At 51.3% G+C, this 121,896-nt stretch overlaps 5 protein-coding genes across 5 annotated transcripts; 3 read left to right on the forward strand and 2 right to left on the reverse strand.

Moving 5' to 3' along the window:
- The first annotated feature begins 61,221 nt into the window (after positions 1-61,221).
- Positions 61,222-62,092, forward strand: CLDN5 (claudin 5). The gene has a single exon (XM_065890022.1). The coding sequence runs from the start codon at positions 61,315-61,317 to the stop codon at positions 61,969-61,971; it is 657 nt and encodes a 218-aa protein (XP_065746094.1). The 5' UTR covers positions 61,222-61,314; the 3' UTR covers positions 61,972-62,092.
- Positions 62,093-65,010: 2,918 nt separating this feature from the next.
- Positions 65,011-88,995, reverse strand: CDC45 (cell division cycle 45). The gene is made up of 19 exons (XM_065889290.1): positions 88,856-88,995; positions 88,683-88,742; positions 87,937-88,029; positions 86,695-86,832; positions 85,741-85,887; positions 82,286-82,341; positions 81,120-81,168; positions 80,025-80,086; positions 79,136-79,186; positions 77,992-78,111; positions 76,620-76,751; positions 76,352-76,450; positions 75,544-75,705; positions 70,271-70,409; positions 70,113-70,196; positions 69,498-69,616; positions 68,099-68,175; positions 66,509-66,574; positions 65,011-65,196 (listed from the first exon to the last, which is right to left on the reverse strand). The coding sequence occupies exons 1-18, from the start codon at positions 88,904-88,906 to the stop codon at positions 66,510-66,512; spliced, it is 1,704 nt and encodes a 567-aa protein (XP_065745362.1). The 5' UTR covers positions 88,907-88,995; the 3' UTR covers positions 65,011-65,196; position 66,509.
- A 644-nt stretch (positions 88,996-89,639) lies between these two features.
- Positions 89,640-109,726, forward strand: UFD1 (ubiquitin recognition factor in ER associated degradation 1). Its single transcript, XM_065889862.1, has 12 exons — positions 89,640-89,764; positions 92,290-92,422; positions 92,789-92,821; positions 95,481-95,602; positions 97,973-98,103; positions 100,078-100,150; positions 103,156-103,224; positions 103,956-104,021; positions 104,296-104,343; positions 104,952-105,040; positions 105,767-105,848; positions 108,916-109,726. The coding sequence occupies exons 1-12, from the start codon at positions 89,762-89,764 to the stop codon at positions 108,988-108,990; spliced, it is 924 nt and encodes a 307-aa protein (XP_065745934.1). The 5' UTR covers positions 89,640-89,761; the 3' UTR covers positions 108,991-109,726.
- Positions 109,727-111,446: 1,720 nt separating this feature from the next.
- C13H22orf39 (chromosome 13 C22orf39 homolog) lies at positions 111,447-113,701 on the forward strand. The gene is made up of 3 exons (XM_065889484.1): positions 111,447-111,470; positions 111,590-111,757; positions 113,576-113,701. The coding sequence occupies exons 1-3, from the start codon at positions 111,447-111,449 to the stop codon at positions 113,699-113,701; spliced, it is 318 nt and encodes a 105-aa protein (XP_065745556.1).
- Positions 113,702-116,818: 3,117 nt separating this feature from the next.
- MRPL40 (mitochondrial ribosomal protein L40) lies at positions 116,819-119,485 on the reverse strand. Its single transcript, XM_065890514.1, has 4 exons — positions 119,442-119,485; positions 119,210-119,293; positions 117,955-118,113; positions 116,819-117,143 (listed from the first exon to the last, which is right to left on the reverse strand). The coding sequence occupies exons 1-4, from the start codon at positions 119,483-119,485 to the stop codon at positions 116,819-116,821; spliced, it is 612 nt and encodes a 203-aa protein (XP_065746586.1).
- Positions 119,486-121,896: the final 2,411 nt, after the last annotated feature.

Here is a 121,896-nt window from a genome sequence, read left to right on the forward strand (position 1 = left end):
AAGGAAAATGGTCCATATCTACTCCTTAGAACCCTCACGCTCTGCAAGACACATTTCAAATGGGGCACCCTGTAGAACAGGGTTCCCTCATGATTCCTCCAGTCAGCCAGATCTCTCTCTCTTTGGTTTGGATTTTCATTTTTTTTAAATGGCATGTAATTCATACATCATAAGATTCAAACATAAGATTCCCAAGTGTACAGTTTATGGTTGTTAGCATATTTTAAAAGTTGTGCAACACCATGGGACTTCCCTGGTGGCACAGTGGATAAGAATCCGCCTGCCAGTGCAGGGGACACGGGTTCGATCCCTGGTCCAGGAAGATCCCACATGCCGTGGAGCAACTAAGCCCATGCGCCACAACTACTGAGCCCGCGCTCTAGAGCCCATGAGCCACAACTACTGAAGCCTGCGTGTCTAGAGCCCATGCTCCGCAACAAGAGAAGCCACCGCAATAAGAAGCCCGCACACCACAAGGGAAAGTAGCCCCTGCTCGCCGCAACTAGAGAAAGCCCGCATGCAGCAATGAAGACCCAATGCAGCCAAAAGTAAAAAAAAAAAAAAAAAAGTTACGCAACACCATAAGCTATCTAATTCCAGAATTTTTTCATCACCTCTCAAAAAGCTCTGTAACCAGCTGTCACTCCGCATTCTCTCCTCCCCCAGGCCCTGGCAACTGCTAATCCACTTCCTGTCTCTGTAGCTTTGCCTACTCTGGACTTTTTGATGTAAACGGAAACACAATATGTGGCCTTTTGTGTCTGGTTTCTTCCAGTTCAGCATCATGTTCTCAAGCTTTATCCATGTTGCCACATGAATCAGGACTTCGTTCCTTTTTATGACTGAATAATATTTCATCGTGTGCCTATGCAACACTTTGTTTATCCACATTTCTGTTGATGGATGTTTAGGAGGTTTCCATGTTTTTGGCTTTTGGGAATAGTGTTATGAACATTTGTGTACAAGTGTTTGTGTGGACACATGTTTTCAGTTCTCTTGGGTGTATGCCTAAGAGTGGAATGCTGGGTTTTAAGGTAACTCTGCATTTAACTTTTTGAGTAACTGTCAGATTGTTTTCCAGAGCAGCCGTGCTGCTTTACATTCTCACTAGCAATGTGTGAGGGTTCCAATTTCTCAACATTCTTGCCAATATTTATTATTGTGTATCTTTTTGATTAAAACCGTCCTAGTGGGTGTGAAATATCTCATGGTGGCTTTGATTTGCATTTTCCTGACAGCTAATTACGTTGAGCATCTTTTCATGTGTTTATTGACCATTTTTATATCTTCTTTGGAGAAATGTCTATTCAAGTCCTTTGCCTGTGTTTGAAATGGGTTATTTGTCTTCTTATTGCGGAGTTGTAGAAGTTCTTTATATATTATGAATACAAATCCCTCAGGCCTGCATGATGAGATTTGGTTTCACCCTCTGAGCTGATGATCAGCTTTGCTCGTGGGCCTGTGGGCTCCCCGGCCGCACTCCAGCCTGAGAGCTACACGGGTGGGGAGCGGGCCCTCAGCAGCTGGGGTCTGGCTCCCGGCCGGCCCGCCTGGCAGGGTTGGGCGAGCCTCAGGTGTGTCTGGGGAGGTGGGCCAGGGAATGGGGGAAGGCCCTTCTGAGGTGCCCCCAACCAGCACCCAGAGCGGGGGTGGGGCGGTGTCCTCGGACACACTCGGAGGCACAGAGCAGCACCTGACCTGGGAGGGTCTGACGATCTGCTGCTCCAAAGACCCAGTGCCAAGTGGGACGCGGAGCAGCCCAGCCCCCCCGAGGACACGGGTCTGAGGTGAGGCACGCTGAAGATCCCAGACCCCTTGTGAGAAGGCGCCTACGCCTTCTCACTGAGCCCTCACGTGGTCGTCCCTGTGTGTGTCTGGGCCCTAATCTCCGCATCTTATAAAGAACCTGCCATATCGGAACAGGGCCCACCCTGAGGACCTCATTCAACTCCAGTGCAGTCACACGCTGAGGTCCTGGGAGTCAGGACAGATGAATTTTCGGAGGACACAACACAGCCCATAACAACGTGACCTTCATCTCGTCCGCGCACAGCACCCGACACACAACACAAACTCACGCGTGTAACAGAAACGGTGTGCGGTAACGATCACGCTGTGACCCCAGGAATCACCAACTTCCAAGGAGAAACTCCGCGCATCCCGCGCGCATATCACCACTAGAGGGCGGTGTGCGCTCGTGAACGGAGGCCAGGACCCTCCGCGCTCACTGAAGGGCCCAGGCCAATTTCATTTTTTTTTTTTTTTCAATTGAAGTATAGTTGATTTACAATGTGGTGTCAATCTCTGATGTACAGCAAAGTGACTCAGTTATACACATATATACATTATTTTTTTAATATTCTTTTCCATTATGCTTTATCACAGGATATTGAATATAGTTCCCTGTGTTATACAGTAGGACCTTGTTGTTTATCCATCCTATATACAATAGTTTGCATCTGCTAATCCCAAACTCCCAATCCTTCTCTCCCCGCCCCTTGGCAACCACAAGCCTGTTCTCTATGTCTGTGAGTCTGTTTCTGTTCCATAGATAAGTTCATTTGTGTCGTATTTCAGATTCCACATATAGGTGATACCATATGGTATTTGTCTTTTTCTGACTTACTTCACTTAGTATGATCTCTAGTTGCATCCATGTTGCTGTGAATGGCATTATTTCATTATTTTTTTATGGCTAGCATTCCATTTTATATATGTACCACATCTTTATCCATTCATCTGTCGATGGACATTTAGGTTGTTTCCATGTCCTGGCTATTGCTAATAGTGCCACTATGAACATTGGGGTGCATGTATTTTTTTCAATTCAGAGGCGACCTTCTGAGTGTCCCTGTCCCTCTCCCTCTCCATGCCCTGTGACCTCACTGAAGGCACCTGCTGACCCAGCATCTCTGGAGCGGACCCGGGCACCTCCTGTCCGCAGCAAGGGGAGAGGCTCCTGCCATGCACATGCCCTGTGGGATGGTCCCCGTGTCCTGGAGGTGGATCACAGGTACTGACACAGTACAGATTCCAGAAAGACTCAGGGAAGAGTGATTCCAAGCAGTGGTGTCATCACTAGTAGCCCCGGCAGTCAGTCAGGAAGGGACCTCTGCCCCTTCTCTTGACCCTCCTGCCCCAGCCTGCAGCCATGCCTCCCCCTGACCCAGGACTCCCAATGCCGCCTCTCGTTCAGTGACCCTTAACTTCGTGCTGTGCAGTGCAATCAAGGTGGCCACTGCGGGTGGTGACCTGGGGGTCTGGGGAAGCTGTATGTAAGCCCAGTTTTCTCCAAGAGGCCGCTGTCTACCTGTGCTCTCAGGGGAGCAGGCTCCCATCACAGCATCTGGCTGGTTTCACAAACTGTTGCAAGGTCTGGGATTCAGGGCCCCCACGCACCCCCATCAGATTGGCCTCCGCCTCGAGAACTGGTGGGTCCACTGGCTGCAGGCGGGGTGCCAGTCCCCGTGAGCACACGGGGCCACCAAACGTGCCGGGAGCCTGAGGGAAACTAAAGGGAAACTGTTGGCTATAATGACTCCGGATTTCAGCCAAGCCTACTCCAAGGGTAAAAACATAAATAAATAAAATGCTAACTTTCACAAAGGCAAGAGGCTTTCAGATTTCTAAAACACCCCTCTTTGCACCCATGCTCACGGCAGCATCATTCACACCAGCCAAAATGTGGAGGCAACCCAGGTGTCCACAGACAGAGGAACAGAGAAACACAGTGGGATCCACACAAAGGAATATTATCCAGCCTTGGAAAGGAAGGACATCCTGACACATGCCACTTGGATTGACCCTGAGGACAGTGCGCTAAGTGCCATGAGCACATCACAAGAGGAGGAGCCCTGCGTGATTCCACGTGTGTGAGAGGTCCCTGGAGGAGTCAGGTTCCCAGAGACACAAGTGGGACAGTGGGGGCCGGCGCTGGGGAGGGAGACAGGGAGTCAGTGTCCAATGGGGACAGAGTGTCAGTTCGGGAGAAGGAGAAAGTTCTGGAGGTGGATGGTGGGGATGGTCGCACAACGATGTGAATGTACTTAATGCCACTGAACCGTGCACTTTAAAATGGCTAAAACACTTAATTTTATGTTAGGTATATTCTACCATAATAAAAAATGACAATGTCAAAGAGTCCCCCTCTTCGGGAGGTGCTCCATCAGAAAGGACCCTGAGGCCCTCGGCATGCTCCCCACCTGGTCCAGCTCTTCGCCCCTTTTCCTTCCCACCATCTGAACAGCACCCCACCTGCGAGGTGCCCACACATTTCAGCTCCAAATGCGATGCTCTTGGACCCTCACCCTGGCTCAGCCTTCAAGGGCAGTGCCCCACCTGCTGTGCGGTCGTCAGGACCTCGGGCCGCAGGTCCATATGGTAAACGCTGTCCTGTGATCAGACCTGGCACAGCCTGCGCGCCGCAGGCCAGGCCCTCCCAAACCCGCCACCAACCCCACCACTGGCACCGGCACTGGCACCGAGTGCGCGGAGGGGCTTTCACTCGAGGTGGATGCCGGCCTGGCCGCCAGGCTGGGGGATGCCTAGGGATCAGTACAGCTGAGCGTCCTGCCAACGCCCCGGGCGGGTTTCGGGGCTTCTCACACGAGAGGGTGGTAACAGGGCCGCACACTGTCACCCACAGAGCCCGGGCAACCGCAGGCAGGCAGCCCAGCACTGGGAACAAGCACAAGAGAGGAGAACAGCATTTAACTTGACAGAGATCTCGGTGATAAAAAGGCAAGTGGAACAATGGGGGGAAAGCCAGGACCAGGGGCACAAGAATAATCCAACGGGGCTCTCAACCCAGCGCTTTCCTGAAGGGAAAAGAAACGCTAGGAAAACAAACTCTATTTCGTGGCGGCAACAATGAAACAATCTCAATTCTCCTGGGCTCCGTATTATTGGCCTCCAGAGGCTCTGTGTTTCTCAAGATTAGCCTTCCCTTGAGAAATGAGAAGAAAAGAAGAAATAGCAAATATTAGTTCCCCTCTCATGAGGTCACTCCTTGGAGCCGTCTTCTCCGGGGCCAGCTCTGCACAGTCCAGCGTGTGATCCTGGAGGCCAGACCCTCTCAAGTCAGTGGGGGAAAGGCTGACAAAATACTCTTGAATTCCAGTGAAGCAAAACAGGAACGGTCCCCAGCCGTGCTTCCTCCCCAGCATCATTGCAGGAGCTCCTTGGGCTCAAAGAACGGAACCTGGGCACCCGCCCCCCACGTCGTGGGGCAGCAGGTGGGCCAGCAGGGCCAGGACTGATTTTCAGTCCTAATTAGTCATTGTGTGCGAGAGAGATATTTTCAGCTGAAATAATAGACAAGAGTTTCCCTAGAGAAAATATACACGCTCATTTTTTGGAACCACTTAACACAACCCTGTACCAAGTAAAGGTACATTTGGAACAACATGACACATTTCTCTACTTGGAAGAATGGCTGGTACAAATTGATGTCATCACAATGAAGATGAATGTGCCTGTTTTATGAGGCTCCCAGGCCACAGGTGAACGGCAAGCCATTGTTATCCAACTGGTTAATATTATTTTTACATAAATCAAGGTAACGCCTAACGACTGCCGAGCCTCTAAATCAACCCGCCTTTTCCTATTTGGAACATAAAGTTGGGCTGCAGCCAAGGGCTTCGGGAAACAGAGGGCTGCGAGCGGCATCTCAATGAGGATCATACTGTTCATGGCCGGATGTGGGCTCTCGGCTCTCAGCCACTTGCCCAAGTTACTAGCCAGCCTGGGAGAGCTTCGCGTGGACACTGCCAGTGACGCAGTGCTGCTGGGGTTAATGCCTACTTGGGCAGTGACGCTAGGAGAAAGGGGGTGGGAGGGGACGGCCGTGTCAAAGTGCCGCAGTCTCGGGCTGAAACAACAGTCATGTCTGAGATCAAGGTGTTGGTGGGAATAGTTCCTCCTGAGGCCTCTCTCCTGGGTGTGTAGATGCTGTCTTCTCGCTGTGTCCTCACGTGGTTGTCCCTCTGTGTGTCTGCGTCCATCATATAAGAACACCAGTCATATTGGATTAGGACCCACCCCAGTGGCCTCGTTTTAACTTTAGAGGCCCATCTCCAAATGCAGTCCCATTCTGAGACACTGGAGGTTAGGACTTCAACACATGAATTTGGCAGCAGGGGGTGGGGTAACACAATTCAGCCCATAACCAGGGGGCACAGGAAAACACTGGCATCTTTTTGCTGTTGTAAAAGAAGATGGAAAGGAATGGACAGTTCCCGACTCCCTGCTGTTCTTTCCACTCTGGCTCAGAAACAGCAGCAGAGCAGGGAAGAGAAAGGAGGGCGACAGCAACAAGAAATTGAGTGAATTTTTTTAAAATTTTTTGCTACTCTATATTATTTTCCCTTATAAAAGAGGAATAGAATAAAATAGATAACTAATAAGGACGTACTGTATAGCACAGGGATCTCTACTCAATACTCTGTAATGACCTATATGGGAAAAGAATCTAAAAAGGAGTGGATAAAAATAAATAAATAAAAAAAAAGGAGTGGATATATGTATAACTGATTCACTTTGCTGTACAGCTGAAACTAACACAACATTGTAAACCAACTATACCCCAATAAAAATTAAAAAGGGGGGGAATAGATATGATGAAAATAATTGTAAAAGATACAGAAAAGCAGCAATAACAATTATCTTTATTTCTTTTAGATCTAGGGCTTTTTTGAGGTACAAAAGACACACAACATTATATTCGTTTCAGGGTTGCAACATAATGATTGGATGGTTGTAAGTATTGTGGAATGATCACAGCAAGTCTAGTTAACATCTGTCATCATACGCACTTATGGAATTTTTTTCCTTGTAAGGAGACCTTTTTTTTTTGCAGTACTTGGGCCTCTCACTGTTGTGACCTCTCCCTTTGCGGAGCACAGGCTCCGGACGCGCAGGCTCAGCGGCCATGGCTTACAGGCCCAGCCGCTCCGCGGCATGTGGGATCTTCCCAGACCGGGGCACGAACTTGTGTCCCCTGCATCGGCAGGCGGACTCTCAACCACTGGGCCACCAGGGAAGCCCCAAGGAGACCTTTTAAGATCTACTCTCTTAGCAACTTTCAAATATGCAGCACGGTGTTATTAACTATAGCTGCCATGCAGTACACTCCATCCCCAGGACTTATTTATTTTATAACTAGCAGTTCATACCTTTTCTCCCTCACCTGTTTCGTATACCCGTCAGCAGCCACCAATCTGTTCTCTGTATCTATGAGCTTGTTTTGTTTTTTTAGATTCTATGTATAAGTGGATTTTTCTTTCTATGTCTGACTTATTTCGCTTTAAATAATGCCATCAAGATCCATCCATATTGTCACAAGCGGCAAGATTTCACTTTTTCTTATGGCTGAATAATATTCATGTATATATATGAATATCAAATGTGGGGCTTCCCTGGTGGCGCAGTGGTTAAGAATCCGCCTGCCAACGTAGGGGACACGGGTTTGATCCCTGGTCTGAGAAGATACCACATGCTGCAGAGCAGCTAAGCCAGTGTGCCACAACTACTGAGCCTGCGCGCTACAGCCCGCGAGTCACAACTACTGAAGCCTGCGCACCTACAGCCTGTGCTCCACAACAAGAGAAGCCACTGCAACAAGAAGAGTAGTCCCCGCTCGCCACAACTAGAGGAAGCCTGCGCACAGCAACAAAGACCCAATGCAGCCAAAAATAAAAAACAAACAAATAAATAAATAATATATATATCATATGTATACTACATCTTCTTTACCCATTTATCCACTGATGGACACTTACATTGTTTTTACACTTTGGCTATTGTAAATAATGCTGCAACGAACATGGGGGTGCATGTATTTTTTTGAATTAGTGTTTTTGTTTTCTTTGGATAAATGTCCAGAAGTGGACTTGCTGGACCATATGGTAGTTCAATTTTTAGATTTTTGAGCAACCTCCATACTGTTCTCCATAGTGGCTGCAGCAGTTTACATTCCACCAACAGTGCACAGAGATTCCCTTTTCTCCACATCCTCACCAACACTTGTTATATGTGTTCTTTTTAAGGACAGCCATTCTGACAGGTGTGAGGTGATATCTCATTGTGGTTTTGATTTGCATTTCCCTGATGATTAGTGATGTTGAGCAACTTTTCATGGGCATGTTGGCCACCTGTATGTCTTAGAACGAGGTTACGAACGTTTATTTTCCTGGGAAATTATCCATTTTAATGAGATGTTCAAATGTATTAGCATATAGTCATGGGTTGCTGGCTTCCCTGGTGACGCAGTGGTTGAGAGTCCGCCTGCCGATGCAGGGGACACGGGTTCGTGCCCCGGTCTGGGAAGATCCCACATGCCGCGGAGCGGCTGGACCTGTAAGCCATGGCCGCTGAGCCTGCGCGTCCGGAGCCTGTGCTCCGCAACAGGAGAGGCCACAACAGTGAGAGGCCTGCGTACCGCAAAAAAAAAAAAAAGAAAACTCATGGGTCGCACTCTCTTATTATTTAAAAATGTTTGCTGTATCACACCTGCCATCACCCCCTACTTTTCAACCTGGCAGTGAAGATCCTAGGCCATGTCAAAGGTCCGCTACAGGGTGTGAGAGTTAGAAAGGGACAGATAGGGGTAGACTCGTGTGGCAGGTGATGGCTGGTTGATTGTCAAAGGGAGTGAAAAATTTCCCAAGATCAATGTTCAAAATTCAATTGCATTCATACTGACCAGCACAAATTATTAGAAAATGTAGTTTTATAGAATCACAGACATAGAGAACAGACTGAAGGTTGCCAAGAGGGAGGGAGCTGGGGGAGGATGGAGTGGGAGGTTGGGGTTAGCAGATGTGAGCTTTTATAGACAGAATGGATAAAGAACAAGGTCCTACTGTACAGCACAGGGAACTATATTCAGTATCCTGTGATAAACCATAAAGGAAAATAATATTTAAAAAAAGAATGTATATATATATATATATATATATATATATATATATATATGTATAACAGAATCACTTTGCTGTATACCAGTAATTAACACAACACTGCAAATCAACTCTCTGCAATTAATTAATTTAAAAAATAAAATTAACTTGAAAAAAAGAAAATGTAGTTTAAAAAAAATCCTTTACCATAGCAACCCATTTTAAAGGTACTTAAGGATAAATCTTAAAAACACTACGTAAGGCCTTTACAAATAAAATAATAAAATTTTACTGAAAACATAAACAGCCTAATAACATTAAAAAATAGCAAGACTCAACATTACAATCATGTTTGTTCTGCACAAATTTCTCTCTAAGTTCAAAGCAACTGCCATCAAAACCTCGATAGGATTTTCAGTGGGACTTCATAGGCTGATCCCAAAATGTGCAGTGAGAGAGCAAACTGCCAAGAAGCGCCCAGCCTGTTCTAAAGAGCAAGGTGGGAGGTCCCCACCGGATGTAACGATGGACCCAGAAGCTGAAATCACTGGGAGCCACCCCAGCACAGGATGGACAAGTGGTCCAATGGTGAATGGAGTCTAGGGTCAGTGCCGAGGACGCCTAGAACGTGGCGGAGGGCCACCGGGCACTGTCGTCCGCAGGGGGAGAAGGGACTTTGGTTGACGTTCTGAGACAGTGGGCTACCCACGTGGGGAAAAACAGAACTGAATCTCCACCTCACAACTTACCCCAAAACACCTAATGCAAAACCTGACCCCCTGCAGAAGAAAACCCGGACGGCTATCTTTATAACTTTGGGCAGAAAAAAATACAACTTCTTAACTAAAACACCGAAAGCGCAAAGCAAGCTGATAAAGAAGTCTACACTCAACTTTAAAAGGTCTATATATTAAAAGACACTAAAAAGCAGTGAAGAGACGGGCCACAGCCTGAGAAAATATCTGCAGGGGACAGAGCCAACAAAGCACAGGACCCAGGCCAGCCAAAGAACCCTTGCAGACAAATAAGAAAAAGACCACAATCCAACAGAAAAAAGGGGAAATGTGAACTGGCAATTCACAGGCTGGAAACGGAATGGCCAATAAATACAGGAAAAGGCAGCTCTCACGCCTCCTGCTGGGAGGTGACCTGGAGCAGCCCTGGCTGGGCTGGGCAAGTCGTGTTTTAATGCAGACGTACCCTGTACCCTCGGGAACCTGTTGCCTGCCCCAGAGGGCTGAGTTGCTTCCCTAGACAGGCAGACAACTGGAATCTTCTGTCGGCCCGTCCGCAGGGAAAAGAGTGAACAGACGTGGCAGCCCAGCCCAGGGCTGGCATTCCTGTTGTCAACAGACAAAATTCAAATGAGTACAATTTAAAGATCTAATTGGTTTTATTCAATGATTCATGAATCATGCAGCACCCCACCTAGCAGACAGGAGCTCTGAGGGGCTGCACACAAGGCAAGACTTTTATAGGCAGAAGGCAGCAAGACCAGGAAGTTATACTCTGTCAGGAGCAGGTTGGCTGTTTCCGGGTCACTTTACTTTAGGGGAGGGCGGGGGTCTCTCAGCCAGATGACCTCACCAGTGCTCATCAGGGGATCCCTGAGTGGCTGGCTTAAGATCCCATTTCTGGGAGAGCCAAGGGTATGATGAAGTCAGATCTCAGTCTGGTGGTGTGGGCTGTGTTGTCTTGTTTTCAACCCTGTTGTGCTCTGAGAGGACCAGGCCCCCAGCACGTGCCCCAGGAGCTGAGCGTCCAGCGGCCTCACCCTGAACACGAGGGGCTAACTCACTGTGGGGAAGGGGGTGCTGCAGAGGGAGAAGCAGGTGCAGACGTAGGTGCAGGCGCAGGTAGAGATAGACACATGGTCTACACCCAGGGGTACGTACCACGGAGGGGTATGAGCCCAGGAACCAGCAGCACAAACACACACAGGACAGTGACACAAAATTCAGGTCACACCTGATCACTCCGGGGGGGCTCTGGGATGCTGCCTGTGTTTGTAGTATTTTACTTCTTAAGCTGGATGGGGGACACACTATGTTTCTGAGATAGGCTTTTTATCTTCTGTTTTTCTTCTTTTTGCTCTGATCTACTTCATATAAATAATGATTAGAAAACCACAGTATGAGTGTGGGCCCCTGGAGCCCCAGGCTGACACGCAGCCCCGGGCGGGGCCTGTGAGGGGCAGGAGGTGGCCGGGGAGGGGCAATGGTGGGAACTCATTTTTGAAGAGCACATCGCTCTGTTGATTTTATCTTTTAAAAGCTGCCCAAGTTCATGCAGGATGAAGCAGGCTCCGAAGGCTGGCTACACAACCTGCACTCCTGAGCTGGACACTTAGACATGGTTCAGATGACACACTCACACCATGTACATTTCCCACAATTAAAAGAAAAGAAAAGAGGGGCTTCCCTGGTGGCGCATTGGTTGAGAGTCCGCCTGCTGATGCAGGGGACACGGGTTCGTGCCCCGGTCCGGGAAGATCCCACGTGCCGTGGAGCGCCTGGGCCGGTGAGCCATGGCCGCTGAGCCTGCGCATCTGGAGCCTGTGCTCCGCAACGGGAGAGGCCACAACAGTGAGAGGCCTGCGTACCACAAAAAAAAAAAAAAAAAAGAGAGAAGAAAAAAAGGCAGAGACCCCGAGTTTACAGCCCAGCTGGTTTGTCCTCTGCCTCCTGCCCTGTTTTCGTGTCTTCCCCGAATGTCAATTCACTGACCCGCCGCACACTGAGGTCTCCGAGGAGGCAGCGTGGCAGCCAGTCACCACGTGGAGACACGGGGACATGAGACACGGATGCTGTGAGTGCCGGGTGACGGGCAGCAGATGGCCAGCGAGAGGGACATACCACTCAGGACCTGGCACCACACAGACCGTGACCCTGGCCCTCTTGGGAGCTAGACCTGACCCCGACCCAACATCTTCCGAGAAAAGGAGCCAAAACACCAGCAAAATCATCAAAGCCAGTGTTAGAAAAGCTAATTTTAGGGAAGAGAACTGAAGTGGAAACTTTGGTCTCTTCCCGCCCCAGCCATTGAAGGCCCTAGAAGCAGCTGAGGCTTAGAAGGACAGTTCTGGCCCCCAGGAGCTCCCCCTGCACCCTGACCCCAGGAGCAGCCAGCACAGGGCTGACGCACCACCCCATGCTGTCTCCGTGCTGTCCCGTGGTGCAGAGTGGCCACCTACCCAGCCCTTGCACACACATCGCCTTGGATGTGGTGCATCCTGAGCTCCTGAGACTCAGCCGCCATTGGCGTGTGTCACAGATAAATCCTGCCCATCCTTTAGGTGTGACTTCCTCAGAGGGACCCTCCCCCATCTGGATGCGCCCCCCCCTTCCGTCAATATTGACATGATGTGTCATCCCCCACCCAAGGCGCTCTCGTCACCTGGCCCATTGGGTTCTGTCTCCTAAGTGCCTAGCAGAAATAATTACAGATAAATGAAAAAGCGAGGCTCTGAAAGAGAGACTCGTGCACTGTCACTCAGCAAATCCTTGGAGGTGAGGAGACCCAGCCACACGGGCACTGGGCTGGACACAGCTTTTCAGGAACCTACTGCCCATTAAGCCGACTGCACTGTTTTCCATGTTGAGCACATTCAGGGAAAGTGTTTTTGGCTCAAGGCTGCGGCCCTCACTTCGGGAACCTTCCCCCACCCTGCCCCGGAAGCACCTGGGCTGACATCACTCCCCTGTCACCCAGCAAGGACGGGGCATCCTGTACCTTGTCCTCCAAAAGCAAACAGAGAAACTCTGCTGCAAACAGCATCTCTCCACACTCCTGATGGCACCTCGTTCCAGGTGGGGAGAGGGCCTGGCCCCGTCGGGCACAAGGAGGCCGACTCGGTCCTGCCAAGTGGGACCAGCCACTTGGAGATCAAGGAGGGGCCTCCTCTCCCCTAGTGACACCGAAGTGTGGCCGGTGGGAGGGACTGACGGAAAAGGTTACTTTCCGGAAAGCGGAACTTTCCGGAGCTGGAAATGTTCTCTCTGGACAGTGGTTACCTGTCAGAACTCCTCTAGTGATTTCACTGGATGCAAATGATGCCTTATTTAAAAACAAAACTAAAACCACCACAAGTCTATTAAGATGGCTACTATTAAAAAAAACAACAACAGAAAATAACAAGTGCTGACTGGGATGTGGAGAAATTGGAACCCTGTGCGCTGCTGGTGGGAATGAAAAATGGTGCAGCTGCTATGGAAAACAGTATGGCAGTTCCTCAAAAATTAAAAATAGAATTATCACATGAGCCAACAGTTCCACTTCTGAGTATAACCCCAAATAACTGAAAGCAGGGTCCTATGAACCCATGTTCATAGCAGCATTATTCACAATAGCTAAGAGGTGGAAGCAACCCAAGGGTCCATCTATGGATGAATAATGATGCAAAATGTACCAACATAACAAGCAAAATAAACACACAGTGGAATATTACTCAGCCTGAAAGAGGAAGGAGATCCTGGCACCGGCTACAATACAGATGATCCTTGAGGACACGATGCTCAGTGAAATAAACCAGACCCAAAAGACAAATATTGTGTGATTCCACTTATATGAGGTCCCTGGAGTCATCCTATTCATAGAGACAGAAAGTAGATGGTGGGGGCCAGGGGCTGGGGGAAGGGGGAGGGGGAGTCAGTGTTTGACGGTGACAGAGTGTCAGTTTGGGAAGATGAAAAAGTTCTGGAGATGATGGTGGTGATGGCTGCACAACAATGTGAACGTACTCGACGCCACTGAGCTGTGCACTTAAAAACGGCTAAAACAGTAACTTTAACGTTATGTGTATTTTACCACAATAAAAAAATGGAAACAAACACATGAACAAAAGCCGAAAACTAAATAACGAAAAGCAGAGTGATGGCAAACAGATGTCTCTGAGCAGTACAGCCAGCTCTGCTGCCAGCAGCGGCCCCTGGGAACCGTGGTGCTCAAGTGTGTGGAACATTTTTGAAGAAAGGATATTTTAATGGACTAGTGTCCAGGCAGAGGGCCAGGGGAGCTGCGGCTTTGGATTTCTGGCTGGATCCTGTACAGTTTTGATGCATTAAGCAACCATTGCAACTTCTGATAATAATCTGACTTTCTTGTCTACTGAGGAGATAATTCTACAACTGACCTGGGCTTCCTGTAAATTAATAAATTTGCATCATGATGTTTTATTACATGTAAAATTTCAGACACTCTGAGCTTGAAAAAAATGAGTTTCCCGGTTTTCAAAGTTGTAGACTAGACCCCAGACTTTACGCCCGACTTTAAGAGTAAACATTTAATAATTATTTTATGGTTGACTGTGAAATCTCTATGTCACATGAAAGGCACTCAGTAAACATCCATCAGAGGGAAAAAATGATTAAGGCAATAAATTTTATGTTGAGTAATGTACCACAATTTTTTAAAGACATACAGTGAGGGGGCAGAGGGTCTGTGCAAACCCACCCCATCCTCATCCACTTTTCACCCACAGGCTGAGGGGGGCAGAAGTCCCCTCTGCTCCGGCCCCTCCCTATGAGTCTACTTTCTGAGGAAGTGTCCGCCATGGCCCAGAGAGCTGACCACGTGAGACGCTACCACTGGCCCGAATCTCTGTCACCGCGGGCAGGAGGCCTCTCTGCCTGGATTGGGAAGGGCCAGACAGGAAGCGTTTCCAGCTCTGCAGACCACAGGTGTGGCGAGAGGACAGCCGTGTATGACTGTGTCCCAGCATGGCTTTGTTACAGACCCTGATGTCGGAGTTTCATGTAATTTGCAGGGGTCGTGAAATCTCCTTTCAGTTTTTTCATGTAATGATGCAGCAGCCACTCTGAGCTCCGGAGCTGGGGGCAGGTGGTTGGTGTCCAGCCTGCGGTGTCCCTCCCCACCACTCCCCAGGGACCGGCCTGGGCAAAGTATGAAGCCACAGTGACATCAGCTGCAGAGGAAGCAGTGTAGACAAACGAGAGGCTGCAGGGCCAAGGGTCAGCGGCCATGCACGTGCAGCCTGGCCCCGCGCCCGGGCCTGGCGTTGTCACTCGGAGAGCAGCTGCCCCCAAACACACGAGAACTGGTTCATGTCCGTGTAGACCTGCAGTGGACCTTTGCCCTAGAAAATTAACCCAGAAATGGCACAAGCCAGCCGCTGTCCCCAGGAAGGAAAGCCACGCTCGGCACACATGCTGGGCCTCTCGCAGGTACGCACACAGACGCCCCCCCCCACCCCTGTCCCGTAATGACGCCCGGTGACAAAGGCTCGGACACTCGGGTACCATCCCAGGCACGGGGCAGCCAGCCCTCCACCCCTCCTGCCTCCTCCGAGCACACCTGCCGCAGGGGCTCTGAACCCCAGACCACACCCATCGCCAAATGCAGCAGCATCTCCACTCGGACCCTTCTGGTCGAGATTCAGAAACACACCCTTGATTTAACTTCTCTGTGCCTGTTTTCTCACCTGCCAAATGGGAATGAAATATCTACGCCCCTCATGGGTCCTCATGGGGACTGGGACAAAGCCTGGGAGAGCCCCCCACCACCCCTGCCCCAGTCAAGGGTGCAGGTTAATCGGCTCTCCCTGCCCCTCCCGTGAGACAAAGGCCCCGAAGGATGAGAGCTGCGTGCAGCCAGCAGGCTTTAGGCCAGTGCCTGGCACCCAGGCGCTTCACCCATGCCACCCATGACTACTACAAAGAAGACTGGCCTCCGACAGACCCCCCCCTCCTTGGAAGGGGGACAGCTGTCCTTAGAGCTTCACCCAGGGCTGCCCAAGCCTCGTGGTCCTCCCGCAGCAGGAGGAATTCATCCGGGCCACCAGGGACCCACTCTGCATCTGAACATGTTGCCTGAGATGGCGCCTGGGAGGCAGGGCCCCGCCGGAGCCCACTTCCTGGGTAACGGGAGGGAGCATGGGGGCGGGGGTTGGTGGGTAGGGGGCAGCGCTGCTGGGGGGGAAGATGGAAAAGTGTGGGAGATGCAGCTGCACGATGTGTGAGTGTGCTTAGTGCCGCTGTGCTGTACGCTTAGAAGTGGTAGGAATTGTCAATTTTACGTTATATAAATTTTACCACAATAAAAAAAAAACAAGAAGAAAAAGTCAACATGGGGGAAAATATTACAAAAAGAGTGTCCAGGAGCACTTCCAAGGTCATACTTAGATTTTTGCTTCCTCAGCCAGGAAACATGTAACTTTGCATTTGATTTATTCTGTTCCCTTCTTATCAGCAGTTCCCAAGAAGTGAAAACAGGGAACTGGAGCTCTCACAGCCACAGGGAAAGATGGGTAGCTGACTGGAATGCCCAGCACCAGCCGCTTCCTGTAGGCCTGTCCACCAGGTCCTGTCACCACATGACAAGGGCACGGGAGCTGCAGCCTTTGCTCTGGGGCCTCTTGGCCTCTCCCCAGCTCAATCCCGAGTGGCGGGTGCCATGCGCGCCTGATGATTCTGCACACCGGGGACTGATGGCAGGAGACCCCCCCAGACCAGGATGCGGGGCTCCTCCCCGTGCCACATCCTGCACCCCAGGCCCTGACTGGCATCTGGCCTCCCCAAGTGGCCCCCAAGGCTCTCACACGTGCTCTTCCCACGTGTCCAGCAGGAGAGAGGACTTCTCCCACGGGTCCCACAGGCAGCGCGGTGGTTGTGCGGGTACAAACCTCCCTCTGTCCCTGGCATATCCTACCAACCAGCAGCAGAAAGCACGGATGCTGTCGTGGCTAGCGGGGGGTGGGGTGGGGGCACAGGGCAGCAGAGGCTGGACTGGAGGCTGAGCGGCCCCAGCAGAGCCTCAGGGAACTGTTTTTAAAAAAGTGAACTTGCTGCGGGAATCTAGGTGCCATAACATCTTTGTTGTAACAACCTGCGTGCCGGCATCTGCCCTGTGTGGCCCTGGGAACTCTGGATTCTGAAGCCCCCGTGCCCGTGGCCCCAGGAACGCAGCTCTGGGGAGAGGCCTGTCCGAAACAAACAGTTAATCTAGGTGGAGTTTCCTAAACCCCATGAACCTGCAAGAAAACCAAGTGATGAATAAGTGTTTACTTTTCTTTCCACTGCCCTTTGCAACAACCTGCCGTTTGCGATAAAGGTCTCAGAGAACGTTGAGCAGTGCTAGAGAAAACAGGAAAAACAAACTCCGAGTCTTTACATAAATATATATTCTAGCAAAATCTAAATTTAATCTATTAAGTAGCACAGGGCCAATCAAAAGATCACACAGAGCTCTCCGACCCCACTCACCCAGAAAACAGTATCTCGAAGCTGCGGCCCTTGATCCTGTACAATGCAGAGCTTTGAACTGTTTATGATATAACACAACAGACACACAATCACTCAAGAACAGTTATTCTGCCCTTTGAAGCCGCCTGCAGCTCAAGTATTACACAGGCAGGAAGCAGAAATCGGTGCTTTGATTTGTTTAAAATAAATTAAACACAACTGGCAACCATATTTCCTCTTATTCAGAGGAAGTTACAAAAGGTACAGAAGACCAAAAATACCAGGTTGACTTTGAAATGGGGAGCCAGTCTCTTCATCAGCAAAAAACCCCCAGTGCTGGCCCTTAGCGAGCATTTGAAGGCCCTGCATGCACCGATTTTAAAGAGGTTACCGCTGTTCAAAATAACTTGGAAATAACTCTGAGTTTCTTTCGGGTCACAGAGTAAGTCATTCAAATAAATATGGCTCAACATTTTAGAATCAAGCCTTTCTTCCTTTCAAATTCAAACCTAGGCTTTGTCTTGTTCCTCAGTTACCCCGTCAGTGAAATGGGGACCACAGACCCTACTTGAGAGAGTGTGAGGGGAAGAGATGCAACGCTTAGGAAGCGTTCAGGGTAGCGCTGGGCACGTAGGAATCACTCCAAACATGGGGTTTTTCAAAAGAGCCACTAGAGGGAAACATCCTGGCTGCTGACGTGATGAAGTCCCTTCCGTGTGGAGGGGAAGGTGATGGCGTTGTCTCCACGGTTTGGCCTGTGCTCCCCTCCCTCCACCTTTTTCCCTCTCAGTCACCAGGACCCAAATGGGCTCCCGGGACCCCTTTCCAACCTGGCCCCACTTGAGCGTTTGGGCAGCTACTCCCCATCGAGTAAACATCTGTGTCTGCCTCCGATCCCTCTCAAGACCCAGAACGCCACCCTGGCCTCCTCCATCTGCCCCCTACCCCAGCAGATCACAGTCCCCCATGCCTCCGCTTCCACCTGGAACTCAGTAACGCCAAAAACTGTGTCTTGGGTGCCCAAGCACCCTCCGGAGTTTCCTACCCTCTATCCTCTGACCGGCCCTTAGATATCCTACAAGGACTTCCAACCCCAAACAATCCGCTAAAGCAGCTTCACAGGGTCACAATCGATGGCGCACACCGTGTGGGGCTGTTTCTGGCTCTGCTCTGTCCCATCGGGCCACGCGTTCATCTTCCTCCAACACTACCCTGTCTTGGTGGCTGCAACTTTGCAGTCAGTCTTGGAACTCTGCGGATGGTGTGTGTCCTTAGGCCACATTCTTCTCTGAAGTCTTGTGGATTCCAGCACCTTTGCCTTTCTGTGGGAACTTTATTTTATTTTATTTATTTTATTATACAGAAGGTTCTTATTAGTTATCCATTTTATATGTATTAGTGTATATATGTCCATCCCAATCACCCAATTCATCACACACACACCCCACACCCACCGCCGCTTTCCCCCCTTGGTGTCCATACGTTTGTTCTCTACGTCTGTGTCTCTATTTCTGCCCTGCAAACCGGTTCATCTGTACCATTTTTCTAGGTTCCATATATATGCGTCAGTATACGATATTTGTTTTTCTCTTTCTGACTTACTCCACTCTGTATGACAGTCTCTAGATCTAACCACATCTCTACAAATGACCCAATTTTGTTCCTTTTTATGGCTGAGTAATATTCCACCATGGGAACTTTAGAATCAGCTTGTTAATTTCTACAAAAAGGCCTGCTGGGATTTTGATTGGGACTGAGTTTAATCTCTACATCAGTTTCGGGAGAACTGACATTTCAACAATACAGTAAGTCCCCTACATACGAATGAGTTCCATTCTGAGAGTGCGTTCGTAAGTTCAAATTGTTCGTAAGTCCCACAGAGTTAGTCTACATACCCAACTAACACAACCGGCTATATAGTACTGTACTGTAATAGGCTTATAATACTTTTCACACAAATAATACATAAAAACAAACACAAAAAATAAATAAAACATTTTTAATCTTATAGTACAGTCCTTTGAAAAGTACAGTAATACAGTACAACAGCTGGTATACAGGGGCTGGTATTGAGTGAACAGGCAAGAAGTGTTACTGATTGGAGGAGGGAGAGGAGGTGGGAGATGGTAGAGCTGCAGGATCCATCAGCAGGAGACAGAGGGCAAGCTGCAATTTCACTCACGCCTGACGCTGATGGAACGCACGTTTGCATCTTTGAAAGTTTGCAACTTGAAGGTTCATATATAGGGGACTTACTGTATTGACTATTTCAATCCACGGACACAATATCTATCTCCGTTTATTTAGGAATTCTTTTCTTTCTTTCATTGGTGTTTTAGAGCTTTCAGCAAAAAGTCATTGCATGTATTTTGTAGGAATTATTCCTAGGTATTTCATGGTTTTTTTTGGTTCTATTGTAAATGCAAATGTTTAAAATTTCAATTTCCAACAGTTCTTTGCTAGTATATAGCTCTCTGGATCTATTGAGATGATCATAACATCTCCTTCTTGAGGAAAGCCATTTGATTGACTGTCAGATGTGCAAACACCCTTCTATTCCTGGGATAAACTCTATTGCCCGTGATGTATTATCCTTCTTATCCACGGCTGAGGATTTTCACATCACGGCCCATGCGGGACCTTGCTCCATTGTTATCCTTTCCTCTCTTTAGGCAGGCATTTAAGTGACTTGCAGGCTAGCGTGATCCTTTCAACACTTGCTTCTAAGCTTTGCTGGGGGCGGGGGGTCGAATGTACCCTCACTCTAGTGCTCGTTTTCCCCACTGTGACCTAAGGGGGCCCTTTAGGGGTCTCTCCAGCATGGCTGGGGGTCAGCGAGAGCCACCCACTGCAGCTGAGCTCCTGGGATCTGCCCCCTGGCAGCTCCCTGGCAGCTGTTCTTGGCCTGGCTCCGCGGGGTCTCACACACACACACACACACAGCTCAGTAATCCGCAAATGCTCAGGGATCCCTTTTCTCCAGGACCCCAGCTCTGTGCTGCCTGTTGTTCGATGTCTGAAGATAGTTAATTCATATATTTCGTCCAGGTTGCCAGCTGCTTAGGGCGGCAGAGTGCATGCAACATGGTTACCCCATCCTGCTGCCAATTACTTGACCTTGACACGGTCCATCCCAGGACAGTCCAGCCAAGCACCTACGCTCAACCTGCCTCAGGAGGATGCAACCCCAGAGAGCCACGTGTCCAGCCCTGTTCGTGGCCCTCACCTACGGGGCTTGTGGTTCCAAAATGCTGCTGCCAGGGTTCTTGCTGGTGGCCCCCCCAGAAGCCGGGTATGAAGGACGAAGGAGTGTGGCAACACCTGGTCTAAAACTCTAGGCCTAACCCACCTGGAGAAGCTCAGAGGATAAATTATGAAAGAGGATTTTCAAAAATATTTGCAAATGAAGCAACTGACAAAGGATTAATCTCCAAAATTTATAAGCAGCTCATGCAGCTCAATAACAAAAAAACAAACAACCCAATCCAAAAATGGGCAGAAGACCTAAACAGACATTTCTCCAAAGAAGATATACAGATTGCCAACAAACACATGAAAGAATGCTCAACATCATTAATCATTAGAGAAATGAAAATCAAAACTACAATGAGATATCATCTCACACCAGTCAGAATGGCCATCATCAAAAAATCTAGAAACAATAAATGCTGGAGAGGGTGTGGAGAAAAGGGAACATTCTTGCACTGCTGGTGGGAATGTGAATTGGTACAGCCACTATGGAGAACAGTATGGAGGTTCCTTAAAAAACTACAAATAGAACCACTATATGACCCAGCAATCCCACTACTGGGCATATACCCTGAGAAAACCATAACTCAAAAAGAGTCATATACCAAAATGTTCATTGCAGCTCTATTTACAATAGCCCGGAGATGGAAACAACCTAAGTGTCCATCATTGGATGAATGGATAAAGAAGAAGTGGCACATATATACAATGGAATATTACTCAGCCATAAAAAGAAACGAAATTGAGCTATTTGTGATGAGGTGGATGGACCTAGAGTCTGTCATACAGAGTGAAGTAAGTCAGAAAGAGAAAGACAAATACCGTATGCTAACACATATATATGGAATTTAAGGAAAAAAATGTCATGAAGAACCTACGGGTAAGACAGGAATAAAGACACAGACCAACTAGAGAATGGACTTGAGGATATGGGGAGGGGGAAGGGTAAGCTGTGACAAAGCGAGAGAGTGGCATGGACATATATACACTACCAAACGTAAAATAGATAGCTAGTGGGAAGCAGCCGCGTAGCACAGGGAGATCAGCTCCGTGCTTTGTGACCACCTAGAGGGGTGGGATAGGGAGGGTGGGAAGGAGGGAGACGCAAGAGGGAAGAGATATGGGAACATATGTATATGTATAACTGATTCACTTTGTCATAAAGCAGAAACTAACATACCATTGTAAAGCAATTATACTCCAATAAAGATGTTAAAAAAAAGAAAAAAAGAAAGGATTTTCAATATATAAAACAGTAGACTCATTTCAGTGATTTGAATGTGATTGACTTGGGGGTTAATTTTAATTATACATTTAAACCTAAACCTATATTTTTTACAAACTGCACATAACCAAGAATAGCTAAATAAAATAAAATTCACGATGGTGAAAAATTAGGGAAAATTAATTGTTAATTATAGAGGAATGTCTAAATAAATTATATTAACCTAACAGATTATCATATGGCTATTAAAAATAATGTGACATGGAAAAAATTTTATGAGCTGAGCAGAAAGACCCTAAATTGTCCAAATATAATGATACGACAAGGTAAAATATGCATTAGCATGAGAAAAGACTAGAAGAAAATCTGGGGGAATGAAAGCAACTATTGTGGTAGGATGGAGGGAACATGAGTGACATGATCTTCCGTTTTTTTCAAATGTTGTTGTAATAAACCTTTAACGATTAAAAAGGAGGTTTTAGAAAAGCTACCTTAATGCCCAGTCATTGGTACCATTCAAACTTAACAAACAATAATAATAGGAAAGAACCAGGAAGTGACCCGACCGCTCCCACAAGGGCGAGGGCAGAGCCTTTCCTGGCAGACTTCCTGTGTGCCCGGCAGGGTGAAGCCTGCATGGCCCATGGCCTCAGTGGAGCTGGAAAGGACAGCAGACGCATTAGGAATGAAGAGCAGCAAAAGTACGCATCACACCTCCACAACGCAACACACATATTTTCACCTTGTAAATGCCAATTTCGTTTTATGTATTTTTCTTCCAGTCTTATTGAGATATAATTGATACACAGCACTATATAAGTTTAAGGTGTACAGCATAGTGATCTGATTTACGTACATCATAAAATGATGACCACAATAGGTTTAGTGAACTGTAAATGTCAATGTATTTTTTAAAAAAATATTTATTTGGCTGTGCCAGGTCTTAGTTGCGGCATGTGGGATCTAGTTCCCTGACCAGGGATTGAACCCGGGCCCCCTGAATTGGGAGCAAGGAGTCTTAGCCACTGGACCACCAGGGAAGTCCCTGTGTCAGTTTTAAAAAAGCGAAAATCTGTACAGTTATGGACTTGGAAGTATAACATTTGAGGGCTTTCTACATCATAGGAACAGGCCACAAATCTTCACTTTGAACAAGCCTGTAGGGACAGCATTGACGATTGCGCGGCGGCACCTGGCAACATACAGCATTCACTTTGGGCCAGGCTCTCGCTCAAGGGATCTTTTTTTTTTTTAATTAATTAATTTTTGGCTGCGTTTGGTCTTTTTTGCCGCGCGTGCGTGGGCTTTCTCTAGTTGTGGCGAGCGGGGGCTACTCTTCGTTGTGGTGCACGGGCTTATTGTGGTCGCCTCTCTTATTGTGGAGCACGGGCTCTAGACACACGGGCCTCAGTAGTTGTGGCTCACAGGCTCTAGAGCGCAGGCTCAGTAGTTGTGGCGCACGGGCTCAGCTGCTCCGCGGCATGTGAGATCCTCCTGGACCAGGGCTCAAACCCATGTCCCCTGCATAGGCAGGTGGACTCTTAACCACTGCACCACCAGGGAAGTCTCTCACTCAAGGGATCTTGAGAGAATGTGCACATCCTGTGCCCACGGTCACTGAATTGCTGAAGGCAATCCTGAGGAAATCCAGCTGCGGGACCCCCACACTCAGGTTGCAGTCAGGCGCCCTGCAGTGTCTTCATGGGCTTGTCTCACCATTAAGGTGACTACAGCAGGCTCTTTGCAAGCACCTGGCACGAAGCCACACACGCCATTGCGCTTCCTAAAGCACGTGTGCAAAGAGAAGGGCGGGAGTGGGAAAACCACTCCCAAGTCCTAGGGATGCATCACAGGATGTGTGCACTGGAGGCCTCTCCAGTCTCCATGAGCCTCCCCTTCCTGTTCCATAAGATAAAGGGTTGCTGTGCTGCTCCTCTGTGCTACGTGGCCCCTTCCACGACACCCTCACCTCCCACCTGTGCACTGTGCACATAGGTCCATGCACATCTCAGGGGCCCATCCGACTCCGCCCCTGTCTCCAGCCACTGTCCAACTCTGCTGCCCTCCTACTTCAGCCTCTAGGAGCCCACAGAGACCCTGGGGGGAGGGGTGTACACTGCAAAGTTTATAGATTTTAGACATATTGATCTTAAGTAATGGTGACAATGTAGATACCAAATGGCACTTATTATTATAACATTCATAGTTGCCAGGGTGTTTCTAAGTCATTTACATATACTTGTTCATTTAAATTACACAACCACCCTAAGAATGATAATACTATCATCACCTACATTTTAGAAATGAGGAAACTGAGGCACAGAGAGCTTAAATTGGCCCAAATTGTTGTTCAATATAGCAGAGGTTTTGGAGGAATCGGAACGCTTGTGCATTGTTGGTCGGAATGTAGGATGGTTCAGCTGCTATGGCAGTTAGACAGTTCCTCAAAAGGTCAAACTCAAGACTACACATGACCCAGCAATTCCACTCCTAGGTGTATACTCAAAAGAACTGAAAGCAAGAGCTCTAATAGATGTTTGTACACTGATGTTCATATCAGTGATATTCACAATAGCCAAAGGGTGGAAACAACCCAAATGCCCTTCAACAGATGAATGGTTAACACAGTGTGGCATGTACGTACAATGGAGTATTATTCAGCCATAAAAAGGAATGAAATTCTGACACATGTTATGACATGGATGAACCTTGAAAACATGCTTGAAATACGCCAGACATAATATTGTATGAGTCCACTTATATGAGGTACCTAAAATGGGCAAATTCATAGAGATAGAAAGTAGAACACAGGTTACCACGGGTTCAGGAGAGGGGGAATGGGGAGTGATTGTTCAAAGGATACAGAGTTTCAGTCTGGGATGATGGAAGAATCCCAGAATGTATGTATCTTCTACTTCAGTTATTCTCCTTTCAGTAAGATCATTGCAGTAAGATCTTTTGAGTAAGATCATTCTGGTTTAAAGATTGGATTGGTGGGGGGAGGGTAGAACTAAAGAAAAATGGGTTTCTGAAGTAATGCAGGTGAGAAATGATTATTTGCTTAAAATGCTGGCTGAAGAGATCTATTCGAGAGATATCAGGGGATTAAAATTGACTGGACTTGGTGGTTATTGGATTTGAAAAAGGTATGGGAAGAGGAACCAAAAGTAATTCCCAGGTCAACCGGGTAGATGACTGTCCTGCTCACTGGTTTTATACTCAGGAGCTTGGACACCCTCAGTCATCACTTTTCCAGGAGTTATTAGCAGGTAATGAGGAAACAGGTAATGATTTTAAAATATCACTTGAAGAAAGCTACTCAGGAATCAGATGGCATAACTTTCTGATGATCCAACACCGTGGATAAACCTGCATATTACAGCGCTGAGCAGAAGGTGCCAGACGAGAAATAGTGCACACCGAGCGACTCCACTTATACGAGACTCTAGAAGAGAAATCCGATCCCTAGTGACAGAAACATGGCCAGTGTTTCCTGGATCTGTGAACGAGCAGACGGAGGGAGACGGGGGCACAGGGAGACTTCCCGGACGACGGGAATGTTGTATATGTTGATGGGGGTTACGCTGACCAGTTCGCTTAAAAGAAAGTGCATTTTATTGTACGTAAATTGTACTTCAATACATTTTACTTTAAAAATTCATAAAAATCAGACCTTTAGATAAATTCATCCTCTTCCCTTGAAGCAGGGATTATCCTAGAGAAGTTCGTGGACTTGAACTAATAACAAATCTGCTGTCACATGGATTTCTACTTTATGAACCTATCACTTAAAATGAGTTCAGAATTTTTTAAAAAAGCATGTATGCAGTTCTAAATCGGTGAGCTTTTCCTTACAACCCATTCACTAAAATAAGTACAATTTAATTCTTTGAAGTTATCCAGAATTTCATTTCTTGGATAACTGTTATCACGCTGGGCACCAGTACACTAGAATTACTGCATTGCAGCTGACCACGTAAGGGGACAAATGTGACATCTTGCTTTGGAGGCAGGCAGCCTCTGCTTATACGAACATCCTTACGTTTAACCCTCATCTTCAAATGAATGGGACTTCAGCTGTGACTTCAGTGTGTTTAAGAAAGTGGGGGTGGGAGTGATAGAGGCTGGCCAGGGCCGCACAGCCCGTTGGTGGCAGTGCCAGGACAGCCACTGCCCCCAGGGCTGTGCTCGGCGGGTCACCTCAGGGAAGACTCACCATCACTGAGAGCACTGTCTTCAGACTTGACGTCTAGGGCTGCACTACCTGGTGCTTTGGTTTCTGTCCCACTCCACCCATCGCCAGGGTTAACTATGGGTCTTTACAGAGATGTTGTGTGCATTGAGTGATAGGCATATGTGTAAATAGATGCTTTAAAAATGGTAGCAGCCTGTATGCACCACTCTGCATCTTCAACAGCTCTCCATTCTTTCCACTGATATAAACTGTTATTTTAGAAAATACACAATAAGCACACTGCACATCCATTTTTTACTGCACATAGAGGATTTCTGAAAACCTTTCTATTTAGGTATCAGCTACATACAATAGAATACACTTGTTGGAAGTGAGTTCAATGAGTTTTGACAAATGTGTGTGCCTGTGTAAGTGCCCACTGTCACAATCAAGACAGAACACTCCCATCACAGGAAAAGTTCCCGTGTGATTCCTCCTGGCCAACCCCCTCGCCCCCCACATCAGGCCCCAGGGGACCACTGACCCGTTTTCTGTGACTCTAGATTTGTCCCTTCTAGAGTTTTATAGAAATAAAATCACGCAGTACGTACTTTTTTCCCCCTTGGCCACACGGCATGCGGGATCTTAATTGCCCCACCAGGGATTTAACCCGTGCCCCCTGCAATGGAAGCATGGAGTCTTAACCACTGGACCACCAGGGAAGTAACAGTACATACTTTTTTGATCTGACTTCATTCAGCACAACGTACGTGAGATCTGTCCATCACCATCAAGGTTTTCCTTTTTATTGCTAATATTGTCCCACTGCATGACTATACCACTTTTGCTTATCACATGTTGATGGACATTTAAGATGCTTTTGGGTTTTGGCTATTATTAAATAAAGCTGTTGTGAACATTGCTACATGAGTCTTAGCACGGATACACGTTTGTTTTTTTTTTAACTTTTTTAAAAAAATTAATTATTTATTTTTGGCTGTGTTGGGTCTTTGTTGCTGCACGGGGGCTTTCTCTAGCTGCGGAGAGCAGGGGCTACTCTTTGTTGCGGTGCGCGGGCTTCTCATTGCGGTGGCTTCTCTTGTTGAGGAACACCGGCTCGAGGCACGCAGGCTTCAGTAGTTGTGGCTCGGGGGCTCTACAGCGCAGGCTCGGTAGTTGTGGCGCACGGGCTTAGTTGCTCCACGGCATGTAGGATCTTCCCAGACCAGGGCTTGAACCCATGTCCCCTGCATTGGCAAGCGGATTCTTAGCCACTGTGCCACCAGGGAAGCCCCAGATACACATTTTCTATTGTGTATTATCTAGGAGTGGAATTGCTGTGTTGTAAAATAGTAAATGAATATCTAAGAGTAATAGAAACTGCCCAACTTTTCCAAACTTGTACCATTTTACATCCCCACCAGGAACGTACGAGGGTTCTAGTGCTCCATACCCTTGGCAATACTGGGTATTGTCAGTCTTTTAAATTTTGGTCATTCTGATGGGTGTCCAGTGGTATCTCATTATGACTTGAATTTGCATTATCCTTAAAACTAGAAATAATGAACATCTTTTCATGTACTCATTGGCCTTTTGTATATCTTCTGTGAAATGTCTGTGCAAATCTTTTCCCGGATTCTTTTGTTTTTAAGATTCATTTTTTTATTGAGGTAACATTGTTTTATAACATTATATAAGTTTCATGTATACGACTTTATATTTCTACTTCTGAATATCCTACACTATGCTCATAACCAAAAATTTAGTTTCCATTCATCACCATACAGCTGATCCCCTTTACCCATTTTGCCCGCCCCCTGACCCTACCCCTCTGGTAACCATGACTTTGTTCTTTGGATCTACATGTCTGTTTTTGTTTGGTTTGGTTTGTTCATTTATTTGTTTGTTTTGCTTGTTTTTTATATTCTACATATGAGTGAAGTCATAGGGTATCTGTCTTTCTCCACCTGACTTATTTCACTTAGCATAATACCGTTAATACCAAGATCCATCTATGTTGCTGCAAATGGCAAGATTTCATCTCTTTTAATAGCTGAGTAGTATTTCATTGTGTGTATATATATATATATATATACACATCTTTATCCATTCATCCGTTTATGGGCACTTAGGTTTTTTCCATATTTTTGCTACTGTAAATAATGCCTCTATGAACACAGGGGTGCATATATCTTTTTGAATTAGTGTTTTTGTATTCTTTTTTTGCCCAATTCTTAATGAAGTTCTGTCTTCTGACTTTTATGAGTTCTTTATATATTCTGCATAAATGCCCTTTGTCAAATATATAGTCACATTTTTGAAGTTCAATTAATCAATTCCTTTTCTTTTATGTTTTATGATTTTTTTGTATCCTAAGAAATCTCCCAATGTGGCAAATATTTTCTTCCATGTCTTCTTCAAGTTTTATAGTTTTAGCTTTTATATTTAGGTTTATGACACACTTCAAGTTTTCATTTTCAAAATTGTTTTGACTTTTAAGTTATAAATTTCTCTCTAAACACTGCTTTAGCGTCATCCCACAAATTTTATTGTTATTTTTTCCATCATCATTTATTCAAAATAACTTCTAATTTACTTTGTGACTTCTTTATTTACGGGTTATTTGAAAATGTATAAATTGCCAAATATTTAGGGATTTTTCCAGATGTCTGTTACTGATTTCTAATTTAATTTTTGTTCTGTTCAGAGAACACTCTGTATGTCACTCAAGCTGTTTGATAGCATAGTTCAGGTATTCTGTATCGTTAGACTGGTTTTCTGCCTCCTGTTCTATCATTTACTGAGAGAGAAATGCTGACGTCTCTAACCACAGTGCGCATTTATCTATTCGTTCTTTTAGTTGTTTCAGTTTTTGCTTCATGTATTTTGAAGGTCTATACTAGGTGCATATATATATATATATATATATATATATATATATATATATATATATAGGATAATTATGTCTTTTTGATGATTTGACCCCCTTATCTGTAAGAAATATCCCTATCTCCAGTAACAGTCCTTGCTCTGAAATCTACTTTGTCAGATATTGATTTAGCCACTCAAGCATTCTCATAATTCATATTTGCATGATTTTATTCTATTACTTTATTTTTACTTGTTTTGTTGACTGAGACATGTTTTATTTTGAGCATCAGAAGCTGAAAGAGAAAAATTAATATGTCGTATCCAGAGCCACATTTTGCCATTCAGGACCATAATTTTTAACAAGAACTGACATTCCACTTAAGTTCTTAGATGTAGAGAGATATGAGGTCTACATTTCTCTCCATCACTCATGTAATAATCCACATTTAGTGATGTGGCAGAAAACAACTTGTACATAATGAGCGTGCTTCTTCCTATCCCACTAGAACGTTAGCATTTCTCAAATCACCAATATTCATGACTTTGACTATTACACTTTCTTATAAATATGGGCACCAACTCTGATAGTAAATAAATGGTTATCAGATGGAGGTACCTCTCTTCCTCTCTGTTTCAAAACAGCGACAGGAAATGAAAAAAGGGAAAACACCTCAGAGTTTGCAGGCTACTGACAGTGCTCCTGACCAGCACAGGAAGGAAGTGACAGTGGGGACACCTGTGCAGTTGTTCAGGCCAGGCTCTCCTTCTTCGGATGTCATGCAAATGGCATGCACAGCCACGCGGAGCGGGTGACTGACAGCACGACAGGGATCATTCCGCTCGGGCCGGCAGATCATGGGCTCTAGCTGTTCATCTCTCCCTCCGCCTTTCCTTCTGAAGCCTCATTTTGGATACAAACTAAAATATGTACAGACGGCATGATATGATCTTTGTGGTTTGCTTCTAATTAATCTAGGGGTGGGGGCAAGGTGGGTGGGTGAAACAGGATGGGCGTTAATTGGGACCTGTTGGGGCTGGATCATGGGGGCCGGGTCACCATTCTATTTTTGCATGTATTTGTATTTTTCTATTACAAAGTTTTTTGTTTTTTTTTTAAAGAACCTCCCTCCCTCCATTTTTCTGCCTTGGTATTCTCTAAACAAAAACAAAACAGTGATCATCTCAGCAGAAAGGACTCAACTCTACTCAAGCTGAACTAAGCCAGAAAACGTCTTACAAGTGAACTCTCTATACTAGTTCACTCGATGTGTGTTTATTGGGAAACTACGCTGCACCAAGTCCTCTTCTGTCACCAAGGAGTAGCAGGAGCAGGTACCCTGCGGGGAGGGTTGGGGGCACAGAGTGAGGGCGTGCCGTGGGGTCTGGGGCTCCGTGAGGCCACAGTGTGGCTGGGCTGGGCAACCTGCATCGGGAGACGTGGTCAGCGGCCTTCACACGGGCCTGGCTCACCACCAACCACATCCCAACCACGGTTCACCATTTCACTGAAGGATGAAGAGGGACCCCACACAATGGGGCCTTGGGGCTCCATCCCAAGCACAGGAATAACCTGGGCCAGGGCCCCTCCACAGCCTGGCAACCAACAGGTGCCGAGCTACCAGACTGAGGAAGCCAGCTATGCAGGAGGGGGCGGAGGCCAATTCCTGGGGCCCCTCTCCTCCTGAACTCCAGCAGGGTCAGAACTCTCAGGTGCAAAAGGAGCCAGACAGCCCTCTTGGCCACAGGAACCCATGTTCATGCTAGAGGTACCCCCTCCTGATTCCTCCAGCAGGTACTGGGTGCCGCCTCACCGCCAGGCCCTGCCTGAGCTGGGAACCCAGAAAGCAGCATCTGGGCAGACACGGGGGAAGCGGGTGGGAAACAGGGCCCCATCAGACCACAGGAACAGCCCACGTGAAGGCCTTGAGGCGGGAGCCTGCCTGGTGTGCCGGGCACCAAGGTGGCCAGTGGGACCAGGAGAGCGCAGGTTGCGCGGGGCCACAGCAGGGGTCTGAATAAAGAGCAACATGATCTGCAGAGTCATATCTCATCTCGAACACAACGGGAGAGAAAGTCCTCGGATGAAAGACCTGATTTTGCTCGTATTTCCCACAGGCTTCCCTAGCACGGTACCCGATATGACAACTGCCAGGGAAGCAGGGTTCTCACCACGTTTGGGGGCCAATTACCAAAACTAAGGCGACTGGGGACTTCCAGCTACATTACACAGATTTCTCTGAGGTGTTAGGAAGAAAGTGCCTGAATTAAAATACTGTAATTCACCCTAAGATGTAAATGAATGAAAATGAATGCCAATGCCCTCCAGAGAAGCCTAAGAAGATGCTTACATCACCAGGCATCTCACTGGTGAAATCTCCGGCAGAATGAATCTCAGGCCGTGCTTGGCATCTATGGGGCAGTGTGTCCAGCACGGACACAGGAAGCAGAGCTCAGGCTCCAGGCCTCTCTAGATCACAGGATCCAGAGGCCCTGAGAAGCTCCCACCCCTGACCTCAGCTGTTCCTGCCCAGGTCCCATCTGACCCAGACCGGAGCTCCTGGGGTAGCTGCGGCCCATCAGGTCTTGTCCCAGATACCCCAGCCCCCCAGGACTCTGCTTACGGGCCCCACCAGGCAGGACAAACTCAGCCGTCACTGAGCTCCCACTTTGGATGTTTAGCAGCCTGGCCTCTGTTCACAACTTTAAAAACATTTAGAAAATTGCCGGATTCCATTGTTATGAAATGTCCAAAAAAGATAAATCAGTAGAGGCAGAAAGTAGATGAGTAGTTCCTGAGGGCTGGGGGAGGGGAGAGAAATGGGAATGACTGCTTAATGGTCCAGGGTTTATTTGGGGGTGATGAACATGTTCTACTTGATCGTGGTGATGGTTGCACAGCTCTGTGAGTATAATAAAAACCTCTGAATTGTAGACTGTAGATGGGTGAAGTGTACGGTATGTGAATTATACCTCAATAGAGATGCTACCAAACAAAGAAAACAAGAAAGAAGAGATAGGAGAAGCAGACAGCCCCAAGAGCCAGGGCCAGGGAAGTCTGTGAGCCCTGTGAACTAGCTCTGGAGTATGAGGCAGGGGCCAGGGCAAGATTGGGGGCAGCTGGGCATAGGGCAGGTGGCCTGGACCCCCCCGGGGACTTCCAGCCTGGACTGTGGGGTGTTGGCAGGATCATGCGGTCAGGAGCCAGCTCTCCAAGATTCCGGTGATGGCCTGGGCCCCAGATCCCCCCCTCCCCTAACAAAACCAGAGAGCAGACACAGTAAGGAAAGTCAGCCCCACTCCTGCTGTGCCACCAACAAGCACAGCACACACACTAAGAACCTTCCAGTAAGGACTCGCACCTTCCTGAAATCAGGTGCCTGCATCTGTCATGAACGAATCACCCAGGGTCCACAGCTCTGAGGACTGGAAGAGCCCACACATTCTCGAAGACTGAGCTCTGCATTTTCCAGCTGAACATCTTTGTGGCCTGCTGGCAACAGCTCTTTCCCCACCGGTCACCTGGGACACTGAACTGACGGTGCAACAGGGGCGAGGGGTCCCGGGATGCTCACTGGGATGGGCAGGGGAAGTGTGACCCAGGTGCGACACCCACCGTGGCATCATCCAAAGCTGCTGCAGAAGCAGAGACCCGGGCTCCATCCTCGGTGTGACCCCTGGGGAAGGTCACCTCACCCTGCAGGAGCACCGCAGGGAATGCTCTGGAGAGTGTCCCCAATCTGAAGGGGCCAAAAGCAGAGTTGTCAAGAACTTCACAGGAGAATGAGCAGGGCCTGGTGACACCTGACATGGGCACTGGGGTGACACGGACCAAGGGGAATTCTCAGACTGCTGTCTAAAGCTGGGTGCAACCTTGGACTCAAGTGTTAGCAGTTAATATCCACATCATATAAAGAACTGTCACAACTCAAGAAAGAAAAAGGAAAGCAACTCCAAAGAAAAATGGGCAAAAGAGAGTTTTCTGATGAAAACTGACTATAGCTAATAAACTTTAAAAGATGCTTAAATTTCCAAGTAATCAATAGAATCGATAAGACAAGCTTTATTCACCCAACAGATTAAGAAAAAAACTAAGAAAGGTGAAATCTAATGCTGGTGAAAGTGTGTGGGGGAAGCAGGCCCCCCTGGGGCAGCGGGACAGCATGTGTTAAACTCTGCAACGTGCATACTCTGACCCATCGATTCCAGCTGGAGGCCTCCAGTCAGCTCCCAAATGCACAGCAATGAACACAGGCACTCAAGGACATTCACTGCAGCAGGAAATCTACAGACAACCCAAATGTCCTTCAGAAGAGGAACAATTAGATAAATTATTAAGTAAATTAAACAATACAGCATCCACAGAATAAGATACTACACAGGTAGAAAAGACTAAGTCGAAGGAGTACGTTAACAATGGGCATCCAGAGGATGGGATTTTAGGAGAAGACTTTCAAATAACTTTGTGTTATGTTAAAATACCAAAAAATCAGAAAAAAAAAATTCAAAGCAAACAGGTTGCTGAGTTGATGGTATGGACCCTTTTAGGTAAAATATAAAACCACGTCTCTCTGAGACAAACCTTTGTTCCCGCATCAGCCTGTAGCACAGACAGCTGGCCTCAGCTGCAGGTCGACTTCTGCCCCGGCCCCTCCACCCGCCCTCCAAGTGGCAGCCAAAATGGCAGCCTGAGGAGCCCCTCCATCCCAGGACCAAAGGCAATTCCTGAACAAGACTTGGCAGCACACGCTGGCCTTCCTCTCAGGAACCAACCCACCCAACCCCCTGGTCTCAGGTCCCTCTCTCCTCCCCCTCCCCACCCCCCAGCGCCCAGTTAACTCCTGGTCACGCATCAGCAATCCATTTGTGAAGCTCTTTCTGGCCCTTCCCTTCCCAGTTTCCATGGCTCAAGGTTTTCATAATACCCTGTGCTGTGCTTCAAAGAGCTACTCTCTGTTTGAAATTCAGTATTTGTGTGACGTTACATTAATGTCTGTCCCCAGTTCTGAGGGCCACAAAAGCACAGCATCGGCGCTGCACCCAAACTCCCCACAGCATCTGCAGCAAAGCTGGGCGCAGTGAGCACTGCGTGGATTAAACACGTGCTTAAATACTATACCTGTTTTTAAACGTTTTTATTTTGGAATTTTCAGATATACACAAAAGCAGAGAGAAGAGTAGACTGTATGCCCACAAAGCGGTCATCCAGCTGCAATAACTCGGCCGCTGACATCTGTCTATCCACCCCCCACACCTTCTTCCTTCTTCTTCTACTCAGGAAAGCTTCAGTACGTGCACGGATGCACTTTCGCACACACAAGTGCACGTATAGAGGAGCTCTGTGTAGATACTCAGGGGTCATGGGGTACCCGAAACACACAACGAGCCTTTGTCACAGCCACTGTGAGTGCCACCCAGGCCTGTCTGCTCTGGGTCCTGGAGGCTGAGGCTGGACCCTTGGAAGGGCAGCCCCGCAGCTCAGGTGGTAAAGTTATTTGGCCGCAAGCCGAGTATCTCCGAGCACAACGCGCTGTCACACCCTTCCCGACCTGAACAAACACAAAGAGACGTACCCCATCGAGTCACCTACTTGGCTGAACTGTGCACCTGGTCACCCTCCGGGGAGCTTCCTTCGTGGGTATTTTTCTCCCCTACACAAAGCGCACCCACAGAGTAAACGGAGGCCGACGAAAACAGGAAAGCCCGATATTGCAGGGACTGAGGAGCCAAGGCCCCCAGAACACAGGGCTCAAACTCAAAACTCAGACCCCAGAGAAGACAAACGAGGCCACAGGCTCCGTGTCCACTTGCAAATTAAGAAATACAGTAGGGAGGGTAAACCACAGCTACTAGTAGGAGCTGCTAGCCCTTACAGGTCATGTAATGAAAAGGGACAAATATGTTTATCCTTAGCAGTCACAAGTCATTTCACAGCTGTGACTTTTGGCAGCCACTGCTGTGGAGGCAGCACGGGCTTATGGAACATCGCCATCACCAACTCAGGCAAAAGTCCCTATTCCCAAGGTGTACTGTCTGAAGGAAAAACAAGTTAAAGTAAAAAGATTTTTTTAATAGTCAATATTTAAAAACACATGAAAGGTGGCTGTTAAAAGCCCAATAATAAATTCAGAGATTTATTTGCGCCAGTGCCTTATCCAGATCACAGTGCTGCTTACACTGGACTCCCTCGGCCAGATACACTGCGCGGGAACGCTGCAGAGAAGCCCAGGTTGACAGGGTCTGTGGCCACACTGAACCAGCTCCCTCCTCCCCCAATTGCCACCAAGCCGCATCTCCACCGCCACCCCCCCACCCCTGAGACTGAGAGTGACAGGCACTCAGTACAAGATGGTAATGGGAGGAAGGTGGACCTCAGCCTTCCCGGATTAAGCCAGCATCTGAGAATCTCAGAGGTCTTTGCGTCACTGTGTCTTATATTTCAGGAAAAAAATGAATTTAGAAAAGTCATCTTCTACGCAGATGCCAAATCATTTTCACAGGCGGCGAGTTTTCACTGCAACACCATCCTCCTGACCCGAGCCACCTTGGGATGCCTCTCAGTTCCCTGGGCGTAGGCACCCCCCAGGCTGCAGAGCCCGCCCTCAACCTCTGGCCAATGCCCATTTCAGTAAACGGAGAAAACCCACCCCTGATTTAGCCTGAACAATAAGGGTAAAAGAAAGCATGCAAAGATGGGGTGTCAATGCTTAAAGTTAAAGATTTTGGCTATTGAGTTACTGCTGTTCCTAGTAAGATCCCAAAGACAAAGCAAATAAGGGACAATGAGGTCAGTGGTCAGGAGCTAAGCTTCTGGGCCCAAGATCTCGAGTCAAAAGCTGGTTCTGTCTCACTGACCAATGACCTTGGAGAGCAGTTACTCTACCTCACTCCAGCCTGTCAGTAAAAATGGTGATGATGATCACACCTAGCTCACGAGGATGTCGTGAAGACTGAGAGAGTACATACGAAGTATTATGTTTATGAAGCACTTGAGAAATATTAACAACTATTTATATTAGCCTTTGATGATTTTAAATTTGTTTTAAAAATGTGAATGAAAACACCAAGTTTACTTATAAACTAACTTAGGATAATTCATTATTGCTAATTCATTTAAAAAATTAATTTGTTATTTACATTGATCTGACTGGAGCTATGACATCTTTCTGGAACACAGTTCAGATAGTCAATAAAAGAAAAAGTTCCTCAGATAACTGTACAGCCTCTGGCAAAATACCTATTCTCCTTAATCTTGCCTTAATCTTGTCAACTCTAAAACAGAATTAACAACCAGTCTACTCTGAAGAATGGTGAGGCCTTCCCTGGTGGAGCAGTGGTTAAGAATCCGCCTGCCAATGCAAGGGACAAGGGTTCAAGTGTACTGTGGAGCAACTTAGCCCGCAAGCCACAACTACTGAGCCCGCGTGCCATAACTTCTGAAGCCCAAGCGCGTAGAACCCGTGCTCCGCAACAAGAGGAGCCGCCGCAATGAGAAGCCCATTCACCGCAACCAAGAGTAGCCCCCACTCGCCGCAACTAGAGAAAGCCCATGCGCAGCAATGAAGACCCAAAATAAATAAATTAATTTTAATTAAAAAAAAGAATGGTGATGAGAATAAAAGTCCTTTCTCCCTCTCACGCACAGCAAATATGATTCATTGAAAACATTTGCGGTGTATTGAGAGAAGGCAGGCCCCCTGCAGAGCTCCACAGGCCCAGGACCCTCCCAGGAGACCCCTAGGATCTTGGATCCACACGGCTAAACTCAGAGTCAGCTCCTCCACGCACAGAAACGGAGGCACGCAGGTGGTCACCAGGTTATTACACCATGGAAGAGCTTAGTGGCCCAGTCCCAAGCCTGTATTTTAAAGCTGGTCTTGCCAAGGCCATTCGGACACATACCCATGCTCAGTTTCCCTGCCACCAGCACGCTGTCACTAGGCGGCCTCCATCTTGCCCTGCAACTGGAGAAATCCCACTCCATGCTCATCTGCCTCTTTTCTGGGAGCTTAATGTGGATGACAGCCAAACCTGCACCTCTGCTTGGGCGCTCTATTTTTAGCTTAACCTGTATTTCCTGTGTATTTCACACTGCAGCAGTTCAGCTGGATCCTGAGCATCTAGAACACTGGAAGGTGCTCAGTCTGACATTATGAGGTGGGTACTGCCACACCCCTTTGCGTGTGAAGAGGCAAGCTTCCTAAGGTTAAGTGATCTGCCATTCTAGCTTGGCTAGTAAACTATTAGGCATTTCCACTGGGATGTCCCCAGGGCCCCATGCACCATTCCCGCCATCCTCCACTTCCCAGCCCACTGCCCCCACATCAGCTGTTTTCCTGCACTCACCATGCCCACTCTGCTCCCCACCACCACTGCCCAGGTTGTTTCCACTTGTCACCAGCTCTTCCTGCAACAGCCTACAAGCTCCTTCCTTTACAGCTATTCACCAAGATGCCCCCAGCACAAGCCGCGCCAAGCCAAATCCAAACAAGCGCTCCTCTGCATAAGGCCCTGCAATGGCTCCCCACCCCCTAGAGAATAAAACTCAAGTTCAACCTCCCATTTGACTTCAGCACCTAGTTCTACTGCTTCTAGGGCTCTGGGCACATCCCAAATGGCCCGGCCTTCCTGCTGATGTGCCTTCCATGCCTCAGATACCCACACTGCCTGGGAATTCTGGTTTCCCTGAAGCTCAGGTCTACCTCTTCCAGGAAGCTCTCCTTGCCCCCACCTCAGGCTCAGGTAGGAACACCTGTAATGCTCCACACTACATGGATAAAGATATAATCATCTCCTCTGTTCAACTACAAACACCTTGGGGGCAGAGAGTAGGTCTTTTCTTATCTTTATTGCTGAGTGCCTGGCATGAGGTCTGCACTCGTATACACTCAGATGTCCTAATGACTCAGTCCCCCTGATTTTCCAGACCCAGACATCATCCTAGGCTCAGCTGTGATGGGGGCCCAGTGAAGCCTGTCTATTATCATCTCCAAAATCTCCCTGAAATTCTGCTTCTATCTGCATCTCCATGGCACTTCCAGGCTCAGGCCTCATCGCTGCCGGGACTATGAGATTGGCTTCCTTCCTCCAACATCCCCTATGTACAATTACACTTCCTATCTGCTTCCTGCCAGAGTTACACTACTGAAACACACATCTGACGTGAGTTCCAGGCCTAAGGACCCTCTGCAGAATTCCCACCCGAAGGAGCTTTCAAGACCCTGCACATCCTCTCCCCACGTCCCCGTCCAGGCCCACCTATTGCCTCCCACATGCCCAACGCTGGTCTGGAGGCCACTCCAATGCCCTGATGGATGCACACCAAGCCCAGCCCCAAGGCTCAGTTCGGAGGTCAGCCCCGGGTGAAACCTGCGCTGAACCACCTCCTCCACGCAGGACTCACGCCTGCCCCCACCCTGACCTCTACTGCGCCACCAACACCGCCCGCAGCACCGCCAGGCCAGGGCCATTCTGGCCCTCGCCAACCCACAGGTGAGCCAGGCTGGGGCTTGGTTCGTCGGTTAGACGCTCACTCACCGACAGTCGGTTGACCTGGCGCTACGGCCGACGATGGTCAGCCTCAGGATCTCGAGAGCGGCGCTAGCCCCGCGCCGTGCAGGTGTCTCTCCCGCACCAGCCGCCGCAAGACTCACCACAGCCGCCCGCGCCTCTAGCTCCGCGGCGCCCCGCGAACATGCGCCGCCCGCTGCCTTGGACGATCCCCACGCACGCCCCACGCACAGGCCGCGCATGTCACGCACGCTGCGCTCATGCGCAGCCCCCTCTCTGGCACATACCCGGGCCCTGCGGCGGTAGCGGCGTCAAGGCCGCTGAGGCGTGTCCCTCAGCCCCGGGCTCGCGGGTCCGGATCTCCTGCACCTCCCCCGCGGGGCGGCGCGGCGCCCCTGGTGGTGTGGACTCGAGCGCACCGTGAATTGTGGCCACAGCCACGGCTCCCTGAGGGCCCCGCGCGTGGCCTCCTCTGCGCTGTTTCTCGGCTAAGAAGGGTCTTGGTGGCTCCTCACAGACATGTGGTGAGGTCAGTACGGGGCTGATTAGCTGTGGACTGGCTGGGGTGGGGGAGGGGGGCGGCCCTCTGCCAGCGTTTTGGTGTCATTATTACTGGTTTTATTACTGTGTGTAGCAGGATGTTCAGTGGGCCTTTTCCTGTTATCCTGCGATTTACGAGCGGGGCACAGAGGCAGCCAGAGGCATTCAGCGGCCCGCCTGGGAAAGGCCCGGAGCCTGTCCCAGGGCTGCCGAGCACACCTGCTCTAAGTGGAGGTGGGAGGTGGGGGATGGCAGGAAGAGTCCATGTCTCACTGTGGTGGTGGAATTCACCAGAGAGTGTGAGTGTTACTTCTGTAAATCATACCTCAGGAAACCTGGAGAAAATTAACTTTGAAAAACCCCATTAAGAAAATGAAGGGGGGGCTTCCCTGGTGGCGCAGTGGTTGAGAGTCCGCCTGCCGATGCAGGGGACACGGGTTTGTGCCCCAGTCCGGGAAGATCCCATATGCCACAGAGCGCCTGGGCCCGTGAGCCATGGCCGTGAGCCTGCGCGTCCAGAGCCTGTGCTCCGCAACGGGAGAGGCCACAACAGTGAGAGGCTCGCGTACCGAAAAAAAAAAAAAAAGAAAGAAAATGAAGGGGGCTTCCCTGGTGGCACAGTGGTTGAGAATCTTCCCGCCAATGCAGAGGACACGGGTTCGAGCCCTGGTCTGGGAAGGTCCCACATGCCGCGGAGCAACTAGGCCCGTGAACCACACTACTGAGCCTGCGCGGCTGGAGCTTGCGCTCCGCAACGAGAGGCCGCGACAGTGAGGCCCGCGTACCGCGATGAAGAGTGGCCACCGCTCGCCGCAGCTAGAGAAAGCCCTCGCACAGAAACGAAGACCCAACACAGCCAAAAATAAATTAATTAATAAATAAAATTTAAAAAAAAAATGAAGGGCAGGCCACAGATTGGGAGGAAATCAAAACTCATACCTGATAAAGGACTTGTATCTAAAATACGTAAAGAACTCCCCCAATCCTGTAATGAATCTACAGAACAGATACTTCACCAGAAAAGGAAGGATGCTCCATCATCATCTGTCATTAGGGAGACACAAAGCCACAGCAAGCCACCACTGGGCCACGCACATCCTCTCATCCTCTCAAATGGCCCAAATTAAGAAGACTGACAACAGTAAGTGTGGACGACGATGCAGAGCAACTGAAATTCTCATGCCTTGCTGGCACTGGACCTCCTCTGGACGTAATGGGTCCGTCCCTTGAGGTGCTTAGCCAATGAACACACCAAGTACTTTCCATTAAAGCAGAAGCATTTCTTACTTGTGATGAGTACCAGACAGGAAGATAGCTCTCCAGGGGAGTTTCAAGCCTGGAGCATGCATATTCAAGAGAGGCTAGGCATGATCATTATAATAAGGCAAAGGTTCCTCTAGGTTGCCAAAAACTGCAAGCAAGTAGGTAGGTGCCTGGTTGGTTGTTCACACTGTGGTATCTTGTTGACTGGAAGGCACTGTAACCTTTTTGGAACATCTGGTGTCTGGAACTTTCTGCAACTTAATCCTTAGTTTTTGCGAAACAAAGCACACTTTGGTTTAACCCCATCCTGTTCCTACAGAGCTATCACTCTGTGCCTGTTCCGTCTGCGTTAATTTTATCACCCACTTTTGCAGTCTTTGGGTTTAATTTCCCAAGGGCCAGCTAGGCAGAACTTCCATGGTGACCTCCAAAGATTCCTCTCCCCCAGCCATTCAGTCAAATGCTGCTCTTTGCATAACTGTGAAAGCCTTTGGAATGAGGGTTATAATCATCTGACCTTAAATGAGACAACTCATCATGGATTACCTGGGTGGGCGCAGTAGAATTACATGAGCCCTTAGAAGCACAGCAGAAGGTAGCTATCAGAGACCTGGTGGGAGGGACGAGGCAGACAGGGTCAGAGAGCCAAAGTGTGAGAAGTACTTGGCCTGCCATTTCGAGTTTTGAGGGAACAATGAGGCAGGGAATGCAGACAGCCTCTGGAAACTGAGAATGACCTCTAGTTGACAGCCAGCAAGGAAACAGATCCCACTCCTGCAGCTATGTTGGGGGAATTCCTTGGCGGTCCAGTCGTTAGGACTCCATACTTCCACTGCAGGGGGCAAGGGTTCGATCCCTGGTTGGGGAACTAAGATCCTGCAAGCCTCATGGCACGGCCAAAAAAAACCAAAAACAAACTATGTTGAAACTGAATTTTGCCAGCAACTCGAGTGAGTGTGGAAGCTTCCAGAAGAGAATGTTACCCTGCTCACACCTTGACTTTGGCCCTGTGAAACCTGACGTTGAGAACTAGCCACGCCTTTTGAGTGTCCACACTGTTTCCAAATGTCTGGTGTCTTCATCTGGACCTCCAATTATTATGATTCGTTTTATTGTGATACTTTTCTATTAATTTCACACATATCCCCTGCAGTTATAATAAGAGTTTACTTTATATACTGGAGGTTTGTGCGTATTTTCATTCTTTTGTTCAGCAAACATTTATTGGGGTTACCCAGGTGGCTCTTTGCTGGACCCTGATGTTATAAAGGTGAATAGTCATGTTCTTGTGGACTTAATGGGGGGGCAGAATAGTGTTTAAAAAAAAGAAAAAATTCAACTGAGTAAATTTTAAAGATCTTATTGGCTTTATTCAATGATTCATGAACTGGGCAGCATCTCATCTAGCAAATAGAAAGGACCTCCAAAGAGCTGTACAAAATGAAAGTTTTATAGACAGAAGGAGGTGGGACAAGGAAGTTACTCTAGCAAAGAGCTGATTGTTTCAGGCAAGGTCACCTTCCTTTAGGGGAGTGTAGGGGCCTGTAGAGTGAATTACTTCACTAGTAATAACCAGTTAATTCCAGATTGATTGGCTTAAGATTCCATTTGTGGGAGAGGTTGACACTGTAATTAAGTTAGTTATTAAGTCTAGGTTTGGTGATGTGGGGCTTAGCACAGGTGACTCCATTTTGGGCCTGTTGTTCATTCTTTCCTTCCTTCCTTCCATCCAATTGGCCAAGAATCCCAACTCAGTCAACTGCCTGGTTAGATCTGACTCTGCTGCTCCATAGCCCTGTGGCATATCACAGTATTCTCTTTTCGTCTGGGTGTGTTGATGGCAAAGCCCAAGGGTTAGAGTCTGTGATATTGTGGTTTATAATAAGCAATAAGTATTTGGTCTTCATCCCTGTTCCTGGCACCTAGCTTCTAAAACCCATGGAATTTCCTAAGTGATGATAGCAGTAAAAAAGTGTCTTTTGTTATGTTAATGAGATGATTTGGGGGAAGCACACAAGGATGGAGGCTGGTTGCCTGCAAAGCCAACAAGGAGGCTAGAGGGTTGGAACTTTCAGTCCCACCCCCTCGCCTCCAACCTCCGGGGAGGGGAGAGGGGCTGGAGGATGAATGAATCAACCATGGCCAATGACTTAATTCAATCATGCCTCTAATGAAGCTTCCATAAAAATCCCGAAGGACAGGGTTCGGAGAGCTTCCAGGTTGGTGAACACTTGGAGGTTCGGGGAGAGTGGTGTGCCTGGAGAGGGCATGCATCCCTTCCCATACCTTGCCCTAACCATCTTTTTTATCTGGCTGTCTCTGATATATATATCCTTTAATAATAAATGGGTAACTAGTAAGTAAAATGTTTCTCTGAGTTCTGTGAGCTGCTCTAGCAAGTTAGTCAAACCCAAAAGGAGAGGTCGTGGGAACCTCTGATTTATAGCCAGTAGGTCAGAGGCACAGGTAACAATCTGGACTTACAATTGGCATCTGAAGTGGGGACAGTCTTGTGGAATTGAGCCCTCAACCTGTGGAATCTGATGCCGTCTCTAGGTAGATAGTGTCAGAATTGAGTTAAATTGTAGGACACCTAGCTGGTGGTGGAGAATCACTTGGTGGTGGGAAAAAACCCACACATCAGAATCGGGAACAAAATTGGAGAGTCATATATGTGCATCACTCTAAACCTCACCTGGCACGTGGCAGGTGCCAGGTGAGTATGCTTGCTGCTGCTGTCATCATTACATCACAGGCTGGTCAGTTCAGATGGGTTTGGGCACTGTGCTGATGACACCTGGGACACACCTATCAGCCATTTGACAGGTAAGTAAAGAAGCTGAAGGTGGGAGATACAGACCCACACCTGGCCAAGAACTGTGGTGGAAGAGCCAGAGCTGGTTCTCACCACTCCTGACGCCAGGGGTGAGAGCAGAACTAGTGTTCGCCTTGTGGACTGGGACCTGGCGAGGGCCTCGAGGTGTTGCTGCGGGGTTCCCTGGGCCTCCCAGAGCTCATTTCATGAGGCCGGTAGAGCAAGAGGCAACCTTGGCCTGAGTGGCGGCTCCTGTTAGAGGAAAACAGGGGTGCTCCCTGCCTTCCTGCATCCAAAGTTTGCCAGCCACCAGGCCCAGCTCATGTGTGGTTTCTTTTTTTCTTTTTTTTTTTTTTTGCGGTACGCGGGCCTCTCACTGTTGTGGCCTCTCCCGTTGCGGAGCACAGGCTCCGGGCGCGCAGGCTCAGCGGCCATGGCTCACGGGCCCAGCCGCTCTGCGGCATGTGGGATCTTCCCGGACCGGGGCACGAACCCGTGTCCCCTGCATCAGCAGGTGGACTCTCAACCACTGTGCCACCAGGGAATCCTGTGTGGTTTCTTTTGAGCAGCCTCTCTGCTGCAGCGGCCCTCCATGATTTCTCATTATATTGTGAGAAACCCCCAAACACTAACTTCCCAGTTGGTCAGCCTGCTCATCAGAGTGCAGTGTCACCCTGGCTGGAGGTGTCAGAGGCTCTGGCCCTAGGCTCCCCTCGACCCCCTGCCATTGATCCCTCCCTCCCCACTCCTACTCCACGGAGAGGGGGAGTTTTTTTGACTTTTCTGTTTGGAGGCATGTCCCGTGCTGGTATAGGATGTTTGGGGGAGGGAGAGACACCTCCCAAACGTCCTTGTGGAAAGGACAGCGAGTCTCTGGCTTTGGACGGAAGGACTTTGGGCTAGATAACCTTCACCCTGAAAACAGCCCTGCAGAGCCAGGGGGACCAGTGAGAGCCACAACCCTCTGCTGTCCAGGGACATGACTGTCATCACTCATACCTCTCCCAGAAGCAGCCATCCCCATTTGGCTTCCCAGCACATCCTGTCAGGTGGCCACCTGCCCAGACCTCTGAAGCAGTTGGCTGGTGAGTCCACAGTGTAGGCTGAGCCAACTGCCCACAGCTAGCTTCCAAGCAAAGTTTGTTTTTGATTTTATGCTTATGTTTTTAAGCCCCAAAGACTACTGGTTCTGGGAATGACTGGGTCACTATGTGACCTTGGGAAGATCCCTTGCAGCCCAGAGTGGCCAGGGCTCTATGACTCTAGGTTGCAGTTCCTGACTCCCTCATACTATAGCGTCCTCCTCATCTTGTTGGCACAGGCAACCGGACAGGTTGCCAGTGCCCACTTCTCTGGAGGGAGGTGGCAAGGGCATGGTCCAAGCTGAAGGAGAGGAGCCCCAGTCTGTAGTGCCCTTCCCAAGGTACCAGGCTGCATGGTGCATCCGTAGCCCTTGGCCAAGGGATGGTAGGAAGGGCTGGACTGGCCAAGGCCCTGAGGAGACAAGGTGGGGTTGTTGGCCAGTAGCCCCCTCCTACTGACTTCTCCATCGCTTTTGTTTGTCTGTTTGTTTTAATATATAAAGATAACATCTGTATTTGAGAAAAGAAAGTTCAAACTGTAAAGAAAAAAGTCAAAGTTGTTGTGTCCCACTCCAGCCCCTCCCTGGAGGTCGCCTCCCTTCACTGTTTGTTTCCAGTTCTTACTCTGGGTACCTCCATAACTCTAAAGTGTTCATCCCATGTCTTTTTTTTTTTTTTTTTGCCACACCTTGTGGCATGCGGGACCTTAGTTCCCTGACCAGGGATCAAGCCCGGGCCCCCTGCAGTGGAAGCGTGGAGTCTTACCCACTGGACCACCAGGGAAGTCTCTCCCATGTCTTGATTTCTCAACTCTACCTGGTTTCTCTTGGCTCTCTTCTGTGAAAAATGTGAAATGAACACCATCTCTCCTCGCAACCTCCCAACTTGTTTATTACTTTGTTCATTGTTTGAGACTGGTGCTTCCAAAGGGGGGCCTCTAAGCACCTGCCTAAAATGCAGATCCCCAGGCCCCAGACATAAGTGTTGGGATTTGTGGTGGGATCTTGGAATATGCATTTATAATCATCACCTCTAGTTATTTCTTATGCACACTAAAGTTTGAGAATCACCATCCCAAAGCGTACCTTTATAACTAAGTAAATCTCTTGTCAGGATGCTTTTGTCTGCTCTGTCAGAAGCCCAACTAAGGAGTGATGTCAGCAAATATGGAGGAGTAACAGCCATAAAAAGAAACAAAATTGAGTTATTTGTAGTGAGGTGGATGGACCTAGAGACTGTCGTACAGAGTTAAATAAGTCAGACAGAAAGAGAAAAACAGATACCGTATGCTAACACATATATATGGAATCTAAAAAAAAAAAAAAAACGGTTCTGAAGAACCTAGGGGCAGGACAGGAATAAAGATGCAGATGTAGAGAATGGACTTGAGGACACTGGGAGGGGGAAGGGTAAGCTGAGACGAAGTGAGAGACTGACATGGACATACATATACTACAAAACATAAAATAGCTAGTGGGAAGCAGCCGCATAGCACAGGGAGATCAGCTTGGTGTTTTGTGACCACCTAGGGTGGGGTAAGGAGGGTGGGAGGGAGACGCAAGAGGGAGGAGATATGGGGATATATGTACATGTTTGCTGATTCACTTTGTTATACAGCAGAAACTAACACACCATTGTAAAGCAATTATACTCCAATAAAGATGTTAAAAAAAAAAGTAAGAAAAAAATGTGGAGTAAGAAACTTCACATTCCACCCTTCATAAAAACAATGAAAACATGAGCAAAAACTGACAGGATCAATGTTTCTGGAACTTTGAAAATTAACCAAAGGCTTGCAGCAACCTGGGGAAAGCTTATTTAAAAAACAAAACCAAAAATGGCTGATTCTCAATAAGAAGTAAAAGCTGAAATCTTCCCAAATTTGACGAATTTTGAGTTAGTAATAAAAAATTCAACAAAGAAAAACCCAGGACCAGATGGTTTCACTAGTGAATTCTATCAAAGATTTAAAGAATAATTAATATCCATCCTTCTCAAGCACTTACAAAAAATAGAAGAGGAAGGAACACTTATTATTTATTTGTTTGTTTATTTATTTATTTATTGATGCCCTGGGTCTTCGCTGCTGCACGTGGGCTCTCTCTAGTTGTGGTGAGCAGGGGCTACTCTTTGTTGCAGTGCATGGGCTTCTCATTGAACTGGCTTCTCTTGTTGTGGAGCACGGGCTCTAGGGCGCACGGCCTCAGTAGCTGTGGCCCTCGGGATCTAGAGCACAGGCTCAGTAATTGTGGCGTATAGGCTTAGATGCTCTGCGGCATGTGGGATCTTCCCAAACCAGGGCTTGAACCCGTGTCCCCTGCGTTGGCAGGCGGATTCTTAACCACTGCACCACCAGGGAAGTCGGAGGAGGGAACACTTCTTAACTCATCCTACAAAGCCAGTGTTACCCTGATACCAAAGACAAAGACATCACAAGAAAAATACAGATAAATATCCCTTACGAATGTAGATGCAAAAATCTGCAATGAGATGCTAGTAAACTGAGTCCAGTATGATAAAAAAAATCAACATAATAAGTGTTGGCGAGGATGTGGGGAAATTGAACCCTCATACATTGCTGGTGAGAATATAAAATGATGCAGTTGCTGTGGGAAAGTTTAGCAGTTCCTAAAAAGTTAAACATAGTAATACCATATGACCCAGCAATTCCACATTTAGGTACTCAAGAGAAATGAAACAATATGTCCACACAAAAACTTGTATACAAATGTTCATAGCAGCTTTATTCATAGTAACCAAAAAGTGTAAACAACCCAAATGTTCATCAGGTGATGAATGGATAAACAAAATGTGACCTATCCATACAACAGAATACTATTCAGTCATAAAAAGGAGTGAAGTACTGACACAGGCTACAAAATGGATGAACCTAGAAAATGTTATGCAAAGTGGACGAAGCCAGATGCGAAAGGCCACGTATTGTATGATTCCATTGATGTGAAATGTCCAGAAAGGCACATTCATAGAGACAGAAAATAGGTTTGTTCCCAGGGCTTTGCTATTATTTCACATTGTCAAGGTTTCTAATGTTTGCCTTTGTTCTCTCATTAGCTGGCTTCCATCTGGGGTTTCCTGGCGACTGGCATGCGTTTTGGTCTTGGGCACACTGGTCTGTTGCTCCCAGGGGCTTGGCCCTGCGTGGGAGGGTGCGTGGGCAGTGGGGGTCCTGTTGAAGCCAGGCTGCTCTGTAGGATGCACGTGGGAGCTGCTGGCAGATGCTGTACCCACATCATCCAAACCTGAGTACTTTCTTTTAGCCTTTCTTAAAATACACACACATGTCTTTTTATTGTGAAAGATATCATTACATACAGCTTCACAAATGATTCTATAGCAAACATTCACATAGTCACCCCTAGGTATCGCCTCAGAAGCTCCATATATCCTTTCCACTCACCTCTCTCTAGAGATAAAGGTTATCCTCACTCTCATGGTAATCATTTCTTTGTTCTTTTTAGTTTTACCACCTGTATATTTATTCCTGAACAATATGGTTTTATCTTGCCTACTTTTAACCATTATAGAAATGAAATCTGGTTTTCTGTCTCTTCATAACAAACACCCCAAACCTCAGTGGGCTGAAACAAGGGCCATTCTATTCTTCTTTCTCAAGTGCTGGGTTGCCTGAGCTCAGTGGGGTGGTTCCTGCTCAGGTCCTTGCACGCGGTCATGGGTGCTGGAGTCACATCGGGAGCTCCCTCCCTCCATCTCTGGTAGTTGATGCTGACTATTGGCTGCCACATGTACCCAGTGCATGTGGACACTTTTCACTCTGGCTCATGGGATTATGCTCATTCAACTTTTTGAGGTAATGGCAAACTATTTCCTGCAGTGGTTGTACCAACGTGTACCCTTGTCAGGTGTGTGAGAGGTCTGTTTCTTTGTCTCTACCCTGACACCCCAGGGGCACCAGGAGGCCTTTAACTGACCCCGCTTGGGTTCTCTCCTGGCAGGACCTGCCTTTCTCCCCCCTCAGCTACTTGGAGGAGGGTTCATGTTTTCAGAGGTGTCTTGAAGAGAGCTCCTGGGAATGGAGCTACCTCCTCATCTACCTCCTCCTGCCCCAGCCCACCTCAGTGGGCCCTTTGGAGACAAAGTGGCACCCAGGGTGACAGCTGGAGGCTGCAGCCTCCTCCCCCAGCTGAGGCTCCTCGTCTGCACGCAGGGTTGGCTTTTCCCTCAGCCCTGGTTGGTCCCAGTGTCTCACCCTATCTCCTTCTTCTCTTCCACAAACTCCTAAAAGCCTCTCAAAATTCCTGGCCCACTGATGACATTCTTTATTATTTCCGTATTGCCACGTGTTTATTAGCTCTCAAAGTCTTTACTGGTATGTGCAGTGGGACGCTCTGTAGGGGAGGGCGGGGGGGACAGGGATGGGCTCTGTCTGCTCCCTTGAATCCCAACCTCGGCCTAGCATCTCTGACTCAGTTCCACCTTGCAGGCCCTGGCTTGTGGGCCCTCAGAACTTGGCATGTGGCAGGGATGGTCCCTTCCCCTGGGAATAGGAGGCTCTGGGTTCTGCTGAGTCTGTGGCCACCCAGCTGCAGGACCATACTTCACCCATCCTGGCAGCCAGACATGACCATGTGCCTGTTGGAATGGTGGCTTCTCTTACTTCTTAGCTCCATTCCCAGGAGCTCTCTTCAAGACACCAGCCAGCCAGAGCCCAGTTGCATGGGTCCCTCCTTGTCCTACTGTTGTCCTTCCATACCCCATGCCCTGCTGGTGTTTGTTACTGCTCTTGCCCATGGGCTCTTCTTTCCCAGAATGCCTGATCCCACTTTCGCCCTGGTGAACTCCTATCTTTCCTCTAGACCTATGTAAGGGGCAGCTCCTCTCCACAGCCTCCAGCCTCCTGGGTAGGTGCTATGTCCCTCTGCTTGGCTCTTCTGCATCCCCATCCCTTGGTCTGTGGGGAATGAGAGCAGGAGGCACTGTCTGAGGCAACATCCTTGTTGTTGTAGACATGTTTTGGGCCACCGTTTGCTGCAGGGATGCCCAGCTGGGACATTCCCAGCTCATGCGTATTCAGTGAAAGTGTGAAAAGAAGGGGGTGTCTGCAGGGGGCAACCAGGGCAGCTGAGGGGTAAATTCACAGGCTCCAGGCCCTGCCAGCCTCCTGGGAAGGGCTGTGGGGCTCTGAGCACCTCCCTGTGTCCTTGGTGCGGTCAGCCTGGGCCTGGATGTTCAGCTCTGACCCACTCCTTGTTTGGACCAGTGCTGGCCTGGATGCCAACTCCTGAGGGCTTGACTAAGCCAGCGTGAGCTTGAGATAGGATCTGAGGACTGGCTCCTGGGAGCAGCAGGGGTGCCGGCCTATGTTCATGGCCGCTTCCTGCCCTTGGCTTTCCACCTAGCAAGCTGGGTGCGGCCACTGCCTGAGGAGGCAAGAGGTGGGGGCATCCTCTGGGGTGGGCCCTGCACACCAGTACTGAGTGTTTGAAATAACCGCAGGGCACCAATAACAATAGCATGGGAGCTGGCAGCAGGTGACAGGTTAAACATTCTAAGGTTTCAGTGTTGTGGGGAGAAGGGCAAAGATATTAACTTTAGAGGTTATTACTTTTAGAAGGTGACTGCCTAAATAGGTCCAGAAGGTATAATTTCTGAAAAGGTAAAAAGGAATTAAGAAAAAGACAAAAGTTAATCCAGGGACTTCCCTGGTGGCACAGTGGTTAAGAATCTGCCTGCCAGTGCAGAGGACATGGGTTTGAGCCCTGGTCCAGGAAGATCCCACATACCGCGGAGCAACTAAGCCCATATGCCACAACTACTGAAGACCGTGCACCTAGAGTCTGTACTCCGCGACAAGAGAAGCCACCGCAATGAGAAGCCCGCACATTGCAACCAAGAGTAAGTAGCCCTTGCTCGCCACAACTAGAGAAAGCCTGCACACAGCAGCGAAGACCCAATGCAGCCAAAAATAAATAGATAAATAAATTAATTAATTAAAAAGTTAATCCAAAAGAAAACGGAAAGGAAGGAGGAGAGTGGGCAGGGGGAGCTGGACATAGCTGTTACAAATAAATACAAGCATACTTGTAATCACAAAAAATGTAAAGGGACCAAACACTCTAGCTAAAAAGATTGTCACATTGTATGAAAAATAACCCACGTTTCTGCAATTACAAGAAACCTTCCTAAAACAAAAACACAACATTGAAGGTCAAGGGAGAAAAGACTAACCAAGAGTTAACTTGTGGGTTATGTCAACATCAGGTGCAGTACAGTTTAAGACAGAAAAGACCAAAGGTGGCTTGTGGGGAATACAAAAACAAAGCCAGGCTCTGGTAATATTCACAAGAAAAAGAGGAGGCACAAACAAAACACTAGGAAGGGAGATCTCACCATAGATGCCCCAGTAAGTGAACAGAAATATAAGAGGCTATTTATCAACCTCATGGCAACAAATTTGAAAACAGATGAAATGAGTAATTTCTTGGGAAAACAGTTTTCCAGAATGGAATCCAAAAGAAATTTTAAAAACCTGGATTGTCTTACAATTAAAGAAATGTAATCAGTGATTAAAAATCTGCCCCTCCCCTCACAAATGTTTTAAAAGCTTTGCAAGCATTATTTACAGTAGCCAAGACATGGAAGCAGCATAAATGTCAATCGACAGATGAATGAATAAAGAAGATGTGGTGCCTAGATACACAATGGAATACTACTCAGCCATAAAAAGAATGAAATAATGGCATTTGCAGAAACATGGATGGACCTAGATATTATCATACTAAGTGAAGTAAGACAGAGGAAGACAAATACCATATGGTACCACTTATATGTGGTATCTAAAATACGATACAAATGAACTTATTCACAAAACAGAAACAGACTCACAGACATAGAAAACAAATTGATGGTTACCAAAGGGGAAAAGGGGTGGGGGAGGGATAAATTAGGAGTTTGGGATTAGTGGATACAAACTACTATACATAAACTAGATAAACAATGAGGTCCTACTGTATAGCACAGGGAACTATATTGAATATCCTGTAATAAACCATGGTGAAAAAAGAATATGAAAAAGATTATATACGTGTGTGTATCTAAATCACTTTGCTGTACACTAGCATTGTAAATCAACATTGTAAATCAGCTATAATTCAACACAACATTGTGAATCAACTATAATTCAATTTTTAAAATGTTTTTAAACATGGAAAAAGAAATAAAAGGCTTTGCAAGCAAATTCTACCTTTCAAGAAACAGATGATTCCAATCTTGTACAAATTATTTTGGAGAATAGAAAAATAGGAAACTCGCACCTCATTTCTACAAGGCTGATATAACCTTGATATGCAAACTGAACAAGAGTAGAACAAGAATAAAATTACCAGTAAATCTCACTCATAAACACTGATGCAAACTGAATCCAATAATGGATCCAAAAGATAATTTCTCATGGCCAAGTTGGGTTTATCTCAAAAACGCATGATTGGGTTTCCCTGGTGGCGCAGTGGTTAAGAATCCTCCTGCCAATGCAGGGGACATGGGTTCGAGCCCTGGTCCAGGAAGATCCCACATGCTGGGGAGCAGCTAAGCCCGTGCGCCACAACTACTGAGTCTGTGCTCTAGAACCCACGAGCCACAACTACTGAAGCCTGCACGCCTAGAGCCCATGCTCCGCAAAAAGAGAAACCACCGCAATGAGAAGCCTGCGCACCGCAACAAAGAGTAGCTCCTGCTCGCCACAACTAGAGAAAGCCTGCATGCAGCAAAAAAGACCCAACACAGCCAAAAAAAAAAAAAAAAAAGCATGATTGGTGTAACATTATAAAATTACTTGAAGTAAATCACCATATTAACAGATTAAAAGAGAAAAACCACAGAATTATTTCAATAGATGTAGCCAAAAAAAAAAGTGATGAAATTAAACTTTCGTAATAAAAAATAAAAAACAAAAATAGGAATTGAAGCTAATAAAGTACCTCTACTAATATATAGTAAACAACATTAACAATGAAAGCATTCTCTGTGAGATCAGAAACTTTACATGATGCCCATGATGAAGGCTTCTATATGATGTGCTACTGGATATCCTAACCAGTGCAGTGAAATGAGAAAATGAAATAAAAATATGAAGAGTTAGAAAGAAAAACACAGACTCATTATTTACACATGATAATGATAATCTATGTGCAAACCCCAAAGGCATCTGCAAATAAACTATTAGAATTAGATAAGGTTGCTGGATTTAAAGCAAAATTCATTTGCATTTCTATACAATAGCAAAAATCAGTTAGAAAATGCAATTTTAAAAAGATTTTAAAATAGCAACAAAAATATAAAGAATCCAGGAATAAATCTAATAAAAGAACTGCAACCTGGTAATATAGTAAAAATAGTATCTGTGGCACTTCTTATGGGCCATTACTACTCTAGGCATTTTAATCCATGAGCAAATATTTTCTCCCAGTGTGTACCCTTTCATCCTTTAAAAAGTGTCTTTTACAAAGCAAAAATTAATTTTGATAAGGTTAAATTGATGATTTTCTCCTTTTATGATCATGCTTTTGGTGTCATGTCTATGTCCTGAAGACTTTCTTCCAAGTTATCTTCTAAAAGTTCTATAGTTTTACATTTTACGTTTAAATCTAGGATTCATTTTGAGATTTTTTTTTAATGATGTGAGGTTTTGGTTGAGGTTGATTTTTTTTCTATTGATATCTAATTGCTTTAGCGTATTTGTTGAAAAAATTATCCTTCCTCCATTGAGTTGTCTTTTTTGTGGTAAAATGTGCATCCCATAGAATTTAGCATTTCAGCCATTTTTACAATTCGGTGGCATTAAGTGTGTCATATTATTGTGCATCTATCACTACCATCCATCTTCAGAATATTTTCATTATCCCAAACTGAAACTCTGTACCCATTAAACAATAACTCCCCATCCCCTCCTCCTCCAGCCCCCTGGCACCCACTATTCTACTTTCTGTCTGTATGAATTTGACTCCTCTAGGAACTTCATGTTAGTGGAATCATACAGTACTTGTGCTTTTGTGTCTGGCTTATTTCACTTAACATAATGTCTTCAAGGTTGATCCATGTTGTAGCATGTGTTAGAATTTGCTTCCTATTTAAGACTAATATTCCATTGTATGGATATACAACCTGTTTATCATTCATCCATCAGCGGATATTTGGGTTGTTTCCACCTTTTGGCTGTTGTGAATAATGCTGCTATGAATATTGGTGTACAAATATCTGTTTCAGTCCCTGCTTTCAATTTTCTTTTGGGTCATTGACTTGCTTTTGCATGCTTGTCAAAAATCAGTTGTACTTGTGTGGGGCTGTTTCTGGGTTCTCAGCACCATTGAACAATGTCTCTGTCCCCTGTAAGCAGTATTAATATCTATATAAGTCTTAAAATCAGATTAGTGTGATTCTTCCCACTTTATTCTTCTTTTTCAGAATTGTTTTAGCTATTCTAATTCCTTTTCCTCTCCATATACATTTCAGAATAATCTAGTTTATACCTATAAGAAATCTTCCTGGGATTTTGAAGGGAAGTGCATTATTCACTATACATTATTATAATGAATAATGAATAAGTGCATTATTCATTATTCTTTATCACATAACGTCTTCCAATCCATGAACATGGAATGCCTCTCCGTTTATTTAGATGTTTTTTGATTCCTTTCATCAGTGTTTTATAGTTTTCAGCATATAACTCCTGTACATATTTTGTTAGATTTACATCTAAGTATTTTGTTATGCTACATTGATTGATTTTTGCTTATTAAACTGATTTTGCATTCCTGGAATAAATCCCATTTGGTCATGTATTTTTTATATGTGTTGCTGGATTTGGTTTGCTAGTATATTGTTGAGTATTTTTGCATCTGTATTCACAGGCATTATTGGTTTTCGTTTTCTTGTGAAGTCTTTGTCTGACTTTGGATCAGGGCAGTTCTGGCCTCATAGAGTGAGTTAGGAAGTGTGCTGCCCTCTTCTATTTTTTTGTAAGAGTTTAAGATTGATTGGTATTAGTTTTTCTTTACTTTAAACATCTGCTCCTGGACTTTTCTTTGTTGGAAATCTTTAAAATTACTAACTCAATCTCTTTACTTGTTATAGATCTATTCAGATTTATTTCTTCTTAAGTCACGTTTGGTAGTTTTTGTTTGTAGGAATTTGCCCATTTCATCTTGGTTATCTACTTTGTTGGCATACAGTTGTTCATTGTATTCCCTTAAAATCACTTTTACTGTTAGTGAGATATTACCGATACCTCTTCTTTCATTTCTGATTTTAGTAACGGTTTTTAAGGTCAGTTTAGGTAAAAGCATGTTAATATTGTTGAGTTTTTAAAGAAGCAACTTTTACTTTGACTGATTTTGAGGGTTTTTTGTGGCTCAGGATATGGTCTATCTGGTATAGGTTCTCTGGGCACATGAAAAGAATGTGTATTCTGCTGCTGTTGGGTAGTGTTATATAAATTTTGATTAGATCCTGTTGTTTGATGGTGTTGTTGAGTTCTAGCTTCTTGGTGATTTTTTGTCTATTTATTCTCTCAGTTGTTGAGAGAAGAGTGTTGAAGCCTCAACTATAATTGTCAATTTGTCTATTTCTGCATTCAATTTTATGAGGTTTTGCTTCCCATATTTTGCAGCTCTGTCGCTTGGTGTGTACACATTTAGGATTGCTATGCCTTCTTGGTGGATTGGCCCTTCTATCATTATGTAGGTCTCTGTCCCTGGTAATTTTCTTAATGAAGTGTACTTTATCTGATATTAATATAGCCACTGCTGTATTTATTTGATTAATGTTTGCATAGTATATCTTTTTCTATACTTTTGCTTTCAGCCTACATATGTCATTCGATTTGAACTGAGTTTCTTTTAAATAGAATATATTTGGGTAATTTTTTTGGTGCACTCTACCAACCTTTGTTGTTTAACTGCTGTATTTAGACCACTTACATTTAATGTAATTATTGATACGGTAAGGTTTAAGTCTGCCACTTTGTTTTCTGTGTATTCTCTTTCTCTCTGTTTCTCTGTTTACCTTTTCCTGCCTTCCTATGGCTTACTTGAACATCTTTCAGAGTTCTGTTTGAATTATCTATAGTGTTTTTGAGTGTATCTCTTTGTAAAGTTTTTAGTGGTTGCTCTAGGATTACACTTTATACAGATAACTCATCAAAGTCTACTGATGTCAACACTTTACCAGTTGGAATGAAGTATAGAAACCTTACCTCCCTTTATGTCCCATTACCCTTTCCTATTTATAATACAATTATCTTAGATATTTCCTCTACACACCCTGAGAACCACTTTAGGCAGTGTAATCATTTTTGCTCCAACCATCAAACATAAGTTAGAAAACTCAAAAGGAGAAGGAAAGTCTCCTTCTTCTGTATTTACCAACATTTTGCTTGTCATATTCTTTCTTCCTTTTTGATGTCCAAAGATTCCTCCTTTTATCATTTCCTTTCTGTTTAAATAACATCCTTTAGCCATTCTTTTAGGGTACATCTGCTGGTGACATTCTCTTAGTTTTCCTTCATCTGAGAATATATTTATTTCCACTTCATCCCTGAAGAATATATTCACTAGATACAGAATTCTGGGTTGACATTTTCTTTTCCTTCTAGTGCTTAAAAAAATGTGCTACGTTCTCTGGTTTCCATGGTTTCTGATGAGAAATTCTGTCATTTGTTTTGTTTTTCCCCTATTGGTGAGATGTCCTTACCTTATTTTCTGGCTCCTTTCAGTATTTTTCTTTGTCTTTGGTTTTCAAAAGTTTAATTACAATGTGTCTTGGTTTGGATTTCTTAGGATTTATTCTGTTTGGGGTTCTGGCAACATCTTGAATCTGTATGTTTTTTCTTTTCTTCTTCCTAAACCTAGGAAATTTCCAGTTATTGTTTCTTTGGGTACTTTTTTATCCCCAGCCTTTTTCTTCTCTTCTTTTGGTACTCCAATGACATAGATGTCAGACCTTTTGTTATGATCCCACATTTCCTGAAGTTCTGTTCTTTTTTTTTTTTTTAATCTTGTTCAGATGGAATAATCCTATTGTCCTATCTTTAATTTTTTTTTTTTTTTTTTGCGGTACGCGGGCCTCTCACTGTTGTGGCCTCTCCCATTGCGGAGCACAGGCTCCGGACACGCAGGCTTAGCCGCCATGGCTCACGGGCCCAGCTGCTCTGCGGCATGTGGGATCCTCCCGGACCGGGGCACGAACCCGCATCCCCTGCATCGGCAGGTGGACTCTCAACCACTGCGCCACCAGGGAAGCCCCCATCTTTAAATTTATTGATTCTTTCCTATGCCCTCCCCCGCTTTTTGCTCTTGAGCAAAACTCTATCTGCAGTTGGTCCTATTCATCTTGGTCAGAATCAGAAACCCTCTTTGGCATGAGGAGACAGAGAAGAAAACTATAAGAAATCATAACTTAATTTGTATTTTCTGGTTATAGAAGGACTTTTTGATGGCTAAAGATAAAGATTGAAATCTCATAGGGAAAACCTTAATAGATTTGAATACTCAAAAATTCAAACTTCTATAACATTTTGAAAAAAATTGTTAATAGGTTAAGTAGGAAACAGCAAAAAGTATATGCCATATATATGATAGCAAGTAATGTTTCTAACATATAAAGTGAGAAAACACCAAGGCTCTATGTGGATACATAGTTCACCAAAGAGGAAATGAAAATGAGCAGTATTAATTGGAAAAAAACTTTAACTTCATTACTTGTGAAGAAATGCCAATTAAAGTAAGGTGCCATCTTCTACCTATCCAATTAGTAAACTTTAAAAACTGTGACTACCTAGAGCTAATGACAGGCAGTGAAAATGCGTACTCAGATAAGGCGTCTAAGGGACACACCCTCTAGGGTGTGAGCCAGAAATGCTACTTTGAGGAGTTTTTCCTGAGGAAATTACCCGAAATACCAAGGCTCATGAATAATGCCATTCATAGCAGCATTATTTATAATAGAAAATTATCATTTATGAAACTATGTCTTGAGGGATGGTTGCATAATTACCAGGATGATCATCACCGTAAATGTTAATCCAGCATCCACCTTGAGCCAGGAAGTGCTGTCCACTAAGCTCCTTGGCAGCCCTTTGATGTTGAGCCCATTACCATCCCCATTTTACGGAACCTTGGAACAGATTGCCTTGGTCACCACCCACTCTCAGGAGTCGGGGAGATAGATGATTCCATCCTGGCTCTCCAGCTCCCAAGGCAGTTAGAAACAATGATAATCATGAGGGTGTTTTTTAACAGAGTAGGGACATGTTTACAATATGATGCTAAATGAAAAAGGAGGATCCAGAATGACTCTACTGATTTTAAGTGAAAGTATAAAATTGTTGCAAAATGCAGCATGCAGAGAAGGACTGAATCTGTGAAGGGACGGGTCGGGGAGAGAAGGTGGACAGAGAGGCCACAGAGGCAGTGCAGGTATGAGGGGTGGAGGGTGTGGGGTCAGGGCTGCCTTGGGCTCCTGGGGCCACTATTGCCATTACACAGAGCCTTTGCTGGCCTCCAGGAGATCACACAGAGACCACCATCTGGTGCGATCCGTGAGGGCACAGGGGTCTACAAGACCCTGGGTTTCTTGTCAACCAGAGCCCTCTGCCCCCCACACTCCCCTACCCACTGGGGAAGGTTAAGCAACAGTGCCCTCCTGTTCTGCCAGCCAGCCAGTGGTGCCCGCTCTGAGGACCAAACTGACATCAGATGAGCTGTGAAGGTCAAGGGAGCCAGGGAGGCTGTCTCAGGAACCTGGAGGGCACTCAGGAATGGCAGCACAGGACTCAGGATTGATGACTGCCTCCCCTTGAACCTTGCAGTCTCCACCACGGAGGGCTTTGCATCAATGGTGGGACAAAGGCAAGGAGAGCCCAGTTCCCTCATCTGAACTGTGAACTCACCAGCTCTTTGTCAAAGGGCACTCTGGGCATCGGCACAGGCACCCATGCCCCTCCCACGCAGGGCGCCTCGGGCCCCAGGGCAGGCCTGGCGATGTTGGAGGAGCTGCCTCTGGGGCACCGGTTGCACCAAGAAAGGGCACAGGCAGTGCTCTGTGCTCAGAGGCTCCACAAACAGCTGCTACCCTGAGGAAAACATCCTTAACTATTTCAAAGCCAAAAGACAGAAGGGACATTATTTCTCACTTCCCCCAAAATGAAATCCCTTAACTAGGAGCTTCCCAAACCCCAGTCCTCAGAAATCTGGAGCCTAAATTTAGATTGTCCCTGGAAGGTCACCGGATCACCGTGGTGCAGGGTCAGCTGGCAGCTGCTCAAGATAAACTGATTTCTGCCGACTCAGGCCTTTCCCCCACACAATTAATGAGATCCTGCCGTACTTCCCCTGGGAAAGCAGAACAATAGCAGCAGATGAGCAGGTGGCCTTGGCTGGCGTGCTGGCCCAAGAGCTCCTCGTCAGAAATCAGGGATCCACACCCTGCCCAGCCTGGACCCTTGGCCTGCATGCCTGCGCCCACCATGTCACCCCAGCCCCGCCGGTCTCCTCCTGCCCTTTCCCGCCTCTGGGCTCTTGTGTGGAACCTCTTCCTGGTTTTGGGCTGAACTATCACCGCCTCAGAGAGGCCTTCATCACTTGGTGTCACTCTGCCGTCTCTTTCCCTCACAGCCAAGGGCATACCTGAAAGCCCTTCCCAGTCCCTGGTTGAGGGCAGGAGCCCCCTGGGTGTTCTACCCGGACACGATGCTCCGCGTATAGTAGGTGGCCAGGAGATTCTAGAGAGTGGAAGGAAGGGCAGGCAAGTCTTCACGCCCCCGCAGGTCGGGGCTGGGCCTCTCTGTGGCAGCTCTGATTCAACTGCGGCCAGGCCTACAACCAACACAGTGGTGTCGGGGTAGAAATCAGATTGTGAGAGGTGGGGACTGAGGCCCTTCTGCCAAGTCCCCGAGATACTGTGCGGCTGTCCCCAAAGAGACGTGGACTCACAGGGGCTGCTCCAGGGTGCCAGGCCAGGATGGGCCCAAAGTGGCAGAGAGAGGGAGGCAGGTGGGCAGGCGAATGGGGAGAACCTTGTGCTGGCTGCAGCTCTGAGGTGCTGGAGGAGTGGCAGGTGGCCAGAGGTCAGCATGGGTCACAGGCAGCCCCCTGCCCAGGACAGATGCATGAAGACGGCCACTGTGCTGGGGCTTGTTCCTGGATACTGGTGGGATCAACCAGCGAGCAGACGGGCAGCTCCAGCTTGGGCCTCGAGAGCAAGGCTGAGGGATGGGAGCAGGAAGGCATCCAAGAGGAAGTGACCTTGGTAACACAACCTAGTAGATGCAGGCCCTGCCCAAGGGATACATACTGCACGCAGAAGAGGCGTGGGTGTAGACAGACCAGTCTGAGGGCCCAGAGGGAGGCAAGTCTGAATGGAACGTGGAGTATGCTGCTGGACTGGCCAGACCCAGTGCAGCTGGCCCATGTCACCTGGGCCGCTCCCAGGAGTCAGCGCTTCGTCCATGGGCGGTGCGAGCCACAGAGGGTTTCAGGCAGAGTGTGACCCAGGAGCAGGGCCTGCTGCGATGCCCAGCTGCCCTGAGGAGAACAGCCCCAGTGGCCAAGGGTGGGGCCTGGACGGCCTGAGGAGGCCACAGCAGTCGACCTGGGAAGACAGCAGCGTGGAGTGTCATGGAGGGACCCTGGGCAAGGTCCTTGGACTTGGGCCACAGGGAAGCGGGATTGAAAGGGTGGGTGGGTGGTAGGGCTGGGCCCCCTGGAGTGGATGGGGGAGGGGACATCCAGAAAGGTCTGCAACAGGAGGGAAGCAGCGAGTGAGGGGTGTCTGGGAGGAGGCAGTGGTCCTTGGAGCTCCATCTATACAGGAAGTGAGGGGGCTGGGGTGAAAGAAGGGGTAAAATTGTCCTCCCCAATCCCACAGGGCCCAGCAAACTTGCCTTGGGTGCCTCCCCGTGCTGGACGACAGGGTATTATCTCAGCCACCTGAGGAGAAGGAACCAGGCCCAGGAAGGACCGATCTGTTGAGGCGCCCAGGCTTTGGTCAGCCTCAAAGGCAGGCCTTCTCTGGGGAGGCCCTGCTAGCAAGTCAGGCACCTGGGACCTGAGGAAGGAGTGGGGGTCCTGGTAGCCCCACTCCAGGGCAGAATACAGACTTTGCTTTAGACAGAGGGGCTGACAGGGAGTGGGGAGGGGGCTGCCAGAAAGGGACTAGTGACCCTACCTGAGCCTCAGGGGGCCCCACTGTCCATTCCAGTGGGCCTTGGAGAAATGGCTGGGCCATTGTGCAGAAGAATGCCCGGAAATCCCTCGCCTCCCGCCTCCAGCGAGGATGGGGGCTCTTCCTCCCAGTCAGGAAACTCCATGTTGGCTTCCGGAGGGTGGCCTGGGGGCTGGGGTGCCAGGGTAGCACTGCAGCTGGTGGGAGGGCAGAGTACAGCCCCTGCGTTTCTCTCTCTGTCTCTTGTCTGAGGCCTGGAGCAGGGAGTAGGTGGCAGAGCCTGAGGCCACGGGCTGCTCCTGGGAGGATTGCCTGTATGCTGGGTCACTGGGGATTTACTGACGCGGTGTCGCCTCAGCTGGGCCTCAAAGGATGGGGGATGGGCAGCATCTCCGGAAGAGGAGCAGTCGGTGCAAAGGTTGGGAAGTATGGGAAGCCCCCGCAGCAGGGGCAGAGTGGGGGTCTCCGGAGGCCATGAGAAGGCCCCGTTCTTTCTGCTTCGTGCTGGAGCCGCAAGCCCCAGGGACGTGGTGGCGCTGGGCAGGGCCTTGGACGAAGCAGGAACCTCAGCCTGACCCGCACAGGCCTTCCTGGCTTCTCGGCCTGTGAGGGAGACAGTGTTTGCACTCGAAGGGCCACAGTGGTCGGGGTGCAGAGAAGGGGGCTGTGTTGGGCTTGGACTCCAGGGAGAGCTTCCTGGAGGAACAGGCCGAGCTGTGTTTGGCTAACCCGGGGGCCCTCGGCGCAGTGGCTCCCGCCGACCGGGGCCAGGGAAGAGTGGAGCTGGCCTGGGAGGTAGGGACCAACTGGCTCGTTCGAGGATGTGTCGGGGAAATCGGTGCAGACCCAGGGTCATGCAGCTCCTGAAACGGCGAGGTGGGGGCGCACAGGGAGGTAGTTCGTGGAGCGTGGTCAGCTTGGAACGGGCTCTGCAGCGACCAGGACAACAGCGGATGAGGGTCCGGGGCCGCCACCGGATGCCCCGCGGTTCCCCGCGCCGCCCGCCTCCCGCCGCCCGCCACCCGCTACCCCCACGCGCAGTTGTTTTCCTAACTCCTGCTGCCGGGGGCGCCTGCGATTGGCTGCGGGCGGATGGCCTGGGCGTGGATTGGCTGCTCAGGGCGGGGGGCTGGGCCCGCGGGTCATAGTCCGCCCCACGAACCTTCAAATGGGAAGCCCCCCTAGAGGCGCCAGCAGACCCGAGGCTGTGCTGTGGTGCCGCTGGGCCCGGGATCGGAGGGAGTAAGCTGTGCGCGCCCGGAGGCCCCGGGCCGTCGGGCGCCCGTCTTGTCTCCAGCCATGGGGTCGGCGGCGCTGGAGATTCTCGGCCTGGTGTTGTGCCTGGTGGGCTGGGTGGGCCTGATCCTGGCGTGCGGGCTGCCCATGTGGCAGGTGACCGCTTTCCTGGACCACAACATCGTGACGGCGCAGACCACCTGGAAGGGGCTGTGGATGTCGTGCGTGGTGCAGAGCACAGGGCACATGCAGTGCAAGGTGTACGACTCGGTGCTGGCGCTGAGCACAGAGGTGCAGGCGGCGCGGGCGCTCACCGTGGGCGCCGTGCTCCTGGCGCTTGTCGCGCTCTTCGTGACCCTGGCGGGCGCGCAGTGCACCACCTGCGTGGCCCCCGGCCCGGGTAAGGCACGCGTGGCCCTCACGGGCGGCGCGCTTTACGCGCTCTGCGGGCTGCTGGCACTCGTGCCGCTCTGCTGGTTCGCCAACATCGTGGTCCGGGAGTTCTACGACCCGACCGTGCCCATGTCGCAGAAGTACGAGCTGGGCGCCGCGCTTTACATCGGCTGGGCCGCCTCGGCGCTGCTCATGTGCGGCGGCGGCCTCGTGTGCTGCGGCGCCTGGGTCTGCGCCGGCCGCCCCGACTTCGGCTTCCCGGTCAAGTACTCGGCGCCGCGGCGGCCTACGGCCAGCGGCGACTACGACAAGAAGAACTATGTTTGAGTGCGCTTGCGCGGCAGGGCCGCGAGCGGGAGGACCGGCCAGGGGAGCCCCGCATGGACGGCGGCCTCCGCGGCGCACAGGCTCTGCGGAACTCTGGGTCCTACGCACGGACCGGACTCTGTCCGCAGCCCGTACTCTCCGGCCTCCTAGCCGGTCCCGGGCTGCGCCCTGCCCCGCAAGGCGACGCGCACTTGGGAAGACTCGCTCTGTTTGTGTGCAGTGCTGGCTCCGACGTGGGTAGGGCGAGCGTTCCTTCGGCTGTGTGGGCACTGGACTGGAGATGCCGCTCCCTCTCTGACCGTCAGGGTCTTGGATGCCACCCACTCCCTAGTGGCTCCTGCTGATTCCAGAGGGGCAGACCGAGAGCCCAGGGGCCCCAGCCTCGGCTGCCGGAGGGACGTTTATAGCTGGCCTTCACTCCATCAGCAGGCTGGCCTCCGGGTGGGGGCAAGAGACTTGGTCTGGACCTCCCTGTCTCACCCCTGCAGCTCGCCAGGCAAGGCTTACGGGCACCGGATTCTGGGTGTGGGGCCGGGGCCCTGCCCTCCTTCACAGCTTGGGGGGTTGGGGCAAGAGTCCGCTTAGTAAATGGTTTGGATACCCTCCCATCTGTGTCCTGTTCTTTGTCCAGTCACCGCCTGTGCTTTGCAGCCCCCATTCATCCACCTACCCGCCAAATTTTCCCCACAAAGCTCCTGGGGGGACCTTCCAGGGATCCCGAAGATCCCATGGCCATTTCTCAGGTCCCTCCTGCCATCTGGTCACCTTCCCGTTGGGTGGGAAACAGCCACAGCTCACTGCAACCCAGGGAGGTGAGATATGTAGTCAGAAGGGCCACTGCTGAGCCATAGAGCCTGGGGGTGGGGGTGGGGGTGGAGAGCAGGGGCTGTGATGCAGACCCCAGCAGAAGATGCAGGTTGACCCTAGCCAGTGTGTGTGGGTCTTGGGATGCAGGTAGGGCTAAGGGTGGGCTGCCAGGCTGCTGGCTTTGCCTAGAAGAGGCTGGTCCCCAGGCACCACCGGACGGGCGTTTTCCACCTGCCCCCCCAGGGTTTGGCCATCTCTGGGTCGCCTCACATGGCTAGACATCTATACAACACTGACTCCGTCCTTTCCGCCAATAGTGCAGTGGGAACAGGGGCAAATCCAGGATGTGTGCTGGGCTCCAGCAGAGCTGGCTGCAGGTTGAGAAGCGCGTTGCCATGGGGAGGAGGCACCCGCGGCCAGCTGCCCAGATTCAGCTTCAGCCCCTCCATCCTAGCTCTCTGCACAGGGCCTGTGCCCATCTTGGTGGTCTGGCGGCCAGCCCAGACTTAGGCCAACCATCAGCACCTCTGTGTCAACCCCTGCTGGGAGCACCATGTGACCTTCCTCCTTTGGGTGGGATTCCTGGAGGGCAAAGCAGACCAGAGTTGTCACAGCCACCAAGAACTCGTTGCTTCCAGGGCAGAAGAGAACAGTGGACAGGATCAGGGGCTGCTGGGAGAAGTTCCAAGCCCAGCCAGTGTGGAGGGCTTGGCAAATGCCCCCAAACTCCACCCTGAGGGCCATGTCCAGAAATGCCTGGGCTGGGTCCAATGGCAAGGAGTCTCCCAGGCCTGGCCAGGTTCCTCATTGTAGGGAGGGGCAGAACCCAAGGACATAGGCTCAGGGCAGCTACTGTGAACATGGCCCTGAATCCCAGAACTTCTAGGGAGGCTGAACTATCTGGGGGCCTTAGCTCCCAACAGTGGGATGACTATAGAGGGATGGGCCCCATGGCACAGAGGTCCTTAGCCTTTATGGCTGCCCTGCCTGAGCCTAACCTAGAACAGCTCCCAAGCGAGCAAGTGTGTGATCCTGGAGCCTTGGCTCTTGGTGGGGTAGGAACAAAGGTCCTTCCACTTCTGCTCTGGCCACAGGGTCCAGGCAGTGTCGGGTACAGGGTGTCTGGCCCAGGCGCAGGCCTAAGGCTGCCTCCTCCACAGCCCAGAGCTCTCTTGACTCCAGGGCCCCAGGCGTCAGCTGGGATTCTGAATGGTAGCTGCCCAGCCCTCAGCTTCTGCAGATGGCCAGGGTGGGCAGCTTGAGGGCCCTGGCGGGCAGGCTGCTGTCCCCAACCCATGCTGGGAAGGGCAGGGGAAAACTCCACTGCCAGAGGTCAGGTGGGAGGAACAATGCAGCTCCAATGCAGCTGACCCCACTGCCCACTACCCCTCCCCAAGGCCCACCCTGAGACCTAGCCCCCCTAACCCGTGTCCTCAGTTCCTGAACATGATTTCTGGGCTTTTCCCACCAACATAACTGCTGCCCAAACCACTCTGCCACCTCTTGCCTGTGGCCCCAGGTGCCACACCTAGGTGGCCATGGCCCTCCAGCCTGCCTGCTCCCCTGGCACCTGAGCTCTGTGCAGTGGTCACAGATGGCCTCAGCCACTTGCGTGAATGGCTCTCTCCTCACCAAAGGACAGAAATAGTATCCTCCTTGCCTCCAGATCCCCTCAACCCTTGCAGGTGTCCTGGGGACAACTGGGAGGGTGGGGCCAGCTGATCCCACGGCTTCCCTGACAGAGAACTCTTGCTGCTCCGAAGGCTTTGGAGGTTGCTGAGGCCGGTCCAGCTTGGACCGTCTGCGATAGGACGTGGGCGAAGCTGACCCCGAGGCCCCTGAGCAAGCCCCTCCCTTCCTGAATTGGGGGCCCGCCCTTGCTATCCCTGCCTGACTCGCCTGGTGGTGTCTGCCATGTGCCCAGAGGTGGGGGTGCCTGGACAGGCAGGTGCTGGGGGTAAGATGATGGATGTGGCGGGTGGGCCTGGGAGGAGTACATGGTCAAGAGGGTGGACCTGAGATGCTGCCAAGGCCAGTGGACAGGAGGAAGTGGTGGGAGGGCGAACCGAGCCAGGTCCTGGCTGGCATCAAAGTGGTCAGTGGAGGTGCTGAGGGGCCTGGCCTCTGCCCACTGCTGTCCAGGGAGCCTGGAAGCTGCCCCCCATGCTGATTTCCTGCTGGGCATCGGGGTGCCCAGGGCACAGGATCAAGGTCCCTCTGGACATACAAGGCTCAGAGAACAACCAAGCCCTGGCCCTGTGACCAGAGCCAAGATTGGGGCACCAAACCTAAAATAATCATTTTATTCCATTAAAAACACTGTCCCTGCATCTAAAACTATGTCCATAACTTACAATCTAAATAAAAGCCAGTTAACATAAATAAGGAGAAGGAGGTCACTTCTGAGGAAATCAAACTCTGGAAAAGAGAAAAGAAAAAATACATTTCAAACAATTCTGATGGTTCCCCAAATCAAACAAACTGCCCAGGCCTTCCCACTGCTGTGCTGAGCGGCTGCTTCTGAGCAGCCCCACCACTGACAGGTGGGGGGTAGCACCCGCCGTCCTGTCTGCTTGAGTACCTTAGGCCACACGGCTCCTGGCACCTCCTCCCCTTACAGACCCTGCCTGGCAGATTGTCCAGCCTTGGCACTGCCCCCAGCACGCTGCCCCTCACCCTCCCAGGCTGGCTCACCTGGTGCCGTCTTGGTGGCAGCTCGCACATGGCCCTGGGATCATCACCAAGCAGGCTGCAGGGAGGGGTCTGCCTCAGATGCCAGCCCCACTGCCTGAGACCCCCATTTGTAACCTTTGATTTAACCCTCCCCCCCCACAAAGGCCCTTGCTGAGGCCCAGCCCTTGAGACTCAAGGGGTGTCAGCCCCAGTTCAGATGAGGACATGGGGGCAGCCTGGTGAGGCTCCCCACAGACGTCACATAAGACCCAATCTGCCCCCAGAGCCCTGTGCCCCCCAAGAGAGGGGCTGGGGGAGGTCCCTGAGGCTCCTAGGCCATTCTCAGAAGAGCCCACCAGGGCTCTCACACTCCCAGCTCACCAGGGACGGGGGATGGAGGAAGGACCCTGGGCAGGCAGGAGGGACCCCCCACACCGGAGCCTGGACGGGGCCCGTGTGACACAGCCGTGACTCCAGCCGGGGCTCAGGGAGATGCCGGGCAGGGCATCCGCTGTTGGGGGCCTGGGCTGAGAAGGGGTCACTAGACAGAGCAGGTCCCCGGCCCATTTCCCGAGGGCCCTTGAGAAAGAGGTGGTGTGTGAGGCACAGGGGACAGTGCTGGCGGGAGTGTTGCGCTGCACTGTCACAGTGACAGCCGCAGGCATCCAGGCTCACACAGGGCCCATGATTTATAATTCCCCACTGAGCAGCTGCTACCAGCTTGGCCTTCTCAGAAGTCTAGCACATGAGAGCCCAGATAGACACCCTGTGGGCTCCAGCCCTGGGCCTGACGCTGGGGCAAGGGCAGCCCCCGTTCCCGGCCACACCCGGCGCCTTGTGATAAGAGGAGGGTAAACACAGCTCCTTCTGAAGGGATCCCAGGAGCTTAATGAAATTAGATCCCTCAAAGTGGCCCATTGTGGTCCTGCCACCAGCCTGGGGACAGGCGTCCCTGGGAACAGGCGCTGGACCCCATCTCCGGCCTCAAACCCAGGTAGAAGCCGGGCTTTGTGGCAGGGCCACGGGAACCCACCAGCACCCCTCCCCCATGACTCACCCTAGGACAGGAGGGACACGAGTGCATCCAGGAACTTGCTGCGGTCCTCGGCTTTCAGCTCAATCACTGAAGTAATGAAAGGAAAACATCACTGGGACGGGAGGAGCAGGGACAGAGCTGGGGGAGGCCACCAAGTACCAAGTTGACTCCCGCTGCCCGGCGCCCCAGTGGCAACAACCCCCTACCACATTCCAAAGGCACACTTGGCTCTCTGGTGGCCTGGGGTGCTCTGGATCATGAGGCCTATTTAACCGGCCTCGCTGGCTGCCCTGTCGGTGCAGCTGCGGCTGTGGTCTGTGGGCAGGACCCTCGGGGCAGCCAGGGGACCAGCGGTGACACTCTGAACACCATAGCCCTGGCAGAGAGGCCTCCCTCCCACCCGAGCGGTCAGGCAGGAGGCGGCCTTCCATCCTGTTCTGGCCAGTCTCTCAGCTTTGGTGTCCCTTCCGTAGAAGGGGACATGGTGCAAATTGACCCATCTCTGGGGGCCATCAGCCTCAGACAAGCATGGGGCCTCATCAGACAGGACAAAACCAGCCAGCCTGGCCCTGCAAGCTGTGGGTACCTCAGGCCTCGACTTCCTCCACACCCCCTGCAAGCCGCCCACCCCTGGGGGAAGCCCAGCAGCTCCCGGCCCTCTAGTCTTCCCCATGTGGGAAGCCGGGGCATCCTGCAGGCTGGCCAGCACTGCCTGTCTGCAGTCTCAGGCATGAAACAGGAAGTGGGGGGCTGCTGCTGGAGGGGACCCCCCACCATGGAGCCACAGCCTGAGTGTGCCTGGCAGGAAGACGCCAGCTCTAGACTCCAGAGCAATGGGGTGAAGGCGGGTCTCGGACTCAGAGACTGGTCCTCGTTAAGGCATCAGTGGTGATGTGAGAGGTCCTTTCTGAGAGGTGGGCGCTATGGGCTGAAGGTGCCCACCTTGCTATGGTGACAGCCTAACCCCGGCACCTCAGAACGTGAGTGTACCTGGCAGTGGGCTTTTACAGAGGTGATCAGGTCACATGAGGTCACTAGGGTGCGACCTGATTCAGTCTGACTGGTAACCTTATAGGAAGAGATCAGGACATAGACATACAGAGGGTCGACCATGTGGAGACACAGGGAGACGACGGCATCTACATGCCTAGGGGAGAGGCCTTGGGAGGAACCAGCCCTGCTGACACTTGACCTTCCAGACCCCAGAACAGTGAGAAATGCATTTCTGTTATTTCAGCCCCCCACTCTGTGGTGCTTTATTACAGCAGCTGGGGCTCACTAACACAGGGGTAAAGCGCCACACATCTGAAGACCAGAAAGTAAATATGGCCAAACATGCCATGTTCCACACTGGCATCCGGTGGCCTACAGGTGTGGCCCCCCAAAGCCACCATGCGGCAACGTCAGGGCATAGTGGTGGCCAGACCCCCAAGCTCCTTGGTAAAGTGATCTCAGGGGCTGGATCCTAAGGCCAGAGCCAGGTATGCCTGTCAGGGCCCAGATGGGGTACAGGGCCCGAGGCCAGAGGACTGCTGGCAGGGCACCCCGGCACTTCCCTGGTTCCAAGGCCAGCACTGACCTTGAAAGGGCCTCAGTGCGGCGGACTCTTACCTGAGAGATCGAAATGGTTGTGCAGTGTCCGGGAGTTGGTGCCCTCCGCCGCCTTCTCAAATGCCCGGCCAAAAAAGCTGGGGACACACAGAGGCGCATTGGGGGCTGTCCCTGCAGTGGACCCTCCCCACCAGGGACACACCAGACTCCTCACTGGCCACAGCCCCAAGGCCTCAGCCCACTCTCTGGACAGCCACTGCCTCTCACTACTGCTCCCATGTGAGCCCTTCTCAGCCCTCAGGTGGGCGTGTCCCCTGGTGCCCCCCCCCCCCCCCCGGGCACCGTGCTGGCAGCTGGGGCAGGTGAGAGGCAGAGGTTCCGTGGAGCCGTGTGGGGATGGGGTCCTAGACACACACAGCAGGTGGGACCAGGGATGAGGGGCCCGCAGGGCGGTGGGGGAACAGGAGCTCCTTGGGGAGCAGCCTGGATGGAGCTGCCTCGAGGGAGGTTTGGTGGAGACAGCGGGAGTGTGGGGAAGGGGCTCCAGTGCCTGTTGTGGAAAGCAGAGGGCAGAAGGCGGGCAGAGGAGGGCGAGTGCTCCCAGCCTCCACGGCCGCCCTCACAGGAGACTGTGCATGGCCACCGAGCTCACCACCAACCGGCCCAGCCATGCACAGACTGGCAGCCCGAGTGAGGACACAGGCGGCTGCGGTGCTGCCTCGGGAACCCTGGCCGGCTCCCACCCATGTAACTTTGGATCTGAGACCCTCGAGGGAGCTTTGGAAGGCAGCCCGGCAGCAGGGAAGCACTTGTCTCAGAGGCCATTGTCTCCCCACTCACGGCTCAATGACCTTTGCAGACGCAGAAGGTGGTCAAAGCTCACAGTGGCAGAGCTGGGACCGATCCAGACCCAGGGTAAGACCCAGACCTGATCCAGATTTTCAGTGCAAACTGTTTGCTCCTCAGAGGAGCGTTCAGGCCCAGGGAGGGCTGAGGGTTTCGCCGCGGCCGCAGGGCCACACACCTCGCCGCCCATCCTGCGTGCGTCTGACCCCGGCCGGCCCTCCTCAGGGAGCCGGATGCCCTTGCCTGGAAGCTGGATGTCCACACACCTGCACCCCCCACCCCATGCTGGGGTGGGAGCTCCCAAGTAGGCCTCAGACTACTCACAGGGAGGAACCCAGGTTACCTGGAGCCCAGAGACGTGCCCTCACCGGTGAGCCCTGTGCACTGGTGTCTGTCCTGGGCTTTCAGCATGAGGCCCCAACTGCCCTGCCACCCTCAGGCTTGCCTGCCTGCTGCACCTCCCTGCACTCTGACCCCGCTCAGTGCATGCTTGATGCTGTCCCACCCTGCAGCCCACGTGTGTAAGCCCCACCACCCTGCTTCATGGTGGAAAAGGCCATCCCTGGCCTGGCATTGAGGCCGACCCCCCATAGCCCCAGGCCCCAGGACTCACTTCTTTCTGTCGGAGCTGTCGGTCTCTGGGGGGATGCCCACCACGGTTACAGTGCCCTGCTCCACGCTCAGGGGGGCGGCCATCACCAAGGGCAGTAGCTTGCAGCGCCGGTTCTTCGTCTGCGGAGGGAAGTGCACCTCGGTCACAGTGCCCAGGAGCCCCAGTCCCTCACTCCCCAAAAGCCTCCAGGGACTCCCTCTTCCCAGAGACACTCAAGTCCCCACGCAGCTTGCCCCCAGCCTCCTGTGCCCCTGGCTGTTCCCTCCCTCACCTCCTTTAGGTCCTAACACAGTTGTCACCTCCTCCAGGAGGCCCTCCCCAGCCACCCCCCCCCCCGCCCTTGCCCCCCACCGCCTCCGCTGAACATGAGCCCCAGCCCTGCGTGCTCTGTGAGGCCCCACCCCGCCCCGCCACTTGTCCAAGTGACCTGGGTGGTGAGTGATGGCACGAGGGCTGGTGGGAAGTGGAGGGTTCAGGGCTCAGCAGAGGAACACAGCTCAGGAAAAGGGAGGCACCTGCCAGCCCCTGGCAGGTGAACAGCCCCCGCACCCCAAGGCCAGTGTCTGGCACCAGCCACTGCCCCCCAACCCCCGGCTGCTGTGTTTCCACCCTCACCGAGCACACGAAGGACTTCAGCAGGTGCTTGCTGAGCAGGCTCAGGGCAGCTGGCCTGGAGAACAGCACAACGTCTGGCGTGCCCTGCAGGGAGTGGGGGTAGGTGGTCAGGGGGCGGCCAGCAGGCGGGGCTGGGGATGTGTCTGTGGGGAGCTGACCTCCATGAGGGAGCAGTAGAGGAAGGGCCCCTGGGAAATGATGAGGTTGGTGCAGAGGCAGCTGGCGATGGTCTGCTGTGTGGCGCGCAGCTGCTGCTTGGCGAGCTCCAGGCCGCGATACAGCTTGTCCAGGTTCCCCCTGAAACATGGCAGGCGCACGGCTCCATCACTGGCCGCAGACCGGACACCTGGTTTCTGGGTCAGAGGGGCTGTGGAGCCAACAGCTCACTTCCCTCCCTCCCCAGCTCCCTTTCCGGTGACAGGAAGGAATAAAAAGTGTCTAAACCCACAGCGATGGACAGGAGAGGTGCGGGGGGGTGGGTTCCTGCTGGCATCAGAAGACCAGAGACTGGAAGCCAGCAGAGGTGCCTCCTAGAAGGTGCTGCAGGGCTCTGACTGGAGAGGCTTGGGGGGCACTAGGGATCCCGCCACCAGACAGATGGATTTTTACCCTTCCCCCACACAAAGGAGGGTTCCGTTCTGAACACATTAAAATGAGCCCTCTATGGAGAAGTCAGGTCTTCGAGCAAAGCCTCTGCACCCAGGAGGTAAGGGTCCCAAAGTGTCACATGGGCTTCCCACCACCAAGATGAAGTGATGCCTTCCAGCCAGCAGGCTTGCCAGGCTTCCACAGCCTTCCCCACCCCCCCAACCCCTTGAATGTGGAGGACCACCAGACATTTGAGAAATGCCTGTGGCCTGAAAAACCAGCCCTAGTGGAAACATAATTTGGAGACCAAAAGAAAGCTTAAAATGAAGTCTAATTAGTATCTTCAGAGAGATTTGGGCAACACATTCGTAAACCAAGAACAGGATGCTATGAAAAATGATCAGAAACCAGGAAGTATTTGTGGAAAGTAAAATGGTTGCAACAAATAAAAAATTCACTCCAAGTCAAGAAAACCTTCCTTACCACAGATAAGACAAACACATGGAAAATGTAAGGCAAAAATCAGAGACAGAGAATCATTCCAGGAAGTCTAGAAAGATTAAGAAACAGACATATGTGTGGGGGAACAGTAAAGGCAGAGTATGAAAGCATTTCCTCAGACTAAAAGGGCTCACCCAAAACCTCAGTCTAATGCATGAAACAAGATCCACCCCACACATCACTAGACATTCTGGAACACTGAGAATCAAAAAAGATTCCGAAAGCTTCTGGTGGGGGTGAGGGTGCATTTACAGAGAAACAAAAACCAAAATGGCTCAGACTTCTCATCAACACCACTGGCTGCTGGGAGACAGGCAGCAACCCTGAATTCTGCACAAGCTAAACCAGCAATCAGATGAGGGCAGAAGATACTATCAGATGTGCAAGAGCTCAGAATGTTTACCTCACATGTGCCCTTTCTTTAAAAGTTGCTTAAGAATTATGTTCTAGCAAAATGGGGGAGTAAAAAAAACAGATGAGGATCCCAAGATGTGCTGGGTCCACCCCAGCGGCACAGTCTGGGCCGCCAGTGGTGGCGGCGGGTGGCAGGACTAGGGAGCTGGAGCTGAGAACAGAGCCCCAGGCTCTCCTGGACAGAAGGGGCTCAGGGAATGAGAGCTGGGAAAACCGGATATGATAAAGGAGGCAATGAAGAGCTCCCAGGAAAACAAAGAGCTGAGCCAGAAAGGAATGGGATCACCGCACATTAGTGACTCTGGAATATTTTATTAGAGCAACCAAGTAACACTATTTATTGATCTTCATCTTTGAGAATCAACCTACAGCCAAAGATGAGACGACTCACATTCTGTCCTCTACCCCACTATTGTTAACCTTGAACATGCGAAAGTAGTATGGGGGAGGAGAAAACGAAGGATGCCAACACCCTTTTCTTACCAACTAGGGAGACAAGAGATGCTGGTGAAAGAACAAGACCGAAGTATGTTCAGGTTACAAAGGAGCTAAAAATAGTGGCACAACTGTACCAACAGGAGGGGAAGGCGCACAGAAATTGGATGAATGCTCTTTTGTCACAGCAGGAAGTCAGCAGACAATGGCTAAGACTGGCCCATCAATTCTGAGAGGAGGCGGAAACAGTCGGCAGTATAGTTTTTTGATTTCTCCATATTTCTAGGTAAAAACAGAGCAACTACATTACAAAACCAAAGACCTAGGACCCACATTTACAACACAAAGAATGCGGAACACCACAGACCTCAAAATATAGGCAGGTGGGAAGAGACCCTCAACTGGCTACCAGAAGTGTGGGAGGGAGCAGAGAAGCAGAGACCTAAGAAAGGTGAAACTCCAGGCAACTGGGGACAGTGGCCAAAACTTAAGATTTTTGCACCACGCAAGAGAAGGTGAGTGTGAGGGCCACAGCAATCACCAGGGGGCTGGAGCAGGCTGGCTCCCCGTACCAGCCAGAGCTCCTTTCCACTCTGGGCCCCTTGCTGAGGAGAGATGGCTACAAGTGGAACTGAAACTGGGCAAGAGAAGGACAATTCAGAAAAGGAAGGCAAAGGCACTGATCAAACATGCCAGGATTGTCATGGAGGTTCTAGCCAGGCAATTAGTAAGAAAATGAAATAAAAGGCAGTTAGATTGGGAAAGAAGAAGTAAAACCATCTTCGTCTGCAGGTGACATGATCCTATATATAGAAAATCCTGAAGAATCCACTAAAAAACTGTCAGAACTAATAAACAAGTTCTGCAAGTTTGCAGGACAAGATCAGTATACAAAAATTGATTGTGGTTCTATGCAGTAGCAATGAGCAAACCAAAAATGAAAATAGCATCAAAAAGAATAAAATATTTAGAAATAAATCTAATAAAAAGTGTACAGTTTATTCTCTGAACTATAAAACACTGCTGAAAGAAATTAAAGAGGATCTAAGTCTATGGAAAAACATCCATGTTCACGGATTAGAAGACTTAATATTGTTAATATGGCAACACTCCCCAAATTGACCTATAGATTCAATGCAATCTGACTTCTTTGCAGATATTAATAAACTAATCCTAAAATTCACGTGAAAATTCAAGGAACACAGCATAGCCGAAACCTGCTACAAAACTACAATAATCAAAGCAGTGTGGTACTGGCATAAGGTTAGACACATGGATCAGTGGGAGAGAAGTGAGGATCCAGAAATAAATTCCCACGTGTATGGTCAACTGATTTTCAACATGGGTGCCAAATTAATTCAATGGTAGAAGAAGTCTTTTCAACAAATGGTGCTAGAACAGTCAGATGCCCATATGCAAAATAATTAAGCTGATCCCTTCCTCACATCAGATACAAAAATTAACCTCAAGTGAATCATACACCTAATATAAAGGCTAAAACTATAAAACTCTTACAGAAAACAGAGGTGTAAATCTTTGTGACCTTGGATTAGACAAGGGTTTCTTAGCTATGACACCAACAATAAAAGAAACAAAAGAAAAAATAGATAACCCAAACATCATCAAAATTAAAAATGTGCTTCAAAGAACATCAAGAAAGTAAAAAGACAACCCACAGGATGGGAGAAAATACTAGCAAATCATGTATCTGTTGAGAGACATATTTAGAATATACAAAACAGTTCCTACAACTCAATCATTAAAGGACAACCCAATTTGGGCTTCCCAGGTGGCGCAGTGGTTGAGAGTCCGCCTGCTGATGCAGGGTACACGGGTTCGTGCCCCGGTCCAGGAAGATCCCGCATGCCGCCGAGCAGCTAGGCCCGTGAGCCATGGCCGCTGAGCCTGTGCGTCTGGAGCCTGTGTTCCGCAATGGGAGAGGCCACAACAGTGAGAGGCCCGCGTACCGCAAAAAAAAAAAAAAAAGACAACCCAATTTCAAGAGACAAAGGACATACATTTCTCCAAACAGGATATGCAAATGACCAATAAGCACATGAAAAACTGCTCAACGTCATTAACCATTAGGGAAATGCAAATCAAGGCCACAGTGAGACCACGTCATACCCCTAGGATGGCTGCGATCAAAAAGTCAGACAGTGACACATGTTGGTGAGGATATGGAGAAATTCAAACTCTCATACACTGCAGGTGGGGATGTACAATGGTGAAATCACGTTTTGGAAAACAGTCCAGCAGTTATACAAAAGGTGACACACAGAATCACCACATGAGCAGGCAATTCCACTCGCAGGTATATACCCAAGAGAGAGGAAAACATGTCCACACAAAAACTCACACGTGTGTTCACAACATCATTTTTCATCACCGTTAAAAGGTGGAAACTACCCAAATGTCCATCAACTGATGATGGATAAATAAAATGTGGTCTATCCCTATGATAGAATATTATTTGCAATAAAAAGAAAGGAAATTCTGACACATGCTACGACACGGATAAAACTTGAGGACATTATTCTAAGCAGAAGAGGCCAGGCCGTAAATGATCACTTAATGTCTGAGTCCATGGATATGAAATGTCCAGAAAAGCAAATCTATGTATACAGAAAGTAGGTTATTGATTGCCAGGAGCTGGGGGAGATGGGAGATTTGGGAGGCGATGGCTGAGGGGAGCAGGGTTTCTTTTTGGAGCAATAAAAATGTCGTAAAATTAGATAGTGGTGATGTTTGCACAACCTTGTGAATATACTAAAAGCCATTAAAGTGTACACTTACAATAGGTGAGCCATAGAGTATGTGAATAATAGCTCAGCAAATCTGTTTAAAAAAGTGTGCTTGGGAATGCACCAGGAAACCCCAGAAAGCAGGTGCCTCCATTTCTAACACTCTGAAGCTGGAAAAGCTGTGTGAACCATACCTCCCCCGAAAAAGTTAGGATGACTAAACTCACAAAAAAATGAGCAACGATCAAATCCTCTCAGTTATCATCAGGGAAAAGAACAAGGAGGATAGTCTCCCTCTCAACAATGAAGGTTAATTAGAAAGACACGCCCCCAAAAGACCAAAACTATAAAATTCTATTTCAAAACAAGCTGAAAGACATTAAAAAAAATAGTACATCTCAGGAAGTGAGATAAGAAAAAATTAGAAGTAAAAGAAAAATAATTGAGAAATGAAAACTAAACTAGAAGAAACACAGGAATGAATAAACAATAATGCCTGAAGGGGTATGGGAGGTGAGAAAGAAGAAAAATTTTTAAATCAAAAAGAAAGAAGGATTCCAAAGAACATGACACATACTGAAAACGGGCACGTGTCTCATGCGCCCCCAGCTCAGGTGGACTGTGATCTGGATTCCTGCAAAGACACAGTCACCCCCATGCCTCGGGGCCCTGTGACCTGCCTCCCTGGCAGTGTGGGGCTGAGGGCCGAGTGGCCGGTGGGGATGGGGGCCCATGGCTACACCCACTACCTGGAGAGACTGTCCAGAGCCTGGATGAAGTTATCCGTCCCAGAGCCGTCTTTCTCGGGGCTTTCCATTAGCGACATGGTGGCAAAGACCACATCACTGGCCAGGAACTTATGCTTGAAGCCAAAATGGATGCTGAAAGTCTGGATGCGCATGTCCTTCATGCTGCAACGGGAGGAAGTGACACGGCTGTCGTTCTGCACGTGGCCGGAGTGTCCTCGAGTTGGGGTGAGCTCTCACACAGGCCAGGCCACCACTAATGCTCCCTCCCCAGCCCCCAATGATGCTTGCAGCTAGCCATTCCAGTCAGAGAATGGACGGAGTCAGGAGGCCGACACACCAGCCTTCAACCAGGGTGCTGAGCACCTGGTACAAAGCTGTCAGCCCGTCAGGGCAGGGCAGGAGCTAGCTGTGTGTGTGTGTGTAGGGGGGTGGGTACGGGGATGTGGGTGTGGTCCTCTCCTGCCTGCGCCCCAGCGCGCCAGGAGCAGTCAGGCCCGTGTCCCTCCAGCAGCGTCAGAAGACCCGGTTGGGCAGAGCTCGCCTGAACCTGGCCCCAGTGGGCCCTTCCAGGGTCCAGTGATGGACAGTCCAGGTTGATCTCAAAGGTCTGCACCTCGGCCCCAGGATGTAAGGATTCTACACTTTTCAGGCACCTTAAGTCCTAATTTTAACCCAAAGAGAACTAAAAACTTCAGGGAAGGCTAGTCAGGTCACAATCATCTATGTGTTCTTGTTTTCTGCATTATTTTTAGAATGTGATTAAAGCTGAAACCTTGACAAAGCTTAATCCAGAGAAACATGTGTTTACCCAAATTTATTGGCAGACTCTTCAATCATCTCCCGCAAATTCTCCTTCAAGGAGACGTCCATGGACTGAAACTTCTGCTTCACCTGTTTCAGGGGGAGACTGGGAAGGAGGAGCACCGGTCATAGGAGGCATGATGCCACGGCTGATGCCCCGGCCTGGCCTTCAGACCAGATTCTGGGATCGAGTGAGGAATGTGGGATAGAGCAGGAGTGGGGGCTTTCCCCCAGGGGAGGGGGGCCGTGGGGGGCAGGCCTCGGCGCTCACTCACCCCACATCCGCGAGGAACTCCTGCAGCCGCTTCTGCCCGTGAAGAGACCAGAGCTTGAATCTGGCTGCGGTGTAGCACGTGTTACACAGGCTGTCATGAAGGGACCAGTGCTGATAGAGCGCCAGGCGGAGGCTGGGCCCGCGGTCAAGGAGCTGTGGCTGCATAGTGACCCAGGCCCCCGCCCTGGGACCACCACCTGCATAACCAGTCAGCCCCCCCAGGGACCTGGAGCTCTTCGATCTTAGTTTAACATGACCCAGACAGCTTGGAAGATGTGGACGCACAGCATTATCCGGGGGCCCCTGTGGCCACACAGGACTTGGGAGGCCCCACTGGGCATCGCCAGTTCAGGCTGGCCTCCCACCCGCTCCCCGCGGGCTCCACCTGCCTGGGCCTGTGCTGGGATCCCCTCAACAAAGCCTCATCCTCGCTCCACTCCTTGACAGGCTCTTCCTCACTCCTGGGGCCACAAGTGTGGCTAAGAGGATGGTCCTCACCCACGCCGAGGGTCTCTGGGCACACGGCGGCCTCTGTCCTCTGTGATGTCCCTCCTGCTGGTTGGGCCCTGGGGCCACTGTCCTCCCTGCCCACACCCCCGGCGCACCCCGGTCCCTGGATGTCACGTGTCAGGACCCAGCTCCTGGTGGTTGCCCCCTCCCGGAGCTTGGCTGCCCCACACCCGGCACCTCTTCCTAGACTTGTCGTGGGCATCCCCACCTGACCTGTCCAAGCCGTGTTCACTGGTCCCCAGCTGTCCCAGGGCAGGCACAGGCTGGCCCCACTCCTACCATCGCTCTACCCGCCACCAAAGCAGCGAGACCCCCGTCACAGCTGCCACAGCCTTTCCCCCCCATTCGGCAGCCCCGGGACATTCAAGCACCAGGAACCAGCTCCTCCACCTGCACCCGTCCATAGCTCCAGCCCCTCCCTGGAGCTCACCCCAGGACTTTTGCAAGGCCATGGGATTGCCCAGGCAGCCCTCCCTCTCCTGAGGGTAGCTGAGTCTCCCCTCTGACATGGCCTCACCAAGCCTGTCCTGAGCCCTGCGGCCGGCCCGTTGGCCCGGGTCGCCCCCTCGAGGCGCCACATCCTCCTCGTGAAGTGTCACTCTCTAATTGCATCTGCTTGCTGCTTCCCAGCCCGCTCGGCAGGAGTCTGCGAACCCTCTCAACTGCCTGAACCACCGTGGCCCCATGTGCACTTGCCTGTGTGTGCCCAGCACCCATGCACCCTGATACACGTGATGCTCCTGAACATGGCAAAGCCATGGACGAGCCAGGCAGGGCCCACGTCCAGGACTCCTGCTGCACCCACTGGGCCCTCTGCCCAGAGCCTCTCGTCCCGGGGACGCAGGGTTGAGCCGTGAGGATACTCGTACTCGAAGGAGATGCGCATGCAGTCGACAGAGAGCGCATGTTCCTCGTCCTCATGCCGGTGGTTGTGCCGGGACACGTGCCGCTGCAGGATGCCCACGTCGGTCACGTACTTCATCCTGGAAGACAGCACGCAGCCTGGGGCCCCCTCCGCCCCTCCTGTCCAGGGCCCAGGACCCCTGCTGCCTCTGCAGGCAATCGAGGGCCAGGCTCTAGCCTCATCTGCCACCCCCGTGCAATCTCTCCTGGGCAGCAGCTGCCCCGTGTCATTTATTTGAGGCCCCCTAGGGTGGGCACAGAGGGTGCCATGGCCCACCTGCCAGCCATGGTCAGTGGACAGACCCCATAGTGACAAGACGCCCAGCACAGGAAGTGTTGGCGAGGAGAGCAGGAGAAGGCAGACCCCATCCAGGTCCACTTGAGGGGCCACCCAGGCCAGCATGGTGTCCAGCGTTGTGCACCTGACACCATCGGCAACACAGGAGGGGAGCAGGCTAGGCCCAGGCCGTGAGACTCGGGACCCTCCAGTGGGCAGGGTGGGAGGGGCAGCTACCGGGGCACAGGGGCCTCTGCAACCAGTGCAGCCGGAGGCTGTGCCAGGAGGCAGGCACGGGGCCCTAGGACGGGGTTACAGTTCCCACCTGATGGCACCAGAGCAGCAGGAATGAGAGGGGCACCAGCTCCTCCGCCCCTCCCAGGTGTCTACATCCTGGAGTTGGACAGACAGGAACAGCAAAGCCCACCCACCAAGGGCAAAAAGGGTTCGGGTCCACACCAGCCCTCCTTGCAGGCCTGTCCAGCCTTCCCCCAACCTTTGAGATCATGCCTGCCCGCACTGGCAGGCCTCAGGGCCCTGGCCCCTCCTCCCAGCCCTGTGTCCACTGGGCACAGGGGTCAACAGACAACATGAGAGCCGGGAGACCGGGCCCCTCCGCTCATCTCAGGCTCCACCTGCTGGGCCCCCGAGGTGGATGAAGCATCCACACAAGGCCACACATGACTGCACCAGAGGTCCAGTCCTGACAAGGACCCAGGCCCAAGGCAGCCCATCCTCAAAGGGCGCCACAGGGACGCTGCCCCCAGCCCACCACTGCAAACCCGGCTGCGGTCGACCTCAGACAGCCCGGGGGAGCGCATCCTTACTGGGTGATCTTGTCTTGCACCCACTGGTCCGTTAGTCCAACAATGGCCCACCTGGAAGGAGAGGAATGGAGCCGTGAATGGGTGGGCGGCACTCACAGGCACGTCCTGCCAGCGTGGCCTGACCCAGACACTCCCCTGGACCAGTGGTCCGGCCCTGCGGGTGAAGAGGTTCCAAGGCTCCCATTGCGGTGTCACCGCTGTGGGGCTCTCGGTTCCCAGCAGGGATGCCCTATGACAAGAGCGGCAGGCCCCACACCGCCTGTGTCCCAGCTCGCCTGGCCGCACGCCATGCCAGCTCAGGGCGACAGGGCACCTCTGGGCCTTGATGTGGCCAGTGCCTGGCCCTGCCCCAGCCGTCCTGAGGCTCTGACTCAGCACAGACCGTCACCTTGCAGAGGAGAAAACCGGGACCTAGAGCAGAATGCTGAGGGTGAAGCAACACACTCCTTGCTAGACTCTGAGCCTTTAGTCCCCAAATCAACCCGCGTTCAGGAGCGCAGTGGGCCAAGCACCCCCGCCGGAAGCCCCAGCAGCAGGCTCAGAGGCAGGCCAGCGGCTACTCCTGTCCCGGAACTACCCCCCCGCCAGGGTTGCAAAGATGCTTGGCGACAGCAGCCTTGTTCAAACCTCACGCTCAAACTGATTTGGGCAGCAAGGCTGGGTGGGTCAGCTGGGAAGGGTGGAGAGGCCCAGGCCCCTCCCTCAGACCCTCGGCACCCCATGACACTCCCCAGTCCCCCCAGGAGTCTGTGTGCAGCCGGAGGCCCCAGTCAGGAAGACGACCAGGGCCTGCACGTGTGCAGAAAGGGGCCGCACCCGGCACTCCCCTGGCAGTGGGGACCCGCCCTGGCTGTGAGGATGCAGCTGCTCATAGGAGGGCCTCACGCACCACAGCATGTCGCTCAGGTCCTTGGACATCATCCACGCCAGGTCAAACATCACCATGGCCGACTGCAAGAGAGACAGGCTTAAGGTCGGGCAGCCGTGCTCACGGCAGGGTCAGGATCGTGCTGCCCGGGGCCCTGGGACCATGCGAGAAGGGTCTTTCCCACAGGGCTGTCTGTGGATGAAGTATCCAGCTCCCGTGAGCAGACAGGCTGGGTCCTGGCAGGAGATGGGAGGATCAGGGTCTGACCAGAAGACTCTAAATCCTGTTTGCCCTGAGACGTTGGGCTTCCTTCAACAGCGCCAAGGAGACTGGTTTCCGCGGGAATTTCCAGCATCTGAGGAGCTGGGCGTCCGTTCCTGCCCACACCACCCACCCCTCCTGCGGCTTAGGATCCTCCACTTGCCAGGGCAGAGAGATGATCCCACAAAGGGCAACGGGGCCTTGACCAGAAAAGGGGCTCTGGAGATCTGTGCTCAGGGTCCAAGGCCCCAGAGCCAAATTCTAAGGCTAAACACAGGATGCTTTACTGGAAACTTATTTTCTAGGGGTCCTCAAGGCCCTGAGCTCTGCTCAGTGATGCCAGAGTCGACACACTGGGTTTTCTGTACGAAACTCTTCCTATACATATATGCTGGTGGGCCTGTGTAAGTCCAGTGTTCTACCTTCTTGCACAGAGACTAACAGACCTGTTCTGCACTTTTTTTTTTTTTGGCCATGCAGCATGCAGGATGTTTGTTCAAACCCAGACCCCTGGCAGTGAGAGCGCCAAGTCCTAACCACTGGACCGCCAGGAAACTCCCTTGTTTTGTACTTTTGATCATGAACAGAAATAATAGCTGCTGTTCCTTGAGTACCTCTAGGTAAAAGGAACCGTCCCAACAACTGCCTCTGGAGTGAGGGCTGCTCTCTTCCTTTTACTGAAGAGGAGAGGCTCAGAGAAGCTGCATTCCCTGCCCAAGATCACAAAGAGGAAGCTGTGGGGCTGGAATTCATACCAGGCCTTCGTGGCTCTAAAACCTGTGCTCATTCCTCCTATTTTAGGACAGTGACCCCTAGAGTCCAAACGTGACCATGATCCCGCCTATCTGTACTTACCGATGTCCCATGATATTCGTACTGCTCGTAGTCAAAGAGTATGTCTCTTCTGTAATGACACAAAACGCGGGTCTTCAACAGGAAGCAGAACAGGAAGACAAATGTTGGGGAAAATGCTAAAACTGGACGGTACCCAAGAAACGCAACTGAAATAGTTTGTTTTCACTTATTGACTCTTCAAGGAGTGTAGACATACAACGGCTGGGAAGGGAGTAAACGGGCTCAAACCTCGTGTGGCTGCAGAATATGTGAAATGGCACAGCCCCAGAATCCCCCCCCAAGAAATGATCCCCAGAAGGGAATTCACGGAACAAGCAAGACAAGACGGGCTCTGCGTGCAGCCTATGTGTCACAGGAGGATGCTGGACCCAGCCTCCAGTTCACAAAGAAGGGGAACCGGCCAGTTGAGCACTGGGCAGTTGATAAAGGCTTTTGGAACCACCAGAACTATGATCCTATTAAGAGGAAAAATGCAGAATTAGGTGTGATTATGTAAAATGTGCACAAGTACAGATAACCCAGGAAAATCAACCCAAAGCCAGAATCTCTTCCTATTAGTGAAAGTGGGTTATATTCAGTTTTCTTTCCTTACACTTCCTGAAATGGTTTTACACTGTCCTTCCACGGGGGTTGGCTGGGGGCACAGCAGGACGGGGGCTGGGTACTCAGACCCTGTTAGACCTCCAAGGACTGTGTTTAGCAAGGAATTCCCAGCTCTAGAGCACTGCTCCATGGTTTGCCTCAAGCTAGAATAACCTCTCCAATGTTTTCATTTTAAAGCACTTCTGTTTTTTAACTTGCAACAGGAAGAGAAGGTATGTGCAACTTAGTTTCCTTTTCATACTTTTTTCCTATGAAAAGTTTTACACAATTGCCATCTCTTGAATTTGTAAATAAAAGTATCTACATTTAGAAAACTATGAAAACAAAGGACCAGGGCCCTCACCGCTAATGGATGGCATGTGCTTGGGAGACCTTCAGGCTAGGCCCGGCCTTTGTGGGACCAGAGGGCGAGGCAGAGGGGCCCTGAGCTCCTCCCCAGTGCAGGGCCACCCGCTCAATCCTGCAGACACTGGCGCAGAGGCTCTAAACCGAACATGTGATCCTCAAATAGAAAAGAAAGGGGAATCGCTGACCCGCTATCCCGCTGCTGGACGCAGCCTCACCTCCGAGCCTCCCATTCTCTTCGCTTCCTCCTCTTCAAGGTTCGCTCTGCGATCTCCTGATCCACGACAAAGAGAACAAAGGGTTGAGCAAAGGAGCCAGGAACTCACCCCACAGCCGGAGAAGGTTCTGATCTGGCAGAAGGCACAGGGCACGAAGCCTGCTCCTGGGGAGGGAGGCGCAGAGGGGGCAGCTGGGCCCTCTGGCCCATCAGCACTGCGGGTGCGTGGATGTGGTTGGCCGCTGCTGCCCCCCACCCACCCCGCCGGCACCTGCTCAGGCCACACCCCGAGTCCTTCATCCCAGCACCGAGCCACCAAGAGCCCGCCACTGCCTCCTGCTGGCTTTCCCACCAGATTAAAAAGAGCTCACACTTGTACATCCAGACCCCACCGTTTCCAGCGACTATTCTGATCTCACAGGCACAACCTCATTCAGTTCCCACAACAAAGGCAAGGGGGTGGGGGGACGGCAGTTTTAAAAACTCGCTTCTGGAAAGATGGTGTACGTGTATTTTTCTCTATACATTCATTAAATATACTTAGAAACGCCAATATCACATATTATAAAAAAAAAGATTCTGAAAGGTGGAGAGGAAGGCTGACTAGCCAGGGATCCTGGGACCTGAGGGATGTCACAGCATGAGTTCCCTGGGTTTTCTTTTTTGTTCATACATCCCAGACTTGGAGCTGAAGAAGCCGGCCACTTGGAAACACCAACAGGTACGAAGAAAAAAATCCCCAACAAAAGCCAAAGAACCACGAAGGAACAGCCTCGGAAGACAGGAAACTTTTAGAGGATAAGTGCTTGACTCCAGGACCACCCCCTCCAGCCCAGCGCAGGCCACATGGAGCCCAGCCTCCCCCGATGAACACCTCCCATCTGTAACACCTCCTCCTTCTACCTGTGCTCTCCCTACACCCTCGCCAGGGTAGAGTCAGAGGCCAGGCAGGGAGCCTGGAGCTTCCTTACCTAGTGGTAACGCGAGAAGCTGGGTCACTTGTAGATTGTTGGTTGGAATGTAAAATGGTACAGCCGCTCCGGGAAAGGTTGGCAGCTTCTTAAAAAACTGAACACACAACTACCACACAACCTAGCAAATGCACGCTTGGTCATTCATTCCAGGGAAACGAAGACTCGTGTTCATACATACAAATCTGCACACAAATATTTATAGCAGCTCTATTCACAATAGCCAGAAACTGGAGACAGCCCAGATGTCTGTCAGTGAGTAACTGGCTAAACTGAGGCCAGTCCACACCATGGAACATACTCAGTAACTAAAGGGAACCAACCTGATACACCCCAAGACCTGGCTGAACCTCCAGGGAATTATGCTGAGTGAAAAAGCCAATCCCCAAAGGTTATTTACTATATGATTCCATTTATATAGTTCTTAAAAGGACAAAATTATAGAAATGAAGAAGACTATACTGGTGGCCAGGAGCTAAGGAGGGGGTGGGGGCAGGAGGGAAGTGGTGTGGCTATAAAAGGGCCACAGGAGGGGTCCCTGTGGTGACGGAAATGTCCTGTGTCTTGACTATTTCAGTGGTTGTGATGTTGTGCCATAGTGTTGCAATATGTCACCACTGGGGGAAACTGGGCAATGTATGTAAGTGATTTCAACTCATTTCTTACATCTGCATGTGAATCTACAATGATCTCAAAGTTCAAAGTTTAATTTAAAAAGGCAAGTCATGGTCCTGATGAGGGAACTTCTTGGGGATGATAGAACTGTTCTCTATTATGATGTGGTGGGGGTCACATAGCTTTATACATTTGTCAAATCTCATTGAACTGTACACCCGGTGAATTTTATTGAGTAGAAGTTATACCTTAGTAAAGTTGACTAACAAAACCCCCAGGGCCCAAGAATTCTTTGACCCTCCCCAGGACGCACAGTGGAGTCCTGTCCCCTCCCCTCGTGGCTGTGGAACTCCAGGGCTGATCAGGAGGGCTCAGACAGCTCAGTATCAAAAAAAACCAAACAATCCAATCAAAAAATGGGCAGAAGACCTAAATAGACATTTCTCCAAAGAAAACATACAGATGGCCAACAGGCACACGAAAAGATGCTCAACAGCACTAATCATCAGGGAAATGCAATTCAAAACCACAATGAGATATCACCCCACGGCTGTCAGAATGGTTAGTATCAAAAAGACCACAAATAACACATGTTGTTAGGATGTGGAGAAAAGGTAACCCTCCAACACTGTCGTTGGGAACTAAGTTGGTGCAGCCACTATGGAGAACAGTATGGAGGTTCCTCAAAAACTAAAAATAGAGCTACCATATGACCCAACAACTCCACTCCTGGGCATATATCTGAAAAAAACAAAAACACTAATTCAAAAAGATACATGTACCCCAATGTTCATTGCAGCACTGTTTACAATACCCAAGACATGGAAGCAACTTCAGTGTCCGTCGACAGATGAATGAATAAAGAAGATGTGGTGTGTATATACAATAGAATACCACTCAGCCATAAAAAAAGAAAAAAAATGGAATTCAGCCACTGTGACAACATAGATAGACCTTGAAGTATTATGCTAAGTGAACTGAGATGAAGAAAGATAAAACATAAAATAAAATACCATATTATTTCACTCACACACGGAATCTAACAAAACAAAATAAATGAACAAACAAAAATAAACTCATAGATACAGAGATTTGTTACCAGAGGGGAGGGGGCTTGGGGGGGTGGAGGACATGGGTGAAGGGGATCAGGATCCAGCATATGGTGGTAGATGATAACTAGGCTCATGGTGGTGAGCACTTTGCAGTGTACACAGATGTTGGATTATAATGCTGTACACCTGGAACCTATATAATAAAAAGAAAGAGCTCTAAAAAATCAAAGATTAGAAGATAAAGACCAAAAGTTGGCTGGAAAATAGAACAGATAAAGAGCCAGGCAAGAGGAAAGAAATCTCAGAGTGGGTCTGAGAGGTCCCAATCGGATGACCCAAGACTCTAGAAATAGCAGGCAGGTGAGGAAGCAGGACACATCCCCCAGATGGACAGTGTCCAGAACATCCCAAACATGGCCCTGAAGGGCTCCTCCCAAGGCTCTGGTCAGGCCAAGGATGAAGGGAGGACCCCAAACATTCCAGAGGCAAATCTCAGCCTGCACACCAAGGACCAGGGGCCAGAGGGCATTAGCTTCCTTACAACACCGAGCACTAGAATAATCTCATCCCTTGTGTGGGGGGAGCAGCGCCTCCCGCCTGTAATTCCACATCTCGCAGAAGCCACCAGTGCTGGATGCTACAGCTCAGAGAAGTCCAGAAACCTGCCTGAGGCCACACAGCCACGGGATGGCAGAGCACAGAGTTGGCACCCACACCTGCTGCCTCCCATCTCTGCCTGGGCCCACAGGCTCCGGGCTGACCCCTGACCTCAGGGAGTGGTCATTTCCTCAAGACCGTGTTGAGAGGCCCAAACCCACCTCCTCCACCCGTGTGCGCTTCTCGGAAGGCTCTGACCCCTCGTCACTTTCGTTTCCCGAATGTTCTTTATCCTCCTCTTCATCCCTAAAAATGTCGTCATAGGCGGGAACTTCAAGGTCATCATCTTGTTTAATGAGCAGTTTGATCTAAGATTAAAACAAAAAGCAATCAATCTCCTCTGTCATTCATGGAAAACTATCCATCACGTTTTCTCTCGCAGTCTTATTTCTCGATTGGCCACAGTGAGTCGCTGGAATCTGCATGCTATTCGGTGCATAGAAACTACGGGAATTTGAAAACTACCTACAGTCATTAAGTTTGGAAAAAAGCTTCCTCTTAGGCCACATTCTCAGCCAACAAAACGAATGCCTTGTACCTCAGCCTTTGACAGAGGACACGGAGATCGGTGACCTTGAAGCAAGCAAAGCTCCTGTCTCTAAAAGAGGCCCTTCACGTGAGAGTTTCAGGGCTGATGCTTTGTTACTGTGGATGCATGCCCACTGCTGACGGGTCAAAGAGCACGTGTGACAGAGCCATGGCAGGCTCACAGCAGCCTCACACCACTGTCCTGCTGGTCCCCACACCACCCTGGATGGGCAGGGTGCATCCTAGCTCCATTTATAGGGGAGGTACCTCTGAGGTCCCCCAATATTCAATAAGGCTGGGCTGGCCTGAGCTTGGAGTGCAGACTCAGGGCAGGTTCTGGTCCCTACACCTTCCAGGACAAGCGAATTCCATACACACCCTCTGAGCACCTCCAAGGTTAGGTGTCATGTTTCTCATCAAAGATGGACAAGACCAGGTTCTGTCCTCAGGCTGCTCCAGCTCTTATAGGGGAGGTGGACACGGGCCTTGTCAAGAACACCAGGCATCACATTGTCCGCAGCATAAAAGGGAACAGACAGACAGACAGGAGAACTCAGGGGAGACGTGGGCCCCGAAGGCCGGCTTACCTGGGCATCGTTGTACACGTTCACGACATTGACTGGCCTGTGAGTGTCACACACGAAAAATACGGTGTCTTCATCGGGTTGAAGGATATCCAACAGGTCCACGTTAGCACCACAGTTTATGAGGATAAAATAGTGGAACTGAGAAAAGGACAAGGACTCTGTGAGTAAGCGCGTGGGGGAGGCTGTTTGTCTTCAGCACTAGGCCCGAGTCCTGCTGAGACACACGCAGCCCATGACGCACGGCGAGGCGCTGACAGTGAGGGGCTCCAAACACGGCCACAGCTGGCCTGTGCAAGTGCTTTAACAACCCCATATACAATTTCATTTCCACCGCGACATTGTAAGGAGGGTTCCATGCCTGTCCTGGCTTCAACGAGGAGCAGGCAGAGGATGAGTGTGCCCGAGTCTCAGGCTTGGGGTCAAGAAGGTGATGTGGATAGACCAAGAGTTCAAATGCATAACCGAGTCTCTTCTGATCCGTCACTCTACTGTGACAAATTGCCTTTCTGTGCTAGTAGCATGGCACAGGGTTAAATTTCTAGCAAGTCTTAGGTAGCCCACACTTACCAAGCACCTAAATATTAAGTTAACCCTTTAATTACATTCTATCACTATAGAAAACCCTTTCCTTATAAATATTGAACTGGCAGAGGTCCCTCTCATGATGACAGGAGAACCGGGTGAGGACTTATCTCTGCCAGACAGTCCTAGATGTGGCCAGAAACTCTAGGGACCCTCTTCTAGACTCTACTCTCTCCCTGTGGGGCTGTGGGGTCTCAGATGTCCCATCTCTCATTATAGCTCCATGCAGAGGTGGGAGGAGGCCTGGCCTCTACTGCTTAAATTTCAAAAGGAGACAGTATATTCCTGAATTTCAAGCTGGAAACCTGGATACGTTTTCTTGGAGAGATAAATATGAAACAGTAGTCTAATCTAAAGTAATTTTTACAAGGCCATATAAAAAACAACCTGCCAAATTCCAAGCACCTTACGATGAAATGTATCTGCAACACAAGTTCAAAGTTAGAGGCTGTCCATATTCACTATCTCTATTTTGTTGTCAATTTTGTCTCCACAATTTGAGAGTAAGTCACCTGGACATATAGCTCACTTTTCTCTTCTGAAGAAAGTCGGTAGTTAGAAATACATGCAACCTATTGTATACATAGAAAGAATGCTCAGTGTTAAGAAGTTCTAATTGAGTAAAAAAAAGCCAAGTATTCTCAAATGCATCTCTCATACCTGTTCTTTATGCTCAAGAAATGCAGTTTCAAGTTCTTGCCACCCAGAAACTGGAACCAGCGTATACTGCACGTGGTCACACTGGAACAGGGCCTGGAGAGAGATTTTTTTTCAAAACCTATTGCAGTTAGGATGTCTGCAATCTACCTTGAAATGCACTTAAAAAAAAAAAAAAGATGAGAGACAAGCAACACGTGATAACCTAAGGTTAGTGAAATATTTATGTCAGCAAGTAGGTGATGGGGACATGAATGTCCACTGAATCATCTGGTCAACTTTGCTGAAAATCACCAAAAGAAAACTGAAAAGGTGATGGTTTTTCTATGTCTTCTGAGAAGTAGTTCCTGACCCAAGGACCTCTGACCAAAGCCCATGTAAACCTTGCACCATATTCAAAACCGAACCAACGATCTTCCCTAACAGGCTAAAGAATCGAGTATCTCCAGAATCGCTTATGACACCACTGTGCCCTCGGCTGTCAGATTCCTCCGCTTCAAACCCCACACGTGAGAAGCCGCCACAGGTCTACGGGTCTCTCGAATGCAACCATTCTGTGCCCAGGTTGCTACAGAGATACTAACTAGTCTCCCTGCCTTTTACCTAGTTCTCCTCTAACCCACCCAACGTCGTCCCGCCAGGGAAGCAGCCTTCTTGAGTCCCCGCCCCAGGACGAGCTCTCGCCCGGAATGGAGTCCTCGCCCCGCTCCTCCCCCGCGCCCCGCGCCCGCCCAGCCCGCGGGCCTCACCTGAAGGATCTTGCAAGCGCACAGAGCGTCCACGTCCGAGGCCACGAAAAGAAGGACCCTCTGTCGGGGGAGAAAGGGCTGAGCGCGGCGCCCCGAAGCCCGGCCCCTCCCTCCCCCACGGCCGCGGGTCCTCGTCCCTTCCCCCAAGCTTCGGGGCTCAAAAAAGGCTTCACCTGGCTCTGGAGCACCTCGTAGAACTCCTTGCGGAAATCTGACACGAACATGGCTACCGCGGCGAGACACCACCCTAGCTCGCGCAGAAACCCCGCGAGCCCGGCGACGGTCAAGACTCCCGCCAAATCACCGCTCTTCCGATTGGCCCGGGGTCCAACCAACAGGGACTCCGTTCCCAGCCTTTCCTCCTTTCTGATCGGTCCACGCTAGGGGCGGGCACTAGCGCTCCGCCATTTACGGCTGGAATAGTCCAGCCCGCCCCCAAAGAAGCGTCATCCACGGGCCGGACGCACTCGCGGTTGCGCAATTCAACTCTGACTCCGTTACCTACGCTCGGCGGACATCTTTACTTTGGGAAGAGAAGACTACTCCCCCCAACTGGGACCTGTAGGGAAAAGAAACCTTCTCGCCACAAATTAAATTCATGTATACGTCAGACAAGGGCGTCAGTTTAGGATTTCAATGGGCTCTCGGCCTAGTTCAAGGGCGGAAGTGTGGCTTACTTCCGCCCGAGTCCTCGATGGCCGCAGCAGAGGCAGGAAGGTCTGCGTGCCTTCTGGGTAGTGTAGGCAGTAAGGGGAGTGGGCCGCACCAAATTCGTCAGGAGGGGGACACTATCAAACTGTAATTTAAAATAATCACGTAAGGTGCTCTAGAGTGCACACGTTAGGAAGGGGTATCTGAGCGCTCACTCTCCGGGAATTTTGGACCTTCGCGCCTTTGCCTGGCTTTCATTCGCAGCAGCCTGCACTCGCGCTCCCTCCCGGAAGTGCAGGTCCGGACTTCCGGTGGGCTCCGGGCGTCCGCGCGAGGCGGCGGCGGCGGCGGCTGCTGTGAGGAGGCGGTGGCGGCTCCCACCGTAACGTTCCCTGACGAAGCGCATCTACGAGGCGGAGGCGTCCACCATGGTGAGCGGCCGGGCGAGCAGGGCGGGCAGGGCGGGCCGGGGCCGGGGTCGGGGCCGGGCGGACGGACGTGGCGGCCGCAGAGGTGCCGAGTCACCGGCCTGAGCCCGCCGCCGCTCGGGACTGAACGCAGTTTTGCTTGTGTAGACCCGAGATGGCTTCCCGCGAACAAGCCCCGGATCGGCTGGGGGGCTGTAGCGGGGAGAGGAGAGCTCACGGGCCAGTCCCGCGAGCTCGGTCCTGCCGGCCTGCGGCCCTGCCCCGCCGTCCTGGGCACCGCGGCCCCAAGACCGCTCATACTTTGGGCCCCGGCGGCGCCCCTGGAGGGAGGGTGGTGGCCGCCGCGTCGGCGCGAGAACCACGAGGTTTAGGGAGGCGCGTAGTGTAGGCCACGAACGCGGGCAGTGGGGACTTGAAGCCGGGTATGCCTGCAGAGCTGTGTCAGCACCGCGCCGGGCGCTGCCGGTATCACGGGTTTATCGCATGCGAGTTTATCCTTAGTGTGTCAGTGTCGGGTCCCCTCTCTCTCCTCAGGTTTAGCCACCTAACAGCTGAACACCAGCCGTGCGCCGGGCAGTGTGCTGGCGCCGGGGCTGTAGAGGGAAGTGGGACCGGGGCGGGAGGTCAGGTCCGTGGGTGGATGCGGGGCAGGTTGGCACCCGGTGTTCAGTACTTTGTGTCCATTTCCCTCTTTCGTGTTGCAAAGAGAAGACAGGGCTTAGATGGGGGGGATGTAGTGAGGAGGCCCCTACTCCTCTCCCTTCTTTTCGTCCAGAACGCTGCTTCTGGCCAAGATTTTGTCGAACAGAATTCTGGTTAAAAGGAGAGGCACGGGTGTGAAAACTACTTTGCTGGCGCTCCAGGGAGTGGAGAACCATTGGAGAGTTTAAGCAGGAGCTGCATCTGCATCTGTGGAAGACAGCTGGCTCAGCTTGCTGATTTTGGAATTGCTAGTAAACTGTCTCATCAGTACCTGATTTTTCCTCTACTTAGTGAACAGTTAGAATCAAGTCAGGAAATACTCGTCTGTTTAAAAGTTTTTTAGCTTGTAAAAAAACATGTACCATAAATTTAGCATTTATAAGTGTACAGTTTAGTGGTGTTAAGTATATTCACGTTGTTGTGTAATGGATGTCCGGAACTTTTTGGTCTTGAAAAACTGAAACTCTCTTCCCATTAAACAATTCCCCCTCCCCCTAGCCCCTGGCAACCACCATTCTTTTTGTCTTTGAACTTGACTAGTTACTCTAAGTACCTCATATAAGTGGAATCCTACAGTGTTTGTTCTTCTGTGTCTGTCTTATTTCACTGAGCATTATGTCCTGAGTTATTATTCCACTGAGTTCATCACCGTTGTAGCATGTGTTGGAATTTCCTTCCTTTTTAGGGCTGAACAATATTTCATTGTATGGATGGACATTTTCTTTATTCACTCATTTGTTGATGGGCATTTGGGTAGTTTCCAACTCTTGGCTATTGTGAAGAGCGCTGCTGTGAACCTGGGTGTACAAATATACCTTCAAGACCCTACTTCCAATTCTTTTGGGTATATATCCTATTGTGCAATTTTATATCCTTTCTTTTTGACACGTCACAGTAGTTGCAGTGCTTTGGGAAGACCCTAGATTGTTGGCAGCATGTGTTCTGAGCCTCATCATAATCTACAATGTAAGAGCTGGGATCTTACTTTTGTGATGGCACCATGTCTAGGCTTTACTTATGAAAGGCATGGAGGGAGTGCCATGGTGTGGCGCCACGTGAGAGCACTTTGGAGAGGTGCTAGCCCTGGCCCTGGGCAGAGCAGGGAAGGTTCCCAGAGCAAGTAAAGGGTGGTCCTGGAAGCCAGGGGAAGGGGGAGGGGTGCAGACCTGTGCACCTGCTCTTATCACTGTTTTCTGCCTGCTCCCTTTCCTGGCTTCAGGTCTCTGCAGAGAAGTGCTTCCTGACCACCCACTTAAAACAGCGTTCCCAGGAGCTCTTGGTCCTTTACCCTCTCTTGTGCTCAGAATACTGACACACAGATGGTTTTCTGTTCTTGTTTCCCTTGTCTTGAATGTCAGCTCTGCCGGGGCAGAGGTTGTAGCTCTTTTGTTGGTGATGTTTACCTGGTGCTTGGAGACCAGAACCTGGCAGATAGTGGCACTCCTAAACGGGGTGAGGAGAGGAAAAGTGGTCCAGGCTAAGGGAGCAGCCCGGCAGGATCGTGGCCGTCATAGGAGACCTGGGGGACGGGAGGCCTGGGGGATGGGGGGCGGGGAGTGAAAGAGGTGAAGGACAGGCTTGCTGGGGGCAGTTTTATACTTTAGTAAGATGCACCGTCTGAAAATGGTGGGGAAGAGGTTGCCGGGACAGACTGGACGCGCCAGCTGGCAGAAGCCGCTGTGAGGTGCGTCCTGCTCCCAGGAGGTGCTCACTGGGTGCAGGTTTGTCTTGCTCTTGAGCGTTGACACCCTGACCCACTCTAGCTGTTGACAGAAGAAACGTGCCTTCGTTCTGTGTTAACTGCAGCATCTCTTCCCTCCTTCCAGTTCTCCTTCAACATGTTTGACCACCCGATTCCCCGGGTCTTCCAGAACCGCTTCTCCACGCAGTACCGCTGCTTCTCCGTGTCCATGCTCGCGGGGCCTAATGACAGGTCAGATGTGGAGAAAGGAGGGAAGAGTATGTGCTGTTTTTATTTTGAATCGTAACCTTTCCTGCCCTAGGCCTGCAGTGCTCATAGTCCTTGACAGCTCTCATTTTGCATGTGTGACGGAGGCTAGTTACCGTCAAGATGTTGTCAAGGTGTCCTGGCTAAGGGGTGCGGGGAGGGGTCCTAATTATGATTAGATTTATGGCTGATAGCCATTTGGTTTCACCAAATAAATTATAGCTAGTAAAACTTGTTGTGAACAATCATGAAATTCTGGCTGCCTCACAGGTATTGTTTAATACTTTCATTAAGCTATAACAGGAAGTGCATTTTGACTTTTGTTCTATTGTTTTAATTTTTCATTTCTTAATATCTCCTAAATGTTCTTTCCACAGTAATTATGCCACCCTCAGCCCTCGACCAACTCAGTAAGTACTTTCTACCTGACTTGAGAACGGAGGTGATGTGAACGTGGGCACTGGGACCAGGCACAGACCCCTCGCCGCCCAGGCAGAGGCATCTTTCGGCGAGGCTGGTTGGGAATTGTCCCTGGAGGGTGCTAGCTGGGCTGGGAGGCCAGGGCCAGTGGGTGCTCGGCTCTGGGTCCACTCCTCTGGCACCCCCACCCCACCCCGGGTCCTATTAGGACTAAAGGAATGTGTGAGCACTGGTGCTCTTCACGCTGATGGGGCAGCCGATGTCCTTGGCTGGACGCACTAAATTTTCCCCTAAAGGATGGTGGCGGCCCCCAAGAGGATGCCACGCGCAGGTCTTTCATTTCCCCAAGCCTCTTGCCTCAGCTCCAGCCACAGTTCTAACTCCTCTTCCCCAGGAGCTGCTCCCCTTGCCCTGTCCCTCCTCTTACCAGGAGCAAGAAAGGGCCAGGGTTGGGAGATTGGCCATGTTTTTCCCCCTTTCCCCGACTCCCCACTCCCATGGGAGCAGCTCGGAGACCTCACACCCCTGGCCCCACTCCACCCGGACTAGGATGCCCCGACCATGGGCACAGTCATTGCCTTTTGAGACTTGGGGGTCTTTTTGGTGTGGGTTCTGAGGCAGGAGATGTGGTGGCTTCTGGGCCGGGAGGGTCCACGCTCTGTGTCGGGTGCACATTGGGCAGCTCGGTAAGGACCCGGTGCCAGCTCTGGTGTGGCTCCAGCTTGGGCTCTGCACCTTGCCCAGCCTGATTCCAGGCTAGTGACTGGGCCTTTCTGGACCTTGGTGTCCTCACCTTTAAATGGGGGCATGACGCCATCTGTGGGGACTGCTCTGCGGCAGGAGTGCCTCCTGGATGGTACCTGTGGTGTGTGTGTAAACAGCCAGGGCCCTGTGGCACCAGGCAGGGGCAGGAGGTGGCCCTTAGCCAGCAGGGCCTAACTGACGGCAGCAGTGGCTGCACCCGCAGAGGGAGGCCTTTAGCTCTGCCAGAGTGTGGGTAGAGCGGGGGGCACAGCCCTCAGGCAGGCCCCTGTCGTCCCCTCTGTCGTCCCAGAGCGGGGAGCAGGGCCCTGAGAGTCTGCCTCATGGGTGGAGCTGACCCAGGACTAAGACCAGGTGTGTTGGCATGTGGGTATGAGAGGAGACTGGGGGATTGGGACAGTGGAGCTTAGTTCAGTGCTGTGCAGACCTCGTAAGTCATGGAAGGAGCTGTCCAGATGAGATCTCACGGGGAGTCCTGGTTTGTAAAAAGGGTCGCTGCTCAGGGCGGAGGAGGTAAGGGTGTGTGGAAGACTCGGACTCCCCAAGGCACTTCTCTAAATCAAAAAAATGCAGTTTGAAAACTACTGGACTGAGGAACATGGGGCTCTCTTCCAATGGCAAGACTCTCGGACCCTTGGTTGGAGCCTGATCAATCCATTCACCCTGACCCACCTCAGTCCACTCCACGGCTCCACAGCCAGGAGGTGCCCTGGTGACGGAGGGCCTGGCGTCCAGGCCCTTGGCCACCACTGCCAGTATCCCAGTCACCCTTGGTGATGGGGGGATAGCCTCCCACCCAGACTCATTATCCAATTTGCTTCTCCAAATTTTTCGGGAGATCCCAAATGGAGTCTACCGTACCTCCTGCCACTGAGTCAACTTTTGTTGCCACGTTTGCCTAAATCTACAGGCTAAAGTTGGTCTCAGTGGTCAAGCCCCAGACCTGGGCCAGCGGCCTAGGTTGGCCCCCAGCATGGCCATTCTTGGGCTGTGTGATCCTGGGGCACGTTGCCAGACCTGTGTGCCTTAGTCCCCCATAGATAAAGGGGCGAGGACAGTACCCACCTCACTGTCCCGTGAAGGCTGAGCAAGGGCCTGGCACAAGGCAACACAGTCCTGTCGGTCTGTCCCGGACCGCTCCCCCAGATTACTGACTCTCCTGGGTCCTCCTGCCTTGCAGCGCCAGCCCCTCCTTTCTGCACCCCCTGCACTCCTGAGTCAGCAGGCCTCCAACCCCACACATGGCCCCCACCTCAGGGCCCCCACCTCAGGACCCCTGGCGGGAGGGGACACACTGGGTCCCTGCTGCAAGCCCACACTGCTGACCGGTCCTGCCCTCCTGCTCCCCCCCAACTGCTCGCACACCCGGTCCCTGTGCCCAGTCTCGCCTGGTTGCCAGCAGTTCCTGAACCAGCCTGGCTCCCCTCCCTCTATGCCTTTGCTTGGGCTGCTTTCTTTGCCTGGACTTCCTCCCCTGGAGGACATCCCCCAGCATCTATCCTGGCTGCGCTGCCTCCGGCCCCACCCTTCCCCGGCACGAGCATCTGGGCATGCTCTGGTCTTCTAACTGGAAACCTCTGAAGGAGGGATTTTGCTCAGCACCTGGTTGGCACTTCAACTGTTCATGAATAAACGAACACGTCACTTTTTAAAAGTGGGATTTCCGACATTCAAAAGTACAAGCTGGTGCTGCGTTCCTGACTCAGCGAACGTTCCTGAGGTCTGGCAGGAGTGCGGGGTCTGCTGGGTGGTTAGACACCCAGGGACTCAGTACCACGTAGGTCCCAGTGCCTGCTTGGGGAGGGAGGCACTTCCCCGGGGAGGGTCTGGGGACAGGGTTTCTCTCCCTGGAAGAAGCCGAGCCTCATGCCTTGCTCTTCTTTTCAGGCCGACTTAACATCACCTACCCCATGCTGTTCAAACTGACCAACAAGAACTCGGACCGCATGACGCACTGTGGCGTGCTGGAGTTTGTGGCTGACGAGGGCATCTGCTACCTCCCGCACTGGGTGAGTGGCCCCTGGCTGCCACGTGGGGTGGCAGGGACACCCTCCGCCTGTGCACAATCTTGCCCCCGCAGCAGAGGGACGCGCCTCGCCGCAAACATCACGTGCAGCTTGGACACGGTGCGCCCGGAGCTGGGGATGGCTGCTCACCTGGTGGCCTGGAACCCACAGCCATGCTGTTTTTAACTGCCATTTTCTGTGTCAGGCTTTCTTTAAAACCATGGAGCAGGAGTATTTTTCATGTGGTCTTGATTACAGAGTTTTAGATTTTTACAAGTTTTCTCACCCCTTTAGTAGTTTGTCTGCCCAGTTCTGTTACTGTGTGTGTGTGTGTGTGTGTGTGTGTGCGCGCGTGTGCATGTAGACACTTGTCTGTACCTGAGTCTGTCTAAAGCACTCAGCCTCATTGCCATGGGAATGAAGGCTCTCTGCACTTAGGCTAGTCCGATGCCATCCATGTCCAGAGGCAGGCGCGCCTGCACTGTAGAGTGGGGCCTGCAGCAGCCGGAAGTCTGTGGGGGCGGGGCTGGGGGGGCCTGGGCCCCACCACCCCCAGTGTGAGGGCCCCACGGCTGCCCTGCTCCATCCTGGGCCTGGGCGTGTCCCTTTGACCTTAAGCACTGTCTTCTGTGACAGCTGGCCACAGTCAGTGTTGTAAGTGCTTCGAAGGTGCCTGAGGGCCCTTGTCTTTATACGGTCTTATGCGGAAACCCAGTGTTCTAGACCGTGTAGGGAGGAGGGTCTCCAGGCAAAGGCTGGCTTGGCTCTTTCCTTCCCTCCCCCCTCAGCCCAGCCCCCACTCTCCCAGCTCTGGCACGCTCAGCATTGGGAAACCTACAGAGGGGACTTTATGTCCTTCTCTTCATACTCATTTATGTCGGGGTGCTCAGAGACCCCTCAGTCTGCGGGCAGAGTTGGGAACGCACCCCAAAGCCTCCCTGCCGCTAGGGAGATGCTCTGAAGAGCGTCCCATCTCTCCTGCACAGCCAAGGGTCCCCGCCGCAGCAATGGCTAACCTTCTAAAGGAGTGGCCTTAACTCATATTTTGAGATTAAATATGAATAGAAGTTTGAAGGTTCCTCCTCTCCTGCAGTGGTGACCTTGCCCTTGCCCATTTCCCCTGGGCCATTGCCCCTCCTGAGCCTGGGTCCTTCCTGAGTGCTAAGCCCAGCTGGTGTCCTGTGCTGCTTCCTTGACCACAGGGGAACTCTTAGTCACTCCTCAAAGCCCAGACCCAACCCGGTTCCCTGCTCACGTGCCCGCACCTCGCGTCACAGGCACCAGGCCTTGTCCCATTATCTGTGGAGCGCCATGGGTGGCTGAAGTGTTGGGCAGTGTAAGCTTCCCCAGGCCCCTCTGTGGCCCGTCCTTAGTGAAAGAGAAGGGGGGACACTGGGGGACACTGTTCCTGTAAGGCTTTTCCTCCAACCTGCAGATTTGGAGTTTGGCTGGACCCGTGTCCAGGCTCTCAGACCACTTTGGGCCAGAAAGCTAATTGGATCCTTTTGCCTGGAAACATCCCATCCCCGGGGAAGCCTCTCTAGGTAGCATGGAGCTGCCTGCCATCCTCTTCCTGGGCTGGCCTTGCAGCTCTTGCCAGGAGCAGGTGGTGCCTGGGATTTCCCAGTTGCTGCTGCAGAGCCGGCTCGAGGGTCTCCCGACCCCAGTGAGTGTTTGAGCAGGTGCTTTCTTTCTGTCAGCTGAGTGGCAGGCTCCATCCCACCCAGAACTCCAGGCAGCCCTGGTGGATGGGCAGGGAGCAGACGCTGGTGGACGGACGAGGTCAGCTATGACCTGAAAGCCGTGGAACCTGGGTGGGTGCGTGGAGCTCCCCACGTGGCTCTTGCTAGCTGTGTACGTTTGAAGTTTTTTTTAAGAAGGTTTGAAATAAGAAAAGCAAAAACACATTCCAGGATGCGCAGGGGTGCTCATTTCTCGGATCCCGAGCTTCAGGTCCTTGCTAGGTCCTGGCTCCCTGTGCCCCAGGACCTCGGGCCCATGTTTGTCTCTCTGTCTCATTTCTCATCCGACCTCTACCTGGTAGGGTGGCTCCACAGATGCCCAAGGCCTAGGCTGGAGCAGACACCCAAGGCCTAGGCTGTGGGCTGTCCCTGGCAAGGCCAGCCTGCCTGGGGCTGTCATCCTCCCACCTCCAGTGTAGCCCAGCTGGCCCTGGGGCCTTGGGAGTCAGGTGAAGTTGCGGGAGTGGGGGTGGGGGGAGGTGTCCCTGTGGAAATGCTCCAGCCCTGGGAGGCCTAAAGCTGGTGGATGAGCCTGTACCTGGCACCCTTCCAGCAAGTGGTTTCTTCAGGCGTTCCCACTGTGGTGGCCCCGGCCGCACCCCTACTGCCTCCTGTCTTCTTCCCCTTCCAGATGATGCAGAACCTGCTGCTGGAGGAGGGGGGCCTGGTTCAGGTAGAGAGCGTCAACCTGCAGGTAGCCACGTACTCCAAGTTCCAGCCCCAGAGCCCCGACTTCCTGGACATCACCAACCCCAAGGCTGTGTATCCTTCTGAAGTGGAACGTGTTCCTCTGAGCTGGGGAGGGCTGTGCCAGCTGGTGGCGGGCAACAGTGAGCCCTTGGTTGGGTCTGTGCCTGCTTTGGGGACCACACACTTGTCGTGATTGACATTGTGACATGAGAACAATGGCGTGGGGCCAGCCTGTCTACATGGCTCAGGGGCCTCATGAGCATACTGAGCTCTCTCTGGACGCTTCCCGGAGGGCAGGTGGAGCCCTTCCTCTGGGTGGCCGATGACGCTGGCAAAAAGCCCAGTGTGTTCTGGTCGGAGGGCAGCTCGTCTGTTTCTCAGCTCCCCTGTGCTCAGGCATGGGGAGCCCTGTCTTAGTACGTTTTCTGTCTCTCAGCAGAGGAAAGCAAAGGCATCAGGTCTTAGTGATTTTTTGTCTGTTCTCTGAATGTAAGCCACCCGTGTGTGTGGTCACTCAACCTATTTATTATTAAAAAGGCATGCTTGTAAAAAACTCAGTTGAACAACACAGATTGTTTTTAATTAAAAAAAGCTACTTCCACCCTCCCCACCTGCACCCTGTCCCCAGCCAGAGCCAGGAACATGCTGCTGCTGCTAGCCATGTCCCAGATGCCACTTGACTGTGTGGAGGCCTCCGCTGGCCGTGTCTGTGGACGGGCATGTCGAGCCCCCTGTGTTGGGCATACAGGGTACTGGGCGCTCTGCTCACAGCAGGTGTGGACAGTGCCCATGCCCGGGACTGGGGCCTGCCGGCCTCTGCACTGCAGCCCCTTGTATGTTCTCCGGTATGGAGTCCTTTTGCTTGTGCTGGAGCACACACATACCAGGTTGCTTTCAGAGACAGTGTCTCTTGGCACAGTTACTCGTGACTGCAGAGAAAGGGTGCCCCTTCCATGGGACGCAGTGCGCCAGGCTCTGCTCAGGGTCTGAGTCCAGGCAGTGCAGAGCTGGCTCCGCCCTCGGGCCCTGGGGGCCACGTCCAGCAGCTCAGGGTCACCAGGAGGAGTCGAGGGAAGGGCACCCCTGCAGCTGGCATTGCACACAGGGGGGCAAAGAGGGCGTGTACCCCAGACTCTTCACGAAGCTGCCAGCAGCCTGGGAGGCCCTTTGACAAAGAGAAGTGAATGTAGACACGGGCTCCTCTGCCCTCAGCCTCTCACCCAGGTGTGCTGCGTCTCAGTGGCACATCTGGAGCCATGTTTTGTGTTTGACCTTTGTATTTAAAACAATTCTGTAAATTGACGAGGATGACATGATTAAAATATTCCATTTGATTAGGCATTATTCCCTTGTCTGGGCATTTGGGTTACTCAGTTTTTAAGAATTTATTATTATTTACTATTATAAAAAGGGCTTACAGGCTACTTTTTCTTTAAAATTTTTATTATTAAATATTTTTATTTGAAACATACCACTAAATATGGGTTATCACCCAGAAGATAGAAACAAAAAAAAGTGTAAATGAAAACATCTTTGCTTTGGGGGACTTTTGAGGGGACTTATCTGTTTTTCAATTTTTTTTCCCCCTGTGCTCCCATAGGATTTTTAAAATCAACTTGTTGAGGTGTAATTTACATGCAGTAAAACGTACACTTGAGCGAGTTTGACAGATGCATCCCCTGTGTATTCAGAGCTTGGCCGTCCTCCCAGAAGGGCCTTTGTGCCCCTTTATGCCCATCCTCAGCCAACCCTCAGCCCCAACAGCCTCGGCTGCCTCCCACCTCAGAAATCTGCCTTTCTCGGGGTTTGGCGGGGGTCTCACTGCTCTGTGGCTGGTTCTTCCCCAGAGTGAGGTTCACCCCATTACCGTGTGTTAGAGCTGCTTCCTTCTCGTTGCTGAGTAATGGCCACGTGTCTTTGAGCCCCAGCTGGGCACATGTTTGTCCGTTACACAGTGTGACCCAGTCCTCTAAATGCCTTGTGGAAACTTGTTTCAGATTTGAGGGCTCCATCTTGCTATGTTGCCTTGACAGTGTGTGTCTGCAGGTTAGAAAACGCATTGAGAAACTTTGCGTGTCTGACCACCGGGGATGTGATTGCCATCAACTACAATGAGAAGGTGAGTGTCTCAGCCTTTCAGATGCCGGGGCCCTCACAGCTGTGAACAGGAGCCTATGCGCTCTCTCTCTCACACACAGGATCAGACGCCAGTTACTCCCCGGTGTCATGTAGGGATCCATCGTGTTCTCTGACAGTTTCCTTCTGTTTGAAGCATCCGATACTAAGAATCCTACTGTTCAATTTTGTGGATTTTGAAACACACTTTTATATCTTTTTGTAAACTAATAATCTTGTTCCCTTTACCTTCGTGGGGATGTTTTAGGTATTGTCTAACTTAGCTGAATACGTTAAACTTTTCTTTTTTTTTTTTTTTTTTTTTTTTTTGACTGCATTGGGTCTTCATTGCTGGGCGCAGGCTTTCTCTAGTTGCGGCGAGCAGGGGCTACTCTTTGTTGCGGTGTGCTTGCTGCTCATTGTGGTGGCTTCTCTTGTTGCAGAGCATGGGCTTAGTTGCTCCGCGGCATGTGGGATCTTCCTGGACCAGGGCTCAAACTCGTGTCCCCTGCATTGACAGGCAGATTCTTAACCTCTGTGCCACCAGGGAATCCCAAGTTTTCTTGATTAATTACAGGCAGCCTTAATGTCATTGTTCTTAAAATATCAAGGCAGTAAAAAATGCTGAAACAAAAATTGATGATGAAAGATATCGTTGACCTTTTTGCACTGAAAGGGAAGGTGAGTTACTCAGGTATACATAGAATTGAAATGCACGTCTGGGCTTCTGCTTTTGGAAGTACGGAAGACTAGACGCTCTGAAGGGCCCTTCTGAGAAGACTCAGCAGGCGTGTGCTGAGGGCAAATGACCACATCAGTGCATGGTGGAAGGTCTGGATCAAGGCATCCACATGAAACTGGGGCCCTTAAAGGGGCCAAAATAGATGCAGAGGTGGGTGCTGTCCTCATCCCAGGCTTTCTGAAAACAGCACCCCCAGTTTCGTTGAGCCCTCAGGGTTGCTATAGATTGAACCAGCAAACAGGAACTCCTTATAAGACCACCAGACACCCAAAGCAAAGACAGCAAAAGCAGATTTAGGCCTTTAAGAAATCACAATTGGGACCTTCAGGTGCAAAGATAAAATAACTATGTAAAAAATGTTCAAAAAAATTTTTAGTGGAATCATAAAATTTAGCAAGCAGCAAAAGTCTATCCAAAATATCCAGGATTATTTGAAAAGCAGTCAGAGGGTTAAACAACAGCCAACAAAGGATTAGCGAAGGGGAAGTTGAATCTGCAGGAGTAACTTAGGTGTCTGCACAGAGAAGCACGGCAGCAACGTGAGCAGCTGAGGTTTGGGAGATCCTGAGAAAACCAAACGTGCCCAGTGAAATCCCCAGTGGGAGAGAACGGAGGGCGGAACTACTGTGAGGAGATGAGTGGAGTTGTTCCAGAATTGGCCTACAGCCCACGCTTATAGGGAGTTTAGTGTCCACCAGGCCAGGTAGTTACAGGTGCCGAGCACCAGACGTGAAGAGATGAGCAGAGAAAATCCAGCACTTAGAGAAGAACAGCACATGGCAGGCCTGTCAATAGCAAACGTTGCCTCCCCCCGCGGCAGAGGAGCTCCAGAGGCTGCAAGAAAGTAACTGTTGTCAAACCTTCTTTAAAGAATAGGGTAAAATCAAAATGTATTCAGATAAAATCTGAGAGAATTTATTTACCAGTGAAACTTCACAAGCATGTGCTTTAGGAATAAGCATTAGCCTAAAAGGAAAGAGTAAGGTGTGGGAAGAACCAGTAAACCAGCAAATGTGAGGTAAATTGTGGTAAATATTGCCATTTAAATCCATAACAGTGTTTAATAAATGCAGTTTAAAAGATGACACCTGAAACACTGGAAAAGAATAAGTCTTGAGGGTTATTCAGAATTCAGGTGTTCTCTACACTTCAATAAAGGTAAATCAGTAAAAATACATGTTGAATGTGTAAAAGCTTAAGATTACTATTTTAGATACAGCATGACAACACCTAGTATACCATAAATATCACAAAAATCCTTAGCCTTAACTGCGTGCAACATAGCCTAGTATTTCTACTGTACTGTTTTCCAGTATTTTTCTTTTCTAGTTCTGCTTGCAGCGTAGTTGGTTTTATGACTCACTAGTTAGCTGCGGCCTGCAGTTTGAAAACACGCTGACTGGTAAAGGTGACCACATGCCCAGGAGCCACAGACACGGATATTCATGCCGCCTTGTCCGTGGCAGCAGAACCACTGGAAGCAGCCTGTGTTGTGTGGAGAGGTGGTGGGGCATCCACACAGTGACACACATTCATTTCTGTTAGTCACTAGTGAGTAAACGTAAAGCCAGACGGGGGACATCAAGCCTTCTCACTGTACTTGGGGGACCATCTCCCTCATATTCAGTTTTTTCAATGGTGGGACTGTCCCGACCATTCATTATAAAAGCAAGACATACTCTAGGTAGAGAGAAAGAACCTAAAACAATGCAGGAAAAAGTCCATTCTGCCACCTTTAGTTCCTATCCTTTTGACTTTGTGTGTGTTTTACATGCATGAGATCATCCTCGACACACAGCAGCATAACTGGTTTTCAGCATCTTTTCCTGAATGCTGGCTGCCTGGGATCCCACGTGAATACACCCCACTCATGTAACCATTTTAGTGATGGGCGTCTTCGGCCTACGTTGCCACGAGCAGTGCTGGAGCAGGCGTTCTTAGAGCACTTTCTCTTTCAGTATTTAGCTAGTTATTTATTTAGGGTTAATTCTTAGAAGTGAACTTCCCTGGGGCAAACACTGAATCTTTTGCAATTTGCTGCATAACTGCCTTGTCTGATTTGAATCGCTTATGAGAGGTGGTCAGCTAAGTGACAGGCATCAAGGCAGCCACCCACAGCTGCTTTTCCACAGCAAGAGGTGTGGCTGGGGAGGGTGTCGTGGAGGTGAATGACGTGTGTGTGCAGGAGCCGGGTAGGGGGCTGCAGCTACACATGTGATGGATGGGCCCAGTGCTGCCACAAAACTGACTGATTTCTCTCTCCCCAGATCTATGAGCTGCGGGTGATGGAGACTAAGCCTGACAGGGCTGTGTCCATCATCGAGTGTGACATGAACGTGAGTGGCCGCGGGAGGAAGGGCGGCTGGGGGCCCTGGGCAGGTGTCATGCAACCCCTGGGATTCTTTGGGGGAACGGGGAGGAAGATGGTGCCGGAACATTGTGAGGAAGCCGCTGACCTTGTGATTGGTGGCAGGGTTGCTGCTGGTTCTGAGATGGCTAGATCCATCAGCATCTCAGCCCTGCGAGGGGCTGAGTCTTCTCGGAGGCTGAGGAAGGTTGCTCAGCTCCGAGTAGTGGGCACAACAGCCCAGCATGCTGGGTCTTCAGGGAAGGATGCCCAGCAGAAGGGTTCCATTCCGTCTAGGTCTGTTCAGAGGAGTGGTTGCCAGGGTCCAGGGCAGTGAGGTTGCCTGGAGGGAGAGGGTGTGGTTATGAAAGGGCAGCAGGAGGGGTCCCTGTGGTAATTGAACTGCTCAGGATCTTGACCCGGGGGTTGGGGGGAGGGGGTGCACTGACCTGCAGTGATGACAAATTGTGAGAACAAAACACAAACCCGCGTGTGCGTGTAAACTGGGGACGTCTGGACGAGGGCTGGGTTGTCTTTGCCGATGTTCTGCTGTGATTTTGTAAAACATGACCATTGCGGAAATGGGCGGACTGTACAAGGCCCCTTCTGTATCGGCTCCAACAACTGCACGTGGACCCACAGTTGTCCCAACTTAGAACAGAAAAGCCACGGAGGCTGAGTGTGGCCCTGTCTCATCGTGCTTTCTTCTTGGGGACACAGGTGGACTTCGATGCTCCACTGGGCTACAAGGAGCCGGAGAGACAAGCCCAGCATGAGGAGGCAGCCGTAAGTCGCTCCTCCGCGTCCCTCCCGAGCTCTGCATAGCTCCCCACTGCCGGTATTGGTCTTTGGAACGCATCCCAGTGTCTTGGCCTCCCGGCGGTGTTTGGCCTCCACTAGTACCGAGGCAGCCACGTTCTGCTTCCCTCCCAGCCCTGCTCCCGGGGCCCAGTGTGTACCAGCTGTTGGGGTGCGGGCACAGCAGGAGCAGTGAGGGAGCCCAAGGGAGGAGCTGGGGGCCCCACTGAGAAGCTCATCCCCGTTTTTCTGTCCCTTCCAGGAAGGCGAAGCTGACCACAGCAGCTATGCTGGGGAGCTGGGCTTCCGCGTGAGTGCCGCCATGCAACTGTCTGTCCTCCTGCCATGTCTGTGACACCCTGGGAACCTCAGCTGGGAGCAGGCCTGGGGGACCCCGCACACGTGTACCCGGCGCCTTCTCAGTTTCCACACCCTTTTCCATCCACTTTCTCCTGGATCCTCCCAACAACTGCCAGGCAGCCCCAACTTCTTTTAAAAATTTATAGCCTACCGGAGAGCTGAACTAGTACAACAGACACGTATACTCTTCACGTAGATTCACCAGATGTAATCACTCTTGCTTTCTCTCTAAGCCGTGTCCTGCACTGTTGGAAAGTCAGTTGCATGTTGACGCTCCAGCACTGCTGTCCTCCCTGGAAACGGAGAGGGGCCGGTGGGCATGGCTCAACCTACTGCCGGGAGGCAGGTCTGCAGAGCTGAGCCGTGGGCCCAGCTGGACCTGTCACCCCTCCTTGGCAGCTGACGTCCGGGGGTTGAGGCAGGTGGAGGCACCGTCCTTGGGCCAGGAAGCTCCCCTCAGCTCCCGGCAACCCCCAGAGGCCGTGGGTGCTGCAGTCCCGAGGTGGTTCTCTCCTACCCTTGGGGCTTAGCTCATGGCCCCCCTGCCTGCTTGTCTAGGCCTTCTCCGGCTCCGGGAATAGACTGGACGGGAAGAAGAAGGGTGTAGAGCCCAGCCCCTCCCCAATCAAGCCCGGAGACATCAAGAGGTAGGTCTGCCCTGGCTCTGCTCCACCCGACCCAGGCCCCACACTGGGGCAGCCTCACTCAGCTCTGTGGGGGTGTGGGTGCCCCGCCGCCCTCCTCGGTGGGCTGGAACACAGCGTGGCAGAAGTGCTTCGGTGCCCCCCCATCATTGCCAGCCTTCTCTCCAAGACCCCCACAGTCCAGCCCCACCGGCCCCTGATTGGATCTCTCTCCTACTTCTGACCTTTCTGGTTCCGACTTAGTAATATGCCCATTTTCCTCCTTTGTGACTTCAAATAACTGATCCACTTCCCTCAGGAGGAGGCAGAAGCTGCCTCACTTAGTTGTATTTGTATTGTTTGGTCCAGGGACTCTCAGCAGAGTCCCTCCTCTGGTGGCCTGCATGGGTGTGGCAGGGATGAGATCTGTCCCCTGTTGACCATGTGAGAGCACACGGAGAATGCCAGAAACGGGTTTGCACGCAGCCTCTTAGGGAGTGAAGTGAGTTCAGTGCATGTGTAGCCCTTGCAGGGGGGCATGTGAGGCTGAAGGACACAGATGGTGAGGCCCTGAGCCTGCAGACCCTGCCCCAGCTGCCTTCCGTTCCCTCCTGGGGGGGTGCTAGGGGGCACCCGTGGGCTGGCCTGAGGCTGGGGGGTGGCGGGTACAGCCACGGACCAGATGGTCACAAATGGATTTTAGTCTCTTCTCCTGACACTAACATTTCTTCTGCTCTGTCTTCTTTATAGAGGAATTCCCAACTATGAATTTAAACTTGGTAAGATCACGTTCATCAGAAATTCACGTCCACTGGTCAAAAAGGTTGAAGAGGTGAGTATGTTTCATGGGTCATGACAAGTTTCATTGGCTACTGGTGACTGAGGAGACTCTTTCCATTCTGAATGAGGGTGTTTCTGTCATATTTTTCTCTGTTCTGGGGCCCCTCCTCTCCCCAGTGGTCCAACTGTCGAGACTGTGAGGGCTCTGGTGTCCCCTTGCGGTAGTGACCAGCAAGGTTTCAGCTCCCTGAGCCCTTGCTGGGTGTCAGGCCCCAGGCCATGTGTTCTATACTGAAATATTTAATCCCCAGGACAGTCTCCTGGGGCAGCTGCTGTGATTGTTTGCATTTCCCAGGAGTGAGCCTGAGAGTGCATGAAGGTCAGGGGCAGAGCTCCTGGCCACTGCACGGCCATCTCAGTGCCTCCGCACTCCAGAAACGGCCTCCTGCGGCCCGGGGGGCAGGGAGGGGAGCTTCCGTCTTGTGGGCACTTCTCCCAGGTGCTGGAAACTTGCTCGAAAGACCTGGCACAGCCTGCCATTAGACCGCCCACGCTGGCAGCTGTAACTCTGTTGGTGGTTCTAGAACACCCCACCTAAAATCCTCGCTCTCCTGGTTGCTTTTCTCGATGCTCGGTGCCTCAGGGACCAAGAGGGGGTGGTTCAGAGACTCACAGCCCCTCTTGGCTTTAACGTTCCTCAAGTTGACACCGTGTTGGCACCTTTCCAGTCTCAGGAGCTGACGTGGTCCCCACCAGGCCTTTGCTTGCCCCCAGCCTGTCTGCTGGCTCAGGCCTGTGTCCTCGGGCCCCCTCGTCCTTGATTGTTGCAGGGATGGGGAGGCTGGGGTGTCCGTGAATAGATGTCCAGGGAGAGATGTGTGACTGAGGTGGGCCTTCAGGTGCGCTCACGCTGCCTGTCCTGGGGAACAGGTGACAAGGTGATGGTGACAATGAGGCAGAGTTCTGGGAGCCCCGGAGCAGGAGGCCAAGGGCACCTGACTTGATAGACCACGGAAAGCCATGTCCCGTCCCAAGCTGGCTGGGGCAGCCAGGGGGCAGGACCTGGGGTGAAGGTTGAGCATCTGTCCCAGAGCACTTGGCCTCACCCCCAGGAGAAGGGATGGCATCACAGAGTCCCCAGACAGCCCTCAGCACGGCGGTAACAGTCCGCCACACTTGGCGTCCCCTCCCCACTTGGCTCCCACACACTGGCAGCGGGTGGGCTGGCTGCAGCTGGAGGAGCTTTCTCTGGCCATTCGAGCCCAGGCAAGGCCCCAGCCTGCTCACCCCAGAGTGAAGGCCAGAGGCAGGTTTCCAGTACCAACGCCCCAGTCATGGGAGATCAGAGACACCAGAGGGGCAGAAACCACCAGGGAAATAATTGCTCCAAACGGAGGGGCCCACGCCCCGTTGGCAGGTCAGAAGGGGCCACTGAGCATCCAGCGCAGTGGATGGAAACAACTCCAAATTGGGGCAAAGGAAAGACGCTAAAGTCTCCAGGAGGTGGAGATTCTACCACGGGTCACGAATGGCACCATCTTAGCCAGACACAAGCCAGGACATAGTGGAGCAGGGTCCTCAGAATTCTTTGCCCAATTATATGAGCTGAATTGTGTCCCCCAAATTCCTGTGTTGAAGCCCTAACCCCAGCACCTCAAAATGTGCTTGTATTTGGAGATAAGGCCTTTACAGAAGTGTGTTAAAAGGAGGGCACTAAGATGGGCCACGTTCCCCTCTGAGGAGACATGGACACAGAGGAAAGGCCTGAGGACACAGCGAGAAGGCAGCCCCTGCAGGCCCCAGAGAGGGGCCTCAGGAGAGACCACACTGCCGGCACCTGGATCTCTGGCTCCGAGCCTCCAGGCTGTGAGGAGGTGAATGTCTCCCCAGGCCCCCAGCTTGTGGTGATTTGTTCCGGTGGTCCCAGCAATCTAACACCAACCACCCTGTCAGTGAGCCATATTAGAGGAGAGGTAGGTATTCTCAGTCCCTGAAGATCTCTTCACGCACCCTTTCTCAGGAAGCTACTGAAGACATACCCACTGAATAGAAGGAATAAGAAGTCAGAAAATCCAAAAAAAAAAAAAAGAAGTCAGAAAGCCTTAGACCCAGGAAGCAGGGCATCCCCACAGCAATGTGCAGCCCTGGGGCAGCAGCCCATCCAGGTGGGACAGACTGAAGTTCCCAGAAGACACACCTTCCTCAAGCGGGTGAAGTGTTCACAAGAGAAAAAGCAGGCTCCGGTGTTGACAGCAGGACAGACGGAGGGCCCTGAAGGAAGGGAAGGCTGCCTGGCTCAGCCACGACTCACCTTTGCGTGGTCACCACCATGTGAACCTTGTATGGGCCCCACTGGAAACACCAGCTGCATTAGGCGGTGGGCCGGGTGTGGGGGGAGGGTGTGCTGGGGAGCTCGGGATCCTCTTCCACAAACGCTTCCCCTGACTAGCAGCAAAGCTCGTGGAAAGATGCCTGCTGTTTTCGAGGGTTCAGGAAAAACAAGCCGTCTTTCTGCTGGTGGGAGGATAGTTTGGTAGAGTGAGAGCTGCTAAGTCACCATTTTAAAAAGCCTCAAAAATAAGAGCAGCCTTCTAACGAGGAGTTCAACCTCTAGGGAAAATCAAAGTTGTATGTAGAGACATTCAGTTGCCTGCCAGGGCAGCTTGAATACTGCAGACTTGGAAGTAACAGCTGATGGCAGACCTGCCTGTCCACGGAATGGAATTAGAGGGAACGAGAGCAGCGCACTGCCTTGAGATTGGGGAATTAAGTAGGAAAATAGTTTATGTAAGCATATACAGAACAGTGACTGGAAATGTTCTTTGGCGTGGTTTTTCTTTTAGGAGGTGTATTTTGTATTTTTTACATTGAAAATGTAATACCTTTGCAAAAGGATATATACTCAACCTGAGAAAAAAGGCTATGGTAGACAGTTGTGATTCCGTGGTTTTGTTTTCAATTCAGTAGATTATAACTTGCATTTCTATTTCAAAGACATTTCTTATTATGAATGTGGGAGTAAGGAAAATGGGCAGATGGTACATGAGTCAACAGAATAAAGCATTTCTTATTAAACTTCCGAGGAGTTTCTGAAAATGGTATTTTCTCTTCACACTCAGGATGAAGCTGGAGGCAGATTCGTCGCTTTCTCTGGAGAAGGACAGTCTCTGCGTAAAAAGGGAAGAAAGCCATAGGTTGGGACCGTTGGCTGATTGGAAAATAAAATAATTGCAACATGCTGGCTTTTAGTTACTGGCTCTGACAGGGACACTCTGTCACTTTAGGTCTGTTTAGAGTTACCTAAGAATTACCAGGTTTCACCTGCAAGTGGACAGCAGGACAGCAGTTTATGTACGTGATTTGGGGAAAGAGGAGGCCGTCTCTGAGATCCCTTACTCACGGTCCTTGCTTTCAGCCCTTGGGGCATGCCCACAGCCTCAGCTGGAGCAGAGTTCCCTGATTCCTGCTAAAAACCAGTGAAGGGATTGAATTGCTCTAAGTTGTGGTGGTCTTTCTCTTTTTTTCATTTATCTTTTCTTTCTCCAGGTCATAGCTTAGCTGTTGCCTTTGACCTGGAAAAAAGTGGTTTAAACAGATAAGTGCTCTATAGTGGTCATCCCATTACTCTGGCTGCAATTTAAGTATTTGAGGAAGGGTGTTTCCATTTTTATTTTCCATATTGATTTTTTTCCCCCCAAGAAACCATTCCTCAGAAGGAAAACTCGACCTGAAAGCATTTCTAACTTTGATTTCATTTGGAAATAACTGGCTCCTTAATGAATCTGTTCTACTGTAAAACAACTTTGTGGTGAAGCACAAATGTGACTATTAGAATAAATGAAAGCTAAAGATATGTTCTTTCTCCTTTCCTACCCCCCACTCCCAGTTTTAATGTATTAAATTTTCCAAAGTTCTGCTGGCCTGTCTTTATTTTTTTTACTAGTATTAATTTAGTTTCAGGTCTTCAATTTCTATAATACGAGCTCTTTCGACATGTTAATTCAATTATTTTCCTCTCTTTGAAAACAATTCTAAATCAAGAATTTCAAATAAAAACAGGCAGTGACTAAAACCTGAATTGCCTCTAAGTGTTTGATTAGGTTCCAACATGGATTGACAGTTGGGCAGGAGGAAGGGCCCCTGCTGGCAGGGGCCCCTCGTTCCACCCTGCCCTTAGGAAAGCGCTCCTCTGGGGGCTTCTGGGGAGCGTAGGGAGAAACGAGGCTCTCTGACCCCTGGGGTGGGGGTGGTCGGGCCCAGCAGGGGCTCCATCTCTGGACAGGGCTCCCCTCTACACTCAGGAAATGATCCCCTGCAAGACGCCAGCCCAGGGTTCACCTGCATGTCCTCAGAGAATGAGCACCAAAGGTCATCATGATGACCAGGGCTGGGCCCTGTGGCCCAAACCCACACCCATGGCAATGGAAGTGGTTCTGGAAGGCATGGGCACTCTGTAACCTACCTGGTCCTCCACTTCAGGAGTCTTAGTCGCTGACAGAAGTAGACACCCTCCTTGGTGGGTAGGCAGCCTTGTTTGCGGATCACATTGGCTACCACATTCAATTACATGATGAATGTTATGTAGTGTGCTGGCCGTTGGTTTCTGTCTTCCCTGAGCCACACCCACAGTGTATACAAGGAAAGCACTCCCTGCTTGGGCCAGGGGTGGACCCTGTTGGTGGGTCTTCTGGTGACACGGTGGGGTGCCACTTGTAGGCCTGTACCCTGGCCTGCATCCTTCCTCTCAGGCAGCATCTTCTCCAAGCTTGGTCTGTGACCCAGCGTGGCAGGACTCCTAGTGAAATTGCAGCTGTCTGGCTTGACCCGGACTCACTCCTAGGGGGCCCAGCACCCGCCTTGCAGGGGCCCCAGGGCCAGTGGCTAGGCTGGCGGCAGTTGGAGAACCACTGCAGGGGTGTCGCAGGGCGGTCCTGCGGGCCCACCAGCCTCCTCCCCTTCGCTGTCATTGCCTCGTGCGCATCGCCCCATGGAGAAACGTTGTCTCCCTGCCTTAGTACAGCCTCGACCCTAACGCGACTTCGGGACGCCCACCCTTGGGCCCTGCTGTCCCCCAGGCCATACAGCCTCCTCGCCTCTGGCCAGCCTGCGCTGTGCCCGCGCCCGTGGGCCCCCGCTTCCTACCTGGGAGTCACCCCGCCCTCGAGGGGACACAGGCGGGACAAATGCAGCCGTAGGACTGGAGTGGCGACACTGATTCCGGTGCGTGCTGACGAAATGAACCGATCTTTGAGATTATGAAAATAAAGCTGCTGGAAAGAACCTGCCCGAGCCGCGTGGTTCCGTCAGAAACGGCCACTGGACGTGAATGTGCAGCCGGGCGCCCGCCGGCTCGAGGGGACGCCGAAGTCACCTCCGCCACATGGCTAGCCGGGCCTGGTGACCCTGGGGGCATGCCCGGCCCACACCGGCCTCGGCTCCGCCCCAGCCTCCAGGCCCCGCCCACACAGGTCTCCAGGCCCCGCCCTCCATCGACTGTTATTGGCTGCCAACCCGGACGTCCTGTTCAGTGGCGCGTCTCAAGGAGCTGGGCGAGGAGTTAGTGGTGAGATCTCGGGGCTCATTAGTCCCTCCGCCCATCAGTCACGCGGCGGTCCGCGGGCTCAGGAGGCGGGTTAGGCAGTCCCGGGACATGGCGGAAGGTGGAGGCTGGCAGGTAAGTGCGGTGGGACCCGGGGACCCGCGGGGCCAGGTCGGGAGGACGGAGATCAGGTCCGTCCGTGCGGGACGGGCTGGCGCTCACCGGGTCCCCAGCTCACTCCCCCGTCCCCGCAGCCGCCGCGCCCGTGCGAGGCCTACCGCGCCGAGTGGGAGCTCTGCAGCAGCGCCGGCCACTTCCTGCGCCACTATTACGTCCACGGCGAGCGGCCGGCCTGCGGGCAGTGGCGGCGCGACCTGGACAGCTGCCGCGAGTGGGAGGAGCGCCGCAGCGCCGAGGCCCAGGTGACCCGACCCGGCGTGCCGAGCCCTGGAAGACCAGGAACCAGCCCGGGGGCACGAGACGCTGGGAGAAGGGGGCGGGCCTTAAAAAAGGGGTTCAGTTCCAGCCTCCACGTGTACTGGGGAGCGTGCTTTGATTTATATCCTTAAAAGGTCAGTCTGGCTGCCACGCTGAGAGAGGATATGGTAGAGGTGCTAGGGACCAGTAAGGAGGGGGTTGTGATCCATACATTCAGCAGACACTTACCACTTGGGACGCTCTTGGGGATCCAGGAGTGATGAGAACACAGCCCCTGTCCTCCCGACTCCTACATCCTAGTCTAGGATACAGCGGTGGCCTGGAGCTGATGGGGGTGTGCGTGGGGGGGGGGGATGGAGCGAAGCTGTGAGGGCGCAGTGCTCACGGAGCGTGCGGGGGAGGGAGCCAGCAGGACTGCCAAGTGTAAAAGAAAATGACAAGTCCGAGATCAGTGGAAAACAGGAGAGGTAGTTTGCAGCCTATATGGCAAGAGATTAATAACCTTTGTACATATATATATATCTTTTAAAGATAGCTGTCACATATCTGTAAGAAAAATGGGAATTATTTCAGAATAGAAAAGTAGGCAAAGGGCACACAGAAGGAAAAGAAAAGAAAACCAAATAGCCTGATATATATTTAAAATGACAGTAACTGGTTACTGCCCAGCGGAATGTCCATAGGGGTTTGGAGAGTCAGGGCACCTGGGCAGTGTTTGTGGAATGTCAGGTTTTCTGATTATCTAAATGTCAAATGCATACCTTTAGATCCCACAGTTTTACTCCTGGAAGTTTATCCTAGGGAGGTAATTGGGTAACAACTGAAAATTCAAAATGTCCATTGTGTCACCATTTGTAATAGTGCAAAGACTGAAAGTGACCTAAAGTCCAGTAATAGACATTTGACCAGATAATGTCTTCCCCACCACAGAGAAGTACACAGCCATTAAGAAAAATAGATTGTAACCTATCCCCCTGTGGAAAGGTGCTCGCAGTATGTCACTTAATGAGAAAAGCAGGACGTGCACCAGCAAGGAGAAGATTATTCCTTCTTTAGGGAAATGGGTGATAGCCCTGAAATGCGGGCCTCAGATGGAATTGGGGAAGCTGTGAACTTCACCCTGGGAGGGAGGTCTGCAGGGCTTTCATATTTACTTTGCATTTCTGATCGCTTTTTAACAAGAACAGTACATTCCATTTGAGACAATAGAGCTTGAGCGAAAACAGATGGAAGATGAAATTCTACGTGTAAAGTGGCCAGCATAGCACCTGGCACCCCCTCAGGCCCCGTCATGGTTGTGACCTGCTGCCCTGGGTTTACTGGCCGGGGTGGTGGCACCCACTGTCGTGTGTGTGTGTGTGTGTGTGTGTGTGTGTGTGTCTGTGTCTGTGTCTGTGTGTGTGTGTCTGTGTCTATGTCTGTGTGTCTGTGTCTGTCCGTGTCTGTCTGTCTGCCTGTCTCTGGCCTCTTCCCTTCTCTGGCCACTCTTACAGGCTCATCTCTCCTCCTGGCTCAGCCCCCAGCCCCTCTTACCTGGTGAATCTGATTAGGTCAACCGAAGGCATCAAGCCCTGGGGCCCAGGAGAATTAAAAATATCCTCAAAATGGTCATCTGCACAGTAGGTTTTTCACAGTAGCTTGGAGAATGATCTAGATGTGTGTGTAGTAACCACCCCCACCCCACCCCACCCTGCACTCACCAGGGCTTGCTGGGCTGCACTTGTCATGTGTGTGGGTGGGCACTGAGAGGAGGGAGGTACAGGGCACCCGTGAGGCCACAGGTGACCGGGTCTCCTTTGCAGCGGTCCCTACGTGAGAGCGAGCAGGCGAGAGTCCGGGCTGCACGGAAGCACGGCCTGGTGTGGGCCCCCAGGCAGAGCCCCCCTGCAGACTGGCACCTCCCTCTGCCCCAGGACAACGACCGCTGACAGGCCCAAATAGTCCAGAAGGTCCCTGGGAGCTTCCGCCTGACGTGGGACACAGAGTCCCCGTCTCCAGCCTCGCCTGCCCCACCACACTCAGAGCCAGTTCACTCAGCGTGCAGCTCCAGGAAGCCAGGCACCCCTGCGTGTCCCTGTGGGTGGCCAACGGGCAGGCCTGGGGACAGCAGCAAGGAGAGGCCGTCCCAAGGACTGGGCTCCTCAGTCGAACACTCGAGGGGCAGCCCGGATCTGTGTGGATGCACAGGTGGCCCCGTATGGCCCTGGTCTGGTGATGGCCACGCAGTGCTGGCCGCAGGTGTCCTCCCACCGCGGGCACTTCCTCTGCTCCTCTGTAGGCGTGGGCGGCGTCACCTCCTCGGCCCACGGCTCCAGGACACACAACCTTGTGTAAAGAGGGTTCCTAGACTCTTGGCTGAAGACACCCAAGCCCAACACATGGAATTTTGGTCTCCTTCCCTCAGAATTTCCCCTGGTCATTTTTTGAAAATGTGGAATATATCAAAAGACATTTCACAGGTTTGATTCCAAACAGAAGCTGAAAATTAAATCCACAGTTTAATTTTGAAAGGGTTAGATTTACAACCTGACGTTGTGCTGGCCAGTATTAGAATTTTGTATGCTTACACTCTTGTAGATGTTTTTAAAATATATGTATTTGAACCAACGAGAACACTAGTTCTTTAGAGGTCTCTTTATTATGGGTGAAACGATTTAGCATCTGTGCCGTGTAACAGGCCCCAGCATGTGGTGCTGAGGGTCAGGCCTGCGGCATCTCAGTGCCTCCCTCACGATCTGGCTAGAGGTGGTGGTTCAACATCATTTTACTTATTCTTGGGGGCAAAATAATCCATCACTTCAGAAGGGCACACATTAAGAGAGTAAAATCTCCCATCATGTATGTTTGCTCTTGTGTGCCCCAAGTGTCCTTTGTGACTGTGTACCTGTGAGTGGTGGGGTGCCCACAAAGGACTCCCGCAGCAGAGGTGAGTATAAAGAAGACCCAGGGTACCCCCGTCGCAGGGGGGAGCCCTGGTGTGTCTGAGGCAACCAGCGTCCGTCCACCGTGGCTGTGTTCATGGGCATTTCTGGCCGAGGAGGAGGAGGAGGAGGGAAGCTGCTACAGCTCCACCTGTGTCCTTTCTCTGAAACCTAGGCAGGGAGGCCGTCAGCCGCTCCTGGTGGAGCCGCCCTCCTGCTGCTGCTGGGTTAGGGCCTTGGGTGCCTGTGGCCAGGTGCTGGCTCCATCAGGAGTCCTACAACTTCTTGGATGCTGAGCAAGCTCCACCGCAGATGATCGTCACCCTAGAAAATGTTCCTCTGTCCACCCATGTCCACCCCTCATGTCTGCACACCCTGGGACCACAGGCTTGAAACAGACAAATGGCTTCAGTCCCGTTGAGTTCAGGAGACAGACATGAACATTCAAACATCAGCTGTGAAGAAAATGGACAGTGACAAGGCAGAGCATCATCTTTCAAACTTTGGGGACAGAGCCCACAATGATAAACAGTTTGCGTTGTGACCTGGTGCATCCTGTTACATGGCGCGCTGTCACTGAGCTGGGCTTCAAGGAGCGGCACCTGCCCCCACCCTGTGAGATACTGCTGCTGGGCCTGGCTCCATTACATGACGCCGTGAAAGGACGTAATTATAGGGATGCGGACGATTATGGGGCCGGGGGTCAGGGACATGGGGCAGCATCCTATAGTGCAGGACTGCAGGGGTGGCTGTGCTGTGACACATGGACACACAGATGAGCACAGCCGCATCTGGGAGCCTGGACCTACTCTGGCTACAGTCTATCTCTGGGTGCTGGCATGACTGGCCCTGTAAGATGTGACACTAGGGGGAGCCGGAGGAACCACACACAGCACCTCTCTGTTGATTTCCAGCCTCTTGTCAATCTATGATTACTTACCAATAAAAGGTTAAAACAAAACAGCTGCCCATGACCCACTGACTTGATCATACCATCTCGTGGATGAAATCTGTAAGTTGGGAGGTGGGGGAGGCTCAGAGTCCGAGGCTAGATCTGGAGGAGGCTGGAGGCTTTAGGCAGAGAAAGGGCCACATGCTGATGAGGTGGGGACGGGGTGTGATTTTCCAGGGTTGGGTAGCCAGGGCCCTCTAGGAAAATGGATAATCTGAATTCTTACTCAGGTGGAGTGTTCCGCTGGTTTATTTGCACTAAGGTGGTGAAGAACCAAAGCCTTTCTGAGGTGGTGATGCAAGGGGTACAAGTGGACCTCTGCCTACACTGTACCCTCACTGTTAGACTGCATTATGTACCCCCAGTTCCTCCGGGGAAGGTCTAACCTCCTGCCGCTCTGAGTGAGACTATTTGAAGATGGATCTTTAAAGAGGTGCTTAATGTGAAATAGGGTTGCGTGGGTGGGCCCTAATCCAATGACTAGTGTCCTTACACAGACACACAGAGGGATGATCACATGGGTGCACGAGATGGCTGTCTACACGCCAAGGAGAGAGGCCTTGGGAGAAACCAGCCCAGCCGACACCTGGATCTTGGACATCCAGCCTCCGGAACTGAGAGAAATAAATGTGAGTCGTTTCAGCTCCTTGGTCTGTGGTGTTTTGTTCTGGTGCCAGGGCTCACTCATATACTCCCTGCTCCAGACTAACAGCAGCCTCTGCCCGGCCAGGCGTCATACCCTCCTGGAGGACACATGGCCTCACGCAGTGGGGTCCCTGCCACTCAACACTCTTCTCAGCCTCCCCCATACCCCCCAGCTTGAAACCCAGAGCCAGCCCTGCCTCTCCTCCAGGTGCAGGCAACACACAGCACAGCTGCACGTCCTTCACCTCCGTTCCTGGGGTCACTTTGTGCCTCTTGCTGGTGGCGTCTGCCTCACACAGTTGGAATCCTCCTTTTCACTGGAGGACAGTGGTCAATGTTTTGGCCTTCCTCTCCCCAGTACCAGGCCAAGAAGGGCAGCCTCCCAAACCCCCGTGCATGCTCAGGTGAATTAACTGTGACTCTGACCTAAGACAAGACACTTGGTTAAATGCATTTATTCACAGCAGGCCTGTGCCTGGGGGTGCAGGCTCCCGACGGCAGCGTCCTGAGGGCAGCTGCCTGCAGCTCTATCTCTTGAACTCCATCTGTGTGTACACCTTGGTGATATCGTGGTACCTGCCTTCTGGGGGTTGGTAGTTGGCGATCGGCGGTGTGTAGTCTGGCCCTTGTCTCTCAAAGGGAAACAGACTGGGGTCCCGCTTGGTGGCCTCGGCATGGAGTTCTGGGGCCGTGAGCTTCAGCTCCTGCAGAGCTTCCTGCTGGGCCTCGAGCAGGGACGCAATGGCGCCCCTCTCCATCTCATGCTCACACTGCTTGTACAGTGCCCATTTCTTCAGAAGCAGGGCTCTCCGCTCGTTCTCTTCAAAGGGGAGTTCCATTGGCGGCCGCTGCCTGGGAACACAGAGCCAAGGGCATGAACCTGGGGGCGCCAACCGACTGCACCGGACCCGAGTGTCCCCACTGCCAGACGCAGATGGAACTTAGGGACAAATTAAGGGACAGAATGTTGGATGTGGCAGCAGCGGCAACTGACACCTGGAACCACTGCCATTTTCTTTACGTGAAGAAAAGAAACAACAGTGCTCTCAGCAGATTGTGGCAGCACGTCCTCTGTGCCAAGCAGAGCCTGCTGGTGGGGAAACGTGGCTTTGGAGAAAAGTCAAATGGTGTTATGAAAACGGACACCAATATCCCAGGGAGTCAAAGCCTGTATCAGCCCTGGAGACCCAAAAAAGCACCTGCCTTGTCCCACTTACATGGCGAGGTACTACTTTATAAATGGTACGCACTTCTGACAAGAAGGCAGCAATCCCACCAACCCCACACACGACACATCCCAGCTCTGAGCATTTGCATCCTAGAGCAGGAGGCTAAGGGTTTCCTACCAGCAGGAAGGGGTAAGAGCTGCAGGCCCAGGGCCCCAGTCATCAGTCACAGCTAAACTCCTCTGCAAGAGCAACACTCCAAACTTGCTCCAGCATCTGCCCTGAGCTTCCTTCCCACAATCAGCCGTTCAGGAGCAGCGCCCAGGAATGCTTTCTCCACCTCCCATGAGACAATCCAGGAGAAGAGGACTCAGAACAGGGCCAAGCCAGCCCAAGCCTATGACCCCTTCCCATTACAGGTGTGAAGTGCAGACAGAACTTCCTGAAGGTCACAAAACTCCTTTGCTCTGAAGACCTCAACCCTAGAGGGCCCGTACCTCGCTTTATTTAAGAACTTGACGGGCGTGATAAAATCCTCAATGGGAACGAGCTCCTGGCTCGCCTTTTCCAGTCGTCGGATCCTCTTTTTCAAGCGCTCCTTTGCTGCTTGGTCTTTTTTAGGGTCCACCTTCTTCTTCTTTTGCAGAGGTTCTGCTCTAAAGGATAAAGCAAACACTAAACATTTTCCTCTTTGGCCTCGTGAACGTGTAGAGACATGGCACTAGGGAAAGTGCCTGCAAACTTGTACCGAGCTCTCCCTCAGGAAAGGACCGTGTGGGCCTGGCCTCCCATGCTGAGTGTGGTAGGGAGACGGCCTCCACGGGGGGTCCTTATGAGAACTGTGTGGGCACGGTCAACCCAGGAAGGCGTGGAAAAACTCCGTGGGGTGTCAGGGTATAAATTAAAGGGAAGTGCTCATCTTTAGTGAGGGGTTTCAGGTGGGCCTTGGGATAGCACTGAAAAGCGAAAATACCAAACTGATGAACTAGAAGCTTGTTACTCACATTACTTATTTATTAATTGAAGTATAGTTGATTTACAATGTGTTAATTTCTGCTGTACAGCATAGTGACTCATTTATACATATATACATTTTTTAATATTCTTTTCCATTAATGCTTTATGTCAGGATATAGAATATAGTTCCCTGTGCTACACTATAGGACCTTGTTGTTATCCGTTAGAAGCTCGTTACTCACATTTTAAATGGATTTGTGATTTATAAAAATGATTTGACTAAGAGAGACAGTATAATAAAAATAACTGTCAAGTTCCTGTTTATACTTTTTGAGATTTCTTAACAAATTTCCCTATCCTCGAGCACGGACAAAAGTCTGATTTACCCTCAGGAACACATCTCCTATGCTGATAAGTTACTATTCAGAACAACCGAATCTCTAGCATCAAGACTGAGTTTTATGAGTTAAGTCCCTAGAAAGTATTCAGGGTCCCAGGTGGAAAAAAGAATCCTCTCACCTCCCCCCACCTTTCCGGAGAGTAAGAAACGGAAGTGCTGTCTGTGCTCTTTAAAATTTTACACAAGAATCCCTTGAGAGCTAAGTAACTTTTCTTTAAACCACTTTTGCATTTAACTTTTGACCTCTGATTACAGATATAACAGTATTTCATATGAAAAGACATAAGGGCATCCATCTAAATTTAACTGAGAAACTTCGCAGACTTAACATCGAGCAACCTTGCTCGCTGGGTTCCCGTGCGCGAGCCCCCAGGCCGGGCCCGCGGCCGGGTTACCTCATGGGCACGAGTCCCCAGAACGACAGCAACGAGGCCCGCTGGTGCGCGTCCCTCGTCTGCGTCGGCCGCGCTCCCAGAAGCCTGGAAGAGACCGAGTGTGTATCAACGCCCGCTTCCCCGTTAAGGTCACTCACGAGCCCCGTAACTACGGGGTGAGACCGCCAAGGCCAGCAGGGAAGCTCTCAATCCGCGTCCCCGCGCACCCGCGTCCCGGCCCCTCCGCGCTCACCGGCTCGGCGGGCGCAGAGCCGCCCTCAGCGCCGCGGCCGCCATGCCTCCCGGTCGCCGACGGCCGCTTCCGGGCGCGCGCCCCTAGGCGGTCCGGCCCGCGGTGCGCCGCTCTCGGGTCCGACAGCCGCGCAGCCCCGCGCTCCCGCGTTCCGGCCGCCGCGTCTAGCCCTGCCTCCAACGTGGCCCCGCCCCGCGCCCGGCGCCTCGCACCTCGCGCCGATCAGGGGCTTCCTTCCCGCGGGCGCCGCTCCCTTGCCTCTCCCTAGCCGCTCGGCCTGCGCCCCGCGAGGGCCGAGACCAGCAGTGAGGCCGGCGGGGCCGAGGGGGCTAAGAGTCCGCGCACGAGAGGCGGCCTGGGCGTCCAGTAAACGCTCCGGCTCGTTCGCCGACGTCGGAGCCGGGCCGCGGTGGCTGCACCGGCGCGGCACGTGGCCTGCGCTCGCGGGCGACAAATGAACACGCGCTGGGGGCGGCGGAAGCCTGTTAATTAGTCGGCTCCGCACCGGCGGGCAGAGCGGCCAGGCCGTCTGCGCCGCCCGGCCCCGCCCGGCCGGGGCGCACCCCAGGTCCCGCTCGCCCGTCCGCGCGCTCCCTGCCGGCCGGCCCCTCGCTCGCGGCCGTGCGGGGCGGACCCGAAGAGGAGCCGCCTTCCCGCCCGGCCGGCTGAGGAGCCGGGCGGCCCGTGAGCGCGGGGAGCGGTTTCCCGCCGGGGCTGTTTGGCAGGTGCGCGCCGTGACTTCCGGCGTTGCCCGGGAGCCGCCGGAGGAGGAGCGGCGCGGGGGATGCGGCTGTGGCGGCGGCGGCGGCGGCCGAGCGCGGGGGTCGGCGGCGGCGGCGGCGGCGGCGGCGGGGGTCGCGGGCCGACGATGGCGCGGCGGCGCTGAGGGCGGGAGGCGGGCGGCGGCTGGAGGGCGGGCGGCGCGGGCGGCGGCGGCTCCATGGCCCGGGCGCGCTGAGGGACGCGGCTCTCGCCTCAGCCCGGCGGCGGCGGCGGTGGCGGCCGAACAATGAAGCTCCTGAAGCCGACCTGGGTCAACCACAATGGTGAGTGCGCGCGGGGGTCGCGGGGGGCCGAGCCCGGAGACGGGCCGTGGTCTGGAGCCAGGTGGGAGCCGCGCGCAGGCCTGCCCGCCTCGCTCCGACGCCGAGTGCCCGGTGCCCGCGCCGCGGGGCTGGCGGTCGCGGACTTTGTCCTCGCGCGAGGAGACCGGGAGCCGGGCACGTGCTCGGCCACGTCCGCCCTCGCCCCGGCCCTTGCTCCAAGCCCTCGGTCGCCCGCCCGTGGTCCGGGCAGGGTTAGCGGCCCGGCCCGGGGAGCGGCCCTGGGCGCCGGCCGGGATGTGCCAGGACGGTCCAGTGTGTGAAACTGGAGCGGAGTGGCCTTTCAGTAGCGGGGTGTAGACCTGGAATGGGCACGTCCTGCCATGCCAGAGGGACTGGATCTGGTGACAGTGCTTTAGGTGGGGGACCGTGATTCTGGGCTGAGATCCCCCAGCCCGAGGAATTACGTTCACACTGAGCTGGAGCATGAGGGCGACTCGGATGGGGCCTACGGGGCACAGGTGTGTGCTCGGAGAGGGCCTGCCTTAGCTCTGGGGCAGCGGCCCTAAAGCACACCCAGGGAGCGGACTCATCCAGTCCTCTGGTAGGGAAGAGACTCTGGTACAGAGAAGCGCGGTAACCAGCAGTTTTGCTGTTGTTCTACCTGGCTCGCACACTTGCTGCAGGAGTTGGCCTTCGCCCCCTAGGAAGGGGAGGGGAGCGAGCCCCCATCCCCTACTGGTAGCAGTGAGCCCAGGGAGCAATACTCCAGCTGAGGGCCCGCAACCTGGATGGCCCGACTGTTGGTAGGCAAAGAGTCACCCTGATTCTGTCTTGTTCCTCATTTCTACTTTGCTGTGCGACTAGAGGGAGCTAGTTTTCTTTTAGAACAAGTTGGGTAGATGTTTTTGCCTTTCTTAAGTGTGTTGCTTTTTAGTTTTGAACTTGATCTCAGGATGCTTGCTTTCTATTGCTGCAGCCTTTCCATTTTCTAGCAGGACATCCTTCTCGTTTTTCAGGGCCCGGGTGAGGTCAGGTCCCCTTTTCCTTTTGTTACCATTCCTCTTGAGTTACTCCACTAGATGTGCTCTGTCCCTGTGGGTGTACATTCCTTGTGCCCCTAGGGCGCAGACTGCCTCGCTTCCCTCTGCATTCCCTGCCACACTCAGCAGTGCCTTTCACGTAGAGGGTCTGCGATAAACGTTGGCTGAGCAGGTAAGAGGGCTGAGGTTGCCATAACTTACTAAGACAGCTGGGTTGACAGTATGTGAAAGCAAAAGCAGTGAACTCTGGTTTCATTTCTCCTGTGTTGGTCTCCAAGCGCATCTCCTGACGTGTAGTGTGAGATCTTTCCCTGGAGAACTGGGCAAATGTTCAGTAATTATAAATTATGGTGCTTGTGAATCAGGAAG

Source organism: Phocoena phocoena, chromosome 13 (assembly GCF_963924675.1).
Source record: "Phocoena phocoena chromosome 13, mPhoPho1.1, whole genome shotgun sequence".
Classification (NCBI taxonomy): domain Eukaryota; kingdom Metazoa; phylum Chordata; class Mammalia; order Artiodactyla; family Phocoenidae; genus Phocoena; species Phocoena phocoena.

Bases quoted from the DNA above. Each gene is read 5' to 3' on its own strand.
- CLDN5 (XM_065890022.1), top strand. From the start codon at position 61,315: ATGGGGTCGGCGGCGCTGGAGATTCTCGGCCTGGTGTTGTGCCTGGTG.
- CDC45 (XM_065889290.1), bottom strand. From the start codon at position 88,906: ATGTTCGTGTCAGATTTCCGCAAGGAGTTCTACGAGGTGCTCCAGAGC. The intron at 88,030-88,682 runs GTGAGGCCCGCG...ATCTCTCTCCAG, and splicing joins GCGCTTGCAAGATCCTTCAG to GCCCTGTTCCAGTGTGACCA. The intron at 85,888-86,694 runs GTAAGCCGGCCT...TTTTAATCTTAG, and splicing joins ACGTGTACAACGATGCCCAG to ATCAAACTGCTCATTAAACA.
- UFD1 (XM_065889862.1), top strand. The intron at 95,603-97,972 runs GTGAGTGGCCCC...TTCCCCTTCCAG, and splicing joins TCTGCTACCTCCCGCACTGG to ATGATGCAGAACCTGCTGCT. The intron at 98,104-100,077 runs GTATCCTTCTGA...GTGTGTCTGCAG, and splicing joins ATCACCAACCCCAAGGCTGT to GTTAGAAAACGCATTGAGAA.
- C13H22orf39 (XM_065889484.1), top strand. From the start codon at position 111,447: ATGGCGGAAGGTGGAGGCTGGCAG. The intron at 111,471-111,589 runs GTAAGTGCGGTG...CCGTCCCCGCAG, and splicing joins CGGAAGGTGGAGGCTGGCAG to CCGCCGCGCCCGTGCGAGGC. The intron at 111,758-113,575 runs GTGACCCGACCC...TCTCCTTTGCAG, and splicing joins GCCGCAGCGCCGAGGCCCAG to CGGTCCCTACGTGAGAGCGA.
- MRPL40 (XM_065890514.1), bottom strand. From the start codon at position 119,485: ATGGCGGCCGCGGCGCTGAGGGCGGCTCTGCGCCCGCCGAGCCG. The intron at 118,114-119,209 runs GTAACCCGGCCG...TTTATCCTTTAG, and splicing joins TGGGGACTCGTGCCCATGAG to AGCAGAACCTCTGCAAAAGA. The intron at 117,144-117,954 runs GTACGGGCCCTC...CTGTGTTCCCAG, and splicing joins AAGTTCTTAAATAAAGCGAG to GCAGCGGCCGCCAATGGAAC.